At 38.4% G+C, this 144,179-nt stretch overlaps 11 protein-coding genes, 1 long non-coding RNA gene and 2 pseudogenes across 12 annotated transcripts; 5 read left to right on the forward strand and 9 right to left on the reverse strand.

The window, feature by feature from the left end:
* Positions 1-16,475: 16,475 nt before the first annotated feature.
* Positions 16,476-18,812, reverse strand: LOC126800039 (uncharacterized). The gene is made up of 3 exons (XR_007672676.1): positions 18,516-18,812; positions 17,968-18,031; positions 16,476-16,711 (listed from the first exon to the last, which is right to left on the reverse strand). It is a non-coding gene; the product is annotated as an uncharacterized LOC126800039 (long non-coding RNA).
* A 1,173-nt stretch (positions 18,813-19,985) lies between these two features.
* On the forward strand, positions 19,986-27,457 carry LOC126796934 (bZIP transcription factor TGA10). Its single transcript, XM_050523649.1, has 12 exons — positions 19,986-19,989; positions 20,565-20,841; positions 20,935-21,059; positions 21,713-21,795; positions 21,944-22,084; positions 22,220-22,291; positions 22,410-22,469; positions 22,563-22,640; positions 22,758-22,830; positions 22,934-23,205; positions 24,221-24,460; positions 26,952-27,457. Exons 1-12 carry the CDS (start codon positions 19,986-19,988, stop codon positions 27,108-27,110), a joined length of 1,584 nt encoding a protein of 527 aa, XP_050379606.1. The 3' UTR covers positions 27,111-27,457.
* Positions 27,458-31,095: 3,638 nt separating this feature from the next.
* LOC126797216 (60S ribosomal protein L6-1-like) lies at positions 31,096-33,004 on the forward strand. Its single transcript, XM_050523880.1, has 4 exons — positions 31,096-31,421; positions 31,520-31,626; positions 32,116-32,300; positions 32,700-33,004. The coding sequence occupies exons 1-4, from the start codon at positions 31,165-31,167 to the stop codon at positions 32,853-32,855; spliced, it is 705 nt and encodes a 234-aa protein (XP_050379837.1). The 5' UTR covers positions 31,096-31,164; the 3' UTR covers positions 32,856-33,004.
* A 133-nt stretch (positions 33,005-33,137) lies between these two features.
* On the reverse strand, positions 33,138-36,093 carry LOC126797215 (FT-interacting protein 1). Its single transcript, XM_050523879.1, has 2 exons — positions 35,921-36,093; positions 33,138-35,817 (listed from the first exon to the last, which is right to left on the reverse strand). The coding sequence occupies exon 2, from the start codon at positions 35,622-35,624 to the stop codon at positions 33,234-33,236; it is 2,391 nt and encodes a 796-aa protein (XP_050379836.1). The 5' UTR covers positions 35,625-35,817; positions 35,921-36,093; the 3' UTR covers positions 33,138-33,233.
* Positions 36,094-40,986: 4,893 nt separating this feature from the next.
* On the forward strand, positions 40,987-42,243 carry LOC126800968 (polygalacturonase inhibitor). Its single transcript, XM_050528398.1, has 2 exons — positions 40,987-41,542; positions 41,633-42,243. The coding sequence occupies exons 1-2, from the start codon at positions 40,996-40,998 to the stop codon at positions 42,082-42,084; spliced, it is 999 nt and encodes a 332-aa protein (XP_050384355.1). The 5' UTR covers positions 40,987-40,995; the 3' UTR covers positions 42,085-42,243.
* Positions 42,244-44,824: 2,581 nt separating this feature from the next.
* On the reverse strand, positions 44,825-46,225 carry LOC126800965 (pentatricopeptide repeat-containing protein At1g62930, chloroplastic-like; annotated as a pseudogene).
* A 6,310-nt stretch (positions 46,226-52,535) lies between these two features.
* On the forward strand, positions 52,536-54,124 carry LOC126800967 (polygalacturonase inhibitor-like; annotated as a pseudogene).
* Positions 54,125-54,273: 149 nt separating this feature from the next.
* Positions 54,274-58,056, reverse strand: LOC126800966 (uncharacterized). The gene is made up of 5 exons (XM_050528397.1): positions 57,334-58,056; positions 56,281-56,365; positions 55,995-56,164; positions 55,467-55,729; positions 54,274-54,732 (listed from the first exon to the last, which is right to left on the reverse strand). The coding sequence occupies exons 1-5, from the start codon at positions 57,704-57,706 to the stop codon at positions 54,556-54,558; spliced, it is 1,068 nt and encodes a 355-aa protein (XP_050384354.1). The 5' UTR covers positions 57,707-58,056; the 3' UTR covers positions 54,274-54,555.
* Positions 58,057-62,037: 3,981 nt separating this feature from the next.
* On the reverse strand, positions 62,038-63,974 carry LOC126800964 (cytochrome P450 93A3-like). The gene is made up of 2 exons (XM_050528396.1): positions 62,977-63,974; positions 62,038-62,670 (listed from the first exon to the last, which is right to left on the reverse strand). The coding sequence occupies exons 1-2, from the start codon at positions 63,922-63,924 to the stop codon at positions 62,038-62,040; spliced, it is 1,581 nt and encodes a 526-aa protein (XP_050384353.1). The 5' UTR covers positions 63,925-63,974.
* Positions 63,975-67,215: 3,241 nt separating this feature from the next.
* LOC126800962 (cytochrome P450 93A3-like) lies at positions 67,216-69,360 on the reverse strand. Its single transcript, XM_050528395.1, has 2 exons — positions 68,373-69,360; positions 67,216-67,848 (listed from the first exon to the last, which is right to left on the reverse strand). The coding sequence occupies exons 1-2, from the start codon at positions 69,318-69,320 to the stop codon at positions 67,216-67,218; spliced, it is 1,581 nt and encodes a 526-aa protein (XP_050384352.1). The 5' UTR covers positions 69,321-69,360.
* Positions 69,361-89,843: 20,483 nt separating this feature from the next.
* LOC126799342 (cytochrome P450 93A2-like) lies at positions 89,844-91,654 on the reverse strand. The gene is made up of 2 exons (XM_050526526.1): positions 90,677-91,654; positions 89,844-90,574 (listed from the first exon to the last, which is right to left on the reverse strand). Exons 1-2 carry the CDS (start codon positions 91,586-91,588, stop codon positions 89,945-89,947), a joined length of 1,542 nt encoding a protein of 513 aa, XP_050382483.1. The 5' UTR covers positions 91,589-91,654; the 3' UTR covers positions 89,844-89,944.
* Positions 91,655-104,844: 13,190 nt separating this feature from the next.
* On the reverse strand, positions 104,845-106,344 carry LOC126801279 (ras-related protein RABA4d). Its single transcript, XM_050528786.1, has 2 exons — positions 106,094-106,344; positions 104,845-105,292 (listed from the first exon to the last, which is right to left on the reverse strand). Exons 1-2 carry the CDS (start codon positions 106,318-106,320, stop codon positions 104,845-104,847), a joined length of 675 nt encoding a protein of 224 aa, XP_050384743.1. The 5' UTR covers positions 106,321-106,344.
* An 8,062-nt stretch (positions 106,345-114,406) lies between these two features.
* On the forward strand, positions 114,407-131,479 carry LOC126796935 (L-ascorbate oxidase-like). Its single transcript, XM_050523650.1, is given in 14 exon segments — positions 114,407-114,687; positions 114,761-114,968; positions 118,955-119,025; positions 119,780-119,785; positions 125,394-125,499; positions 125,665-125,945; positions 125,948-126,063; positions 126,066-126,117; positions 126,120-126,258; positions 126,964-126,985; positions 127,094-127,407; positions 129,703-129,839; positions 129,842-129,981; positions 131,387-131,479. Coding segments are annotated over 14 exon segments (1,923 nt in total). The 5' UTR covers positions 114,407-114,449.
* Positions 131,480-139,131: 7,652 nt separating this feature from the next.
* On the reverse strand, positions 139,132-142,098 carry LOC126798576 (transcription factor bHLH130). The gene is made up of 6 exons (XM_050525584.1): positions 141,139-142,098; positions 140,286-140,389; positions 140,032-140,199; positions 139,827-139,892; positions 139,682-139,750; positions 139,132-139,594 (listed from the first exon to the last, which is right to left on the reverse strand). The coding sequence occupies exons 1-6, from the start codon at positions 141,611-141,613 to the stop codon at positions 139,523-139,525; spliced, it is 954 nt and encodes a 317-aa protein (XP_050381541.1). The 5' UTR covers positions 141,614-142,098; the 3' UTR covers positions 139,132-139,522.
* Positions 142,099-144,179: the final 2,081 nt, after the last annotated feature.

Raw genomic sequence — 144,179 nt, forward strand, 5'->3', positions numbered from 1 at the left:
TCCAACAACAAAAATATAGATAACAAGGAAGAGAACATAACCATACATGTGTGAAGACTCAGATCGCCAGGAAGTGGTTGAAATGTCACCGGAAAGTTCCGGCAGATCCAAGCTTCATTCTTCATAGCTTAAACATTCGATTTGGGTTCTAAATAGTGATAAACAATCCTAGAAGGTCGAAATTAAGAGACTAAGATCTTAGAACTCACCGACGACGGAGCTCGAAACGCGACGAAATTTGCAGAAACTTCAGATCGTCGATATGGCTTCTAGGCGACGATAGGTGGCGTGCCACCTCTATAGGCTGGAGCAGCCGACTGTGCGGTTCCCACGAGACCGGCGGTGAAGGCCACGGTGGCCGAAAGTGAGACGCTACCAGAAAATAGCACTTAGACGACAACAGCAAATTTCGTTCGTCACCTAAGAAATTATAAGACGACGAAAATAAAATCGTTAGTTTAGTGAATAAATTCGTCATCTAGGTGAAACTTAGATGACAAAATCCAGTTTTGTCGTCTTAGCTGTATATTTTAAATGACGAAATATGATCTCGTCATCTAAGATGGTGAACTAGTCCGCAAACAACTATATTGTCGTCTTAGCACAGAACTTAGATGATGTAATTTGATTTTATCGTTTAAGAAATTGTAAGGTGACGAACACATCGATTTAGATGACGAAATTGTTCGTCGTCTAAGTAAAAGTTTGACTTTATAATCTGGATCTATTTCCAGATCGATGGAAATAGAGAAAAACATAAAAAACTGCTGCTATGAACAATTGTTGCCCGGAAGGATTGATAGCAGAGTCATACAATATTTTTCCACCTTTGTACAAACTCAAGGCTCTCATTCTATGCTGGTAAGCTTCTCTAGAATCAATAGTTTCGAATTTGGTTTATTTTGGGTTCTGAGATTCAAGATCTGGGGCATTTGAGATTCGCGATTTAGATTGGAATGTTCATCTTTGTAGACCGATGCTAGCTGCTAATATTTCGACTAGGGTTTACCATTTGGGGCTTTTGGGTTAGGGATTCGGGATTTTTCTAACTCGATATTGTGGTTTACGATTTGGGGGTTCTTCTTATTGGGTTATAGACTTGTTATGTAAAATTTAGCCGGAATGTTATGCTTATTGATTTTTCTAGCACTCTTATGTTTTGCTAAATGATTTATTTTCCTTCTTTTGTTTTGATTTCTCTTGGAATTGTTTTTTTGCGGTGACTTGGGTTTTGAGTATGTATTGGCAGAAGCCGAGGAGATTAAGATGACGGCTGATTAGGAAGTTGAGGTGGACTAGTTTGTTGCAAAAACTAGAGCAAATCAAATGAAGAGTGGAAGGGGAAGACAGTTGTGTATTCGGATTTGAATCACATTGTTGTGAGAATCTCGCCCAAGTATGTAGCTGATTCCATTCTCACATTGACAGTGTCTTCTCAACGTAAATTTTATTTTGTTTTGTTTTGTCCAGTCTCCAAGTATGTATCTTTTTTTCGGTGTTGTTGTTGAAGTGATGATCTTTGTTTCAAGCATAAGTACCTGTATTGGGAAATTGAAGTTTAGTGAAGTACAATTAAGTATATGTGTAAGGTTTTGGCTTAGTCTATCATTAGCTGAATATGATGGGGTGATCTTTAGTTAACATGTTTCAGAGGAGGTGCTGGAGATTGCAGTTCGTGTGTAGCTTGATTTTGGAACTTACTCCTAGCTTTATAAATTAGGTTAATTTCGACTCTCTTTGTTTTTACTACGTAGTAACTGATGAGGCTTATAGCTTTATGCTCATATCTTCACCATACTGTGTTTAATATGTAAACCAAATATTTAAATGATAAGGCCATTTTTTCTCTTTGTTCATTTTGTAGAAGATTTAACTGTTAAGATGATGATGTCAAAATTTTGAGATTGTAGAGATAATGTGATGTAGCTTTTATCTGTGAGAAAAAGTTATTTTTAACTTGTGTTCTTAGAAACACAAAAAATATGGTGAAGATGTCTAAGTCATGCATCAATAACCATCATCCTAAGCATTTTTCTGTATTTTATGAACTCATTGTTACATGGCTGATATATATATATATATATATATATATATATATATTTCTCGTTATAAAGTGGACCTTGATATTATTAGGACACAGAGAAGATTACCAAGTTCAGCTTGCAGTTGATCAGTGTCCCAGATATGTTTGGGGACGTCTGTTCCTAACTCATGCAAACTCTCCACTTGTAGTTATCTAGAAATGATTGGGTAATCAGGACTTGCAATGCATGATGGTTAGCTTAAAAACTTCTTCTGAGAATCCTCTTTTTAATTGAATTTTATGGCTAGTGTACTGATGTTGAATTGAGTGTTCATATTAGTATGTCAAAATTCGCCAATATGGACTCAAACTTTTCTAGGAGAGTTTAGCTTGTATACTATGTTTCACTGTAATTATAATAACAATGATGAACTTCCTCTTGTAGTTCTATGCAGTATTTATTCTGAAAGTGTTGGAACAATATTTGAATTATCAAATACTTTGTTTGCTTATAGATTTATTCAAATTTGTCTAAATACAATCAAATAGAGTAGTTTGTGAATTAGAAAAGACATGTCGGCAATGATTATTATCTCATTGAGGGTTAATGGAATCTTGATAAGCTTAGAGAGGTTGAAAGTATTAATGTGCCGTCAGTGAAATCTTAAGGCTTATTATCTTTTCTATAATAGATGTTGTGTATTCTCAGTACTTAATCTTGACATCAGTTATATCCTTTAGTTTAACTAAGTCAAATTCTTCTAAGCCTAGCGATCTGAAACTTTATTGTTCTTAGGTTTACTAGTTATCTGACTTGCTTATGTTTTATCATGAACTTCATCTTTTAAGCATAATTATACACTTACTTTATGAATATATATTCGTGCTCTTATATAATCACATCTAGCATTGCATTTTGTACCAATCTCATTTGTAGAAAGTAAGGAAGTAGCCTTATGCAAACAAACGATTTTTCTTTCCTTTTAATTTAAGCATTTCATAGACATTATACAAGATTTTTGTATTCTAATTCCATACTAGGTATCCATTGTCTCAAGGATGTGACTAAACCATCACATTTTTCTGCCTCACGTCGCCAATCAGCTATCATGGTTGATGAGGAGCTCGAACAAGCTAAGCAAGAAACCCAAGAAGCGAAGGAGGAATCCTGGAAGGCAAGAGAGGAATTTGTACAAGCCAATGAGAAGCTCAAGTGTGTGATGAACTTCATGTTGGAGACATTTGGATGTGAGCCACCATCGTTCCCACCCCAGCCTCCCCCAAATGAGTATGAAGATGGTGAGAATGGTTCCCTTAGCCTTGGTAGTAGAATTTCTTAATTGCATGAGCTGTGTATATGATTATCTTGAGAATGACCATCTAAACTCAATGATCTACACACACTTGCTTGTTAGATAGCTAATTGTACTCAAGGGACCATTTATATATATATGATTATCTTTCTTGAAATTGATCTTTCACATCAATATTTTATTGATCAGATTCAAATTATAATCCATTTAATACAAAATTTGTATAATTATTAAATAAATAAATAACAACAGTAAGTAGGGGTGGCAAAAATGAGCCAAACAAAACCGAACCAAGCCTTACCAACCAAACCAAGTAAGTTGGTTACCAAGTATTTCGAAAACCCAAACTTCGGTACGGTAGTACCGAACCGACTTCTCTAAGTTGGGACGGTAATGGTAATGGTTTTGGCGAAAGTTGGTATTACCGTACCAACCGAGTTTTTATTTTTAATTATTTTTTTTTAATTTATTATTGCATATATTGATCTTAACCAATGATATATCTCAAATTAGGGCTCGTCAACGGGCCGGGCTTGCGGGCTTGTATTAAAAAAAACATAATACTCTTATTTAAGGGTTTGAAAAAATAAAATAATTATTAAAAAATATTCTTAAATAAAAGTCACAAATAAATTCTAGTTTCGAAATATTGTCGATCAACACCGATAGTCTTAAAAAAAAGTCACAAATAAATTCTATTTTCGAATATTGTCGATCAACACCGATAGATGTGATTTTGTCCGTAAAAATTATGTTTGTTTTGAACATGGTTTGACCGTCTGTACCTACGGTTAACCAAAAAAGAGGCATTTTGACATAATAAAACATCATTGACCGGGGCTTTGCCAAATGGGTTTTCTTGTTGCGACCAGACACGATTAGTGACAAAAATTAGAAATTAAGTGATTTCAAATATGTAAACAGCTTTCGACATTCGTATCTTGGTAATGGGTCCTCTCTTAGGGCATATTAGTGGTGTTTTTGGTTTACCGAAATTCCGACGATCAAACGAGGTCTGAATCATATGAAATTTTAAAATGGTCATTAAATATATATACCGATCACATATAGTATGACCGTCATTTAAGTATTAAAATTTTGTCAACTTAGTAATAAAGTGACGGTCGTACTTTTGTCGTCTTACCAACGCGCTTAGATGACGAATGACTTAATTTCGTCATCTAAGTACTTGGATGACAGCGTCTACTTGACGGAACTTAGATGACGAAAATTTCGTCACCTAGTGACTTAAGACGACGAAAATAGGATCTTAGGTGACGAAATGTCGTTGTCGTCTAAGTCATTAATTCTTGTAGTGAGAGATCAGCAAAGGAGAAGTCGACGCAGAAAAGGATCGGGGTCGGGGTCTTGGTCGCGTGATTCTGCCTCTTTTTCAACTTTCTGATTTTCTAAATTAGGTTTTCCAAAAATGCCCTTTTATACCATTTCAGAATCGAAAACCAAACTTTCGTTGCTAACAACTTCCACATACGACATCTGATTAAGGCATGCCGTATGTCTACGGACTCGTATCGACGAGCTCTACGACTTTCGTGAAGGACGTTTTCAGAGATGAGCGACGGATTACAAGTCAATTCTTAATCCTCTGGAAATATAACGTTTTTCAACCTTTAATTTCTGAAATCATTTTCATTTCGTAATTACAACAACGAGAATGTGTAGAATGTGAATTTACTTGAATTACCAAACATAATAATTTATGAGACATTACAAGAGATTAAACTTGAAAAATTCGGTATATTACATAAACCATTTACAGCCAATTTCGGTCAAAAACCATAAATTCGTACAATATTATAGATATCGTGCCTAATAATTAGGGTATCCGATCCCTCCAGGCAAGTGTTTTGAAGGATCTGATCTCTTATTTTCCCTGTGCTTCGATGCATGACTGAATTTACATTTTAAAGTGAGATATATTTAAACACTCTAGGTAACAGTGTAGCACCACTTCGCATTATTCTCAAAACATCACTTTGCATCAGAGTAAGCTGAACCCCGGAAAGCAGAGGAATAACCTAAGGATAAACTAAGCGTAAAATCGTAAACAACCATTATATCTTCACTCAAGGACTTGTGAGAATGGGCACAGACTAATATACGTATGGAGAGTGCGTTAACGGGATGCCCAAGTGATCGAGCTTAGGTCTGGTATAGGGTCACCAACAAACCCTCTTAACTAAATACGAGAGCAGAAAAAGACCTAAGGTAGCGAACTAGACGAATATTAGAAACAGGGTAGAAGGCTCCTACTTAAGATCAACAACTTTACAATCTGCGCGCTCAAGAGAAAGACTACCCTTCGATTGGTTAGTATTAATTATCACAACTGTTCACTGTGCTGGTTGAAACATAGGACAATTTTAAGTTAAACGACTGACATACTTAATGTTCAGTAAATTGAGAATCATATATCTAGTATACATATGAGAAATTATTACATATACCCGCCACATATCATACATGGTGTACCCTCTTAATGTTATTGATTCATCTCTTATAGTATTTATTTCTGATTAGTTACTTATATGTAAATAAACTTTTGTCATTTTCACTGCGTGCATGTTATACCATGACGTAATATAATTAGCTGGGTACACCACATAGAAGTGTCACGTGGTGTGGTGGGTACATAGAATAATTACTCGTATACATATATAATCATATATATAAACTGCAACTTGAATATGCAAATCAAGATGCACTTAATTTGCTACTTGATTTTTCTTATATATAGCTAGTAAGGTGGTTAATATGACTTGCGTATGCGATATCAGTTACGTTGTCCCGTTTCCATTTTTGAGGGGTTGCAAGATTCGACTACCATACCTCTCTTTGATTATATAATATATAAAGTCTAAAACAACTACATTTGCAGAGTGTTACAAAATAAATATACAAAGTCACATTTAAATATCTCCAAATTGTGTGGCAGAAATTTATAATAGAAAATATACAATGATGATTTGATGGGGTTAGGGTGCTTCTATACTCTTGGAACGAGAACACGTACCAATCGTCTCGAGTGATCGTAATCAGTTTTATAATCAATCAACGTTGTTTTTGTATTGTACGGTTAATTGTGTATCCTACAAACCCAACTAACAAGATGTGGTGCGTAGTTGACCTACAGTACGTTTCTAATGAAAGTCAAAGAATAATGTATTACGTACCATGCTCTCCTGGGTTTGCATACATAAAATAGGTTTGTTCACAATAAAATATTTAATTAAAGTAAATATATAGGAAGCTTGCTTGGTTCATTGAATTTAATCATACATGTCGTTGTTACCTAATCACAATCATACAAAATGAATATGTGATCAAGCATATGAGAATTTAAACATTATTATAATTGCAGGTTAAATATTATTTCAAAAGTTTAATAAACTTATATATATATATATAAGAATTCCAAGATTCTACATGATGCATGAAGTATTGGTAGTATTAGTACCATGGCCTCATCTGTACTAGCTCAGTAGCTCGATCGATCGTACCTTTATGGTCAACCGAAAGATAACCGTAGCCCTTTACCATGCAACAGTGACAAATTAGTTGAAGAAAACTCTTCAAGTTCCCTACAAATGGAAATTCTAGCTAGCTACTTTCCCAGTAACTAAACAAGTATGATTGTTCGATCATATATAATCATACTGATGCATCATGCATGTACGTCAGCTGCTAGCAGTTTACTAGCAATTTTCTGTAAATATTTTGTTTTAGGGTTTAGGGTTTAGTCTTTGTTAATTAAACTTTTGAGAAAATACTCTTGCGCCATATATCATTAAGCAGATCGAAGTGCAGAACTAGACTTTATATATAGATTGACCGACCGCCGACGAGTGTTTGATCATACTACCTCAATTTCTAGATGATAAAAGATCCCAAGAAGATACTGAAGCCTTATTGTTCAGTATCGCATGCAACAGATTTTACAGCGCAATTTTGTTTCAGTTTTAAAGGAGACTAATTACTTTTCAGATATAAGAAATTATGCATCACCCGACGAGTATATAGATTTATATAGCCATATATCTTTCTACGTACTTTTATATCATAATGTGAAGAGTCACGTATTTAGATCTTATAATCATCAGATAAAAGCATGCAGTTTCTGGATTATTATCTGATATATATGATTGTATAACTTGTGTTTATGCTTTACTTTCTAGTCCATATCATTTGTCCTTGGATAAAAATAAAATAAAAAATAAAAAGTTTCGAAGGGCCATTTTCTTTTCAACGTTTAAAGGTCAGAACAACATTTTTTCAGGGTATTGAGAAAAATAAGACTCGGGCATAATATCTAGCAACCCCAATTTGGCATCGTTCAAAAACAAAAAAGCAACCCCAATTTGGCAACATCAAGGACGAAAAAGAAAAACTTCAACAGACACGTATAGTTACAGATTGAAACTGTGCTCCGCAGCTCGGTGCTCACTAACAGATAGTGAAATGGAGCTAAATTAATCAAAATTAACCTAGGTCCAATCTATTAATTTATAAATAATATATAAAGTTTTTAAAATTTAATATAACGTTGAGAAAATTATTAGTAGAGACGTGGAGTAAATGGTAGGTTAAACAAAAGGTGGTAAAATTAACTATAAATAGATTGACAATTCAAAATGCATATTACATTGTTCCAATTATATATGTGCTTTCTGTACCCAAAAAATATTATATATGTGCTTAAACAATTCCACTATGATTATCCACCTCGTAAAAATTAGCTAGTAGTAAGGAAAATATTTCACGCGTCAAAGAAATCTGTATAAACTACAGAAACTAGGGTTAGATTTCTTGGTAGATAGGTAACCATATTGATTAATCAGTTTGATTAAGTAGTTTTATTAGAATTCCACAGCAATAAAACTCTACAGGCACACGTACTTGTCACATTGTCAACTCCAGTATTTTTTGTGAGAATTTCATAATTATTAAATCATAAATTGCTAAACAATGATAGTCAACAACATATATGTCATGTCAAAATTTGGATCATCAATGTTTCTAAATGTTGGCATATATACAAGGTTACAGTGAAATAAGGGTTCATAAAAGAATTGGAGGTTTTCATGTCATTTTCAGGTTGGAAATGCCGACCCATGCCAAATGAAGGGATTTGGTGGAAACCCTAGCTACTTGAATTAATGGTCTTAAATTAATAACAATCACACAGTACAAATGGTTTACTCTACGATTCTTGGATTGCTATAATGCACCTAATCCCCAACTTTCGTTTTTTATATAACTCGTCTTTCATATATTAAATGTCTATTTCAAGATCAAGGGTACGTTGAACAACGACCGAAAACAAAATTAGAAAGATGAGAAAAGGGTAGAGTGGGGTTTCAGAAAGAAAAAAACATATAAATGTATAATTTATCAAATGTGGAGGACTAAAACCATATATATTAAACCCCAAACCTCTGTCCTGATACATATTCAAAATGTCATAGCTTGTATTTACAAGAGTGTCTTTTTTCTTAAAAGATAAAAATAAAACAGAAACGCCAACATATTGATCGAAGCAATATTACACATCAAAATTCACTTATATCAAACTATTAATGACTTTTCTTTATGTTGAATCGAGAAGTCAATTATATATAATATTTAGCAAATTGTACAAGGAGGAAAAGGCCCATAAATACCAAACACTTGTTAGCCTGTACAACAAGTGTGATTTATACCACCTTTAATTATGTCGTCCATAACAATTAAAAGTACATTCTCAATCTTAGAGTAACTTATACCACCTTTATTTTAGTAAAAATGGGATACTCATCAGCCTGTACAACAAATGTGGTTTATAGAAAAAAGTTTAATAATTGAGTATTTCAACAACCGTCATTGACTAAACATTATTCAAATATAAACAACATGGTAGGAACTACAATCCACAAAATCTAACATATTCTAGTTTTTATTTGTTAGTATTCAACAAATAGACGGTACGAGACTCTAGAACCAGTCAAAAGATGTGTTAACTGATTACTTTGATTCTACTGTTAAATTTATACAATAAAAAATAAAATGCTCTGATCTAAAGTTCAAAAAAAAAAACTGCAATATACTTCTAAGATAATGTATGGTTTATATGTATGTATACAATAGTACACAATGGGCAAGTCAATGTCTAAACTACTAAGAAAAAGGGAAGATTCATGCATTTGGTATTTGAGAACATTTTACAAGCTGCATTTGCATGCATTAATCATGGATGTTAATTACGTGATTTATGTCGATGGGCACAATCGCAATTCCGGACACATTATATGTCAGATCATCTTAACTATATTTTCCTGTATGTTATATGATCTCATTCATGAAATGATTGGACTTGTTAGATCATTGTCTTGACCACCGATATGACATTAAATTAAGTCACATAGTCATGCCTTGTTTCAGTTGTTTGTACATACAAAAATGCAATTTTATCAATGGAAGCAAGTAGATTGTAAAATGAAGCCAAACATCAACCTTGGTAGTCGTTATATATATAGCTAGTCTCATTGTCAACAAGGTTCAAATCTAGTGGATTTGTCCTTGCTCTTGTTGATGCTATCCCAAACTCATTGTATTTCATCTTTATTATCCTTAGGTTTATCTTGGAACCTTTAGGCTGTGTTTGTTTCAGGGATTTTGGAACTCTGGAGAAGAAAATCATTACTTTCCTCTGTTTGGTGTGCACATGTTTGGAAAGAACTTTCCTGACAAGAGGGAAAATGTGGAGGAAACTCGTTCCATTGAAAATCTCATGAGATTCATCTTTCTTCCGAGCAGTGATAAGTCCACACTATCCCTGTCGAAATATCATATTACCAATTTTGCCCTTGATTCTGCTCAAAAATTTAGTAACTGTGAAACTAATACTTTCGCGCCTCTATTATATTTCCAAAAACCCAGTAATCGATCAAAGGTCAGACCCGAGGCTCCAGCTCTCTAATATTGGTCATCATATGATTAGGCTCTTGTAAATATCATAATGAAGTTGCCTATCAGTTTCAAATTTCAACCCTAAGATATCAAGATTTTCATTTGCAAATTCACAAACAATTAATACATAAGATGAATTATAGGCATATCATAGAGTAATAATTTTGCCTTAGACAACTTATGTCCTTCTAATTGGGTGATTAATCCCCAGTTCCCTGTTTGATGTTTAAGTTTTTGTAGTCCAATTGTTTAATTTTTTTTTCTGTTTCTGGGTTTTGCATTGTTGCAGTCACAGTCACTGTTTGTTTTCTTGGTTCTTCTATCTCATCGCCATAAGTCATATGATATACAGTAATAGCATATGTATAATTTTCCCACATTTTTTCCCTTTGTTTCAATATATATCAAAGAGTTGGATATTTCAAAATTTTATATCAAGTGTAGAAGGAACAGCAATAATGCAATCAAGACTACTATTTGCAAAGATTGTCTAGGGGTATTATTGGAACACTAAAAGTTTTTTGCTACACTAAACAAAACCTGGGAGGTAAATAAGTGGGACATTCATGAACTTACCAAACACAAGAAAAGAAACTTGATAGGAACTTCACTTTCCCATTCCCATGGGAATACCAGGGAATTGATTTCTCTTTTGGTAACCAAACAAGGTCTTAGAACGACCAGCCAACCGGTGTGCTTTTTCTTCTTAGTGGAAGGACACTTTCAAACTACCATTCTCAATAGGCATTGATAGAAGCAAATGTTAGATTAAATGAAATACGCTGCCATCATAAAGCTGCAATGGTGTACTAGATTCTCACTTTTGCCCGAGCCCCTTGCACAACATAAATGTAGTCCAAACTCTTAAAGAACCCGAGAGTAGAGCTCACCCAAGGCCAGCCTGACCAATTTTATGCCCAGTGCGGGATAAAAACTTGTGGCCCTTGCATAAAAAATATTCTAAAAAAAATTAGCCAAAGAATTTATAATAATTCCTCCAGCAGACTTACAGAATTAAGTTTTAATGTTCCTATTGTTCAAGAATCCAATTATCCAATTTTTTTTATTCTTCAACATGATTATGATATAGTAGAAAACCCAAATTAGATTAATTGTATCATTAGTTCATCATATGCAATTAGAAATTAAACTTGTATTCATATTAAAATTTTAAAAATAACTCAATTGAAACGATATGGGGGAAACCTTATAACCCATACACTAAAATTTAATCTGTAAATTGAAAATGAGTAGAAAGAACCAAATTTGTAGATGCCAAACTTCCAAATTTACCAAGTCAGACTATAGAAAGACAAAGACAGTCAAATTCGCCGATTCGAAAAGCCTAAATTCATAAATGCTAAATTCGGATAGGGCTGAATTGAAAGAGAAAGTGAAATCGACGAGAGAGGAAGTTTGAAATTGGAAGAGGATGAAAAGATATTAGGGGATTGTGAGCAATTTATGTAGAGAAATTCAGCATGTTCTTTGATTATGAAGAAGATCAATTGGCTCTAATTCTTCTCCAAAATTAATGGCCAGCGGATATATGATTTGGGAAATTGGGAGAAGATTATGGAAGAATGAGTAAGAGGAGCTAAAGAGGTAAATTGAACAAGAATTTTTATTTCAGCTTTGTGTTTAGGGAAGAGAATGGCAGAGTGCGTATTAATTGAATTATTTCCTAAAATCAATCTTTTTTTAAAGATACTAGCAACAAAGAACACATACCGTGTGTGCAAAAATATTTACAGGAGAAAAACATGGGTCAGTGGGTGGAGTAAAAAGTGGGGAGTTGAGGAAGTTACAAGGAGAAAAACCCACGTTTGTGTGGAGGAGAAAGTGGGATGTGGGGAAGTTGTAGAGAGATTTAAGAAAAAAATAATTGAATTTATATTCATATTATTTTGTTTATTACTAATTTTTAATTTATTTATTTAAATCTATTTCAATATAATCTATAGTGTAACACATAAGTTAACACATATTTTCACATGTCTTTTGGTTGAAAAAGTGGGTTTTAGTTATAAAAATATATAGATAATCAAATATATAATTATTACATATTAAATATTTAATACCAAAATTTATGCTCTTTGGTCTTGGGCCTAGTGCGATCACACTGTTAGCATTGGGTCAGGGCCGGGCCTGAGCCCACCAGAGAAGAATTTCAGAGAATCATCTTTAAGTAGCCGATCTTATCTTATGATTATTGTAACCTCATCCATTAAGATCGCTAACAACCCCCGTTTAGAGGCGGTTATGGAGATTCCGAACCAATTTAAGGGTTATGTATCATGACTGTTTTTTTTCTCAGGTTGTAATATCCCACATCGGCCAACGGAGATGGGGTGATGCGCCTTATATGTACATGCCCACCTCTATCTAACGCGAGACCTTTTGGGGTCTCAACGGCTTCGGAGGAGAGGAGAACTCCGAAGTTAAGCATACTTGGCCCAGGATAATCCTAGGATGAGTGACCCACTGGGAACGTGCTTCTGAGTTCCCAAAAACAAAACTGTGAGGGCTATGCCCAAAGCGGACAATATCGTGTTACGGCGAAGCGGTCCGGGTCGTGACAATTGGTATCAGAGCCACTCTGCCGTGTGGTGCAAGTGTGCCGACGAGGGCGTCGGACCCCAAGGGGGGTGGATTGTAATATCCCACATCGGCCAACGGAGATGGGGTGATGCGCCTTATATGTACATGTCCACCTCTATCTAACGCGAGGCCTTTTGGGGGCTCAACGACTTCGGAAGAGAGGAGAACTCCGAAGTTAAGCATACTTGGCTCAGGATAATCCTAGGATGAGTGACCCACTGGGAAGGTGCTTCTGAGCTCCCAAAAACAAAACCGTGAGGGCTATGCCCAAAGCGGACAATATCGTGTTACGGCGGAGCGGTCCGGGTCGTGACATTAATGTAATACCCCAAAAATTCATATCAAATTTCCAATGAGTTCCCTTATATTATTAAGTTGGTCATTGTCTAATTTTATTAGACGAGTATGAAAACGAAAGGGTTCGAAATATTAATTGTTCGGAAACGTTCAATTTGACGAGTCTAAGAGTTGACTTTTGACTCATTGGGTTTCTTAGAAAACTTCTTACAAGAAAGTCATAGAGCTCGTCGATACGAATTCGTGAACACTTGACACGTCTAAATCGGAGTTCGTATGAAGAAGTTACGAATCAAAAGTTATTTGGACATTTTTGGAAAATAGTATAAATAGGGGAATTAAAGAGAAAAAGGGAGAAAAATCAGAAATTTCGGATCGGGTACTGTTTATGGGTACTGTTCATATCCGGAAACCCCAGATTTTTCTCTCTTCGAGTGGCTGACTTTGGGCCGCCGGATCTCTGTTGTCCGGCCACCATAGAGCGGCGCACCGGTCATGTTTGAAGGGTTGCTGCATCCCCTGTCGATTGGTGGTAGCGCCACCCGCCATCTCGCCGCCGTTTAGGAGCGATGAAGCCCAGAAGATCTCCCGAAAAAGCATATTTCGCCGAACTTCAACTCGTCGGATCTCCCTCCTCCGGCAACCAATCGGTACGATTCTTGTCCCATTTTGAAGGTCTCCTTCCATACTACAAATCCTCCAAAATATTTAATCCCAATCGTTGTGTACTAGGAGAATCGAAGAAAAGAAATCCTAGGTTTTTAAATTGGGGCTTTTCGGTTCTTGTTAAATTGAAGTGTTTAAGCTCAGAATTAGATTTTGTGGTGAACTAGGAAGTTGTTAGGAATGTCATTTAGATTGTGGTGGTGAAATTTGGTGGTCATTGATGGTGGCCGGTGAACAGTGGCACACATGAATAGTACTATGAACATTGTTTTATTAATAGTAAATGTGAACAGTATTTTAGTAAAACAGTAAAACATGAACAGTGTTCTGTGAACAATGTTTTATGAACAACATTTACCTGTACTGAAATCGTCACCTGATATTTTACGTATCATTTTCTAATCATTTTATCATGCTATTAGGTGACTGACGAAACGAGTGAGGCAATTACTTTCAGTGTCGTGGAAGTTGTACGCAAGAAAGAAGGTTAGTAGAATCTCACAGTGACGAATCCACCCTTGCGGAGATTCATGATTGCGCTAAATTTAAAAGAATGAACTATGATATGTATATGATATAGTGGATTGTGTATGTGTATAATTGGTAAAATAGGTACATATATATGGTTTTCTATATTATATACTGTCGTAATTTCCATTTGCGAACGAGTTCATTATAGCATTGATATTTATTTATTTGAGCATGTCAATTTGATTTGTAAAATATCATTTGATGATTGATTGTTTGTAAATGGTTTTAACTTGAGTTATGTTAAAACGTTTTTTGTTTTTTGTTTTTTGTTTTTTTGTAGTCTGTGGACCTGTCTTCGGACGTGTTGGCATGTCGGAACCTAGCCTTGGCCGGGCGAAAGTTACGATACAGTTAGAGCTCTAGTATGTCTGTCGGGGTACTAACATAAGGGGTAACAGATGTGTACCAGCGCTTATGAGTACCCATATTTTGGACATTGGGTAGCGAGAGGTTGCCCAATGTCGGGCGGCGTACTAACATGAGGGGTAACAGAGGTGTACCAGCGCTCATGAGTACCCGTATTATAAATGTATTTGGGTAAACAGAGGGGTTGCCTGATTTCTCATGAGCACTTATATTTTCAGATATTATTGGACAACCATGGGCCGTCTAATGACTCATGAGTACATTTATAATTAAATGTTTTCAGTATTTTTCTTTTGGATATTGGGTAGCGAGTGGTTGCCTAATGTCGGGCGGCGTACTAACATGAGGGGTAACAGAGGTGTACCAGCGCTCATGAGTACCCGTATTATAAATGTATTTGGGTAAACAGAGGGGTTGCTCAATTTCTCATGAGCACGCATATTTTCAAATATTATTTGACAACCAGATGGGCCGTCCAATGACTCATGAGTATTTTCAGTATTTTCCGTATTATAAATAAATGTTTTCAGTATTTTCTTCAGTGTTTATATACGAGTTGTATTATTGATTTACTCATACGACCTGAAAAGCTGACCGGGTTTGTGTTTACAATCCCAGTGCACCTATTCGATGGTGTAGGGGATAGTTCTGCAGGTGTGGATTAGCAGAATTAGAGGACTTCCACTGAAGATTGTCGAAGATTTCTTTCTGCTGTTTGTGGTGAGGATTGAGTGAATTTTACATTTTCATTGGTTGTATATTATTCGAGTTGACTGAGTCATGATGTGGACTCAGTTTCGATACACTGTTATGATAAGATAATTTCAGTATATTTGAGATTGTTTTTGAGTTTTCATGACTTCGAATTCAAATTTTTATCATTCGAAATTCGGGATTGTGACACAGGTTGACAGCGGGGAGTGTTTAGCAGCCTTGAACCTCCCCATCGCGAAGACATTTGGCGAGACCGCTATCGCACCAGTAACGAATTGAAAATTAGTGGTACAAGAATTGCAAGGATGGCAACAAAATGAGACGGACTGAGATCCTCTCCTAATGAAAATTCTCCTAATATTGCCTAATAGGTGAATCTCGACTGTTCATTGTAAAACAACGATCATATTACTTCTTCCTCTCTCCTCTCTCGGCTCCGCCACCCTATAAACCATCGTCTCTGCCTTCCTCTACAGTGACCCAACACCTTCTTGGTTTTTTTTCTCTATTTCAGTTCATTCATGAGATTTCCATTTGTTGTTCAAGATCCTGGTAGTATTCGTTAATTCTTTAAGATTCGAAACACAACTCTAAGTTAAAATTTATGCTTCAAATGAATGCTCTCCAAGAAATAAGAAACACCAAAGTCATTTGAATTTGAAAACATATGACAATGGCAAAGTGAGATCGATTTCATATCATCTTTAATTTCGTCATATTTGGATTCCACGCAAGTGACAATTAACTTGATCGTCTTCGTACAAATCCCATACTTCTTTCTTGTTCCGAGTTGAACAATAAGAGTACAAATACATAGAGGAGAGTTCGGGGTCGAAAGGTAGAGAATTTGGGATATGAAAGGAGGGATACCGAGTTTGAATGGAGAAAAAATTAGGAATGAATTGGGTCACCAGAAAGGACGCTGGTGACGGGTGTAACGACCCTAAAATTTCAAGCCTAAAAACTCAAAATTTCAAAGTCGTTAGAACACCAAAACAATCTCAATGAAATCGAAATCATTTAACGTGCACAGCGGATCATCACTGAGTTCTCAATACAACTCAGAAAACCAATTATTACAAACCAAACATATAATTCAACATTATATCAATTGGAAATGTATAATCCTCACAAGATAGTCACACCAAATCCTCACGCAAGCTGGAGATAAATAACTTCAAGTCCTCTGAGCGGTCCGTCAATTCCCGCTAATCCACACCTGCGGAGTTATCCACTACACCATCGAATTGGTGCACCGGGATTGTAAACACAAACCCGGTAAGCTTTACAGCTCGTATGAGTAAAATGAAAATATATAACTCGCATATCAATATATAAGAAAATCCACAAATCAAACAAATATAAATGCACTCATGAGTCAGTGGACGGCCCATCTGGTTGTCCCAAAGAAAAAGAAGCGCTCATGAGAAATTAAGTAACCCTTCTGGTTACCCAAATGCATTTATAATACGGGTACCAAGAACGCTGGTACACATCGGTTACCCCTCTCGTAATACACCGCCGATATTGGATAGCCACCCGCTACCCAACATCCAAAACAATCTGAGTACCCATGAGCAGATAACCACCCGTTACCTCACATGCAGTACTAAGGCAGACAGACTAGAGCTCTAACTGTATCGTAACTTTCCCCCGGCCAAAGGCTAGGTTCCGACTTGCCACACACGTACAATAATCTCACATCATATTGTACCAATCACGTCCGAAGACAAATCAACATTTTAACAATCTCAATGTTAAAAATCACGTACAATAATCTCACATCATATTGTACCAAAAATCATGTCCGAAGACAAATCAACATTTTAACAATCTCAATGTTAAAATCACGTACAATAATCTCACATCATATTGTACCAAAAATCATGTCCGAAGACAAATCAACATTTTAACAAACTAAATGTTAAAATCACGTACAATAATCTCACATCATATTGTACAAATCAAAATCACATGCTCGATATTTAAATCTCGTCATCGAAATGACATAAATCACGATAAAATCATAACAGTATATTATATAGCAAACTATATATATATGTACATATTTACCATTTATACAATATATATATATATATATATATAATCCATTATATCGTATACATGTCATATTTCATAAACACGTCCGAAGACAAAAACTCGTCCGAAGACAAAACTCGTCCGAAGACAAAACATTTTAACAAACTCATGTTAAAACCACGTACAATAATCACACCTCATATTGTACAAAAATCACATCACATGCTCAACATTTAATTCTCGTCATTCGAAATGATCAATTCTAATGAATTCATAACAGTATATAATATAGCAAACTATATATATATATATATGTACTTATTACCATTTATACGATATATACGTAATCCACTATATTGTATACGTGTCGTAATTCAATATTAAAAACTCTTGCAAAAATCTTGGAATCACCGCAAGGGTAGATTCGTAAATAAGTGAGATTTTACTCACATTCTTTCCTGCGTGCAACTTCCACGACCCTGAAAGTAATTTCCTCACTCGTTTCGTCAGTCACCTAATAGCACGATAAATGCTTAGAAAATGATACTTAAAATATCAGGTGACGAGTTCAGCACAGCTAAATGTTGTTCATAAAACATTGTTCACAGAACACTGTTCATGTTTACTAATCACTGTTCACAGTTACTGTTTTACCAAAACACTGTTCACAATTACTGTTTTACCAAAACACTGTTCACAGTTACTGTTTACCATGACACTGTTCACAGTACTGTTACAGATCACTATTCACAGTTACTGTTACATATCACTATTCATGCGGAGTTACTATTCACAGCCACTATTCATTCGGCGTTACTGTTCACCAACCGCCACCAATCATCGCCAAATTTCACCACCACAACCTAAACAACATTTCCAACAACTTCCTAGTTGACACCAAGGTCTAAATCCGAGTCTAAACAGTCCAAACAACGAAGAACACAAAATCGGCACTATTCACAAACCCTAAAAATTGAAATTTTGATTCGGGTACTTACACTTCGATTTGGCTCGATTCCTTTTGTGGGAATGTTGCTGGGACTGAGACAAGCAAAACCCCCCAAGAATCTTGAGCCATGGTGGCCGGAGGAGGCGGCGCCGCCACAGCAGTATCTTCCGGCGGTTGCTACACCGTGTGTGGTTGTCGCCGGAGTGCAAGGCATAGCCCAAAAGATGGAGCTCGTCGAGCCCGTCAGTTTGATAGGTGGCACGACACGAGGCGACGTCGGATGGTGGAGAAATCGGCCGGAGAAGGTTTTTGGGTCGGGTGAACAGTACCCGAGCTCGGGTGAACAGTACCCCCGAGCTGATTTTTGGAAAAAAAATCTGATTTTTAATCTCATTTCCTTCCTTTTATACTATTTCCAGAATCGGAAACGAACTTCCATCGTCAATAACTTTCGCGTCCGACGTCCGATTCGAACGCATGACGTGTCCACGAACGCGTATCGATGAGCTCTACGACTTTCGTGAAGGAAGTTTTCGCAACCGAGCGACGGAATAAAAGTCGATCTATACGTTGCGGTAACGTTACGTTTTCTAATTAAACGATCCGAGAACGTTTCCGTTTTCGTTTCGAAATGTCGCAAACCTCCAATTGTCGTCTTGAATTAATTTCACAAGTTGAACACTTTGAAAATACTCGACATTTAGTTTCTAAAAATTCGGGTTATTACAACGGGGGCTTCTAAGCTGCGGCATAGATTCGGGGATGGAAGTGAGAGAGGAGAGACCGGCATCCCCTAGTTTTTTTCCTTTCAATAGAGGAGAGTTTGGGTTCGAAGAGTTGGAAATGTGAGAGGGAGAGAGCATTGCTGAGAAAAGGGTAGGAGAAATTATTAACAATGGAGATCATCTTAACCATTGATTGGTAATGAAGGGTTGGTATTCACTTATTAGGCAATATTAGAAACTCTCTCATTAGGAGAGGATCCGAGTCCATGAGAGACTACTCTGTCCGACAATTGACATGGTTGATTGGATAAGGAAGGAGGAAGGGGTAGTACTTGTCGATCTTTGGTTGAAGAGAGCAACTTTTTTTTTTCTTCGTGAGAGATTATGATAAATAAGAGACTTATTGTCACTCTTAAAAAAATAAAAAAATAGTAACATACATACTGATTACAGAATCAGTATACATACTAAGATTTGTTTTTACTACATACATACTGTAAAATGTTTTATTGTTACCCTTGGCTCAATATGTAGAATGTTTTAATTTATTTTATCAAATTATATAGAATTAGTTGGCATATCAATTATGGAGTAATTATTAAATATATACCCGTCATACCACGTGGCACTACCATGTGGTGTACCCAGCCAATTATATTACGCCATGATATAATTAACATGCATGCACGCAATGAAAATGATAAAAGTTTATTTACATATAAGAACCAAATAAGAAATAATCACAGTAAAAATGTACTAATTACATTAAAAGAGTACGCATTTTGGGATATGTGATGGGTATATATAATAATTTTTCATCAGTTGATATATATGGAGCAAGTTTCGATTTTTTTATTAATGATATACGAGCCTCCTAATCCATAATCTATCTACGTCAAGTACGTATGAATGTGAACAGTAAAACTTGAAACCCAGTCAAGGCAGCTTTGTCATTTCCAGCCTAGACTGAGAGAAGAGGCTTGGTCAGCCCTCATAAGGAAGCCCAGAAGCAGTTTTTAAATTTTTTTTTTTTTAAATCGGAATCTCTCTGCAGGTCTTCTGTGGTTTTTCTGAAGAGAGAGAAATGGATATTTTCAAGAACCGCTTTAGCTGAATATTTGGTTTACAGCAGGAAACAAAGTCGTCTACTCCATAGAGAGAGAGAGAGAGAGAGAGAGAGAGAGAGAGAAAACCAAAGCTTTGTCTCTTTTTGTTTATATTGAATTCCTCTCATTTGGTCTCACTCTCCCCCCTCTTTAATTCTCAACTCAACAGCTAGCAAAGCTTCTCCTCTCCTGAGCTACACATCACCGACCCTTCTCGCTCTCTCTGTGGATTTATATGAAGGTGTGATCGAGAGCTATGGTGAACAGAAAGCGGTTTCACCACTGAAGGGGGTTTTGAAGAGGCAGAAGAAAGAGCAGGAGAGCAACACAGGTTGGAAACAAAGCTTGCTAGTTTCATGGCTTCCAGAAATCAACTCGACCCGCAACAACAGCAACCACAACAACAAGAACATCATCATCATAATCATCATCAAATACCAAACCACCACCATCAGCAGCAGCAGCAACAACAACAGCATCATCATGAAATTCAATATGGAATGATGCAGTCATCATCCTCCAACATCCCATCTGCGAATTTCATGTAATTTCATCATCATTACCTTAGCGTCTTAATTGTTTTCTTATTTGTTTATTCTATATACTAAATGATATAAGATTTTTGTGTATATATTAGAGGAAGCAACAAAGATACTGGAGCATATGATCTGGGCGAGTTAGATCAAGCTCTTTTCCTCTACCTCGATGGCCAACAAGATCATCATCATCATCACGCTTCCCATCACATTCAAGACCAACGACGTAAGCGGCTTTGTCCTTTCAGTTTTTCACAGAGAATCACAAGGCTGGCTAGGGGAATATAATTTTACCCTTTCGCTTGATCAGATCAAATCACAAGAGATTTGGTTTTGGCCGGAGGTCACAGGAAAAGCCTGTTCAACAGGACTAGTTTTTCCCATCTGCTTCCTTCTGTCGACAGTACTTTTTCTTTGACCGGATCCTATAGGATAAAATAAGTACAATCACAAGGGAGTCCTCAATTTTTCAATGAAATGGATTCCGTCTTCACTCTCTTTCAGATTTAACTATTTTCTTCTCCTACTTCTTTTTCCTTCTCAATTTCTTGTTGTTTGGAGCTTGGACTGTGACATATATTTCATGTAACAAATCAAAACCCATTATGAATTTCTTACGAATCCTACATGTACTGAATAAAGCTAGTACAATGATTCTGTATTTTTTTGGGGGGTATGGGTGTTTTGTTTTTCTCATTTTGATTCTCATACTTCTCTAGCTTGCCTTCTTCTCTCTTTTCTTTCAATGATTTGGGTCTTTCTCTCTCTCTCTCTCTCTCTCTCTCTCTCTCTCTCTCTCTCACAGTACATACAAATGCTTAAATTGAGTCTGGAATCATAGGAGTAATGCTTAACTTGTAGGAAAATTGTGTACTGCAGATCAAACTAGCTCAGGAATGAGGCCTCCAACTTTGAACATTTTCCCATCTCAGCCTATGCACGTAGAGCCATCATCAACCAAAGTATGCATAAAATTTTTACTCTAACCGTTAAATGTCATAATTTTTTTAGTACTTTTCTAATTTCTTGCTTGGTCCGTTGACATTATTATTTTAATTTTAGTTCTCCCGTAAACTAATGGGTTTGTTCTGTGGTTGGTATACACAATAGGGTGTTAGTAATGCTGGAATAGTTTCTTCTGCAACTAGTGATTCAAAGAGACCATCAGAGCCGTCCATGGAGTTGGCCAACCCACGCAAAATTGATGCTGCTGCTCCATCTGGACCTCCTGAACCTGCCAAGACTATCAAGGTAAACATCCATACTAGTGCTAGTATTTATTAATTAGTTAATTGAAATTGAGATTCTCCCTTATTCAGAACATCTTAGTGATAAATTAGCTTAATAATGTTTACGATTTTTGTGTTTACTTGAATGTTTTGGCAGCGTGAGGGTAACCGCAAGGGACCAACTACATCAAGTTCAGAGCAAGAAGGACCAAAAACACCAGACCCTAAGGTGACTAGCTAATTAATTCAAGCTCTTCACTTTTCGTTGAAACCATTTCTTCACTTCTATTTTCTTCTTTACCTATAACGATGTTATTTATACTTGTGCTGTGCTTATTATTGGGAAGACACTGAGAAGGCTTGCTCAGAATAGAGAGGCAGCCAGGAAAAGCAGGCTCAGAAAAAAGGTAAGGTCCTCCCTTAATATCGATCTTAATTATCATTTATCTTCTATTCTCCACGTACGTTAATGTCTAACTTTCTTTTGTTTTCGGTTCCAGGCATATGTTCAGCAGTTGGAGTCGAGTAGGATTAAGCTCACACAGCTGGAACAAGAGCTGCAAAGAGCTAGAACCCAGGTGATATCTATATCCATCAGTTAATCTTATAACTGGAAGGACATGTTGATCGATTTAAATTAGTTTCAGTTTCCCAAATATGTTTCTAAAACTTGGTTTTATTCTTTCTCTTTTTAGGGCATGTTCTTTGGAGGTGGTCTTGTAGGAGCAGAACAGGGAGTTCCGGTTGGTATAAACAACACTAGCTCAGGTAATAACTTTTGTTTATTTTCTGAATAGCTCTAATTTAGCTTTCTTTTCGCCATCTCTGTAAGCTTGAATCCAGACCTGATACTCATTTTTCATCTATCAAGATGCTGCTATTTTTGACATGGAGTATACTCGCTGGCTCGAGGAGCACCACCGCCTAATGTGTGAGCTCCGAGCAGCTGTGCAAGAGCATTTGCCCGAGAATGAGCTAAGGCTGTTTGTGGACAACTGTTTGGCACACTATGATGAGGTGATGAACCTCAAGAGCATGGTGGCCAAAACCGATGTGTTTCACATTGTTTCAGGCATGTGGAAGACTCCAGCTGAGAGATGCTTCATGTGGATGGGTGGATTCCGGCCCTCTGAGGTCATTAAGGTAATTCCATATATGCTTATGCTTGATTAGTTGATTAACCCTAGTTTAGCAAGCTCATCTGAGTCATCTCTCACCCAAGTCATTAATTTTTATGCAAGTCATGCAACAACAAAGTATGTGGAAATGAAATTGAGAAAAGGACATTACTAGAATTTATCGGACTCAAACAATTAGGTCACATTTACGACCTTGAGAGGATAAGGAAAATTTATTGTATTTGTCGGTTATATATAACCGTCTTCGTTTCATTAACCTGTATTGTGGGCTTCATTATATTGCTATGAGGAAATCGTTCTGCATAGCGACGACTTCTATGTTTCAAATTAATTTCAACTTTTAACGCTTTATTCTTTGAGCGTAGAAAAAAAAATATAAATAATTTTCAGTCTATTCATGGGAAAAACAAGGTTGTATGTTGATCATTTATCTAGTAACTATAGCTTGTGGTTAATGGTGTCGATCAATGCAAGTTATTATATGAACCTAATTACCGTAATATGTTTTATGTCTGGAAATGTAAAATGAAATTATATGATTCATGGCGGGTACTATAAGTACTTGTCGGTTGAAGTGGGAAAGAATATTGATCAGTTTCTGTCTCATGAATAACATAAATGACGAAAGGTATCGGGAGGGGTTTCTAGTATAAGGCCGAGTTAGGTCTCCATTTCCCCTAAAGTGCGTATGTCTCTTACTCCAAATAATTGTCTATCAATCTCTAAAGAGACTGAGAACTATAGCCAAAGAAAGAGAGTTGTTGCGGGGTGTCTAGCTTCCTCTGTTTAATTAATATCTCCTTCAATTTCTTTCTTTCTATGTTTTCTAAATTCATACAGAAAATGTCTCGTTCTATCTTCATATGTATGTTTGGTTTCTAGCAAGTGAATACGAAACACAAAATTATAGCCAACTAAGTCGGGTAATCGTTTCATCATCATAATATTTACATGCACTAATAGATCATTAACTAACAGCGCGCTATTTGTAACTAAGAGTGTCGAGCTTTTCCTAATAGATTATTGTGACCCAAATCGAGCCACTGACGGAGCAGCAACTGATGGCTATTTGTTCGTTACAACAATCCACAAGTGAAGCTGAGGACGCTCTCACACACGGGCTTGAAGCTCTGAACCAGTCACTGTCGGACACCATAGCCTCCGACTCGCTGAGCATGCCTCCTAACATGGCTAACTACATGGGTCAGATGGCTTTAGCCATGAACAAGCTCTCTACCCTCGAAGGGTTCGTCAGACAGGTACATATTCTATCGCTCGCTCGCTGTATGCAGTTGCTATCTGCACTTTCAGATCATCATTTTAGATTATGCGTAAGAGGAGTTGAGAATGATAAATAATAACATTACTACGTATTATATAATTGCATGGTGGTCCATTGTGGTATGTAATATCCTGTGGGGTGGGGGCCGATTAGGAGAGGAATAATATCTGGTCGAGTTTGGGTTGGGAAATACCTACTCCAAAACCACGAACTACTCCATGTCTCACTTTCTGACTCTCTTGATCATGAACATGAGGTTGATGGTAGGTACATGGGAATCTATTTTTTATCTGCATGACTTGGTCTCCCTCTCACGAAAGAGAGAAAGGTTGTCCCTGTGTGCACTATTTCCATGAAAGCGACTCAGCGCATTCAGTTAAGTCCCTTCCTTCTACGCTTCCTTAGGTTTCCCAATCAAACACAGCCTATGCCCATTAAGTTCAAAAGTTAGAAACAGATTTAATGCGCAGGAATTGAACATCGTATTAGATCCTTTTGTTTTACCTATTTCTAAAGTAAAAGAAAAAAAACCACCATTTATTAATTTAGTTGACAACTTATCAAGCTAGCTAATTAACAATCTATCTATGTTCAAATTAAAACTCTTGAGCATTGGTATATACCAATTCATATTGTACCTTAATAACATCCATCTATATATAATAGTATTCTGATTAATTAGAAGTTTATATAATCACCTTGTAAAAGATAATTATGAATATATCCGGCGTAAAACGAAACATTTTCATCTTCGTGATTACCGATCCATGCTTAGATAAAACATTGCAAGTAATTATGTTAATAACAGTTAATATTTTCAGGATGAATCGTCGGCTAGCTAGTTTGATACAGCTAAATGACTGAATAATCTCCCATGCATGCAATTCATTGTTGTGAATGTATATTAAAATATTTTCTATATCGTGGCTTGCATGCACTCCACTCTTTAGTACTAGGGTTCGCGCTCTATAGTGTTTTTCATTTTGCAAGCTCTATGAAGATCACAAAACAAGTTCTGAAGAGGAGGCGAGGAGCAATGGCACAGGCCCCCAATTGTTTGGGGCTTTATATATACATCTAATATATTTATTAATCTTACAAAAAGGCCTCCTTGGATAAAACATCGAGTTGTTTAGTTGGCATTTGATGGTCACTAACTTGCAACCTTCCACCACCGGTTTAAGGGTTCAATTCACATCACTGCATTTTTACTTCATTTTTTTCTTTCATTCTTTTAGGCCATATTTCATTCCTGATCTTTTTCTTTAATTTGTAGATAGTAGATACATTTATCCAACTACCCCTCATATTTTTTTTTGTATTTCCTTCATTCTTTTTTCTTGATTCATTGGATAGATACACTACTTATCCTTGATTTTTTTCATATTTTTTTCACCTATTTGTGTGAGTTTATAAAATATTTTGTTATTCTCAAAATTATCATAGTTTGTTGTTAAAGAAATGAGAAAATGATATATGATTAGACTCAAATTAATTAACAATAACAAATAAATTGTAGGTTGTAAATTTGCATTAATATTTTACAACTAATATCTATTTATGTAAGACTTTGCCAAATACTAGGGACGTGATTTCAATCTCGCACATGGCCTCCAAATATCTTGACGGCTACGAAATTCTCTGGCCAAGTGTGGAAAGATCGACCGAGCTGGGTATCCGGGGAAAACAGAAAAATCAGTAGCCCTAGTTTCCTCTCCGGCCGCCTGTGGTAGAGCAAAATCCTCTGACCTAGACACGTAGCAGATACCCATCTTGCTGGTTTCCACTGATTTACAACAATCTATATCGTAGAGAACCTAGACCCATACCTGGATATGAGGTCACGGTCGTAACAGTTTGACTCAAACGCCCCACGTAGCCCCTTGACCCATAACTCTCTTTTGACCCTCACTCTTCCAAGATAACCGTTTCCAGCCAAACCCTAGCCTCTTCGTCTGTCTTCGTGTAAACCCAAAATCCTCCGGATCTTCCTCACTGCATGCATGTCATTACTCATTACTGATAAATATTTGAATATTTTAGAAAATTAAGATTGGTAGATGGGTAATCGTGGTCTGCATATTGAAATGGCGAAGAAGTCCAAGTCATTGACAGATTATCCTAGAATTACTTGATGATAATGGCTTCATAGTGTCTGTATTTATTTTTCTTTTCCTCACCTAATATCTAGTCAATTCTTTGCATAAGGGTCAGTAACTCTACCCCACGACTCAGAATAATTACCAAGAAAATCCGATCCACATGCATTTCATTTTCCACTAGTAGATTATGATTTGGTTAACCAATTTCATTATCAGTCTCTTAGTCTATACAACAAAGTCAAACGTCTGCCTGTTGTATAAATCAGTGAAAATCTAGCTAGGGTTAGTGTCATTCTGTTTTATAAGTAACTACGATGTAAATGTAAATACTTAAACTAACGAAAACTTCTGTAATCTGTGCTGCAGGCTGATAATCTAAGGCTGCAGACGATTCACCGGCTGCAGACACTGCTGACTACCCGCCAATCGGCACGGTGTTTGCTGGCAATAGCTGAGTACTTCCATCGTCTCCGAGCTCTCAGCTCTCTCTGGATGAGCCGTCCTAGACAAGATCACCAAGGCTAAGCATCCAACGTATGCAGCTAGAGCTGAGCTAAGCAATATTCGTGATCGACATCGCAAACTAGCTGCCGTTAATTAATGTAATATTAGCGAGCTAGTAATTTAGAACCAAGAAATATGCCATCGTAATTTTATACATGTACTTGTCTTTGTCTTAATGTTTCTAGAGATCAGATGTATAGCTAGCTAGCTAGACAATTAAACTGTATATTTAAATTTCAATATCACACCTTTAGAATAAATTTGCCCTGTGTCGGTTCTCAATCTCGTTGGGTAGAGCTAGAGATCGATACGATCAACATCGCCGACTATTCTGACAAAGAAAAGACCAAGCTGATGATGAAGAAGAAAACTAGTTTAGTTTGTACCAATATTAACGACTACTGATTACTGAACATAAGAAAAACGGAAGGTCTTAAATTACTTCCTTGGTGTTGATGATCGCGTTCACTTAGAGACAATTTGACCGTTGAAAGTTGGAAGTGAAATATGCAGGCAGGTCGAATCGATGTTGGGGCATATATGAATTCACAGTGAAACTGTTTCTTTTTTCTTGCTGTTGTAGAGTTAAACCTAAGCTTTATTTTCAAGGAGTAGAAAATTCGTATTACACCCATAGCTTCACCAAGTTACCGTTAGAAAAATGCATACTCGCTAGCTTGATTCTCACGTACGCGTACATTAATACGTTTATTTGGGTTATTTAAGAACAAGGAATTGCATTTAATATAAACAATTGAAATTGTTACAACAACTGTAGGACAAAATCGAAAAACATATGCACAAATTGATAGAATTGATGCATGTCAAATATCAACATAATCGACCGCCTAACATTGAAAGGTATTCAGTTAGGGGCAGAACTAGAGAATGGGTGGAGCTGGTTTTAAGTACTGATTTTTTTTTTTGTAAACAAGAATATGAAATAACTAGAGAACATATAAAATGTTGAAACTAAAGAAAAAGATTGAGGGGAAAAAACGTGAAGAAAGAGTAAAAATAGTAGAATTATGTAGAGTAATAATAGCAAATATTAGACAATTGTGTAAGAGACAGAAGAAAAAATATAAAGAAAACATGACGGAAATGAGGGAAAGATGAAGAATGAAAGGGGGGTTAAGGGCACTGCTGGCCCTGGGGCAAGACAAAGTAGGCACCAGTTTAGGGCCTCAATTTTTGGGGTCCTCAACAAAAAATTTTGTATGCATGCATTTTTTTAAACAATTAAGAAGAAATTTCTTTTTAATTATGCAGGAGTTATACAATAGTCACTGATTATATCTCTCTTTCTTATTAAAATGTATGAGTTCTGCAATAGACACTGTATATAACTCTCTCTTTCTTAATACAATTTTTTCCTTCAATCATTTTGAGGCATAAAAACCTTCTCAATTCATGGTTGTTCTTTCTCAATCCAAGAAATAAGATGTAAGATTTTTGAAGCTCTTTATTTTGTGTTTTCTAGATTTTTTGGTTTTTTTTCTTCTCTATTTTAGTTGAGATAAGATTTTATCATCGTAATTAGTTGAAAACGTAGGACTTTTGAGTCATTTATATGCTTAGAATAAGAAATTTATTTTGTCGTTGTTTGTACGAATTTTACAATTGTCCATGTTTCAACTTTCAACAATGAAACTATGAACAATTAAGATTTTTTTTTTCGAGCATTTATTTTAGGGCATCAAATTTTTTTCGCCTTAAGACTCTATGCCCAGAGGGCCGACCCCTGCTTATGGGGGGAATTGGTTTCATACCACGAATTGCGCACTCCTCCAATCTAAATCTAGACCTGGCTCTAAGGCAACTGAACCAGCTGAACTTTGAGCCATGTAGCGCACCTGTAAATTTACAAAACATAGACTTTTGTCGTATAGGCTATAGCGCGCCCTGCCATAAATGGAAAAGGGGAAAAGCTTTCTCCCCAACATATGTAATAATTGAGTTTGACACCCATAGGGTGTGTATACTCAATGTTTTAAAACTCAGTGCCGCATAGGCGCTAGGCAGTGAGAGACCTTAGCAAATAGCGAGTAATGCTAATCGGCGCTTTCTAGGCGGATCTCGGCAGTCTCTATGCGGCCTCTTGGTGAGTTTAAGCAAACATAAGCAGGCCAACTAGGGTTTTGATTTTTTTTTCATTTATAAAGATGATAAAAGAGTCATTGAGGGATACGAAGAAGAACAATTCTTGAAAAATATATGCTTACATTCTTTGTTTGGTATTATAGTTATAATTTTATTACTCTTTTAAACTCTTCATATATTTTTAAATATATAAATACAACTATACAAGTATAAAAATAAAAAAATATAAAAAAATATAAATTCACATATAAGGCCGCCTAGCTGCTCTAAGGCAGCTCTTTGCCAAATGATCGCCTAGCGATTTTTAAGGTATCCATCCGTTGTTAAATCGTGTATGAAGGTATGTGCTTAGACCATTAAAAGCTTCTTCTTCTTCTTTTTAGAATAATATTATATATTCCAAAGGCCAAGTTACCATACTGGCCGAAGCCTACACGACCAATTATTGTTAGATCAAGCAGAAGTAAACTCCAATACAATGGATACGAACACTCTTTATTCTTACAACTACGAAATAAAACTGAAAGTTCAAAACAAAACCAATAACCAGATCGATGAAACTGAAAAAAAAACTAAAGAAAGCAATAACCTACATACAAGAGGTAGGACTCGAAACTTGATCATCAGGTCTACGACCCAAAGTATATATTTCGAACCAAGAAAACGAGTGAGACCCGACCTCATACATATAGGGATCCTCCCTTGTGTCCAAGGGATTACTCCATCACAAGTACTTGGCAGACCCGTCCTATAAAAAGGAAAAGAAAGAAGAGGCCCAAAGCCCACCTTAGAAGAGGACGGCCCATAGACCCAATTTCCTTCTCATCCCCCACAAGTACCCAATTCGCAGTTGCTTGTCAAGGAGGCTGGTGTCACCCTTTCAATCTAGTAGCCAGCTAGAATGAAGGGCCATGGCTGCCACCCCGACCTCAAAGCTCTAGCGCCGCCGCTTGACTATGCACTCCTCCTTCTGGTTCACCCTAAACAAGGTCTCAGCTAATCGTCGTGACCCGATCTGCACTGATCACCACTGCCACTCCACAAACTTTGGTCGCTTAACAAGCTAGGTCCCCCGCTACGCAACGCCTCTCGGCCGACATGGAAAGAATCCCCACCGCCACCTGCACACGAGACCCAAGCTTTGTTGACGCTGGTTTAAGGCCCTTGTCAGCCACAAACTCTCCGCATCCCCTCACCTCCTCCTTTGCTTGAACACCACGACAAGCGCTGTTGCTAGGAATCCACAAATGTCGCTCCACCAACCAGGAAGCGGCGTTGCCTACACGAAACCCTAGGTTTTCGAATAGATACTCCGAAAGGGACGGAGTGCTCCTTCCTTTCCTTTTGGTCTTGTTTTTTGTTTTGTTTTTTTACTTCATGCTCGGACCATTAAAATTTAAAACAAAGAAGGCAAGTTTAAGTCGTCATCAAATAATGGTTAACGATGTAACTTTAAACAAAGGTAAACCAAACTGATCTTAATTATATATATTTCTTTATAACGATAATAGTGGGTGACTGCGCTAGCTACTAGTCCGAGTATGGAGCAATTTAGGCAAACCTTTCCCTAATGGATTATTTTCACAAATTGGAATTTGTACGTGAGACCTCATACTATCAAGAAAACCCCTGGGACTTCTGTCTCACATACGGTCTAGTTACTCTAGTATACTTAAGCAAAGCCAACCCCTTAATACCGGAAAAAAAAAAACAGCGCCAACCAGGAATACGGTTTTCCTTTGTTTATGGGGATGAAATATGAAATAGGCCGGAGAAGAATTAAGACCCAAAAAATGTGTCTCGTGAGAGAAAAACGGGCCGCAGCCCAAACCCAATCCATCTAAACATGACCCGGACCACGTACGAAACAATATAATAAAACCCTCTCTCTAGGGTTTAAACCTCATCCCTACCCACTCTCCCTTTCTCTCTTCCTCGCCGTTTCAGAGTCTTCTCTCGCAGCCGCGCAGCAATGGCACCAAAAGCGAGGGTTCCCCAGAAGACCCGAAACCCAGATCTGATCCGCGGCTTGGGTAAGTACTCAAGGTCCAAGATGTACCACAAGCGCGGCCTTTGGGCCATCAAGGCCAAAAATGGCGGTGTCTTCCCCCGTCACGACGCCAAGCCGGCCGCCGAGGCTCCGTCGGTGAAGGCCCCTAAGTTTTATCCTGCTGAGGATGTCAAGAAGCCTCTGGTCAACAAGCATAAGCCCAAGCCGACCAAGCTCAGGTTTGCTTACTTTCTACCCTGTTTTTTTAAAGGTTAGGTGGAAAATGTGTTTTGTCTCTGTGTTTGATGTTTGTGTTTGGTTTGATGTTTGGATGTAGGGCGAGTATTACACCTGGGACTGTGTTGATTGTTCTGGCTGGAAGGTTTAAGGGGAAGAGAGTTGTTTTCCTTAAGCAGCTTCCATCTGGGCTGCTTCTTGTCACTGGTGAGCTTCCATTTTTTATTTATTTTTATAGAGGAGTGTTAGTCGAATGTTGAAACTGTTTTGTTGATCAATTTCTGTGTGTTGAGTTGTGCAATTGTTTGCAGGGTGTTGGTTGAGTAATGAGTAGTAGTTGTTTATTGGGGTAGTAGGTTGCTGTTTAGTTGAGAAAGATTGAATCGTAATATTGTATAGATAGGGTTTTTTGGGTGCGCTGTTAATCACCTCCGGTGTAGTAGTGTTATAGAACTTGAATGCATCAATCTGCAAATTTATTGCTTTCTGTTGCAGATATTTTTTACTTAAAAAAATTATGCTTCAGCATTGGGTTTTTATGGTACATATATACATTGGTGGTAGGTTGTACATTTCTTAGGTTGTCATTATAGACAGATGTTTGGAACTGGTGTAGCCTGTGATTTTCTGATTGTGAGATGTCTCCCTTTTGCTTTTTGAAATGAGTGAGTGTATTTCTAATGACTGTGACTGCAGGGCCATTCAAGATTAATGGTGTTCCATTGAGACGTGTGAATCAGTCCTATGTGATTGGCACTTCCACCAAGGTTGATATATCTGGGGTTAATGTGGAAAAGTTTGATGACAAGTACTTTGGAAAGGCCGTGGAAAAGAAGAAGAAGAAGAAAGGAGAGGGAGAGTTCTTTGAGGCAGATAAGGAGGTTAGTCTTCTCAACTCATCATAACTTCGTGATAAAGTTGATTATCTTCTTGTATTTGCATGGAAGTAAAATGTAGGTGTCATCATTTTAGTATTTTAAATTGTCTGTTTTGAGACTTTAATAGTAAAAATCTGCCCGCACAGATGTTGTGTAATTGTTAGATGTCCTTGTGCTTATTACACTTCCATTCTTGTAGTTGGTTTTTTTTATGCCAGTTTTTCGGTTTTTGATATAAGAAAGACATAATACTCACCAGATTAGAAAAATAGACGATACTCCAATCTGTTTTGCAACATCCATTTTTTGTGGAAGTTTGCTGTTGGAAACTGGGAAGTCTTAAAACAGTCTACCAAGTGTTTTTTTTTTCATTATTAATATTTCCCAAACAACTAATTGCAGGACAAGAAAGAATTCCCACAAGAAAAGAAAGATGATCAGAAGACTGTGGATGTTCCTTTGATAAAGTCCATTGAGGCTGTCCCAGACTTGAAGACATACTTATCTGCAAGATTCTCCCTTAGATCTGGCATGAAGCCTCATGAGCTTGTATTTTAGACAGTCGTCACTTTCTTACTTAGGACACTTGCTCCCGTACCCGTACTCGTTTGTTTTTTTACTATGATTGTATGCTCTGCTCACATTCAGATCTGATTTTTTGTACTGATCGGCATTGCCTTGCAAGGGATGTTATAATTTTGATTTTCTGGTCATCGCGTTGCATTGTTTGGTTGTTTTCCTTTCGTTTAATATTTTTTTTACTGCGTTATACCATTAAGCTTGTTGAGAACTATTAAATCAGACCAGGAGAATTTCAACATAATACATCTGAATACAGCTGATTATTTTTGTTCGAAATCTAATTTTTAACCGAATGCAAATCAGAAGGTAAACAATACATGAAATCCTTGGTGCTTGAACGGACAACCATGATCCTCAGAGCATGCTATCAGCTCGAGATGGCAGTCTTCTGAAGAAATTGCTGGGCGCTGAAGGTAGCTTGCTTCGGAATCTTGGGTGGCGTAGCCAGACTATGCCTGAAATCAGTGCAAGCATCTTGAAGGGTGTCACATAGAGCACCACAGCAATAATAAGGCACAGAAATACGAACAGGCTGCTTGCTCTTGGGTCTCTCCAACTGAGCACTGCCTGGAATCTCTCCCCCTGAGTTGCTATGTCTCCAACCACCGTTTGAATTCTTCCCGCTACACTTCGTAGTCTATCATATCTCATTCGCACCACGTCTTGGGCCTTCGATGTGGGGAAGGTGTCGAACTCTTCATCCATTTCATCCGGGTGAACAGCTTCTGCCCATGAAAGCTTAGTATCCATACTGGGTGGAACTCGTGGCCGGAAACGGAAATTCCATATTCCGATGAGAAACATGTACAGGAAGATCGTAGGGAGGATCAGTTCTGGGTAGCAGATCAGTAGGAAAAACAGAACATGAACTAGAACTGTAGTGATTGGATTTTTCCAGTGACGTACTTCGCCAAGCCACCTGCTCATGGAGATTAGGCCAGAGAAGAGTGAAACAATTCTGAAGAAGTTGGCTTTGCTTCTTCTCATGCTCCACATGTGGGAATCTACATCAAGCATGTACTCCACCACCTCTTTTCTTAGTGGTGGCTCAGCTCTGCCAAGTCTTACAGCTACAATGTTCATTGCCTGATACCTCAGACTATCTAACTGGTTTACAGTGAATGGATGCAGGTAATGCATTTTGGGAAGCAAGGGATGACCATAGAGGTAGATTATATTTGCTAATGAGAGACAGGTAAACCTCACTGCTAGTTGCAGCTCCCCCATCTTCTTCAATCCAGATGGGTGAAGAACAAGAAGTGGATAAGAGTTGGTGTAAATCCTATCCATTTCAAGAGTTGATAGCCTGATTCTTACCTTGCCAATTCTCGAGTCATTTTTTGCTCCGCTGCCGGAAGTTGGTTTCTCATTTCCACCCAGATGACAGTTGTCGAAAACTCCTAGTGTGATCACAGTGCAAGGGTCATAGACCTCCCATGTGTATTGCTCATTCCATTTCGGACTGGAGCTTTCGATGATTGTTCTGGTCCTCACCCATTTCTGCCCATACTTAGCTACACAGTAAGCATCAGTTGTTGATTTACCATCCTTGGTCTTCATCGGAAGAATCCCTTGAGCACTTAAGATCCCCACTTCAAGAATCCCAATTGGTTGTTTCCATAGCTGCCTAGCAGTAGGCCTCACATCACTTATGTATAAGGTCGATTCATCCAGAACATGGTAAGCACCCTCAAGACAGACTCTTAGATGGACTCTGGTTGAAAATTTGAGCTCATGCCTTTTGTCTCCCTCCAATGCACCGAAACCAAATTTTTCGAGGGTGAACCAGCGAGAATGTACTGGCCTGTGATCCAAGCGCCTTTCGAACATGGTCAGTGGCAAGCTTATTTTCCCCACTTGTTCTTCTTTTGAGCTGACTTTGTTTTCAATTGTAAGCACAAGCAGTTCTTCAAAAGGCTCTGCTGCTACGAAGAGCAAGTCTTCATTCCACATTGGATTAGGAGTTTTGGTCGGACATACCTTTGTCTTGAGTGTCTGGTTCCCAACATGAGCCTTCACAAAAGCTTGTGGTGGTTGGCTTTTGTCATGTGGTTCCACATCTTGAGCTTCAATTACATTGACTCTGAGATACCAGAGTTTTGGTGAAACGTAAACTTTGGAACGAATGCTAAAAACTCCTTCTCCATGAACTGAAGCAGCATCCGAGTGCCAAGCTTCTGGGAAAGCTTCATCAGCCTGTGTGCCCATCCAAACTGCAAGCATAACCTCTCCTCTGACCTTATAGGTATCGCTTCTGCGGTGTTCTAATCTATACCACTGAGGCGCCAAAGGACTATCCGGCGGAACTCTAGTTGGCACTTCATTCATGTCAAACACCACTTTTCCTACATAGTCATCTCTTGCTACCATGTCTTTCTCTCTGACATAAACTTCAAGTATGGAAGACTGAATCTTGTCTTTTGAGAATGCAAACACCTGCTTCCATTCGGGGTTTGTTTTTTTCTCAAAGTGCTGTGTTTTGCCCTTGTAATTTCCAAGCTTCACTTCTATGTAAGGGTCACAACTTCCTGTTACAGGGTTTGTTGGCAGATCTTTTGCTTTAACAACTCTAACATAGAGATAGAACATCTGCTCAACAAGGTCATAAGTGCTTGTAGCTCTTTCACTGCTAATCCACCCTCCTCCACCGCGCACTCCTCCATGTGGCCATCGTTCCCCAAGCTGGGGTTTCGTGTCCTTCAATTTGTAGTCCTCTTGGGGATTACTACCAGCCTGTGATTTCATTTCTGCAAGTGTGGATGGCTCTCTTGTGGAAGTAAAACTTTATATCAAGTCTTCTGTAACCTCTTTTGTTCGCTTTGCGGGAATGACACCAATTCAGTTCGAAACTTTTGAACAATGGGAAGTTGCAGCTTCAAAATCACTGCGTATTGATGCTCAAAGTATCTTTCACTGCATACTGCAGCAGCTCTTGTACCTGAAAAACAAATTTTGTATTATCACTCTATCAATAACGATTACCAACAATATGCCACAGAAGGTGGACTCTATAGCAAATATAGATCTTTTGATTCTTTCACCTTTTAACTCACAAGAGCAGCTTCAGTACTTGTAGGAGTTTTCAATAATCCTTGCTTCCTCTAATATATATGTTCCAAACTTGAGGATTCTTGTTTGGCAAGTAATTCGCAACCGTGTACAAACCTTTCTGGCTTCATGATATATAGTTATATTTTGAATATAAGGCACTTGGGGGCTTTGGGTTGAAAGAGGTTCTGGTTTCTATAGGTTCATGCACAGAGAGCTCGAGTATATATGAGTTCTGCTATTCTGTTTCCAAAAAAATCCCCAGAAGTCTAAAGCTAGATACGTTTTCGTTCTTCTTTTTAAGCCTTAACATTTTGGGAATCTATACCACCACTACCAGCTTGACGTTGTCTTTTTGGTTAGTGATATGTATTTAAAAAGGAGTTTCTTATACTTGATGGCATAAAGAATGAACAAGGTTTTGAAAGGAAGAGTGATAGTGAAGATATATTTTCTATGTGAAAGAAATGTCACTAAAGAAACAGCATAGAAAAGAAGGGGTTGAATTAGTTGTCAAAATTCAATATATTTCTAGAAAAAGAGATATATTCTCCACTTAAGAGGACAAAGATAGTCTTTTAGACTTGAAAATCATAGTGATTGAGTTGGTGCAAGTTCACTTTCCCAGATTATTTCCCAGCCTTTATTTGTCACTGTACACATATAATGAGCAGCCCAAAATTGCCCTTTAGTTCACTTTCTTTTCATTCTAGTAATTTTCTGTGAAATGCACACAGCACAGTTCTCCTCCTTCTGCAGCAGAGTTAATAGAAACCAAAGCAAAGCAAACCATATAAAGATGATTAAAGTGCTAAAGCAGCTCGGTGGTGATTTTAAGAGACGTGCAAAAGCATTACAGAAAGAAACCTCAAGGGGAGATGACCTTGCACACAAAGATGCCTTTGCCCCTTATTCTCTTCCTTTATTCCCCTTTGATAAATACAAATCCACACTTAGAATATTGCTGTTCTTCCCCTAATCAGAAATTTCAGGGATACTTCTTCATATATAGAGGCAACCCTCCAAGGAGTCACAATTGTATTTTTATTTATCAACATAAACTTCATAAAAAAACAAAGTTAAAACGAGTTCGGATCCCAGAGTAACGAATTCCTGTGGAACACGGGGTTACTTGGTGCTTAATTGTACGCAGTCATTTATGTAATTTTGATGCTTAAGTTTTATCCTCTGACTTTTGCAATATTTCAGCTTAGTTTTTTTTCTAAATAACATAATTATCATAACCAAGACCCAGAATGCTACATACATCATAAACCGTATTGCCTTACGACTTCAAGCAGTGATCTAAGATCACCAAATACAATATAATCAACGATAAGTAAGTCTCATTAAAAATGAGCACGTAATTACCCTAGCCTATTCTTTGGTGGCAGAGGGTTCAAGGACAGTGGAGGCAGCGGTGGCATTGGTACATTTGGTGTTCAAAGCTTTGGCTTAGTTCTAGATTCGGGGTGGTTCTGGCCACCTATTGTGATTTATAGAGGTACTTACCTCCTAGGGTTCTTGGGTGGTGGCTTGGAAAATTCACTCCTATGCAGAGGCATTTTGACTACGCCAGAGGTCAATTAAGGTTTGGGTGCTGGGATTCTCATCGCTACAATGGTGATCTGGCTATCTCTTCATTCAATCTCCAATCCTCACGTTTCAGATCTCTTCTCAGATCGCCGAGTGAGGTGGGTAGTGCCGACGTCGGTGGGTCTTGGCTGCCTGAGTTTGGGTCGTTTTTGGGCCTTGTGATCAGAGAGATGACGATGTCGATGATGGTGCGCACGATGCCTAGGTATGGTGGATCTGCGATATGGGTGCCCATTTCTCTAGGTGTCCTTATCATGTGGGTCTGGGCTTGGGCTTGATGTCGAGTTCTCACTTGGGCTTTGCTAGTTGTTGCGCTAGAGGGTAAGAAGGTGGCTCCTTTGCCTTTAGTGGAACTAGTCAATTTGATGGAGCGTGAGCGTGACCCCGATGATGATGAGCTAGGCGGTCTCTTTAGATCTTGTTAGGTTATCTCCTCTGAGTAGGACGCCACTAGTGGGATGATAAATAGTAGACTCATATTTGGTTATGGATTTGAATTCTTGGTTACTTTATGTATTCTCATTGATGGTTTGGTAGCACAGAGTTATATATGTTTTACTTATTTGGCTCGCATGGTTCCATTGTTTCGAAGTCTTAAAGAGTGTTTCATATTCATGTTATGTTCCTACATTAATATATGACTATCGTCGATTCTAAAAAAAAAAATGAGCACAAAAAAACCTAAAACTATCAGAGGATAAAACAAGCATTCCAAAAAACATCTGTAGCAGATATTACGCATCACCTAGAAACCTCAATTGGTGTACGACACACAATATCCATTGTAAGATGGAAGAATTAATCAGTCAGAATAGTTTAGATGAGACGCAAGAGTCTACGCGATCTCCTTGTCTTAACCGGTAGGGTCACCCTTCATTCATGCATATCCAAAAGGGTCAAGACCAGCTGTAATGGGCAAAAAAACTCCATGCCCAAACACAGACCCGAAGGCCCAGACCCAGTCCCAGACCTGACCTTGGGGATTCTTCCAGATCTGCTTCAGCCAAGCCCGACGGCCTCCTCCGACCGGCACGGTTGCCACTCTCGATCAAGGTCGAACCAACACAAAAAAAGATCATGATTCCTTAGAGAGTTTTGTCGGCACATCTAACGCCGACCCGCACCTAAGAGGAAACCTCACCTCTCCATGCCAATCAAGGTCGGATTCAAAAAATCTAGGAAGAGATTCCACAGATCGGTCGATCCACAGCCTGTAAAACGCCCTCAGCCAAGAAACAACCCGACCGGGGCCTTGGAAAAACACGATCAGAAGTCTGACGCCGTTGGCTAAGAGACCGTAGCCATCCTCCTGCCGCTGCTTGGTCTGAAAAGCATAAAGCTCTCCGCCACCAGTTGGTTTGGTCGCACCATGTCGATCCGCAAAACGTGGAGCCGCTCTCATACTTACCTCCTGTTATATATATTTCAACTTAGTTAGAAAAAAGATTTTTTCATAAACATACCCACCATCGTTTTATTGTAGAAGAGTTTATGCAGCTAAAGCGGTACTTGATGCAGTAACTGTAAAAATTTCAGTTCGTTGGTGTAACAGGAATATCGTTTCCGGGCAGGAATTCGGAGCTATCGAGAACTTTTAAATCGGTTATTCCATGTATGTTCATTGGGAAGGAAATTTTCTGGCGGATAAATTAGCTCATGCTTCTTATGCCAATCATTCTCACTCTGAATGGTTTAATTGCCTTCATCTTGTATTGTCCCCAGCATGCCATTTCGATCAGCTGGGAAGAGGAGTAGATCTAGGTTTTGTTGCTTTATTTTAGTTAAAAAAGAAGAAGAGAGAAATAACTAACAAATCAAGCCGCGACTAGGATCAAAAACACGTTTAATCTTCCATTTCCAAATGAACCAATAAATGCAAAAGAAAGGACATGGCCACTTGATATCAATTATCATCCCTCAGAGCAGTATGGCGCAATGGAGCCGAGCATTGGCCACTCTTTACATTGTTGGGCTTTGTTGGAACTAGCTAGGGTCGTTTAGGTTGCTCTAAATCTAATCAAGAGACTTGTTTTCTTGCTTCCAGTGTAGTGTATGATACGCGATTGATGCCTTAGGCCCTGATTTAATTTTGAGATAGAAAATTCTTATGCTTTATTTTTTTTTTGTTTTAGTTTTTTTTTTCATTATGTACTTTGGTTTTGAATAAGTGCGTATGTGTGCCGTTATTATCTTAGGTATGCATTTGGAGTGTTTTTGTCCCTCCATCTATTTAGTCTTTTGGCCGTGCATGACAATTGTCAATTGAAGTCATTCATTCCCCAAAAAAAAACGACATGAATCATCAGTAGCAAATTGTCTAGTTTTTCTTTGAATATTAGTCAACGGAGTTTTTTTGTGAAGCTTGGTCCAAAGAAAAGTTCTCAATTTAGGGGTTTAGGGGCGAAGTCTGGCTTCCAACACAATCACTTTCTCTTCGGGACGTCCAGAAACGGGAATGAAAACTTAACCTAACAAGAAGCCGACACCTCTGACTTTCCCAAATCTTGGGTTTAAATAAGTCACCCATCAATGAAGCATTTTCCTACGGATAAATCAACACGAATAATAAGAATTTATTCATACTCGTTTGTTAACTAAAACAAGGACTTGGGGAAGGTCCCATGCGGTGTGAGATTTAGGACCACGAGCAAGCTGGATTAAGCACATATGTGTTCCAATGCTGGTCTTGAATTGCTTTGCGCTTTGCTTTCCGAAGTCATCTTCATCAATTTGCCTGCAGGATCCAGCACATAGATAAGCCATGTAGCCCTCACCTTTGACCTATCAATAATTGTGTTATGCGGCAAACCTTGACCACCTTTCGTGATTCGTTACAGTTTTGTCACATACACAATCTACATTCCAAAGCTAACCGAATCTGATGAGTGGTAGCAATATGACAAAACATGCAAGTAATTGTTATAGTGAGAGGTCAATAATTAACCAACGTCCCTGAAGCTCGATCATCTAATATTATTGTAGTGCTTCGTATAGTTGCAACACTATCACATGATTCACATCTTGCAACTATATAACATATGACCATGGGAAAATGAATATGTATTGATAAGCGTCGTAGCCCTCACCATGCGTTATAATACATATTCACTTCCCCATGTAACACCAGAAGTTAAAAAGATGCATGGAGTGATGGAGGTCAAACAATTTCAGAACTTGAGATTTTTCGACGACTTTCAGAACTATAGTTAATCTCGAATCAATGAGAATAGATTTTGCCATTCTGCCTAGCTAGCTACTTGGCTAATAATTCTGTATTGCATGTTTGAATTGACTACCGACTTATATATGCGGCAAACCAACCAAAGCTTTCGTGAGTTTGTCACTACATACATGATACATCACCCCAAATCGCAAATTATCTTTGACTTATCGGAAACATGCCAAACCTATAAATCCAGAACTTCTTCAAATCCAATTTCACAATCCTAGCTCTCACGAGAAACCCAAAATCATGGACCTCAAGCTCTCCACTCTCCTCTGCTTTTCTGTGTTCATCTCCACCATTCTAACCCCAACCCTCTCCGAGCTCTGCAACCCTAAAGACAAAAACGTTCTCTTCGAAATCAAGACAGCCTTCAACAATCCCTACATCTTGTCCTCATGGAAATCCGACGCCGACTGCTGTACCGACTGGTACAACGTTGAGTGTGATCCCAACACCAACCGCATCAACTCCCTCACCATCTTCACCGACGACCGTCTCACCGGCCAAATCCCCGCCCAAGTCGGAGATTTGCCCTACCTTGAAACACTCGTGCTCCGCAAGCTCCCCAATCTCACCGGTCCCATTCAGCCCTCCATCGCAAAGCTCAAGCACCTCAAGATGCTCAGGCTCAGCTGGAACGGCCTCTCAGGCTCAGTCCCTGACTTCCTCAGTGAGCTCAAGAACCTCACCTTCCTCGAGCTCAACTTTAACAACTTCACAGGCTCCATCCCCAGCTCGCTTTCAAAGCTACCCAACTTGCTAGCTCTTCGTCTTGACCGCAACCAGCTCACAGGTACGGATACAATGAAAACTTCCCCATTAAAACTCCATACAGTTCCTCATTTAGTTACGTAGTAATGACATTGTTTTGTAACTTATACAGGTCCTATTCCTAGCTCATTCGGGCAATTTGTTGGAACGGTTCCAGATCTCTTCCTCTCCCACAACAAGCTCACAGGCAAAATTCCAACCTCATTTGCTAACATGAACTTTGATCAAATAGACTTGTCACGCAACATGCTCGAAGGCGACGCGTCAATGATATTCGGGTCGAACAAGACGACCCAGATCGTGGATTTGTCAAGGAACATGCTGGAATTCGATCTGTCCAAGGTGGTGTTTTCGACAAGCTTGAGCTCGGTGGACTTGAACCATAACAGGATCACAGGGAGTATCCCAGGGCAGTTGACTCAATTGGATAATTTGCAGTTGTTCAATGTGAGCTACAACAGGTTGTGTGATCGGATTCCGGTAGGCGGGAAGTTACAGAGCTTCGACACGACTTCGTATTTCCATAACCGGTGTCTGTGCGGTGCTCCACTCCCAAGTTGCTAGTAATGAACACCGGAATGGAAGATCTAAGTAGGCTGGCAATTTGAATATAGTTGGTTTTATGTGTAAAGGTGTTTGCATAAATAAATGGCTTCATTGCTTAAAGCAAATAAGCACCCGGATTAACCAACAAAACTAAATAAATGTGGATGAATCTTTTAGCCTCAACCTTCGTTAAGAAAATGACAAGATAACGTTGGTGATTCTGGACTCTACAGAGCAAACTGTTCTAATATAAATAAGACTTAAGAGCATCATTTTCTGTGTAATCATGAAATGATGAAAATGACATCCAAAGTTATTAACGCGAACTTTAACACAATTGCATGTAAGGATGACTAATAGCAGTGTCCCTAGAGCCCAAAACCATCTATGCACAATCAAATTATTAGCAGTCCAAACTTTAAAACAACATAGAAGAGAGAGTAAGGAGGAATATAGTCGCAAACTCGCAATCTGAGTATAAACATCATTTCGTACGCTACTACTGAAGCAATTTTGGAGTATCTACAATAGAAAATCTGGAAGATAAAATGAAAATTTACTGCCTGCCAGCCGGGCCATAAGAAAATCTAGCCTTACTGCAGAGGAAAGCTGGTGCAACTTACTGAGCGATATTATGGGCAACGACAGCACGGCTAAATGCCCATGCCAAAAGAAGAAGAAAAAAATATAGGATCCAAAAGAATGTTTACTGCATTTGCCTAGCTACTGCAATTAAAGAAGAAAACATGTATAATGGGTTCATCTAACCTAGTAATGACGCAATCAACAGGAGTTTCTATATCTCCAGAACTAATTAAAATAGGAAAAGTCAAAACAAAACATGGAAAATGTCAAGGTAAAGAATTACATCAAATGACCAACAGATGCTTCTATTGTGGGCCACAATGTCCGCAATAGAAGCGCTTCCCACTAGACATTGTCCTGTGAGCACAGATGCTTTATTAACTTACCCCGGAAGAGGAGTAGTCCAATGGCTAAAAGGCCTGTGGGGAAACCTCTATTGCCAATCCGAAGGTCCCAAAAACTGGCTTCGGAGGGTGTCAAAAAAAAAAAAAGCACAGATGCTTTATTAACTTACCCTTTGAGCAACCAATGCTCTATTTTCTTATCCATTAAGCACCAAGCCTGGTACTCTAGTTTCTCTTTAGTTAAGAATTACCCCTGCAATATTTAAAAATAGGAAAAACGAATGAATCTAAAAGTTCATGTATGAAACTGATAGCAATGCTGTCATCCTATGATGATTGAGAGATATTGAAAACTTACATCAGACTTCAGACTTTACTTAAAGGGGGAAAGTAGAGACAAGACAACATCGAGAATATATAGGGTAAATTTTCATGCATCAAAATCACTGAAGATCCCTTGCATGGCCCATGAGAGAAACACTGCAGGAGCACCAAATGACCTTTGTGCCATGTATTGTCTCGCTGGTCTTAGCATAGGAGACTCATCAATAGAATATGAATAAAAAATTCTCAGTATTTATTACACATGACATCCTATACTAGCAATTTTGAAGATAAGAAGTAGAACATCCCAATATAAAACACATTCATATGAATTTCAATGAGAAAAGCAATTTGAGGTGAAAAATATTCCTGTAAATTATATAACTACAGCAAAAAAAATCATGCTAGTTTTAAGGATTGGTTGAAATTTGAAATTTCCATTAAACATGACTGAGTACTAAGTACTGATTAATCATTACACTCCTAGAAAGTGCAAAACTTAGCAAGAAATGCTGACAAATATTATTGAAAGAAAGCATGAGAAACTCTGCAAATGAACAGATCAGAATTGAGAATGCGGTCATCTTTAGCTATACATATGCCTGAAACACTGCAGGAGCACCAAATGACCTTTAGTGCCACGTATTGCCTCGCTGGTCTTAGCATAGGAGACTCATCAATAGAATATGAAAAGAGATTCTCAGTGTGACATCCTAGACTAGCAATTTTGAATATCAGAAGTAGAACATCCCAATATAAAACACATTCATATGAATTTCAATGAGAAAAGCAATGTATGCAAGCAATTTAAGGTGAAAAATATTCCTGTAAAATCGTCATTTGCAGAGAAAGATTAGAAATGCATTTGTGATGTACTTTTTTTTGTGGAATTACGTCTAATCATCCCCATCGTATACCTATATGCACAACGAAAGCTATGTCGATTAGCAGGGTCTGCTACAAACATTAGTTGCATAGGAAGTGCACTGTGTATTATTTCCAGGCCAAGCTCATCAGCTCCAGAAACATTCCTGCAAATAATATTGAGAAATTGCCTCAAGAAACTATATATAATGGTTTTCCATTGAAATTCTAACACTGGGAACCAACAAAAGAGAAAACAATAGTACATTCATCTGGGTTCAAACCCAAAAGAGAAGTTACCTTGTGTATTCTGAAGAGGGGAATCTTGCTCATTTTCTTGCAACAATGTTGGAGGGAATACATGGCCATGAGTGGAGAAGGGTCTTCTTCCTGATGAAGCTTTAAGCAATTGAAATGCCACAGAGTCCTTAATTCTGATCATCTTCAATTCAAATAGAGCAGGACATAAAGCAATATCAAGGAATCCCAATGATATTAAAAGTTCAAACAGTTTCAGATGAAAATTAAAGGAACAAATCATGCATAGTGTTGCAACACAGAATCTAACTTGCGATCTATAATTCTGAATCTAAACAAGGAAAAAAAAAAAGGCAACTGAGATTAAAACATTAGAGTGGTGAAGAAATTGGCATACTTCAAAGCAAATTTATGGTGAATTTAACAGCAGCAACAAATCCAGATCTACTAAATTCTTGAACAATAAATAAACTCTTAATTCACTATTTGTTTTTTACATTATTGGCTTCAATCTCTTTAAGCAATTCTCTTGCCGTCGAAAGTTGCGGGTTGAATATCTGGAAACTGGCCGCAAGCTTGCACCTCGTAGATCAACTTTTCTGCTTCTTGGAATCTGCCAGCTTTGAAAAAGCCATCAATAAGAGTGTTATAAGTAATGGTATCTGGAATGAGTTCCATACCATCCATTTCCTTATAAAACTCATATGCCTTATCAACCTTTTTGGTCTTGCAATATCCCTTAATTGATATGTTACAATACCACACATGAACTATAGAGCCCTTGCTAACCATGAGATCAAAAATGCATCTTGCCTCGTCCATCTCCCCCCCCAAACAATAACCGGCCATAAGTGAGTTATATCTAATAGTGTTAGGCTCGACATGTCTTTGAATCATGATTTCAACCACTCTTTCCGCTTCCACAACCATCCCTTCCTTGCAGGAGGCATCAACTATGACACTGAAGGTACGACATCTGGAAAGATATTTTTACTGGGCATTTCATCAAGCAGCCGTGTAGCTTGTTTTTTATCACCTACATTGCAAAGTCCTTGAATTAAGGAGGTGTATGTGACAACATTTGGAGCAATACCCCTGCCGATCATTTCCAAAAAGAAGTTGAGTGCTTCTTCAATGAGTCTGTCCTTGCAGAGGCTGTCAATGATGGTGCTGTAGGAAAATGTGTCAGGCTGGCATCCAATATCTTCCATCTTCCGGAGTAACTGAATGGCAGCAGTGTTGTTTCCAGTCATGCAGATGCCCTTTATAAGGGTGGTGAAAGTACATTGGGCTTACAGTGACCTTCCTCCAGCATTTTTGTGAAAATTCGTGTAGCCTCAGAAAGTTGATTCTGGGACAAAGCCGTGGATGAGAGTGGAGTAGGTAATTACGTTTGGTTGAAGTGGCAATACGAGTTGATGACAATAGAAAGAGTAACGTGATTCGGAGCAATTCTATGGAGGAGCAGTTGTCTAAAGAGAGGGATGACTGTAGCATAGTGCTTCCATTTGACAAGTTGAGTCAAGACTTGATTGAAAGGGATAACGGAAGGCAGAGGACGCGGGTGAGGCATTTGATCGAACACCTTCAGGGCATCCTCGACATTATTCACATTGGGTGGATGGGTTCCTCCCGAATGAAACAGAGCCCTGGAATTGCTGAGGGGAAAACAAGAAGAAAGCATACCTCTCCCACTGCGGCTGAGCATCATCATCATCATGAAAGTTGAGATTTGTTGTGAACTTTTGTGATTTCGTACCACAGCTCTCAAGGTCTTATTTTGGCTTCTCTCCTGTTGTCTTTGTTGTTCACATGAATTGACTACAGTATGTGTGCACTCTTCTTGTGCCAACGTGGTAAACGCTGGAATATATATTTAAATTTTGGCTAAGGAGAGTGAGTAATAGGCCAAGTGCTTCTCTTTAAGATAACTAGCCGTGCATTTTTGTTAGTTTAAGTGAGATTGTGTTAAAAATAAATCGTAATAATACATATTTTTATTTTAAACAATGTTAAATTGCATAAATTGCCGTTAAAGTCATGGTACATTTTTCACAATCATAATACATTTTAGTTGTATGTAAGAGCTCATTATTCTCCAAATTAGCTAGTAATTGTAACAGCATATTCTTGTCCAAATTTGCAAAAGAAAAGGCAGCAAATACATATGTCATAAATTTATTTTATTATAATCTTCTTCTATACCTTTGTTGTCTTCCAGATATTCTTTCTTGGATTTTTTAAATCAAATGTAGCATAATTATACCACCATAAAACTGTATCAAATCTTTTTCAAGCAAATATGCCGAAACTATGTTTAAATATATATATATATATAAGGCTACATGTGAGGAACTCTGCCATCGAGAGTTGATTGGCAGGTGGCAGCTCAAGTCTAACTGAGGAAATCAAGGACTAAAATATCGAGTATCAAGGAGATATCGAAGACCCAAAAAAAAGAAATTTTCGACATAATATCGAGAAATATCAGATATTGAATAAAAAAATTCCGCACGTGTAGAAATGTTAGTTATAATAAATGGATCCTCAAAATTTTTAGGGTTGAACAATAAATTAGATTGATTGATCGAATTCTTTGACATTTAACCTATCCTATTTTGTCGAATGTCACATTGTTTACTTCAATTACCACATCATAGGTAATGTTGTTTTACTATTTTTTTTTTATCATTCCTCAAAGAATTTTCTCATGTATTTCCAACGGGACCACATGAGAATTGGAGAAACTTTCGACATTGCTTTCTAGGGAGGAAAGGGCATATGTGTAATTGTCAAACTCAAGAGTGAGAGCAAAACTGTCCCAACACTGTAGCATTATTAATAGAGATGGACAACGCTCTTATTGTTGGTAAGTTATTCTAACTACGAAATATATGTACGGTGTGCATGATGGAACATCAAAATTGCGGTACTCAATTCAACAATATACTAAAAAGTATGTGCCTAGCGTCCTAAGACTTAGTTATTAATAGATGTGTTGTTGTCTTCTAGCATTATGTAATTGCTCCAATGTATGATATATTGATTTGATGTCACCATATCGATATGAGTCAAATCTCTATATATGTTCCCCCTTATTGTTAACATTACTGGTTATGAGGTTATGTGAGTGATTTGACATAACCTTAGTTTCTTAACCGCATTCGTGGTAGTTCAATTTATGTAGCAAGAATGTCCCTGAAGGCTTTAGGGTTCAGCGTGTAGGGTCACTGAAGGCAATCCGATTCCGATCACTACAAAATTCAGGACATCAAGTAGAGTTGTTCTCCTACACCTTCCACATCCCCAAAATAGGGTTTTGGGAGTCACCAAAATAATATAAAAGCAGCAAAATTTTGGATAGCTAAATCTCCCTCGATGCCAGTATTACATGATGTATATGGACGATAGATTGAAATTCGAGTTTCTGTACTTCAGTAGGACACTTACTATAACCAAAGATTAGATTGACAACTTTCCATAAGCATAACTTGTTTTCATTAGAAACTTTCAACATATGGATAATAATCAGATTGAGTTGGACTCTTACTCAGTAGCGGAGCCACATTGGTCCTAATGGTGCGAGTGCACCAATAAGGTTTATATGGTTTTATAGCTCTCATGTAAACATTTCAGTTGGTCCGCTCTGTTTGTTCAATCCTTCAGGTCCTTATTTCGATTCTTCCAAGCTTCAAATGTGTTTTTTTTTCTTCTAATTATTTACTAGTTTTTAATATAGGGATTAGATCCTCACAGTGAATTAGTAGTTAAGAAAGTATTTTAGTTTTTGCATGTTCAAATTACAAATAATCGATCACATTGGTATATATATGTAAATGTATTATATATTTTTTTTTCGGTGCACCACTGAAATTTCTATTTATGTCACTACTCTTACTGATGTATCGATATGATACACATGCATCACTATTGGTGGAAACCCAATGATGAAGAAACATAAGTCCAACTTACTACTTTGTGCTTGCCAGGGTGGATCCAACCTAGGCTTGATTGGGCTAGAGCTTAGGTGAAATTGAAGCCCTAAAATCCCAGCTTCTATTTTAAAAAATAAAGTAAAATAGAAAGCACATAAATGCATTTCTCAATTTCTCACTTTTTTGTCCGTAATATCCCGAATTTTCGGGTTTAAGTCGTATGATTCTTATAATTATTGAACTTGGTAAATTGAGTAAAAATAGCATTTTTTACGCCTACTCGTCGATGTCAGACGACATGAAACCAATATCGGAAATTTAAATTGAAAAACGTTCGTTTTCTATGACTTGAGAGTTGACTTTTATTTTCGTCGCTCGTCTATGAAAACTTTATTCACGGAAGTCGTATAGCTTGTCGATACGAGTTCGTGACTTCTTGGGCACGCGGCGCACATTAATTAGACGTCGTATGTGAATGTTATTATCGACGAAAGTTGGTTTCCGAATTCGGAAATGTATAAAAGGAAAAAGTTGGGGAAAACCTAATTTCCCAAAATGGAAATCTTTCCCCCGCAGCCCTCTCTCCCTCCCCCGACCCTCCTTCACCAAATTCACCACCGCCGATATCCCCTCTCCGGCCACCGTGGCCTTCACTGCCGGTCCCAAGACCACCGCACGGCCGACTGCTCCAACCCCTGGATGAGACGCACCCTCCATCGTCGCCGAGAAGTCACGCCGACGATCGACGATCGACGATCGACGATTTCTGCATATCCATCGCCGATCCAAGCTTCGTCGCCGGTGAGTTTCGAGCCATAGAATCTCGATTCGATCTCTTAGCTGGGTTTAGCACGAATTTGGAGCTCAAAATCAGAGGTTTTAACGACGAAGATAAGGTTGGAGCTACCGAAGCTTTCTGGAGACTTTCTGGCCATTTTCCGACGATCTGGGTTGCAACGCAGGTATGGTTGTAATCTCCTCCTCATGCTCTTCATCCTTGATGTTGGATGTTTGTTGTTTTGGTAAATTTTGGGCGGAGATGGTGGTGATGTGCGTGCCGCCCTCTGTGGCGGCGTGTGGGAGGAGGTGAGGGCGGTAGGGGCTAGGCTTTCAACCTATAATGGTGTAAGAGGAGGAATTACAGGTTTTTAGGGGTTGCGTGAGGTCACGTGCGCCGGTTTGGGTGGTGCGTGAGCCCCATGCGCCATGAACAGTAAATCATGAACAATAATTTTTTGAACAGTAAATCATGAACAGTGACCAGTTGTACAGAATCGGCACTTGAGATTTTACGTATCGTTTTCTAAGCACCTTATCATGCTATTAGGTGACCGACGAAACGAGTGAGGGAATTGCTGTCGGTGTCGTGGAAATTTCATGCAAGAAATAAGGTGAGTAAATCTCACTATGACGAGTCTACCCTTGGCGGTGACTCATATTTATGATTTCTTAAAATATTGAACTATGACATGTATATAATATAGTGGGTTGTGTATGTATACAAAAATGGTAAATATGATACATATATATGAGTTGCTATATTATATAATGTTACGGTTTTTATTTCAAATGAGATTATACTGTGGTAACTATATTTATATCATTGTGCAAGAGTCGCTTGGTTGTAGTACAATAAACATGTGTTGATTGTTATATTGTACGTAGTTTAACATTGAGTCTTGTTAAAACGTTTTCTAGTCTTCAGACGTTGTTGGCAGTAATCGGAACCAAGCCTTAACCCGGTGTTAGTTACGATCAGTTAGAGCTCTAGTCTGTCTGCCAGTGTACTGCATGAGGGGTAACAAATGATTACTTGGGTCTCATGAGTACCCGTGTTTTTGTATGATATTTGGTAAACAGATGGGTTGCCCAATGACTCATGAGTACACATATTTTCAAATATTATTAGACAACCAGATGTGCCATTCAGTGTCTCATGAGTATACTTATCTTTAAATGTTTTCAGTTATTTTCTTTTGTATGCGGTGTATGTTATACTATTAGTTTACTCATACAAGCTGCAAAGCTTACCGGATTTGTGTTTACAATTCCGGTGCACCTATTCGATGGTGTAGGGGATAGTTCTGGAGGTGTGGATTAGGAGGTTTGGAAGGCTTACTCAGAAGATTTCCGGAGTTTATTTCTTCTACTTGTGATGAGGATTGAGAGAATTTTACATTTCCATTTGTTATAATACTTGAGTTATAAACTGGTTATGTATTAATCAAGTCGACTGAGTCGTACTATGAACTCAATTTCGATACACTGTTACTATAAAATGATTTCAATATATTTGAGATTGTTTTGGAGTTTTCATGGCTCCGATTTCGAGTTTTATCATTCGAAATTTCGGGGTTGTGACATTGTCTTTCTTCTCGTCTTCTTCTAATCTTTCTGGTATTTTTCAGTTCAAGCCCTTGGCTGTCACCACTAGCCGTCACCATTTCCCCGCACCGCCGAAACTCTCATCTACAAACTACAAGTTTAGCTCTATTGCTCTAAGCTGTTTTCAAAATTAAATTAAGTTTTCGATTATGGAATGATTCGAATATGAAATTTGATGGGTATGTTAGAGAATTGGAGGTCATAAAAACTGGGTATATGGGTTCGTTTGTTAAACTATTGATTTAGAATGGTTGGAAATTTAGAATATGAAATTTGGTGTTAGTGATGGCCGATGAGACTATGAGAGATTGAGTATTTGCCTATTTGGGTTTGTAGTTAAGATTGTAGGAAATTAGGGATGAATATTTAGGTTTAATTAATTGATAAGAATGGTTTGTTTGTTTGGGAAGTAAATCGATCAAAGTATGACTTACTAGAATTTACCACTGAAGTAGTAAAGTTTATTATCGTATGATTGCTTCTAGCTAATGTAGAAGAAAAATTATGGTTTTTTTTTTCTATAAGAGAACTCAATTCCAACTTGCATTTGTGTTTCTGCAACATATTAGATTATATATAATTACTTCAAATATTGCATACGAACACTTGTTTAGTGACTGAAATTTATGATGTATTTTTCAGAATGTCTAATGATGATCACATTAATCATGTCAAAATGCCCAAATCTAAAGAAATGGATACATGGTTTAGTAGAAAGAGTGATCCACCATCAGCATGTTCACATTCACAAGTTTCTGTAACCACTCCAATTGCTATTGAAGTAATTGAATAACCATCTTTTAAGTCTACTTTACCTAGTTCTGTGAGAGATGAGTTTGATCCACTTGGTAATGATAATGTCATTGAATGTGATCCGGCAAGCAATTGACAATGATTATGTGATTAAGGAGTTTAAAACTTTGGTTACTCTTAGAGTTAAGTTTGGTTAGTTTTTATTGATGGGTTTAAGAGTAAGGCTTGCATGTCCCAGTTGAGTTAGTTTAAGGGATGTATGTTTTTAATAAATAAAAACATTTAATACCGTAAGATGATGAAGTTAAATTAAAACATTTAATACCATAAGATGATGGAGTCAAGGAGGAGGTTAAATATATGGGGAAAAGGCGAAGGCCATTAAGCTGGAAGGACAGTGGAATAAGCACCCAGAAGTGCGTAGAAAGAATGATCTTGAGATGTTGGCTGCTTACAGAAAGTGGCGAAGAGAGAAAGAGAAAGAGAAAGAAAAAGAGGAGGAACAGGAAGTGGAGCAGAAGTAGAACGAGTTGTTGAGAAAGAAGATAGAGATAGAGCTAGGAACATGAATAGAAAGAGGACTATAATTTGCTGAGCAGAGAAACTTGCTGCTGAGAGTTTCTTACATACAGTAGTTTCTTCTCTTAAGCAGCAAGGGCAGGACCAAACCATGAGGGAAGCCGGCAGCAACCGATGAAATAATTAATAATATGAGTGAATTAGTGTCACAGATGATAAGCAGTAGAAATACAGAAAATTAAGACGACACTACTATAGGGAATTTATGGTAGAGCGTAAGCAATTTAATTGTAACCAAATGTTTTTGTCGGGTACGAGTGTTAACTTGTTTCACTCCCCTATCATAATGATTGTCTAGCTGTTAGGTAGTAAATACTTTGGATGATTCATATTATTCTTTGATGTGAATTTAAAGGCGTATACCACGATCAAGCTTATTAATAATGTTTTGTTTTAAACGGTATATTATCCAACATTTAAATTTTATTTACATAAGAAAAATTTGACAATTGTGAATAAAATGTCCCACGATACAAATTACATTTTAAATGTTTTGCTACTCTTACCTAGTTAAATTTAAATCTGTAACTAATGCTGAATAATAAAGCATACCAGAAGTCGGAGGATTAATCCTCACCAACATTACCATCTTGTTCTGCAGCACCATCTTTCAGTTCACATTCTGATATATTAGGTGTTTGAAAGGCCGCCTACCACTACACTATGTTTCGCCGCCGTGAGCTGTCAGATGCCGCCGTCAGATTTGCAACCCAAATATCATAATCTTTGACTTATCTACATGCATAATGCATTACTTTAAATATACAAACTGAATCTCACTTCTCACCCAAAACCCACAATCATGGACCTCAAGCTCTCCACCCTCTTCTGCTTCACTATATTATTCTGCACCATTCTTATCCCAACTCTCTCCGAACTCTGCCACCACCAGGACAAGAAATCCTCTTAAAAATCTAGGCAGCCTTCAACAACCCATACTAATCTCATGGAAATCCGACGTCGACTGTTGTACTACATGGAACAACGTCGAATGTGATCCCACCACCAACCGCATCATCTCCCTCACTGTCGTACCCTACAATCAGATTTCCGGCCGGATTCCTCCCCAAGTTGGCGACTTGCCGTATCTCGAAACTCTCGTGATTCGCAAGCAACCTAATGTGACCGTTATCCAACCCGCCATGCCAAGCTCAAACATCTCACGACGCTTAGACTCGGGTGGAACAACCTCACAGGCTCAGTCCCTGACTTCTTACTTCTTAGGCCAACTGAAGAACCTGACTTTGATTGAACTCAACTACAACCTCACCGGCTCCATCCCCAGCTCACTTTCTCAGCTGCCAAATTTGGCTTCTCTACATCTAGACCCTAACAAGCTCACAGGTACAACGAGGAACTCCACTACTCTCAAAACAACATTTCTTAATTCTTATGTTAGTATCTATGATTAATGCCTGGCTCGATCGCAGGTAAAATTCCGAGCTCGTTGGGACGATTCACTGGTGTTATTCCGGATATCGACCTCTCCCACAACCAGCTCACAGGCAAGATACCGACCTCTTTGGGGAACATGGACTTCAGATCCATAGACCTGTCGCGTAACATGCTCGAAGGTGATGCATCGTTCTTTTTCGGGTTGAACAAGACAACACAGAGCATAGATTTGTCCAGGAACATGTTTGAATTTAATCTGTCGAAGGCGGAGTTTTCCCAGAGTCTGATTTCACAAGACTTGAATCATAACAGGCTCACAGGGAGTATTCCGGAGGAGTTAACTGTAGTTAAGTTGCAGTTCTTCAATGTGAGCTATAACAGGTTGTGTGGTCAGATTCCGGTGGGTGGGAACTTGCAGAATTTCGACAACACCACATTTTTCATAACCAGTGCCTTTGCGGTACTCCGCTCCCAAGCTGCAAATAATGCACCCCTGCATAATCTGGCAGCTTAACGTTCAACAATAAATGTGCTTCTGGCAAATAAGCAGCCTTGGTCTTTGGCTGATAATTTTGAAATACTCATTTCTTCAAAATGCTCGAAATTGACCAAAATCATGTAGAAGTTAAGTCAATGATAACCTTCAGAAGTGTGTTGAATTTTATACAAAAGGCTGACGCTTCACACATGAATTAGAACTAAGATTCAAAGAACGTACTTCTTGCATGTATTCACTCTAATCTTCTAGTCAATCGAGACAAAAAAGTTGACATAAAAAAGGCCAGTTTGAATACTCAGATGAATGTTATACTTTAAAATATACATTATTAATTTACGAAGAACCCAGTATCTCTACCAGCAGAATTGGACACTTACAGATTAGAGTGCAAAATGAGATACACAAGTCATGAGAGAACATGGGGAAACAGATTCTGCATAAAATACCCCATTTGGGGTGTTCCAGACATCAACTATATCCACTTTATACAACAGCAGTCAGAATTAGTAGTGAAGATTTACCATTTCAGACCAAGTACAAGGTGTCTTCTTCTCATGTAATGCCAATGTCACAATGGAGACTCCTTCCATTGTAATCTGTCAAGTCCATCTTTAATGGCCTTGCGAAACTCGTCATTGTGGAGAAGAAAAGAGGAGACATGTCCACCAGTGACCCATCTTACTTCTGAACCAGGCCAAGCTTTCTTAAGCTCTAACACTGAGTGTTTTGGGATGTACCCATCATCCTGAAAAACATATTCATTTAAAGTAAACAAGCTTGTAAACATATGTGAAAGAACATCAACTAATGTAGTGGTGATATGCATTTATCCAGAAAGGATGGCTTCCAGAGAGTATAGACGAGGAATCCAATTTAGGCACCCAAAAAATCATCTCTCAATAGAATGGTAGTTCAATCATCATCGGTCAAAAATAGAAAACAAAAGCACATGCACACAAACAGATATTTAAGATCAAGCCACTGTTATCACAAAGGACAGCTATGACTGAGCAACAGTCAAATTTTACAAACTACACAAACAGCTTGTTTATCATGTCAATCTGTATTCAATATTACAACGTATGTACAAGTTTTGGAAAAACATGAACTCGAAGCCTCTTAGGTGAGCAATGCAGAGCCTTAACATTTTCCAATGATACATTTTTCCACAGGAACTAGGAACCTGGAAGGTGCATACTCATTTTTCCCTTACATCAAGATAATTTCTTTTCATTTACTACTGATAGCAATATAATTTCAAATGCTTTTATTTAAATCTATTCAAAATGAAAGCTCTTGCTAGAAGCAGCATGTATAATCTACTTATCACCCAAATGAAAGAAATATCTCAACCAAGAAATGCTAAATTTTACCTAACCATCAGCATGGGTTAACAGGAAAAGGAAGAAACTGCTCTTTGCATGATGTCTGTACCCTATAATAATCATAAGTTGATATTGAATCCCAAAAGATACTTACTGTAGCAGAGACAAATATCACAGCATTGGGGTTTTTTGGAATCGGAAAGCGTGTCACATCTGTGAGAGATAAAACATTGCGCATTCGCTCTCTGACTTCCTCAAGAGTCATTACTGCAAGATCCTTTCTCAGTGCTTCCCATGCAGTAGCGTGCTGTAATATTCCCTCACAGAATGCCACAGTAGCGGAGTGTGGAGATAGAAAAGGAAGAGTTGCAACAGGTGTAGGGTGCAGTGATCCAACCATTGCAGCATGTACCCCTCCTAGATTTCATAAACGTACCATATGGGATCAAAATAACATTTGACCAAATTTAAGGTGAAGAATTCCAATTTCAGGGTAAATCCATAAAGTCATTTGAATTCTTTTACAACTCTGAACATAAATGTCAATCTATACAGCAGAAAAAAAAATCTGTTCAAATTTTGTAAGAAAATAAAAAGAATATTATAGTAGGAACTCCAAAGTTAAAAGGAGCAGGTTGGTCTAATACTTGAAGCTAGTGTGGATGATTTAGTTGAGTCTTACCCATACTAAGTCCACAAACACCCATTTTCCCAAAGCCTTCCTCAGAGTCTAACCAATGCAAGAGACTGCGAGCTTCTTCAATGGTTGCCTTTCCTAATAAAAGCAAGTCACTAACACACAACAGCTTTGCACCACGCTGCAGCATAGGACGTCTTTTTCCATAGAAAGGGCTGCAATGACATATCTACTTCAATCAAAGGCTGTAATGACATATCTTTTTCCATAGTAACCACCAAAACCCTGATTTTAGTTAAAAGGGTTCTGAGAATGCTGAATCGAGTCATACCTCTCAAGCACCATAGTTGCAATGTTTTCCTTCAGTAATGGTCCCCCAAGTCGTAACCTTCGTTCAAATGAATGGTCCCCAGTCCCTGAAATAAAAAGTCCAATGTTCACACAAAAAGGCAAAGTAATTAATTCAGCTAAATGCTACAATCCAATATTTCTTTGTTATTAGAAAATCTCTAGTAAGTTAATTACAAAGTGACTACTTCAACAAAAAAACAGTTAATTAAAAAAGAAATGAAACACACTACAATGTCCATAGACAGTACTGTAGGAATCATCAAGAATAATAAAGTGGGTTAAGTTTTTTTTTAAAACTGGTATACTACAAATCTGCAAATAAATGTGTTTCACCAACAGGTTGATATCATGTTCCAAAATAAGAACCTAATTCAATCCCAACAGACGAAAGAAGATATTAACAATGTAAAGAGTAAAGTCCATAGCTGGTGCATGAATCATCAATCCAATATAAAAGTCAGCACAAATGTTAAACACAATTTGTATACTTCAACAAAGTGTTTCACCAAGAAGTTTATACCTTGTTCCTAAACAAGAATGAAATTCAATCCCAACAGATGAAGATAAAAATTAACACTGTCAGAAAACCAGGCCGAGCCACAGCATAAAAGGCAAATCTACCCATGTAGAATCAACCATAGGAATTCTTCTTTGGCCTGTATATTTGCTTCGGGCTTAGCCCCCACTAGTAAGAAGGTATCCCAGGTGCAGCTTAGTAGCATTCAAAGTGACCAATCTTTCAAGTACACTATACATTGAATCTTCTCTTCAAAACAAATACACATGTAGGCAGCAAAGTGCCATCTCAAATTTCTAGCAAATCATATCTAATAGTAAAATTTAAGCCTCAATCGATTTCATATTCCCTATAGACAAGAAGACGAATCAATCAATCTAAATTCCATCTCTCTTTAGTCTTAAGTTAAACATCATGATTAGCTATACTACATTGCACAATCAGCAAAAAGCTGATCCAAAATCCCAATCACAATCAAATCAAAAGGCCGAAAACCATATGAATTTCAGAATATACCTGCAAGATGAACCACACAGGCCATTTTCTGAGGGGGGACCGATTTGGGAACGAGAAAAGCAACTCTTGCACTGTGACTCTCAGGAGGCAAAGCACTCAGAAGCTGCTCATCACAAGGAGTCCTGAACACACCTTCTCGAAGACAAGCACCCTTGCTCTCCCAAACTGTCTTCCAAGTGGGCCTCACCAAAATGGGAGGCCAATTCTGTCCCGCAGCCTCTGGAAATAGCTGGTCAAACATCCTCTCCAGCATTTCAAGCTGTTTACCGCCCCACCCTCTTGAGAAGAATTGAGGAGTCATCTTGGTTCTGTGCATGAACGCACCGTAAATATGGTCCAATACATAATGGAGCGATCCCAGCTTGGCTGCCATGTGTTGAATTCAAGAACAAAGATTTGCAACAATATGAATCGAAAGAAACAAAACCCAGATGGGATTCAATATGTTAGGAAGAGAAAAGGAGGACTGTTGCAAATAATTCAATAAAAATCGAAATTTGGTGAATGTTTTGAAATAGGTGAATGTAATTGGCGAGAGAAGAATCTGAATCTTTTGAAAAGGAGAATATGAAAATAGGGTATCTTAAGGATATGGGGGCATGGTGGAGACGGGGGTCGTGAGAAAGTCGAGGGGAGAGATCCAGAATTTGATGAAACCGAAAGAAAAGGAGAGCCGACTGATAGCAGCAAAGCCTCAAAAAACCCAGACAACAAAACTGCGGGCTTGAAAAATATACCAGCTCTACAGGGACACGCTGGATTGGTCTACGTGCCACATCAGCCTTTATCCACTTTTATTATTTATTGTCTTATTATTCATATTGTTTTAGTCATAAAATGAAGTTATAATTCGTGTTGCTGAGCACTAAGGAAAATAACATAGAATCATGGTCCTGGTCGCTTGTGATAACAACCACGAAACAACTAAAGGGAAACAGAGAACATAGAAGGTCACAAGTCACAACTGAAAGCTACCCTACATGATTTTGATGGACTCCAACGGAGTACTGCTGATTTCAGTCATCTTTGAGAATTTCTTAGTGTAACTGAATGTTCACCAGCATCGAAGAACCCAGTTAAATTTGTGGGAGACGATCCAGGTAACTAGTCATGATCTTGTATTAGGTTTTCTTTGAACTGATTCAGCATTTGTGGCGATTTCTAATTGCCATTTTGTGTGGTTTGACATATCATCTATGTTGCACGGACACGCTCAAGAGGTCGCGTGTCGCGTGTCCGACACGGACACGGACACGGACACGCTTGGACACGCTCCGATACGTTAAGACACGCGAACTGCTTTTCGGACACGCTTCAGACACTCTCGGACACTCCCCGGACACGTGCATATCCTCTATGGACACGCTCCGACACCTGACCCATGAAACTATTGGCTGAATTTTCAGTTGAGTTGAAATTCAAGGTCGGATCGGATCGGTTTTGAGCCAATCCGAAACTAATGTGAACATGGAATCAGAAACCAAAATCTTTGAGAACTATGTCTAATCCAAGGAATTGGAAAGAGAATCGAATTAAAACTAAAGGAAGAGAACTGTGCTCACCAATTTGGAGTGGGAAGTTTGCCGAAGCGTCGGTGTGAACCCAAAAAAAGGAGAAGAAAGAATAAGTATATTAATTCCATAAAATTGAAATTGAAATTGAATGGGTATGAAGATAGGGAGTCGGTCTTACCAAATTGGGGTCTAAGAAGCTCGACATCGGCGGTGTAGCTCCAACCGCTCTCCACTGCTTCAAATCCGGTTTGAGGCAAAGCATGGTTGCTTGCTCAATCTAAGGTTATGGTATTGTAGAAGAGGAAGAGAGGAAGAATAAGGTGGGATTGCATGTGGTCGGGTCGCAGTGATGGTGACGATGTGACCTTGGCGGTGGAGCTCGGCGGTTCGATGAAGATGAAAGAGAGAGAGTTTTCTCTCCCTCTGTGTTGAAGTGTCGAAGAAAATGGGGAGAGGAAAGAAGAAAGTTAAAAGAATGAGAATTGGGTCTAACTATGGGCTCGGGTTTTGGGCAATTAGAGGAAGTTAGGTTTTTCCATGGTTTTAGGCTAACTCCTTTGAAGTTAGTATAAATCAATTTTCTAGAAAATATTTTTAAAAGGGAAAACATTTTGTAAACATAAGAAATAAGTGTGAAGTTAGAAAAATACATTTTAAGCGTCGAACAAGGCCTTTAAATCAAAACCCAAACTAAAAATTAATTTTTAGAAAATAATATTTAATTATATATATATTTAAAATAATATTTAATTAACGTGTCCAAAACGTGTCCGTGTCCAACAAAAATTTCATTAGGCGTGTCCGCGTATCGTATTGTGTCCAATATGGACACTCGTGTCCGTGTCCGTGCTTCATAGCATATCATACATATATCACTAGGGACGGATGAGCCCGGATTTTAAAATAGATTGGGCTAAATTTTCATTAAAAACATTTCAATGAGATTCTTTTTGTATCATTTATGGGATCACATACTAAAAAGTATATAATTGGCTTAATTCAGGTTTTGATAGTTTAGGATTGGGGTAAGCACCATGAATTGAGTTAAAATGGCTTGATTAAAGGAACTTTCCAAAATTGTTTTGCTAGAATTAAGGTACTCAAGATACAGTAAAATTTCTATAAATTAATAGCGTCGGGACTAACAAATTTTATTAATTTAGCGAGATAATAATACATTTATAAATTAATAATATATTAATTAATTAATAACTTATTAATTTATCAAGGTATAATAAATAGTTTGTTTCACTTTTTCGAACAAAAAAAAGTTTTTATGTTGTTTATACACTACATTATTTAATTTATCATGTACAATCTTATTAAATATATTATTTTTTCTGATGTATAACATTATTAAAAATATTTTATTGTCTGGTGATGATTATATTAATAAATTTTTTAAATAAAATCTTCATAAATTTAAAATTTATTATATAAATTATGAAATTATTAATTTATATATTCGACAAAGTGTATATGAATTCTCAAATTTCTATTATCTTATAAATTTAATGAATTATTAATTTAGCACGTTAGTCCCGAGAGACCGATACAAATTATTATTTTAGTAAATTTATTAATTAATCAAGTATTAATTTAACTAGATTTTACGGTATATATGATTAATTATGTATCATTGACTATGCAAATTTGATTCGGTTTAATCCTCTTGGCTTGTGAATATGTGAGGTTTTTAAGATAATTAAGCCTATTTAATGAAGGGCATGTAACAAACTCAAAAAATTTACTGGGCTGTGATTACAAGATTTAGGATAATTAAGTGGTTTAATTAGACAAAACTGAAAAAGTCATATGGGCTACAGCCCAGGGAGTGTTCAACGAAGATCCATCATCTGTGCACATCATGTTGCTTTTTGATACTGGAGTCTCGTGGTTGGTAATGTTAGGGAATGCGGAAGAATGAACTGAATAATGGAAATCGAAATAACTCACAACCACAAGCGAAAATAAAATGAAAGAGAACACCGAGATTTAACGTGGTTCGGTAAAATGCCTACGTCCACGGGTATGAACAATAAAGAACCTCAATTATACGAAGAAATGTTACACCGAGAGAAACACTACTACAAGACTCACACTTGAAGGGATACACTCTCACACACTTTATTTTGCTACACACACAAAACTTTCTACTTGGAGTTTTCTCCCTATCTCTCACTCTTGATCACACACAAGATGATCTCTCCCTTATTGTTCTTCTATGTTTATTGCACCACTTCTCATGTCTTTATATAGGCAAACATCTTTGTGCAATTCATGCATTTACATGTAACATGCATGGAAGCAAAGTCAATCTTCTTCCTTGATTCATGCTCAATGTTGACATGCTCAATGCTCAATTTTGTCAAACAAATCAACCACCTACCACCATAAGGTTGTAGATTTGTTTCTTAACTTCAACAAAAGTTGCTCTAAGTTTCAACAAAATAAACTCAATTAATTAATGGGTCACCAAAACAATAGGTGCGCTTGATTTACTCATGTAAACATCACATAGTTTTCACACCTCCATTAGAGAGGGATTGACCCTATCAGGTAAATGAAACAAACACTCTCACACTACTGGGTATGTATGTGGTTCTCGGTATATGGACCAAGGGCATTCTCACACTGCATATGAGGTATGATCACACTCTGCTTAGTCTGCTAGAATATCTGCACATATCATGTGGAATTTCTTCATAGTTTGATCATTATAACTACTTTTGTCTATGCATACACAATTGGAAGGTAGAACTTTCTTGCTTAAATAGAAGGGTATGGCTGAGAATGATATTGGTTCATTTAACTCAAGGGATTTAACCCAATTTCTCTGGCGACTCGTGCAGTTTTGGTTGTATTTTGGATTAAAGATCACATACACATCTTTAATGTCACATAAACATCTTAATGTCCTCACTGAAGATCACTTAAAGATCCTCAGGTATAAATATACATTGGTCTATGTCACATGAAAGTCGCTCTATATTTAAGAGAGAAAAAAGTTATTTGCGAAACACACTGATGAAAGTGATGATGGAGAAAGACATAGCAACTATTCCTCTCTACGTTAAGCATGTAAATCATTGTACCTCTTCCTCCCACTAAGATTTATCACTGTCCTTACCAGACTTCCCATCATACACCTTAATAATATAGCATAAATCAGTTAGATGATTCTTTACGTTTAATCAAAAGATGGAAAGGGATTGAGCCTAGCAACTGGAACACAAACCAAAGGATGAGCCCTAGGAAGTGATAATCCAAGGCCCTCTTCCATGTCAACAGTACCATTAGGTACCTTCCATTCAAAGCACTGAATCATAGCTGCAAGTGTTGTCTGCACAACCTGCAGGGCTAGTGAGGTTCCAGGACACCCTCTTCTTCCACTACCAAATGGCAACAAATGAAAATGCTGTCCTCTCACATCTAGTTGGCTTTTCCCATTACCTTCGTTGCGAGTAAACCTCTCTGGCTCAAATTCCAGAGGCTTCTCCCAGTGACTGGGGTCTCTGTTGATAGCCCACACATTAACAAACAATCTGGTTTTCGCTGGTATCTCATAGCCGCCAATAGAACAGGGTTCAGTCGACTCTCTCAAAATTAATGGACCTGTAGGATGAAGCCTTAGTGTCTCTTTCACTATGGCTTGCAGGTATGGAAGTTTTGCAATGTCGGATTCTTTTACAAGCCTGTTGTTCCCAATTATGGAGCCGATTTCTTGTCTTGCTTTGTACATGATATCTGGGTGGTTGATTAGCTCTGCTAGTGCCCATTCTGTTGTGATTGCAGATGTGTTGGTGCCAGCAGCAAATATGTCCTGTGGCATGGGAAATTTCATAAACATCACTTGCATTATTTGGGACCATAAATTTCATGATTGCAGATGTGTTGGTGCCAGCAGAAAATATGTCTTGTAAAGATACATTTCTGCGGTACCCTCAAAGTTTTAGTTTATAGCTGTCATTCGACAAATGCTAGATCATGGATGCGTTGAAAGCTTTACTAGAAATCTGCAGAGGTGTTGGTTATCAACTCATCATGTAAGTGAATTAGCAACAAACATATTTTACAGTAAGTAGAATTTTTTTTTTTGGTTAGATTATTAGTAAGAAGAATATGGTACCAGGATGAAGGCCTTTATGTTTTCGCTAGTCAGTCTAATCTCTGAGGTCTCATCTTCAGATATATCGAGTAAAATGTCGAGCAGATCTTTAACATCGTCATCCCTTTTACCCAGTTCCTTCTTCTTCTTTCGAGCCTCTTGGTGCTCCTTGATGATCCTCTGCATCATCGTGTCGAACTGATCACGCACTTCTTCAAGTCTTTTTCCAAATCCCTGCAAATCCAAATTCTTACAAAACCAAATGAAGTCCGATAAATTGAACTTCCCTGTAAGCTCAGCAATAGCTCTGACCAACTTTCTGACCTTGTTAGCTTCCTTTTCGCTTGCAGAACAACTCTGCCCCATAAGCATTCTTGATATGATATTGTTGGTTACACTTACAAGGTCAGCACCAACATCAACTGCCTCATTTTTCTTGGCCTTATTTAGAATCATGACTATGAAGCTAGTCATCTCCTCACGTCTCACTGGATGGAGCTGATCGAGTGTTCTTCCACCGAGAAGTTCAGACATGCAGAGTTTCTTCATGAATTTCCAGTAGGGTCCATAAGGCGCAAATGCAAAATCAGCTGAGCCATATGTGAGATAATCAACAGCTGCTATATATGGTCTGTTGGAGAAGGAAGCTTCATGAGTCTTAAGGAACTCTTTTGCCATTTCCGGGGAGGAAACAACTACACAAGGGACAGAACCAAGAAAGATATGAAATAATGGTCCGATGCGGTTTGATAGCTTGTGAAGCGCTTGGTGAGGTATTGGGGCAAGGAGGTGAAGGTGTCCAATGATTGGTAAGGCCATTGGACTAGGTGGAAGGCGGGAACTGGTCCGAAATTTGGCCAATATGGTTCGGAAAAGAATTGTAGAGACTAGCAAAACAAACAAAAGTATGACGTACCCATGGAAATCTGTCTCCATGGTTGAATGTTTGTATTGATCCTCGAAAAGCATGCAATTTTGGAGTGCTGTATAAAAATGTCAGACAACTTGTTTTTACAGAAGTTAAATTCCTCTGGTATCAAACTCTCAAAGTTTTAGTGTTTGCTTATCATATGAAAGGAATCACTTAAATAACTGAATTAGAAAGATTAACGTACTGTTTGGAGGCTGAAGAGCAGACTACGTCAGGAGCCGTCTGTCATTCCTTCTAAATAACATTGTAAATTTGCAACTAGCTATGTGTTCAACGTTGTTCCTTGTCCTAACTACATTGCTTCAATGGTTAAAAGACATAATGTTGGCTTTGAAAATTGAAGTTTCTGTTTCATGTTCCTTGTTCTACCTTCCTTGCATCATCCGTCAGATTTAGAAGCAAGCTGTCATCTTTGCTATTGTTGCTGATCAGGTCATCAAATAGACCTATACCATTTTTTGTTGGTTCATTTGAAGCTGCCAGCATTTATAAGCTAGATAATCTTCCGACATTTCTCACGATCACCAAATAGTACTGTAAATTTTCCTGGAAACCAACTTTTTTTACCATACAGTTTGCAATTCTCTGTAAAGTCATTAGTTGACGATAGTTATTTTTTCTCTGTCCAGAGTCACATTACATCTTTAGTTGTTATTTTGGAATAACATTGTGTTGACTACAAGGCCGGGCTGACCAATTTTATGCCTGGTGCGGGATAAAAACTTGTGCCCCCTACATAAAAAATATTCTAAAAAATTTAGCCAAAGAATTTATAATAATTCCTCAAGGAGACTCACAAAATTAAGTTTCAATGTTCCTATTGTTCCAGAATCCAATTATCCAAATTTGTTTGTTCTTCAACATGATTATGATATAGTAGAAAACCCTGATCAGATAACTTGTATGATCAGTTCATGCAATTAGAAATTAAACTTGTTTTCATATTAAAATTTTAAAAATAACTCAATTGAAGACGATATAGGGAAAACCTAATGACCCATACACTAAAATTTAATCTGTAAATTGAAAATGTGTAGAAAGAACCAAATTTGTAGATGCCAAATTTCCAAATTCGCCAATTCAGACTATTGAAAGACAAAGACAGTCAAATTTGCCGATTTAGAAAGCTTAAATACGGAGATACTAAATTCAGACTATACTGAATTGAAAGAGGAAGTGAAATCGACGAGAGAGGAAATTTGAAATTGGAAGAGGATGAAAAAGATATTAGGGGATTGTGAGCAATTTTATGTAGAGAAATTCAACATGTTCTTTGATTATGACGAAGATCAATTGGCCAAAATTAATGGCCAACGGATATATGATTTGGGAAATTGGGAGAAGATTATGGAAGAATGAGTAAGAAGAGCTGAGGAGGTAGATTGAACAAGAATTTTTATTTCAGCGTTGGGTTGGGTTTAGGGAAGAGAATGGCAGAATGCATATTAATTGAAGTTATTTCATAAAATCAGTCTTTTTTAAAGATACTAGCAATAAAGCACACACACCGTGTGTGCAGAAATATTTACTGGAGAAAAACGTGGGTGGGTGGAGTAAAAAGTGGGGAGTTGAGAAAGTTACAGGAAGAAAAACCCACATTTGTGTGGAGGAGAAAGTGAGATATGGGGAAATAGAGATTTAAGAAAAAACTAATTGAATTTATATTTATATTATTTTATTTATTATTAATTTATCATTTATTTATTTTAAATCTATTTCAATATAGTCTATAGTGTAAAAGTTAACTTGTATTTTCATAAGTTTTTTAGTTGACAAAGTGTGTTTTTGTTATAAGAATATTTAGATAATTAAATATATAATTATTACATAATAAATACTTAATACCAAAATTTATGCCCCTTGATCTTGGGCCTAGTGTGATCTCACTGTTAACACTGGGCCAAGGCCAGGCCTGGTTGATTAGAACACCAGATGACAAAAGACGAGTGATTGTATGAGAGTGAAACATAAGCAAATTTGCTCCCCACCCATAAAGAGTTTTTTTCACCAACAGTCTCTCAATTCTGGTGTACCTACCAATGTGATACCTCAACTCTTAATCGTACCAATGTGATACCCAGACTCTAGTATTGCTATCATTGAAGTACTTCCGTCAGTTTTTTTAAACTTTTCCGTTATCTTGGTGACGTGGCAGGTACGTGAGGCCCACAAAAGAGGGTTAAAAGACAAAATTAACCTCATCTGAGAGGAGCAATGTTTTTCCCGCCCTTTACCTTGAGAAAGACACCCAACAATTCCAATTTTGGCGCCAATTTTCACTCCATACTCCTTAATTTGTGTCTAATATCTAAACTAAAGAACTACCGCCAACCAGTCGACCACAATCTGATAAAACCTAGATCAATCTCATTTTCTATTTTTACCCTAGCACTTGTTAAACTAACAGAATAAATATATAAATTTATATGGAACATCTCATTTCCACAATCTCATAAGAATATAGAAACACATAACTTAACGAAATTCAACTACATGTACCATTAGTTCTTACAAGCAAAAATCATGGCAGATCAACATAAAAGGTGGCAACTAATGGTACTTAAACATGTATTTGAATTTCGTTAAGTTATGTGTTTTTATATTCTTATGAGATTGTGGAAATGAGATGTTCCATATAAATTTATATATTTATTCTGTTAGTTTAACAAGTGCTAGGGTAAAAATAGAAAATGAGATTGATCTAGGTTTTATCAGATTGTAGTCGACTGGTTGGCGGTAGTTCTTTAGTTTAGATAAGAGACACAAATTAAGGAGTAGAGAGGGAAAATTGGCGCCAAAATTGGAATTGTTGGGTGTCTTTCTCAAGGTAAAGGGCGGGAAAAACATTGCTCCTCTCAGATGAGGTTAATTTTGTCTTTTAACCCTTTTTGTGGGCCTCACGTACCTGCCACGTCACCAAGATAACGGAAAAGTTTAAAAAAACTAACGGAAGTACTTCAATGATAGCAATACTAGAGTCTGGGTATCACATTGGTACGATTAAGAGTTGAGGTATCACATTGGTAGGTACACCAGAGTTGAGGGACTGTTGGTGAAAAAAACTCACCCATAAAAGATCCACAAGTATGAATATGGTCTGTGTCACATGAAAGACTTCTATATATTTAAGAGAGAAAAATCATTTTGTGAAACACACTGATGAAATGAAACTGATGATGGAGAAAGATGTAGCAACATATTCCTCTCTAAATTAAGCATGTAAATCACTGTAGCTCTTCCTCCCATTAGGATGTATCATGTCCATACCAGACTTCCGATCATACAACTTACTGATCGGTATAGTATACTCAGTTGCTGATTCTTTACGTTTAATCAAAAGATGGAAAGGGATTGAGTCTAGCAACTGGAACACAAACCAAGGGATGAGCCCTAGGAAGTGTTATACCAAGGCCCTCTTCCATGTCAACAGTACCATTAGGTACCTTCCATTCAAAGCACTGAATCATAGCTGCAAGTGTTGTCTGCACAACCTGCAGGGCTAGTGAGGTTCCAGGACACCCTCTTCTTCCACTACCAAATGGCAGCAAATGAAAATTCTGTCCTCTCACATCTAGTTGGCTTTTCCCATTACCTTCTTTGCGAGTAAACCTCTCTGGCTCAAATTCCAGAGGCTTCTCCCAGTGACCGGGGTCTCTGTTGACAGCCCACACATTAACAAACAATCTGGTTTTCGCTGGTATCTCATAGCCGCCAATAGCACAGGGTTCAGTTGACTCTCTCACAATTAATGGACCTGTAGGATGAAGCCTTAGTGTCTCTTTCACTATGGCTTGCAGGTATGGAAGGTTTGCAATGTCTGATTCTTTTACAAGCCTGTTGTTCCCAATTATGGAGTCGATTTCTTGTCTTGCTTTGCTCATGATATCTGGGTGGTTGATTAGCTCTGCTAGTGCCCATTCTGTTGTGATTGCAGATGTGTCGGTACCAGCAGCAAATATGTCCTGTGATGAACATGCATGGAAAATTCAAAAAACATCAGTTGCATTATTTGTGATCATAACATCTAGTAATCATTTCCATGTAGTAAACAAATCATTTATGCTATGGTGTACTTATAAAGTGCTTGTAATCTTCTTTTTACAATAAGCATAAAATCTGCTATATACAACAGAGAAATACCATATGCATGCATATTATGAGAGGTGCCTTGTATATAACTGGATTAACTGGCACATTTAGCTAGCAAAACATTCGGTTCTCTTACCATATACATGCATATTATCAGTAAATATGTCATCTAGATATTATTAGTGTTTGCAGACCAAAAATGGTTACTGTTTCATCTTGTAAAGATACATTTCTGCGATACCCTAGCTCAAAGTTGTAGTTTATAGCTGTCATTGGACAAATGCTAGATCATGGATGAGTTGAAAGCTTTACTAGAAATCTGCAGAGGTGTTAGTTATCAACTCATCATGTAAGTGAATTAGCAACAAACATGTTTATAGTAAGAAAAATACTGTACCAGGATGAAGGCTTTTATGTTTTCGCTAGTCAGTCTAATCTCTGAGGTCTCATCTTCAGATATATCGAGTAAAATGTCGAGCAGATCCTTAACATCATCGTCCGTTTCTCCCAGTTCCTTCTTCTTCTTTCGAGCCTCATGGTGTTCCTTTATGATCCTCTCCATCATCGTGTCGAAGTGATCACGCACTTCCTTGAGTCTTTTTCCAAAGCCCTGCAAATCCAAATTCTTACAAAACCAAATGAAGTCCGATAAATTGAACTTCCCTGTAAGCTCAGCAACAGCTTTGACCAACTTCCTGACCTCGTCAGCCTCCTTTTCGCTCGCGGAACAACTCTGCCCCATAAGCATTCTTGATATGATATTGTTGGTTACACTCATAAGCTCAGCACCAATATCAACTGCCTCATTTTTCTTGGCCTTGTTTAGCATCAAAACTATGAAGCTAGTCATCTCCTCACGTCTCACTGGATGGAGCTGATCAAGTGTTCTTCCACCAAGAAGTTCAGACATGCAGAGTTTCTTCATGAATTTCCAGTAGGGTCCATAAGGCGCAAACGAAAAATCAGCTGAGCCATATGTGAGATAATCAACAGCTGCTATATATGGTCTGTTGGAGAAGGAAGCTTCATGAGTCTTAAGGAACTCTTTTGCCATTTCCGGGGAGGAAACAACTACACAAGGGACAGAACCAAGAAAGATGTGAACTAATGGTCCAAGGCGGATTGATAGCTTGTAAAGAGCTTGGTGTGGTATTGGGGCAAGGAGGTGAAGGTGTCCAATGATTGGTAAGGCCATTGGACTAGGTGGAAGGCGGGAGCTGGTCCGAAATTTGGCCAATATGGTTCGGACAAGGATTGTAGAGACTAGCCAAACAAGGAAAAGTATGATGTAGCCTTGGAAATCTGTCTCCATGGTTGAATGTTTGTATTGATCCCCAAAAAGCATGCAATTTTGTGTTGCTGTATAAAAATGTCAAACACCTTGTTTTTGCAGAAGTTCAATTCCTCAGGTATCAAACTCTACATAATCTGCAGAGGTCTTTCATTCTGTTGAGACATTTTATAAAAGGCCAGCAGCATGAAAGAGTCTCCTTTGATTAAGACAGGCTATTTGTTTGCTTTTGATATTATTGGTTTCCTGGTATCACTTAATCAACTGAATTGATGTACTGTTTGGAGGGTGAAGAGCAGACTAGGTCAGCAGCCGTCTGTCACTCCTAAATAACATTGCAAGTTTGCAACTATCTGTTATAGTATAATTTTTTTTTGTTCAACGTTATTCCTTGTCCTAACTACATTGCTTCAATGGTTAAAAGACATAATGCCGGCTTTTAAAATTTAAGTTTCTGTTTCATGTTCCTTGGACTAGCTTCCTTGCATCATCCCTCAGATTTAGAAACAAGCAATTTGTCATCTTTGCCATGGTTGCTGATCAGGTCATCAAAGAGATCTATACCATTTGTTGTTGGTTCATCTGAAGCAACCACCATTTAAAAGCTAGAGAATCTTCTGACATTGCTAACGATCACTGAATAGTACCGTAAGTCATTAATAATTCATTTTTTACTAGTTTGTTATTATTCTTTGTACCAAGACTGTACAGAAAATTATTCCGGTGGCCAACACTTAACAGGAAAGCCAACAAAGATTGCTTAGTACCACATAAACGCTCGCCATAAAAGCTAAAGAAAACATACATGGCTAGTGCAATTCCTAAAATTGACATTACCAATGAGATCTGTGAATACCACATATTTGAAGATCACTGCAACAAAGACCGAGCTATACATAGCTATGGTGGTGGAATTCCTCAAAGACTTGGAACGTAGATTTCGTCAGCGAAGTTGCTTGATCTGCCTGCATGAGGGACGTCGGAACTGTTAGAAATCCTGGCATTGTGAAACTAGCAGCAAATGTTACTGTAACAACAAGTGTGGTCATGACTCATGACCAGTAGAGTTTTGATGTTAAAGTAAATATTCAAAAGGTACCAAATACCAAATTTGGCATCAAGCTGTAAAGTTTGAGGCAATCCACTTGAGATATATAAGTCTAATTATTCTTTTTAAGTAAAATGATCCATCTACAGGTATAGGTTGTAGATCAAGTTGCTGACATAAATGAAATATTGTGAGTAAAATGGCATATTAGACGCTTTATGATTATTTATGTATTGATTTTACACGAAAATCTTGTTGACTGTGTAATCTCAGGTTCTGAACAAGATGAGCGTCAGTTACATGGAAACTATTAACCTTGGAATTTGAATATAAATTTTATTTTTCATTTTCTCGTCGATGTCAGACAAAACGGAACCGATCTCGGAAATTTAAATTGAAAAATATTACGTTTTCTTTGACTCGAGAGTCGACTTTTATTCCGTCTCTCGTCTTTGAAAACTTCCTTCACGGAAGTTGTAGAGCTCGTTGATATGAGTTCGTGGACACTCGGCGCACCTTAATCGGACGTCATATGTGAAAGTTATTATCGACGAAAGTTTGTTTCCGATTTTGGAAGGCTATAAAAAGACTTTTTTGGAAACTTTCCAAAAAAAAAAATCAGATTTTTCTCCCGAGCTCTCTCTGTCCTCTCCCTCGAGCTTCACTCTGTCGCTGATCTTCCTCACTGGCGATCTCCCTCCACCGGCCACCGTGTACGACACCGCCGGTGTCGATGGGACTGCACGGCCGAGCTGCATCGATCTGTGGTGACAGCGACCCACCCCGTGCGGAGTTTCAACCGCGCCCGACGAACCACAGCATTGCCTCCGTCGAACTCGACGTCGTCGGTGACGTTGGGGTTCAAGCTTGTGACGTCGAGTCCTCTCTCCTCCTCCTCGACAGGATTCCACCGGTGGTGAGGCTCAAATCGAGCTACAACTACTCCGATCTCCAAATCCCAATCCGGAATCTTGCGGCGGCGATTCCAGCGGTTTCCGGCCGGCGTGAGGCGAATTGAAGGTATGGTTGTGATCTCCTCCTCATGCTCTTCATCTTTGATGTTGGATGTTTGTTGTTTTGGTGAGTTTTGGGCGGAGGTGGTGAAGTGGTGCGTGCTGTCGTCTGTGGCGGCGCGTGGGAGGAGGTGAAGGTGGTATGGTCTAAGTTATCAAGCTAGGACGGCGTAGGAAGTGGAATTACGGGTTTTGGGGGCTGCGTGTGAGGTCACCCGCGCCAGTTTGGGCGGCGCATGAGCAGTAAATCTACAAACAATGATTTTGTGAACAGTGTTTCATGAACAATAAATTGTGAACAGGTTTTAACGATAATGAGTCGTCATCGGTGAATTTTACGTATCATTTTTCTAAGTAGTTATCATGTTATTAGGTGACCAACGAAATGAGTGAGGGAATTACTTTCAGTGTCGTGGAAGTTGCATGTATAAAAATAAAGTGAGTAAATTTCACTATGACGAGTCTACCCCTGACGGTGACTCATTTTTATGTTTTCTTAAAGTGATTGCACTATGACATGTATATAATATAGTGGGTTGTGTATGTGTATAAATGGTAAATACAATACATATATATGGGTTGCTATATTATATACTGTTACGTTTTTATTTCCAAATGAGTTTGTACTGTGACAACTATATTTATATTATTGAGTAAGATTCGCTTGGTTGTAGTACAATAAACATGTGTTAATTGTTATATTGTACGCGGTTTTAACATTGAGTCTTGTTAAAACGTTTTCTGGTCTTCGGACGTTGTTGGCAGTAATCGGAACCGAGCCTTGGCCGGGTGTCGTTTACGATTCAGTTAGAGCTCTAGTCTGTCTGTCGGTGTACTGCAGAGGGGTATCAGATGGGTTGCCTGGGTCTCATGAGTACCCATATTTTTGTGTGATATTGGGTAACATATGGGTTGCTCATTATCTGTCGGTGTACTACACGAGGAGTAACAGATGGGTACCTGACTCTCATGAGTACCTGTATTTTAAATGTAATTGGATAAACAGATGGGTTGCCCAATGTGTCATGAGTACCTATATTTTCAGATGTTATTGGACAACTAGATGGGTCGTCCAATGTTTTACAAGTGCATTTATTTTTAAATTTCGTTAGTATTTTCTTTTGTATGCGATGTGTGTTATACTATTGGTTTACTCATACGAGATGCAAAGCTTACCGGGTTTGTGTTTACAATCCCGGTGCACCTATTCGATGGTGTATCAGATAGTTCTGCAGGTGCGGATTAGCAGAATTGGAGGGCTTTCTCTTAAGATTGTCAAAGTTTATTTATTCTATTTGTGGTGAGGATTGAGAGGATTTTACATTTCCATTTATTATAATACTTGAATTATAAACTGGTTTTGTAATAATCAAAGTAATTGAGTTGTACTTTGAACTCAGTTTCGATACATTGACTATAAGATGATTTCAATATATTTGAGATTGTTTTAGAGTTTTTCATGGCTTCGATTTCAAGTTTTATCACTCGGAATTTCGGGGTTGTGACACATAAAGCGTAAAAGGCAAACCTTGGTGCCCAGACCGAAAAACAGAGGCGTTATATAAGTAGCTTTAAGCTTTTTAAGCCTCAAGCGAGTCTTGAGGTAAGTTTTTTAAAACATGGATTAGCAACACATCAATTTCATGAGAATAACAAAACTAAAATTCGTCCACTTTTTGCTTACAAATTCCATGTACAAAATTTTTCATTTTTAGCTGATGCCTCGAACGTATTTGTTCATCATTCTTCCTTCTTTATCATCAAATATGTGACAAGGTACGACCCGACTACTTATTCTTGTACAGATAATGCTAGTGCATTTACTAAAACAGTGACATTTTCCTCTAATCCAATCAATTAGGTTCTCGCAGCTTGGGTCTTGGGCCGGTCGGTGAGTGACCTAGGAGCTCGGTGCTAGTCTCGTGGGTTAACTAGCGGCCGAAGCACCAATGGATCTAGAGAGTGACCTAGGATCTCGGTGCTAGTCTCATGGGTTAACTAGCGGTTGGAGCACCCATGCATCTAGAGAGTGACATAGGAACTCGGTGCTAGGAATATCTATGTGAAAACAACCGAGGCGGTGTAGGGAAATTGGCTAGCTTGCGTGGGGCCCAACATTTAATGTAATGGAAAAGAGTGCGTTCCTTGAGGAAGCGAGATGTCGGCAGTTATAATGACGCCTAGGGAAGTGGGTAGAGTTATGGGTTTTACGCGCGCGTGGGGCACATTGTTTGTGTAATCGAGGGGTTTGTAGGTTAGTGGGGCACGTGGCAATGATCCAACAGTCGAGGACTGTTGGATTCCACGACCCGGATTTAACTTGGTGCCTATATATAGAAGGAGATAAATTTGGGTCTAATTTTCGCATTTGTCTAGGATAAGAGAAGAGGAGAAAGGAGAAAGAAAGAGAGGAGAAAAGAGAGAAACTTCCAACGTTGTTTAGTCGCACATGAAGAAGATTCTAGTGTTAGCAACCACCAATATCGACTTCTAGTCCGACTACAATCACCCCAGGTATGTGTCTCTTAGCTTTTCTGGGTTTTGAATTTGGGCCGAGAGATTTTTCTGGGTTGGGCTAAGGTTTGTGGCACATGGACAAGTCTACCGGAGTGTCCTGGTTCGGAGAAGGTGGGGTCTCGTCCTTACCCGTCTATGGGTCGAACACCCTAGAGCGGACTGTCAGTTTGGGGGAGAGTAGAGCGGGCGGTTTATCCCTTATGAGCAATGTGGGGTCCATAAATAACCTGCTCGATCTTTTGTTGTAAGTAATAAAAAAAGAACGGTGGAAAGGTCCATAAATGATGAGGCGGGTTCCAACGGGGCGCAAGATGAGGGTTTTTGGTTGGGGGACCAACTCATAGACCCACCTGGGCTGAGTGCCACTGAGGAGGCGGGTTCCAACGGCCATGCAGATGCTGTTTAAAATTCCGGAGGAAATTATATTGAGGCCCTTGGAAGACGGGGAGTTGGCGCACGATCCCCCCAGGGACATGCTGCGTGTCGAAACATGCGCTGGTGTGCGGGTTGTCATTTTCACTGGTTGGTGTGTCAATATACGTTGTCGTGCCTCAACATCGCCCCGAGACAAGCAACCCCAAGCATGTGGAAACAGTTGGTTGGGACCATGGTGATATTTTGGGCTCTAAGGCAGTAGAAGCCATGCTGGCGGGAGTTCCTGACGAATTGGGTGTCCAAGTATTCCGACAAGGCGGGGAGCATGGGTTGCGTGAGGTTGGCGACTCATGGCTGGAAGTACACCCTCTGGTGAATGACGAGTGCGAGTGTTCATTGTGGACGGGCCGCGGCAGAATTTGGACATGCACTTTATCGTGTCAGAGTCCTTTATGCGAATAAGTAAGTACATCTCCATGTCAACGTTGTTACTGCATCTATGCGTTGTAATGTTTTAACACTTGTTTGATCTAACAGTTTCCATTAAGACAAGTCTTACACCGCGGATGGAGAAGCGGTTGACGAGGTGTATGCTGTCATTTTCCCCGGCGGACCGGTTGACATTCTGGTTGTGCCGTCTTGGGGGTTTTTCATTCTACTACCTCAGGAGAATGTCTGGTAAGCCACCTTATGCATGGTGTTGAGTTATATTTTTATTTGTTTGAAGTTAGGTGTTAATCCTTTTGATTGCATAGGTGCCGGTGTAGGCCGCGATGCCCCAGAAGAAAAACCCTGATCCTTACGATCTTTTGAGGAGCACTACAAGGAACAGTGCAAATTCGATGTGGACCCAAAGACCCAGAAGATGTTCCCAGCTGTGCCGCAATTGGTGGATGACAATGGTTTCTACCGGATGTTGCTGCTCGTGGAGGAGTATTTGGAGCTCATGGAAGAAGTTGCCACATTATGGGGGGTGACGATGGCTAGAGAACCCCTGGAGAGTCTGGACGGTGGGGATGAGCTACTTAAAGGCCCAGAGAACATGGAGGGGCCGATTGTTGGGTCGCCGGGCGAGAGGGAAGAGGTGAGAAGGGGGGTGGGGGAGCTAGAGTCCGGGTTGGAGGAGGAAATGGAGGCGATGGAGGAGAGTCTGGTGGATCATCCGGAGGAGGAGAGTCAGGAGGAAGAGAACTGTGGGTTATCGAGGCCTGATGAAGTGGTCCAAGCAGCGACCGTGTCTGAGGTGCAGGGGCATATTATCGTGGTCCCACAATAGTTGGTGGTCCACACCCCTATCTTGGAACAGATCGGGGGTGATGGGGTCTAGCCAGTTGTGTCGACCGTGGTCCCATCCATTGCGGCCGTTATCCCAACAGAACCAAGTCGGAAGAGAAGCTGGGGCGAGGCTTTCGAGCAAGGATCTAAGAGGGCCAAAAATTCGAAGTCCTCCAGAGGGGAGATCCAGTCCAATGTCATGGCGGGACTGACCTTGGCCGTGGAGTTGGCACCCCACATACACCGAATAGTGGAGTATATGGGTCATAGATGCCAAGGGCCCACTCTTCAATACAATGAGGACCCGGCGTAGAATTTTCGAGAGGCGGAGAAGAATTTGGTTCAGGTATATGTCCTTCTCCCATTGTTTTCCTTCATTTTTGTAACATCCGCTGATTCTTGATTAACTAGTTTTATCCTCAGGCGGCGGCTTGGGTCTTTATGGAGTGGTATGTCTGGGGTGAAGGGGCGGAAAATGATAGGACCATCGAGTTGTATGTGGCGGCAAACCAACAGCTCCTTACAAAGGTGAAAGAGATGGAAAACAGCAGGCGGCTGACTCAATCTAGTTGGCTGAGGTGAATGGGGTGGTCGTGGAGCTAAGGGCTGAGCTCTAGAACAGTAAGGAATCAGTCACCACCAGCGATACAGGGGTGGCGGAGTTGGTTGGGGAGTTGTCAAAGATGGAGGAAGAGATGGCGACTATGAATGCCGATAATGGTAATTAATGGAAGTCAGTCGCCACGATGGAGCCCCGGATGAAGGCGTGGGAGGACAAGAAGAAGGCGGAGTGGAAAGAGGAGCGAGAGTGGGCGGGGATGATGTGGGAGGCCCGGGAGGATGAGTTCTTGAAGAGGGTCGAGGAGAAAACTGTTGTCATGGGGCGGGCAAGGGAGGCTTATGAGGAGGGGGTCATTGATGGGCGGAAGGAATTTTTTGACATTTGGCTAAAGCTTGGTTTCATAGATTTCAACAAGGCTCACATCTATGTAGAGGAGATCAATGTCTGAGTGGCTAAGATGGAGGAGCAACAGAAGAAGGGCCCTGAAGGAGAGAGTGTGGAGAGTAGCAATCCCTTGGCGCCAAGTCCCCGTGCCGTAGAGGTGGAGAAGGATAAGGGGTAAGGGAAGGTTGGGGAGAAGGCTTCTGACTCTAGGCATAAGTCTGGGGACAATGTGAATACCCCAGTACCAAATCTTTGGGCCATCGTTATGGGCTCTGTTCCCGTCACTGGGATGGGATATGGCCAAGAACAAAGGGTAGCACCTTCCCCACCACCACCGGGCCGGACGAGTTCTCAAGCTCTCTGGGTTACATGGCGAGCTAGTCCCTAAGGGAAACCCACCTAATCGAGAGACCGGGGTATGAGGCGAGGATGTGGTAGAGGTTGAGAGTTTGAATGGCGATACCGGGGCCATAACATGTGTTGTTTTTTTCTTTTACTTCTACTGGTCTTGTAAATTTTGTTCAACTCCGGTGTGACCAGGCAGATTTAATGAACTCTTTGCCCCTGGTGTTTGTATTGATCCGAGGCAAAATATTATTGGAAACCAAAACTTCATTTTACTAAGTCCGTAAGATAAATAGTAAAATGACAAACATGGGAGAAAAAAACTGACAACTTGCTAACAACTGATTGTGTAGCCGAGTGGTCCATTACTTAGAGAAATAATGGAGATGTTGGGAATTCTAAGGGTGTGTGAGCTCACGACCATTTGTGTCCCGGATGTAAAATGTCGTTGGTCCGGCACCACAAACGATCTCCAAGAGACCCTCCCATTTAGGTGTTAGACCAAGTGGCTAGGGAATGACTTCCTTCATTACCTAGTCACTGACGGTGAAGGGTCGGAGTCAGTCCTTCTGATTGTACTGGCGGGCAATCTGCTACTTGCTATTGACATTCCGGAGGTGGGTCTTCTTCTAGTGCTCCTCTAGTAAAGCCATGTTGAGCCGAAGGCCGGCCGTGTTTGTTTATGGGTCATAGGTTTCAACCCGCTCTGTGGGGACTTTAATTTCAACTGGGATGACCGCTTCTAGCCCGAAGGCCATGAGAAAGGGAGCTTGGTCGGTGGCTTTGATGGGTGTGGTCCGGAGCACTCATAGGACCTCATGAAGCTTTTGGGCCCATAAACCCATGTCATCATTTAGTCGCTTCTTTATATTTCGCTTGATGAACTTGTTAATGGCCTCAACCTAACCGTTGGTCTAGGAATGAGCCCGAGAAACATACAAAACTGTGGTGCCATTGTAGAGGGCAACTCTCTGAATTTGTCATTGTCAAACTATGTGCCGTTATCCGTCACAAACGCCTCGAGGATCCCAAAATGACAATAGTTGGAGTGTCACAAGAAACTTATGACTCGGTCCGTTGTGATCTTGGCCAAAGGCTCGGCCTCAATCCACTTGGTGTGGTAATCAACTGCCACTATGGCATACTTGAATTGTCCCGTAGCGGTTGACAATTCTCCAATCAAGTCTAGTCCCCACTGTGCAAAGGGGACCGGGGAGACAATGACAGAAAATGGTACCAGAGGGTTGTTGGTGTAGTTGGCATATTGATGACACTGCATGCATGTGCTGACTATGGCCTTTGAATCAGCTTCCATGGTGGGACAATAATATCTGGTCCTGAGGGCCTTAAATGCCAGGTTCCTTGCCCCGGTGTGGTTACCGCACATCCTGCTGTACAAGGAAGTCAATACTTAGCACCCCTGCTCTGGAGCTAAACACTTCAACTGGGGAAACAATTGGCCCCTCCGATATAATTGTCCATCTCAGACCATATAAAAGGCGGCCTTGTGGCGTAGGAACTTGGCCTCTGACATGTCCTCAGGAAGTTCTCCCATTCTAAGATACTTGACAAATGGATCCATCCATTATGGTGGCGGGAGTTGGTTGATGCCGAATATCTCATAATAAGGTTTGGAGATGCTAGGTTGGTCCAAGGTTTCCACATGGACACCTTGTGGAATTGTGCGTGACTCAGCGGTGGCTAGCCGGGCCAACGCATTTGCCCTTGTATTCTTAGCCCGGGTATCTGCTTGATTACAAATCAGTCAAATTTACTGAGAAGTGACCCAGCCAAATTCTGATACGAGACTAGGCGGGGGTGGTTGGACTGATAGTTCAAACCAACTTGATTGACTACCAACTGGGAATCACTGAATATCTAGACATTTGTCGCTTCCAACTTACGACACAACTGTATTATGGCGATGAGGGCCTCGTACACGGCCATATTGTTAGACAATTGGAAATTGAACCGCAGGGCATAAGGTTTACCCTTAATCCATAATGCCGGCACCACTGGATGTCTTGTTGGCTGATCCATCAATATATAGATCCCAAGTTCGTGCCGGTTCGGCAGTCTCGGGGTCGGCCCCAACCAGGGCTCCATCTGGTGGAATGAACTCTACTATAAAGTCAATGGCGGCTTAACCTTTCAGGGTTTTTCGGGACTTGAAATGAATGTCAAACTCTCCAAGTTCTATGGCAAACTTTTCCAGTCGCCCAGAGGTGTCTGGTTTCTAAAAAACTTGGCGAAGTGGATGATTAGTCAAAACATAAACAATGTGAGCCTGAAAATATTGGCGGATGCGCCAGGCCATGGTGATCAGTGTCAGGACGAGTTTATCAATTTTCGAGTATTGGGTCTTAGGGTCATTGAGATCTTTTTCACTGTATCACACTGGAAGCACACCGTTATCCTCTCGCCGGACCAAAGCGGAACTGACCACTGTTTGGGAGACCGACAAGTAAAGGTACAGAACCTCGCCAGGCACTGGAGTAAAATAAGCCGGGACCGAGGTGAGGTAAGGCTTAAGTTAGAGAAAAGCAGCATCATGCTCTGGCGCCAAGCTATGTACTATTTATGCTAGGTCCGGAGTATCTTGAAGAACGGGGCACACTTGTCCTTCAGGCGAGAGATGGACCGAGCCAAGCCCACCCTCCGGCCAATGAGGCACTGAACCTCGTTCCTGGTCTTTGGGGGCGCCATGTCTATTATCGCTTGGACCTTCTCTGGGTTGGCCTTAATGCTTCGCACATTGACCATGTAGCCCAAGAACTTACCCCCAGCCACAATCAGAACACACTTAGCGAGGTTAAGTTGCATCTCGTGGTGGAGAAGTATGGAGAAAATCTTATCCAAATTGGCGATATGCCCCAAGGCGGTTTTACTCTTGATCACCATGTTGTCCACGTAGACCTCCACGTTCTTCCCAATCTCCCGCTCAAACATTAGGGTGACGGCCCTCTGATAGGTCGCTCTGACGTTCTTCAGCCCGAAGGGCATCACCTGATAACAATATAAGCCTCTATCAGTCACAAAAGCAGTATTTTCTTGGTGATCTTGGTGCATCTTGATTTGATTGTATCCAGAATACACATCCAGGAAACTCAGCAATCCAAACTCGGTTGTCCTGGAGGCGTTAAACTTCTACCTAAATAGGTTGATACTTCTTTTGATCATAGATCTGGCGCTTTTGGCCTATTGGCCGGGAGCCCTCAATGATATTAAGCTTGTGAGAAATGAAATAAGTGGAAATACCTAGCATGTCCACATACGACCAGACAAAAATATGTTAGTGTTCCCGGAGGTATGTCACAAGCTGGTCCAGAAGATCTGGCTCCAAACCCATTTCGTTCCGGATCTTTCGATCTGAGAGTGTCTTAGAGAGGCTCACCCATTACGTGTCCTCTATCAATGCTAGCCTAGACTTCAGTGGGTGCTTATTGAGTTTCTTCTTGCCTGTCTTTGATGGTTCCCCCACCGAAAGTCCTCTCGAGGATCATCGATAGGTTCCATCGGGGCCAGGGGCATCATCTCAAGGCGGTTATACATGGCAGTAATGAGATCGAAGTGGTTTTGTAGTGTGTCCCCCTTTTCCCCGGTGACTGTCAAGATACCACACGGGGTTGGCACTTTCAAGATAAGCATAAGTCCAGTGATTACACACTGGAGTCCCCACAATACATCCTGGCTTAGGATGATGTTATAGGAGGAAGGACAATCAACAACAAGAAACCAGGTGGTGATCCTTGCCTGCTTGGACCCTGACCCGAGGGTTAATGTGAGGCGATTTGACCCGAGGGGCTGGACAATCTCCTCGAAGAAAATGACAAGCGGCTCATGGTTACTGTAAAGCTTTGCCTGGTCCCTATGGAGCTTACGATAGCAATCGATGAACATGACACTAACTGTTGTCCCGGTGTCGACCAATGCCCGGTGGCACGAATAATGGTCCACATGTATAATGATTAGTAGTGGATCGTTCTGGGAAGCCCGGGCTTCTGTCTCCCGGCTAGAGCATAGCAAACATCCGTGATGTGGCAACTGTCTACATGGTAGTCACAATATTTCCCAGTGTTTCGGATCGGCCTCTTGTCTTATTTCCTCCTCTGAGGTTGTGGCAGAAGGTCCTTGTGGCGTTCATATATCTCAACATAAAACATTGTGAGATTCGTGAAAACATTGGCGGTCCCTGTCTTGGCGCCTGCCTCCCCCCTGACTGCCCAGTATGCCCGCATCCCGAGAGTCACTCCTGTCCTTGGCGGACTACTACCCACGGTCTGGCTCCACACGTGTCGAGTTTTCTTGGGAAGAAATACCCGTGGCATTGGGGTTTCCATAGGTGCGGTACTCAGCCTGAGCCCACCGAGTTGTTGCTTCCATTAGCCATTCATAGGAAGACGGGGGGTTCTCGTTGATCTTCAAAAGGAAAGCCCCTGGGTAGATTGTTTTTCCAAAGGCTTCCTCGGCGATTCAATAATCCAAGTCATGTTACTACGCCGTGGCGGTCTGTCATCTGGATACAAAGTCTTGGAAGCTTTCATCATTCCGCTGCTGAATCTTGAACAGAGAATTGGTGGTATGATACATACTGGTTCGGACGATAAACCGGTTATAGAATTTATCGGTGAGCTGCCCAAGACAGTCCACTGAGTCCTGTGGGAGGTTCAAGAACCAACTCAAGACTTCATCTGTGAGGGTTTTCTGGAAAAGCTGACATGTTATGGCGTCCGTGTACATGGTACGGTTTAAAGCAGACTGGAAATTCTCCAGATGAGTCTACGGGTTGGAGCAACCATTGTACTTGGTGACTTTAAAGGGCTTATCCCCAATTGGTCACCGCTCTGCTTGTACTTGCTGGGTGAATGGCCCGGCGCGGCCACCATATCCCCTATGGAAGAGGTGTGGTACACTCCGGGTCTCAATCCCTTCTACCCTGGCAGTCAAGCCCTTTAAAGTGCCGCTCATTTGTAGGAGGACCTGTTTTGGAGATCTTACTCGGGTGGTGGCCCGGTCGAGGTCTCTTGATTGGAGTTCTGGGCTGTCTCGTGATTCCCTGGTTCCAACCATTCTATATATCGTGGCGGCGGCGGTCCATCCAGTCTTAGAGAGATTAAGAGTTGGGAGATATGCACCGTTGGGCGTGGCAGCCCCAGGCGTAGCGGCTCTCCGGGTATTATTGTTGTGGCCGGCATCGTGTGCTCGAGTGTGTGTACAGGTGACTCTCGAGAGTATTTCGGAAGAGCAATTGCTCCTTTCAAACTCTTCCATCTATGCCAAGATAGCATGGGTGACTCGCCGCTCCTCCCCTCTCTTTCAGCCTAGAGCTTCGCAAGATCCAGGAGTGTTATTTCCAAAGTCATCACGGGATCCAGGTGGGCTCTCCTGTTGTGGTTTCTGAATCGGAGTACAGCCGTAGCAAAACTATTTCATTCTCAGGAGGGAGAGATGGAGGATTCACATTATCATTTAGGGTGACCATTGTAAAACTGGAAGAGACGTGCTGACGAGAATCCTCGTTCTAGTACCAAATGTTATGGGTGCTGAATCCAGGGGACCCTGCCCCTCATAGCTTGTATTCTGATGTGTCAGCTCAGTCAGATCTGCACACAATAAATGTCAAGTCAAAGGGTTTGTGATACGCCGGTCTTTGACCTTCCGAAGCTTAAGTTAGTATCCGGGGCATAACTCAAGTTTAGAAGTTAAGGACTTAAGAATACGTTACTTTTTTTTGAAAGTTTTTGGCGGGTCCTTGTAAGCGCATTGAGAAAAGTGCAATTTCCTATTCCCGATATGGAAGAATGTGCCTGAACACTATGCATTTATTGTTCTGACGAGGTGCTTCAAGTGGCGTCTGTGGTGACACCTGAGCTGGAGATGGGGTGATCGAATTCGCCCACCCGGAATCTGGCCTTGCTGGGTCATTCCCCGTCGGTCCGGCGACCAGATTGAGAGGAGTTTTCACCGGAAAATGCCTCGTCAGGGAGAGTGTTAACAGTTCCTATATAAGTACTGGTCCAAGGGTTGAAGCTTCATCATTCTGTGTGCAATTCAGAAAGACAGACATACGTCAGACATATTAGATATTTACAGTTTTACGTACACTAATGGAGGTTCAGACTGCTACAGGGGGAAATTGTGAAAAGAAAAGAAACAAGAAGGCAGGAGGATGCGGAGCTAACTTGCTGATGGCATTGAAGGAGAAACTGAGAGGCTCGAAGACCGGCACCACCACTACTGTTGGGCAGAAAGGGAAGAAAGAGAAGATGTGCAATGGCTTGGGAACATCCCAAACAACAGGCATAGGGGGTACGTCAACGCCGTCAGGTAATAAGCTCTTGCGGTCCAGGTCAGGCATTGAATACGGTGTTGATCCAAGCAAAGAGGGGATGAGAAATAATATGGAAGAATTGCCTCGGACAAACTGGATTAATGGACAGACCTCAAAAAAATTTACTCAGTAGCTAAATGTCCCCCATAAGGGGGCTTACCTTAATTCTCAATGTAGTGTAGTTATTTATTTATTTTTTGTTTCAAATGGTATGCCTTTCGTTTGATGTTCTTATTATGGATTTATAAAGTTATGCTCAGAGTTTTTTAGTTAAAATAAATCTTAAGGGATGAATGTAATAACAATATATTGCAATATGTTCATCTTACACAACTAATTTGCAAAACAAGAATTAAGGGTATGTTTCCTTCAAAAAGTTGTGCGTAGCAGCTTGATATAAAAAATGGAAGTGCCTTCTGCCTTCGCTTTGTAAACTCAGCCAATTGTTTTTGGTTCCTGATTACTACTAGTAGACTAATAGTTTACTTCATATAAAAACATATGTGTATGTTCGTCGAGTAGTCAGATAATTAATTAAGGACATCAAGCATATCTAGTACTCTAAACTCTAAATCCAGGGGTGTTCAAGGTCTGTTGAGATCTAGAAATAATCGCCAGACATTCTTATGTTTACAGTACCGGGTGATGAACTACACAAAGAAAAGGTTGCTGATTGTTGTGTGACTTCTGCACAAAATGTTAGTTATTTATGTACAAGTAATTATGCCCCTTGTGTATTTTACAGTTACATGATTTGAATATGATTGAGAAGTGATAAAAATCATTCCACTCGCATTGTTAACATTCTATGAATATTGATGAAATTAATGTTTTATCTTCGGTTACAAAGGAGTCAGGAATTTAGCTTAATTGGGAGACCCATCTCCATGTTCGGTTTTATTTATTATATTAATAGTAAAAAATTTGCATCTTGAATAATAGCTAGCATGAGTCACCTAAACAAAATTCGTCGATTTTTTACATCGCTTGCTTCACCGTAGACATGCATTATTCTAACTAATTGAATATCAGAGGAAATAACTTAATTAAGCAATCATTTACACCAATTATTTGCCCCAGTACGTACGTACTAGGAATGATTAAATGTTTAATTTTCTCACAATTTACTATATACTATTTTTGAGTTGGTCGGTGCACTGTATCTAAGCATTGTTCCCAGCTCGCGCGGAAATTACGTTGCTGCCCTCGGTTTAGTGCTGATTGCGGTCTTGCCATTCCTTTCGATATAACCGCGTCTTATTCTCCGAAAGCTTTTATAGCGATCTCAGTTGCTATAGAATTCATCGGCCATCGAATTCATCGGAAACCTTTCTCAGCATCTGGTTTTTCGTCGACGATCTAGAGAGAGACGTCGAGGTCTTCTCTTTCTCAGGTATGTTCACCTCATTCTTCCCTCTCGGTTCGTTCAATTTTCGGGTTGCTCTCTCCTCTCCCCTTAACCCGGTTTTTAAAACCCCAATTTACTCCAATCGTGCCCTAAAATCAAATTCCTCTCCATATTCATCTTCTCTTTGGTTTACATATGGTTCTCTGATTTTGGGTTTCATTTGTTCAGGTGCTTTGGGTTAGTTGTTTAGATTGGTGCTCAGAAATAAGGTACAGTCTTTCATAATTTCATTTCCTCTCTTAATCAGTATTTTTTTTATTGATTGTCAAGAGTTTGTAACTACTCACTTTGATTAGGGTCCATCTGAAACCAAACAAGCAATGAAGCTTCTATCTGGTCGGAATAAAGGTAAGAATGGAGAAACAACCTTCCTCAACCCACTTTGGTTTCTTCCAGGATTTAATTTTGTCTCCATTTTGTTGGGTGGTCATAATGTTTAAAGTTTTATTCTTCATTTGTTGGTTTTGTTTGAGCTTTTGTGGGTTTGTAGCTAATCTTATGAGTAACCCCCAATAATCTTATAGCACTTTCTTAATTGAGATCTTATCTCTGAAACTCCACCATTGCCAAAGCTCGATTCTTTATCTTCATTTTGTGATTATTCTGAGGCTTTAGATTAATTGGGGTTGGGGGTTCAATACGAAGGGCATTTGGGGGTTGCTCAGATGAGTGGTTAGTGGTTTTACTTGCTCTCACTTAATTGGATAGAGGGTAAAAGATTTGAATTTTACTTTGCTTTCGATAATGTGTCAATTGGGTGATTCATAGTTTTGTTAAAACTGGATTGTTTTTGCCCCTTTCTTATAATGTTCAAGGGGAATTGGAATCAAGTGTTTTTTTTTACACTTTACTAAAATAAAAGTTGTATCTACTTTAATTTATTTTTGTAGATGATTATTGCTTCTGTTGTAAATGGATTATTCTGCTGAAAGAAGAGAGAGGGGTTTTGAAATGCTATGCGTAATGTTTGTCGGTCACTTATTCACCTATTCTCTCTTAGGAAATCTGATGGATACTAATTCTTGACATTAGCTTTTCTCAGCTATTAGAGTTTCAAGTTTACACACTTTCACTTTGGATTTTTTTTTATTCGAGGAAGTTTAAAGCAATAATTGTTTTCAGCTTTAGTTGTTTCCTTTATTTGGACTGTTGAGTTTACATGTTTTTGTTGTCCGAGATCTCTTGAATGCCTTTGAGAAGTTTTATGGTGATATATTTTCTGAACATGACATAGTGTGCTGCCATATCTTCTATCTGGAGTGTTAGCTTTACACGTTGTTGCTGTCTGGGTTCATTGAATGTCTATGGAAAGTTCTTTCGTGATAATTTATGAAGTTTAGTTAGTTTCCAGCTATTTATTCTTTTCAAGTGATGTGTTTAATGTTTGCATTTTGAATAATTTGGGTGCAAATGAGAGTGTTTCAGCCTCAAATGTTAAATTCTGTAGCTTAGTGTTTTTTTCTTCAATTTGTCATTTCGTGTGAGGGATAACCCATCTCCTATAAATTTGAGTTTAACTATAATTGGTCTCTGATAGCGGGTCCTCAATCCAGTTTCATTTTAAGAGTTATGTCTGTCGTTTATGAGTTGTATATTATGAATTGATGCCCTTCGAACTGGAAATGGGAATAATTAGATTATTTTTGTCTCACAGTTGGAGCTGTGATTGCTTATACAAATCTAATCGCACATAATCGTTTTTGTAGGATTTAGTAGTATATGAATTTCATTGTGTTAATGAGGTTGGTCTTATCTACCCTTATAGAATTTTACATAAGTGCTATCAATTTTAATGAAGTTTTTGGATTTGGTATTTTTGCATTTTCATTTTTATTTTGGGCAGTTACACAAGAGTGAAGATTTGGACCTTGGAGCAACAAGTTAATATTGGTAGGTGTCTTTGCAATGCCTTTATGTGTCTCACAAGTTTTTTTAATTAGATCTTTCATGTATTCATATGCAATTTGTTTTACTGTGAGCTCTTTAAACATATATGCATAATGGCAAAGCTTGGACTATGGACTATGTAATTGTTTGTTGTGGCATGTTTGTTCCTTGCAGCTTAAATGCGCATTTCAGCTTTAGACCTCTGTGTTAATATCTATCAAGAAAATACTTTGATTGCTTCCATTTGGCTTCTAAAATATCTATAAGTGGGAATAAGAAAACTGACTTGATAGTTGATGCATTATCTGTTTTATTGCATCAAAGTTCATTTCCGCTCTTCGGTACAAATATTACGTACATGTCGGCTTGGGTTATTCTGGGTAATTAGGTCTTATTCTTTTTTATATAAATATCTTCAAGGCCAAATACTTATCAAAATAAAAAAGATGCTATTGACTTATCAGTGCAAGTCCATTTACTTTTTTTTAGATAAACTTTTTTCTGTCTTCTGGAGAGTTTAGTCTAATAGATGATTATAGGACTATTCTGAATGCCCAAAAGAGGTGTGATAGCTTTATTAATTACTCATTGGCTCTGCTCAAGAGTGTGTCATTATCTTATTGTGACGGCCTTCAAGTTCAGGAATATATCTCTACATCAATTTGTTTCCGTTGTATTAGCTCATTTTAGTTGTCAACTTTTGTAAGATAACCAGATACAAATACAGACACAGACACATTTCAGCTTAATATATATGTTGGGCTTTTATCTACTATTTATCAATATTGTTGCAAATTATAAGTTCATTAGATAGTTAGCAAAAGCAATAAATCACGAACCCATCCCACTTTTGTGCTCACTATCCTTCAGTAAAGCGTCTGCATTATTCTCCATCAACACAATTTAACCGATAGATGTGAGGGGTTAGTCTTCAACAAAGTGGATGAGTGCGTCTATACTGCATGTTAAAGTGTCTATATTGCATGTTAATGATCTTATGGAATCCTGCCTGAAATATCATTACACACTTTTCAAAGATTGAGTGAGTTTCCATAAGGGAGCTTCTATTCATACCTCCAAAAATGGTATTTGGACCTCCTTATTTAATAAACCTCCATTTCACCTTTACAAATGCTCAAAATGCTATTTAGACCTCATTAATTTTCCAAAAATGTCCATAATTCAATTAAATTACTATCCATTAATTTCTTTCCAATTCTAATATTCAATTATTATAGACAACTCGAAAAATTCTTAATAATTACACAATCTATCTCAAATTTGTTTTCACTTTCACTCATAAATTTATAATTAATAATGTTGTTGTTTTTTCATTCATTGATTTGGAACTCACCAAATATTAAAATCAACATGAAAAATTCAAACATCAATTCAAACATCAATTGAACAATTGTGTCTCTCATATCCTAAACAAAGTTTATCAAAACTCATATAGCTTTTTAATTGATATATGAATATTGATAATATTATTTATTGTAATTTTTTAACAATAAAAAAGTAATTAAATAAGTCATCTTATTTCAATTTCCAAATGGAAGTTTTCTTGTAATAAATAAAGAATTGACGAAAAAAGAAAATTCATTTATATTTGCTACTGCAAAATAGGTTGTTTAGAATTCTTTTTTTTCCTTTTTGTTCACTCTTATATATCCTTTTGGTAATTTCATATATGTTGACAAAGTCAATACTAACTTGAGAAAAGAGGGAGGTCTAAATGCTGTTTTAGGAGGTATGAATAGAAGCTCCCTTTCCATAATCTACAAGCTATTCTTAGATAAAATTATACTTTTGATATGCTTCCACATGTCTGCTTCATAGAATAGTTCCATTAGCCACTTAATTACCAGTATTGACTTCATTATATGCATTAAATGTCATAATCAAATTTGTTCTATTTGTTTAAATGGTGAGCATTGAGAATGCTAACTCTATATCATTTAGTTTTGATGTTCCCAAACTATAAAAAGAGCTCGCAATTTTGCATGTGTTCAGGGCATACATCCAAGGAAGAAGTTACGGTGATGCAACTTATTTGATCATGACATGAAAGATAAATCTCTCCAAGAATAAAGGCTTGAGGAAGCTATTTTCAATTAATTAAAACTGCTAAACAACAACTTTGAGGTATGTGTTTAAGTGATAGAACTATACAAGAAGGCAATACAGCTAAGTCTTTGGCTGAAGATTCTGTTTCACTAGGCAATCTTTATTGTTTCTGTGTCATTGGGTTTTACCTCTTCACCTTGATTTTGTCGATGGTGACATAGAATAAAGAACAAAGTTTATTGTAATTAGTTTTCTCAGCTAATCAAAGCAAGTTTTTTTTAATCAAAAGCAAAGCAAGTTGTATATTGAGATTAGAGGAGCCATTGTTCATCTGTATGTCGACTAATTCTGAATCCTGCATATAATATTTTTTTAGTCTTTAGAAGGCATGTTGCATACAATATTGGATTAGACTTCTCTATGATAACTAATTGAGGACAAACATGAGATGAGTTAATATTAATGCATTGTATATGAGTATCGCTTATGTTATACAATATTGGTTCTTACCTTAATAATAACAAATTTATAAAGATAGTTTCAGCGTCCGTATTTTGTATTCGATTCTTTCACATCTTCTCTATCTCTTAATAGTATTGGATCATAGACATTTATATTTACCTTAATATCTAAATTATCAAAAAGTAAATTCTTCATCTCTGTAAAAGTTCCAAGGCTTCGAGTGATATGACTGTATGAGACACTAGATGGAATAAGTCCGAGTTATGAGTGGCATTATATATACTGTTGGAGAGGAAATATCCCACATCTAAGAAGTGACAAAGAAAATAAAGCTTATAAGTGGGTGGATAATAACCAATTGTACTGAGGCCTTTTGTGATTAAAACCCAACACCTGTGAGGTGGCTAAGTTGGGACAATATCGGTACAGTTGGTCTACAGGCCACGCTTGTCGCTGTTTAACATGGTATTAGAGCGGGTCCCTCTTTAGTCGCGCTTCCAATCTTTCGTGGGCCCGAATTGGGTGCCACTTTGTCATGTCATCGGAGGATTTCCGATTGCATCGCCACTAAGTGTCGTTAGTTACTGGACCTTAGTTTCTTTCATCCCAGTATGTGGGATGTTAATCTATCATGTGCAGACCTAAAAATTAGGCTGCAGGTGAGGGGGCGTGTTGGAGAGGAAAGATCCCACATCTAAGAAGTGACAAAGAAAATAAAGCTTATAAGTGTATGGATAATAACCAATTGTACCGAGTCATTTTGTGATTAAAACCCAACACCTGTGAGATGGCTAAGTTGGGACAATATCAGTACAGTTGGTCCACGTGCCACGCTTGTCGCTGTTTAACATATATCGCAGCAAAGCGCGGGTCCTCAATCTAGTTATTTACATTGTTAATTCGACAATGAAACAGTACGCGTTTAATGAAGACAAAGAACAAATTAAAATAGGCATTAGCACGTACACTTGGACGTACAGAGCAACACATCGATCATCACAAATTCAGACCGATGAAAATAGGCGAAGCCTGACCGATGGAACACAAACCAGAGGTTTAGCCCTAGGAAGTGAAATCCCAGGTCCTTCTTCCATCTCGACCCTAACATCATTCCCAGAAGCTCCATCCCCAACCTTCCAATCAAAGCACTGAATTACAGCTGCAAGTGTTACATGAACAACCTGAAGAGCTAAACTAGTTCCAGGACAGCTTCTTCTTCCACTCCCAAACGGAAGAAACTGGAAGTTCTGCCCTCTCATATCCAGTGTGCTCTTCCAAAACCTCTCTGGCATGAACTCGAGCGGCTCCTCCCAGTGCTTTGGATCCCTATTGATGGCCCAGACGTTGACAAACAGTCTGGTATTTGCCGGAATATCGTAGCCATTGACAGTGCAATGTTCAGTGCTCTCTCTCGCGATCATTGGGCCTGTCGGGTGAAGCCTCAGTGTTTCTTTTACTATGGCTTGGAGATAGGGAAGGTTAGCGATATCAGATTCTGTTACTAATCTGTTGGTTCCAACTATAGAATCAATTTCCTCCCTTGCTCTGGCCATCACGTTTGGGCGATTGATCAGCTCCGAAAGAGCCCATTCTATTGTTACTGATGATGTATCAGTCCCAGCACCAAACATATTCTGTAAGATTAGATTTCACATATTAGCTAGGTTTCTTAAATAAATTAAGCTTATAAGAAAAAGATATGATACTGTTTAAGGTGCATGCAAAAGACAACTTACCATGATGAAACCCTTTATGTTCTCCCTGGTGAATTGGATCTCTGAGCTTTGGTCTTCATATATATCAAGCAAAATATCAAGCAAATTCACTGCGTTACCACCTTTCGATGAATTATTCTTCTTCCTCCTTCTTGCTTCCTCATGCTCCTCTATAATCCTTCCCATAATCTTGTCATATCTGTCACGCACATTTTTAAGCCTTTTTGCATATCCTTGCAAGTCCAAGTTCTTGCAGAACCAAAACATATCCGAGAAATTAAACCTCCCGGCAAGTTCACACATCTCTTCCAGAACTTCCCTCACCTCGTGCGCTTCTTCATCATCGACCGAACACCTTCGATTAAAAGCCATCCGCGAGATAATGTTATTTGTTAACCGTACAAGCTCTCCGCCAACATCGACTTGTTCACCCTTATAGGCTTTTTTAAGCATGACATGTAAGAATCGCTCTATCTCTTCCTGCCTAATAGGTAGGTTTTGGTCTAGTATTCGGCCTCCAAGAAGCTCAGACATGCAAAGCTTTTTCATAAACTTCCAGTAAGGTCCATAAGGTGCCATGACAAAGTCGGCTGAGCCATACGTAAGGTAGTCTACGTTAGTCATTTTGGGCCGGTTCAAGAAGGACATTTCATGGGTTTTTAGGCACTCCCTGGCCATTTCGGGTGAAGAAACGACGACACAAGGTTTGGAACCAAAGTAGAGGTGAATTAGGGGTCCGTGTCGGATTGAGAGCTTGTGAAGAGCTTGGTGAGGGATTCGGCCAAGGAGGTGAAGATGTCCGATGATGGGAAGGGCCCGTGGACTGGGAGGCAAATGGCGGTGAGTTCGAGTTTTGCTGAAGATGGTTCGGAAAAGGATGAAAGAGACCAACCATATGAGGAGAAGAACAAGGTATTCATGGAAAATCCGCATAATGGTTAAATAGCAATGAGTGCTTACCAGAGAAGATTGAATACAATGTGTATAAGATTAATAAGAACTCGCGAAGTATACCGCAATATATGGCTATTTAGATTGTGACGATCGGATTTATATATAGACAGGTGGGGCTGAAGATCGATGTATGGCATGCATGATCTATATCTTTAAGCAAGATTTTCAAACTTACGAAGTAAGCAAATATGGGATCTTCTGTGGTAAACAATTGGGAGATTTGTGATCTCCCGACATATTTAATTATTAGAAGAAAAGTATATGAGTTTCGCAACAAACATCGTCCTCCCTCGATCATTCTTAATGAGAATCAAATTATGCATGCGTAAGCTTAGTGGTTGGAAACTTATTGTATGCTGGCGAATGTCCTGGCTTGCAAATTATACATATAATGCAATATAAAATAAAAGGTTTTATTTTGTGGTCCTTTTGGTTGATACTGATCAGTTTGAGTCCTTTTGATTAAGAATCCCTATAAGTAGAATATCAATTTCAAAATCACAATCCATCCTCTTCGTCATCCAGTCCTTCTTCAATTATTTCTTGTATGAATTCGAAACAAATAATGCCCAAGCAATATTGTATTTCGGGCTTTGGAATCAGATATATCTTTTGAGAAAATGACTTCAAATGTTATTGATAATGACTAAAAGAACAGAATTGAAATATTAAGAGAGGAGAAAGCTTTACCCTATATCATTTGGTATTGTGGCATAGTCTTCCGTTTGTATGTGTTAGTTTGTTTTTTCGACTCACAAGATACTACTTATAACGTTGATTAGAGAGAGAATTGAATAGTAGTTGATTAGCGATTGAGTACATAAGAATTTTAGTTTTTTTACCGCCATCACCTATGAGTTCCAATGCTAAGGAAAATACATGGTTAGAAATAAACACACTTTCAATCGAATTGTCAAGCAATCACACAAATACAGTAGATTACAATATTTGTTAACTACAGTATAAACATTCCTCAAGGTAAAAACCATTACGAGACTTTTCACGTAGTCTACACGATATCAAATCTACTATGATAGTAAATAAGGTTACAAATTCTACAAGTAGTTATATTCAACAAAATCACGTTACTAGCATTACAAGCCAACTTGTATCAAATATGACTAAGTTATACTACACACTTGAACTCAATCTTCTCACTAGAATGAATGATCTGAACACGCCTTCTTGCTTAAAAAAGTCTCACTGATCTCAACACTTAAGCAAATGTAAGATGCAATAAACAATCAATCAATGAATAGAGTTTTGTTAAAACAATTATGCAGACTATGACTATACAGCACTTAACAAATTCTCATGCAAAAACCCTATTAAAAATTTTTGGTTTTTCATAAAAACATCATAAAGAGATAAACATAAATATCTTTTTCTATCGTCCAAAAACCTAACTGAAAGTCTTTTGTTATCAAACATATATAGGAGTGAAGACTCCTCTTTGATTTGAGAATCCAAACCTTAATTGACATCCAATAAAGAAATATCTTTAATAAAAAGATTATCAATAAGGAAAAGATAATTCATAACACAATACCATTGAAAGCATAACCAAATGAGATAAAATTCCCTTTTCAAATCAATCAAGATAAAGTTGTATTAATCAAGATCCATCATGATTAATACAAATATTTCCTAAACAGATGACTCTCCTATTTTAACTCAATTACAATAAAAGAAAATCAATCACCATCAATAATATAAATCGCTTTGTAAAATGTGAGTTCATTTAATCTGATATTGGCAATTCATTTAAATCAATCATTATAAAAACAAATCTTTTTCAAAAGAATGAGTTTCAAAATCAGATGAGTTATGGCTGCAAAGTGATATGCAATTACTTGATATCTCTAAGATCACGTAGAAGAAACTTGCATTCCAAACTCATCGCTAGCACCCAAGAACAATGTTAACGTGGTGAATTATACTGATGTAATACGCTACACTCTTTGCCGATGCAGTACGCCGTGCTCCTTGTCCCTTTCATGTCACAAGTAGCACGAGTCGTCAAACTAGAGACCACGGTGACGTGGTCTTCAACTCTCCGATGCTGAAGTTAGGTTGATGGTAATTTATGCAGAGTAACAGTGGATGGTTTAGTGTACTTACCTTATGAGGTCAAGGGTTTGACTTTTTATTGTTGCGTTGAGGTAGATCATTTACTCATCTTCCGGTGTGGGATAAGGTCCGATTAAGGTGTTCTCTGGAGTCTTCTTTAGGATGCTCGTGAGGGCGCGTCCGTAGTTGGTTTGGGCCGCGGGGTGGCCCATCGCATAACTGGTGCGGTTGTCTCACTGCTGGTTTTGTGAGGCTGGGCTATTTATTAGTCTTAGTGTGCTGATAGTTGTGCTGATTATGGCGGGCATCAACCTATGCCAACAAGTCCCCCCAAGTTCCCAGTCTAGGGAGGCAATTTCTTGACTGGGGAGTTAATAATTAAGCATTTCGCCATAATCAATGGTGGGTCCCACGGACCCCCTTGGAGTGCGTCCGTCATGGCATAGTAAATCTTTACGCGTGGTTAAGGACCCCCACTCCCTGGTTAAGGAATGCCGAGTTGCTGATAGTGTAATGAACTGTGTTGAGTCTCTTTGGGTGTTGGTTGGTCTCAATGTCCATCGTGGCATAGTAAATCTTTGCGCGTAGGAGGTCTTTGAACGCTATATTTGAGCGTAGTGCGTCCGTCATGGCGTAGGAAATCTTTACGCGTAGGACGTCTTTGAGCGATATCTTTGAGCGTAGTACGTCCGTCATGGCGTAGTAAATCTTTACGCGTAGGACGTCTTTGAGCGATATCTTTGAGAGTAGTGCGTCTGTCATAGCGTAGTAAATCTTTACGCGTAGGACGTCTTTGAGCGCTATCTTGGAGCGTTGTGCGTCCGTCATGGCGTAGTAAATCTTTACGCGTAGGACGTCTTTGAGCGCTATCTTTGAGCGTAGTGCGTCTGTCATGGCGTAGTAAATCTTTACGTGTAGGACGTTTTTGAGCGTTATCTTTGAGCGTAGTGCGTCCGTCATGGCGTAGTAAATCTTTACGAGTAGGACGTCTTTGAGCGCTATCTTTGAGAGTAGTGCATCCGTCATGGCGTAGTAAATCTTTACGCGTAGGACTCTTTGAGCACTATCTTTAAGCGTAGTGCGTCTGTCATGGCGTAGTAAATCTTTACACATAGGATGTCTTTGAATGCTATCGTTCAGCGTAGTGCGTCCGTCATGGCGTAGTAAATCTTTACGCGTATGACTTCTTTGAGCACTATCTTTGAGCGTTGTGATGTGGGCCGAGAGAAGCGTTATTCGCACTGTGGGCAACACGTGTCGTGCATGCATTGGGTGAACCTGTTATGGACGGTTCAATTTCGAGAGATGGTGACGTTAGTGACTGAAGCAGTTATTGCGTACATTACCGAAGCGTCATCTCGGTAACTCATGCCACATGGTGAGATCTGGGATGACGCCTTTTGGGTCAACGGTTGAGATGCAACTAACTTATTTCTGTATCGACGGATGGGAGGTGTCTTTGATAGATCAACGGGTGCGGTGAAGTGTGGGGTTAATACAAGAGGGTGAAAGGAGAGAGGAACTGTCATTATCGACTGTTCCAAGCTTTTTGAATTTCGAAAGCTCTATCGATCCCTCCTTTGCTCTCTACCCTATTCTTCAAGCTTGGACGAAAGCTTACCGGGATTATTTGTGCAAATCAGTCTTTAAGGTATGTTTTGATCGGAATCTCCTATATGCGTTTTGTATTTTTGGTTGTTTGTTGGTGATTTTGTGGTTATAGGGTAAGGCAATGGTTTTGGGTTTGGGTTTTTCCGTCTAAGTTGGTAGGTTTTGGGTCTGTTTGATCTTTAGATAAGTGTTTTCCGGCTAGGTGGGGTGTTTGTGCGGGCGGTTGTTGATGAGTTTGACCGGTAACTGGGGTTGGTGTTCTTCGTGTTCTTCATGTTCTTCATGGTCTTTCTTGTGAGGTTCTTAGGCTATATCTAATTAACTCTCTAACTTATAGGTTTAGGTTGTTCGTCTTTGACTGCGGTGTTGCTTGCTGCGGCGTAATGCCTAGGATAAATATACTAACTGACAGCGATTCTGCGCCTGCAGAGGGAAGTTGATTTGTGTCATCATCCTCTGAGTCATGGACGAGTGAATTGGAGGCCAACTACTTGAACTTGGTGGGGCAAAGCAGTGGTAATGACTGGCGTTGTGAAAATCACGTCTCTGTCTTTGCGAGAGTGCTAGCGAATTGGGAGAGTAGCGAATCGTCAAGCACCATGGAGTCAAGACACGAGGAGGTTGGAGAAAGTGAGATGGGTCATGCTCCGAGCCAAGACCAAGGTGTGCGCCAGCATATTGCGAGCACTTCGGGAACTAGCACCTCGAACCCGACACTGAGTCCAGCGCATGTGAGGCGCTGGTTAGATGGCGGAGTACAAAGGTCGGAGGTGGAGGAACCGCAGGGAGCGGACGCCGCCGCAGTGCTTGGTTACGTGGAGGAGTTCAAGCTGCCCGCTACGATCGTGGCCCGGGCCATTGAGCTGGATGAGTACGGTTCAATATTACCCGAGGGATATGCATTGGTCAGTCCCTCTATATTACGGCTTGGGGTGGAATTGCCATTGAATCCGCTTCTGCAGTGCTTGGTGGCGGAGTTCGGCTTGGCCTTTGGTTAAGTCAGCTACAACATGTGGCGAGTTATTCTCGGCCTCTGCTCGCTCTTCCACCTGTTGGGATGTTGGTTACCCACTGCGACTAAGGTACTCCATTTCTTCAAGATAGACTATAACCAATGCAATGTCAACGGAGGGACTGTGCGGTTCGTAAGGTGGGACGAACGCAGTGAGTTCTAAGTCTTAGAGAATTGGCCCTCCTCGGAAGCTAACTGGTGGAAAAATAGCTTCACTGTAGAGAGCGGGTGGGAATATGGGCGTATTAGCGGGGAAGAGTATCTCCCACAGAAGCGTATCCCCTCGCGGTTTCAAGCCATTAACTATAGGTGTTAATTTCTTACCAAATATTTGCTGAGGAATAAATGTTTGCTGACTTCGCTGTTCTTTCGTTGCGCAGCGGGAAGGAGGTTGGTGTTGTTGGAGCGGGAAGTTGATCGCGTCAATCGTGTGACGTACCTTTAGAGGTGTCAAGGTGAAGATTTGGTCCACGATTTGAAGGTGTTGACAAACCCGTATCTGCTATTCGAGCAAGGACTACTCCGCAGTCATCGTGAGTGACAACGCTACGCTCTCATTTTCCGTCTATTTATTCTCTTTTATAGCGTACTGATCTGTTATTGCATATGCAGCTACGACACTCTCGGTGAACATAAACTTTGAGAAATTGGAGCGTGTCTACTATGCGAGGTTTTTGCCGCAAGAAGACCCCAACGTAACTCTGGACACCGAAGGTCTAGCTGTAACCATGCTGTAGCGTGTGATGGAAAAGAAGGTGGCGGCGTCCACTAAGACGGTGAATGCGACCGAGAGGCGGGTTGAGGATTCGGCGTAGGTCGTGGATCTGCCCGTATCATCTCGCACAAGCTTGCCAAATGAGCAGGGTTTTCCTCGTCGGAGTGATACAGAAGGTGTAGGTCGCATCGACGCCGATCCGCGGTTGGCTACTCCGGCGGAGTCCCTAGAGGCCAGGAAGCGAAAGAAGGTGCAGAAAACGGGCGCCTCGCAGCGAAAATCGAAATCCTCAACCGTGCCTGAGCACGGGGAAGACATGACGGTCAAAGAACCGCCGCCTAAAAGGCAGAAGTCTACACAGAAGGGGCCCATCACGTCCAGATGCCACGATAAGCGCAAGGGCTAACTGTTCCAATGTTGGGTATCTTATCTCCGGACCGTTCATGGCTCTGCCCGCGTAGAAGACTGGCAATTCCTTAGTTCCATCTCGGCGAACTAAGGCACTGCTAACCGCAGTTGTAGATAATGCGAGGTAATGGACATGGGTTCTCCTAGCTGCGGGGTTGACAATAATGACACCGCGGCTAGGTAGTCTTTTAACCCCTGAAAGGATTCTTGGCAGTCGGGTGTCCATTCGATGAGATTGCTCTTGGAGCGTCTTAACGGTTTGAAGAATGGTTCACATTTGTTGGTCAGCCTCGAGATGAATCAGGATAGCGCCACGAGTCTGCCTTGAAGGGCTTCCACATCCTTCTTAAGTACCGGCTGTGCCATGTCCAGAATGACTTGTACCTTTTCCGAGTTTGCCTCTATGCCACGTTGACTGACGATGTAGCCCAAGAACTTACTTGTTGTCACGCCGAAAAAACATTTTTCCGGGTTCAATCACATCTTGTATTTTTTAACCACGTTGAAGATGGTTCGGAGGTTGGCTACGTGGTCTTCGGCCTTGACACTCTTGCCCAACATGTCATCCACATATACTTCAATCTCCCAACCGATGTGTTTATCAAACATTTGTGTGACACAACGCACATACGTAGCCCCTGCGTTCTTTAACCCGAAGGGCATGACATTATAACAGTAAAGGCCTTTGTCAGTAACGAAGGTTGTAGCTTCTTGATCCGCGGGGTTCATGCGTATCTGATTGTACCCAGAGTAGGCATCCATCATGCTTAGTAACTCATGGCCTGCTGTTGCGTCGATTAATTGGTCGATTCTGGGTCGAGGGAAACTATCTTTAGGGCATGCCTTCTTTACGTTCTTGTAGTCCACACACATCTGCCATTTGCCATTGGCTTTACGGACCATGACGCAGTTTGAAATCCACTCAGGGTACTGGACTTCCCTAATGAACTTCATGCCTTTAAATTTGTCGACTTTCTGACGTATTGACATGCTTTTTTGTCGTCGAAGCTACGGCGCTTTTGTTTAACTGGGTATGTGGAAGGTTTGATGTGCAGCTCGTGCATGACGATGTCAGGCGAAATGTCGGGCATATCCTCGTATGACCATGCAAAGACTTCCATGTTGTCTCCTAAGAAGCTTGTTAAGTCCCTCTCAACTGTGGAACTAAGAGTTGTGCCGACCTTGATCTTTCGCTTCGGGTGGTGCGGGAACGGTGTGATGCTTTTCAAGGAAGATTCGGGATTTGCCGGAGTTTTGGCTTTGTAAGGCGTAGCCTTTTGTTTGTTCTTACATTTTAGTACTTCGTCGTCACGCGCGTCGACGACCTTGTCGGTCAAGTTTGTTGTAGCATGTACCGCCAAGATTTAATGTCGGTTGAGTGTGCACCTAATTACGCGTGTTTGGCAAACTTTTCGCAACAGACTATGATCCCCGGACCTGTCCTGTTCCATTTGTAGTTGGGAATTTGATGAGCATCATGTACCCAGCAATGAAGGTTCGCATTCGGTTGAGAGTAAGCCGACCGATGATCCCGTTGTAAGAACTGTAGGCGTTAACTACGATGAACTCAGCTTCGATGCAAACTGTGCATGGTGCAGTCCCAATGCATACCGTCATGTAGTCTGAGCCTAGAGGTTTGGGTTACGTCCCAAGAGAAGCTGATCAACGGTTCGTGGTCCTACACGAACTTCTTGCTACTACGCTCCATCTTCTCATAGCATCCCTTGAATAGGACGTTAAATGCGGATCTTGTATCGATCATCATCTTCTCTACGTCCCACTGTCCACCCAAGACCGCGTCGATGAGGAAGGCGTCGTCATTGGGTAAGGAAATGCTGATTTCCTCCTCTTTAGTGAAGGTGATCTGCTTCCATCCTTCCTTCTGTCTTTTGGCTTTTCCCCATGTGATAGCGTACACTTGCCTTGCGTGGTTCATGCGACTGAAGCGCTTTTTTTCACGGTTAGACATGTTTGTCATTGCGGCTCCGCCCTCAATTACGTTGATGCAGCGTAGGTTTTCTACTACGGCAATCACATTCTGATGCGCCCTTAGCTGCACTACTCGGACTCCTGTGTCGTCGTTAGCTCTTAGTGTGCGGAGATTTCTGTAATCATTAGTGTTGTGGCTTCCATTTTCATGAAACCTGCACCACTTACCTGTCACGACCCTGAAATTTCGAGTATGAAACTCGAATTCGAAGCCATGAAAACTCTAAAACAATCTCAATAAATCGAAATCATTTAAACGTCACAGTGGATCATTACTGAGTTCATGGTACACTCAGTCAAATTGATTATTACAAACCAAATTTATAATTCAAACATTATATCAAATGGAAATGTAAAAATCCTCTCAAATCCTCACCACAAGATAGAAATAAAGAACTTCAAGTCTTCAAAGTTGTCCGTCGACTCCGCTAATCCACACCTGCGGAACTATCCCATACACCATCGAATAGGTGCACTGGGATTGCAAACACAAACACGGTAAGCTTTGCAGCTCGTATGAGTAAAACAACAATATAACTTGCATATAAATGCATAAGAAAATACGTAAAGCATCAATCATAAATACACTCATGAGTCATTGGACGACCCATCTGGTTGTCCAATAATATATGAAAATATATGTGCTCATGAGAAATCGGGCAACCCCTCTATTTACCCAAATACATTTATAATACGGGTACTCATGAGCGCTGGTACACCTCCGTTAACCCCCATGTTAGTACACCGCTCGACACTGGGAAACCACTTGCTACCCAATATCCAAAATATGGGTACTCATAAGCGCTGGTACACCTCTGTTACCCCTCATGTTAGTACCCGACAGACAGACTAGAGCTCTAACTGTATCGTAACTGTCGCCCGGCTAAAGGTAGGTTCCGACATGCCAACACGTCCGAAGACAGGTCCAAAGACCACAAAAACGTTTTAACATAACTCAAGTTAAAACCACATGCAAACAATCATCGCATGATATTGTACAAATCAATCGACATGCTCAAATAAATAGATATCAACACTATAATGAACTTATCCGCAAACGGAAATTACGACAGTATATAATATAGCAAACCATATATATGTACATATTTTACTTTTACCAATTATACACATACACAATCCACTATATCATATACATATCATAGTTCATTCTTTTAAATTTAGTGTAATCATGAATCTCCGCAAGGGTAGATTCGTCACTGTGAGACTTTACTCACCTTATATTCCTGAGCGTAATTTATGTATGTGTACATACTATTTACGTATTCCTATACATCCATGTACTATTCAATCGTAAATACTGTCTCAGTAAATAATAATTATCGATTTACCCTTCCGAAATTACTTTTACAATTACTGTACGTAAATTACATTTACATTTACTGTACGTAATTTAGTTTTTTACATTTACTGTATGTAAAATAATTTTACATTTACCGTACGTAAAATAATTTTACAAAATTTACTGTTTTAAAATCACTGTTCACGCGCCGCCGCACGTGGCGGTGCGTGGGGTACACACGCCACTTCTAAAACCGGCGCGTAGTTCACCACCGCCGCCCAAAACTCCTCCATTTTCTTCCCCTCCACGGCCCAAGGCCACCTCCTGCCTCCTTCACGCTCTCTCATGCGCCGCCTAAGGCGGCGGTTCTCCTTAAACCTCCTCCTCCTCCGATTGTCCCCTAAATCGATCCAAAACATTCACAAACAACCACAATAATCACATTAAACTAATCTCACCTCGATTGAACCTTGAAACGGTCGGATTATCGTCGGAGAATCTCAAGATCCCGGCCGTGTTGACTTTTCAGAGGGAATTTGCTACAGCTCGGATTAGGTTCCAATTCTATTGTAGAAGGCGCCGGAGGATGAGGTGCAGTGGAGTGGAGCGATCGCCAGGTGCTTGCGTCGCCGGAGGAGCAGCTCGGACGGCGAAGCAATCGCAGGCCTCGGGTTGTCGTGCGAGAGCTCACGGTGGCGAGGGGAGGCATGTCGACTTCGGGGTTTGATGCGGAGGGTCGTGCGATGCTCTAGAGGCCGGCGGTGAGAGCGACGGTGGCTTGGATCGGTAGATCGCCGAAGGCGATGTTGAGAGAGAGATAGAGGGTCGGGGAGGGCTGCGGGGAGAGGAGAGAGAGATAGAGAAATGAGGGTTTCTGAAATTGGAAACCCTAATGCCAAATTTTTCATGTTTTCACCCTTTTCCAAAATCGGAAGCTAACTTTCGTCGTTAATAACATTCATGTACGAAGTCCGATCAAAACGTGTCACATGTCCACAAACTCATATCGACGAGCTCTACAACTTCCGTGAATGAAGTTTTTCAAAACGAGCGATGGAGTAAAAGTTGACTCCCACGTCACGGAAATGTAACGTTTTTCCGATTAGATTTCTGAAGACAGTTTCGTTTTCGATTTTGACGACGTAGCGAAGTGAAACAACAGCGATTTAATAAAATTACACACTTATTAAAGTATAAGAATTCAAACAATTGATTCCGAAAAATTGGGTCATTACATTACCAGTTTCCTCTTCGGTTTGAGGGCGTAGTGGCCTTGCAGGATTCTACAACGTCCCCTGATGTTTGTGAAAGAATTCTTCTAGGGTTTCTTCCCTTGGTGGTGTCTGGTCACTGCGGCGACCCATCGCGTTAACTTCTCGAGGATCTCTGTTGTCGCGACACTCGCCGCCGAGTCTCCTGTTCTTATCTCGGCCTCTGTGTCGATCGTGGTTGCGCTCGTCATGGTGGTTTGACTGATGCCACTCTCTTTTCCTTCCTTTGTTGCGGTCTTCTGTGTCAAGGAAGAGCTCGCGTTGTAAGGGGATTGTGTTTGTGTGTACGGATGACTGCGGTGCAGTACTTTTGTTTGATGGTACCAGAGTTCGCTTTTCCCCGTATGTGACATATTCTGCTTGAGCGTACCACACTGCCTCAGTCATGATGTTATCGTAGGTGGCGTCGCGCATTCCAGGGTCCACATTACTATGGCAGAGGAAGTTTTCCGACCGCAGTCCTTTCTTGAATGCGGTCAAGGCGAGTGTTTTGTTCAGGTTCCGACATTTGGATGCAGCTGTCTGCCATCGCATGACAAAGGCGCCTAACATTTCCCTACTTTCTTGCTTTACTTGAAATAGACCATCAGTTGTGTGTGCGGCTCCGGCCATAAGGATGAACCGATTGAGAAACGTCGTTGTCAACTGTGCGAAAGAATCCATGGCCGCGAACACTAGGTGGCACTGCGGATTGGCGTCCCACTGCTCTTGAGCGGGAGGTTACGCTCGTGCTTCCTTCTTCACGGTTGCGAATACGCCATGGTGATGGTGGCCTCTTCCTGGCGAGTACGGAAAGAGTCAAGCTGATGCTCAGGTTAACTTGTTCCCGTCCTTTCGTTTGTACGCTACCTTCGCGTTGCGATTCACCGTGTTAATGACAACGTTCGGTCCGCTCAAGCTGCGCTCGCATCCTTTCGAGCTCGGCTTGCAAAGCCGCAGGCTTCTCATGTTCAAGGGCTTCGCGCTACTGGCACTCGGCTAGGTCTTTGGTCATGTTTGTCATTCTTGCGGCGATCGCCAGATCAGGAGTCGTGCTAGTGTTGGCGACCGTTCCGGGTGTAGGGGTGAGGATGATAGGGTCATTGGCGGAGGGTAGGGGGTTGTTGAGGCGGGGGTCTGTTACGTCTTCTACATGACCGTCTGCCGGAATGGGGGTAGGATCGAGAGTGCTCATGTTGAAGTGCAGTTGCTTCGCTAAATGCTACATGTATTTGACGGGAACTTTTCGTCGCGTTTCCCACAGACAGCGCCAATGTTAACGTGGTGAATTATACTGATGTAATACGCTACACCCTTTGCCAATGCAGTACATCGTGCTTCTTGTCCCTTTCCTGTCGCAAGTAGCACGAGTCGTCAAAGTGGAGACCACGGTGGCGTTGTCTTCAACTCTTCGATGCTCAAGTTAGGTTGATGGTAATTTATGCAGAGTAACAGTTGATGATTTAGTGTACTTACCTTATGAGGTCAAGGGTTTGACCTTTTATTGTTACGTTGAGGTAGATCATTTACTCATCTTCCGGTATGGGACAATGTCCGATTAAGGTGTTCTCTGTAGTCTTCTTTGGGATGCGCGTGAGGGCACGTGAGTAGTTGGTTTGGGGCGCGGGGCGGCCCATCGCACAGCTGTTGCGGTTGTCTCACTGCTAGTTTTGCGAGGCTGGGCTATTAATTAGCCTTAGTGCGCTGATAGTTGTGGTGTTTATAGCGGGCATAAGCCTATGCCAACAAACAACTACCATTGTATATGAATGACAAAAAAATACGTACAAGAAACTTGTGCTTACGGTTTCTCTATTACATATCAATTCATTGATGGTATGTAGGTGTGCATATATGGAATGAGAATAAACGAACGGATAGTGTCCAAACTTTTTTTTTTGCATCACACGAACAAATGGTGTCCAAACTCCCTTGTTCATCCCCATCGAGATTTTGAGCAAAAAATGATCCCAGTTTTGTTTGCTGGCTTTTACCGATACACTCTTTATACGACGCAGCAGCTAGAGCGCACCTCTGCTTCATTTCTCGCTCCTCCCTAGTTGTTCGATCCCTGTTTGTTTAATTGCACCCAAGAATTTTCCTCAAACAGAGGAAGATGATTGCTTGGTCATACAAACATTACAAGCCATTCATTCATTCAGAATAAGGGATATACATACCAGCTTCAACTTTCTCGTTGGAGATTTTAAATAAATAAAAAATAAAATAAATATATAAAAAAAAACATGCAGACACTCAACAATTTGAAGTGCACTTTTTTTTCCTTAATTTAACTCGAGCAGACATAAATGATTTATTCTTGAGATATAATGAGACCCTTTATCGAGAATGAGCTCCTACAAACATGCAATCAAGCATCGTCGATCTCGTACTTCGTCGACAGTTTCACTCTCAAGCAACACCCAATCATTTTAGGAGTCAAGCTTAGAGCTGTGTTTCTTTAAGCATACATGATTGTAATGATGACGAATTAACATGATATCAGAATAAACGAGATTACTTGAATCCTCTGCTTAAAGTTACCAAATCCAATATGAATCCTGAGAAACTCTGTACACAGAAACCCTATTTTCTAAATAAATGACATATATTCTAGCTAAAGAACAACTTCCTATGCCATACATTATTGAAGGCTGCTTTCCAGATTATAGGCTCTTCTAAGTCAATAGTATGTTTTCATTTGCAACTATCAACCTCTTCCATAACATTATATTCAAGCTTGTATATTGATGCATTTTCCCATCTTCTTCCATTATCTTTTCTCTAGCTACGAGACAATTGTGCATTCTTCAAATCAACCGAGCCAAAATCGTTGCCCCAAAGATATGCATGAAAACAAAAGGTTAGAGTTCAATACAATTAGGAAGAGGAGAAGCAGCAGCCACCCTTTTGAACGACAGGCGGTTCTGGAGTAGGAACGATAATTGCAGTCCCTTTTAGGAACGCAGAATCCCCTCCATCTGCCTCATTCGAAACGAGGGTCTTCTTCTTCTTCATTATTCGATAAATATCCATTAAAATCATCAAAAATGCTGTTTCGACGTTGGTGGACTCAAGAGCAGAAGTCTCCATGAAGAATAGGTTCTCTCTTTGAGCAAACTCCTGAGCATCTTCAGTTGGCACTGCTCGAAGACTTCCCAAGTCACATTTGTTGCCGATGAGCATTATAACAATGTTCTTATCAGCATGCCCCCTTAATTCCTCCAACCACCTCGCCATATGATCAAATGATTGACGTTTGCTCATATCATAAACCAGCATTGCTCCAACTGCACCTCGGTAGTATGCACTTGTGACTGCTCTGTATCTGAAAAATAAGTTCAATACATCATGTTAAACGAAGAAATGGGCCCTAGAAATCAATGATATACAAGTTTTTGATCAAGTGGGATCCTCATTCCATTTGTTCCAGTTGAAATTTTCCAAGTAACCACTGATTAGCTAGCATTCTATCACCTTCAAATCAACTAATTAAAAGATCTATTTTCGCTGGCAAATTTTGAATATGGGTGATCATTGATCAGGTGAAGGAAATGTGATGAAAAATGATGCGACTGCCGACTGGCAAAGATAACAACAAGACCAGAGGTTGAAGTTGGGAATGCATATAGAGGGAACCTTTATATGCATAATACATGTATCTGAAGTCTGAACCGGGATAATATCCGTCATTCCGTCAACAATATATATACTGTAATGTGTATCATCCTTCCACTCTGAATTTTATTGAGTCGAGGTTCTCAGATCACTTTGGTAGGTTTAGCACATTCAAGCCTTATTTAATTAATTTGCAGCTATGCATTATTATTCCTAAGAAACAAATCATCTTAACTCGATCATTTGGCCAATCATATATACACACTTAAGATTCTGTATTTGAAACTCAAATTGCAGCATCACTTGTATGCTTTCAACCAATTCAAGTTGAAACACATTAGATGATTAGGTCAATTGTATCTGCTCTCTGACTCTGGTTCTATTTGAAAACACCAAATATACAACCAATTCAAACACCATCTAATGGACATACATTATGTATGCAGCAAGACAAACATATCCATCAAAGTTAGACAATTAGGTCGATCATCATCATAAAATAAAGACGCACCTTTCTTGGCCAGCAGTATCCCAAATCTGCGCCTTAACAGTCTTTTGATCAAGAATAAGCGTCTTCGTCTGAAATTCAACTCCAATTGTGGCTTTGGATTCTAAACTAAACTCATTTCTAGCAAATCGCGCGAGAAGTTGTGTTTTACCAACGGCCGAGTCCCCGATCAACACCACTTTGAACACATAATCAATCTTTTGATTATAATCACCACCATGATTTGTCATTCTCGCCGCAATCAAATCCCGTCCAATTGCTTCTCACATCCAAAATTGGAACATGAAAGACCAAATTCATATGCAACCAACATCAAAATTGTTCGGACCAATCATGCATGTAAGCATCAAAGATTGTGTCGGATCGGAGGTAGCAGCAGGGGCATGTGGTACACAGAGGGACAAAATTGTAATTGTCGTGAGATTAGGGTTTGAGAGGAGGATGAGAGATTTGTGGAGGTAGACAGCGTTGGTTTTATCATTTTGTGGAGAAGAGAGGGAGAGAAGTGTTAGAGGCATGAAAACCATCGGCTAGTGCGGACGCGCCATAACGGTTTTCCAAGTTCACTATAAGAATTTTTTCTGTTCTCAAAGAAAATATTTCGCAATAAGAATAATATACCAAGTATACTGTACTTTCGTGGTACATAGAGGGTTCAGTATAAAACTATGAAAGGACCGAGGTGCCTCTCATATGAAGGATTCTGGTTTATTCATTTTTAGGAATTTTGTGATACTATCAATATGTCCAAGGCGGGGCCAATGGAATCATATTGCTTTATTCATAATTGAATATTCATGTAGAACTTAATTTTGGTTTAGTTTTGGTGAATTGAATGTGAATATCAAATATATGCTTTATTCATGATTTTTTATTTCAATTTATTTACTAAGTATGTGTTTATTATCCGGTTGAATGTGTGTAAGAGTGAACTCTTGCAATAATTCACCGGTTGCTTTTAACTTAGAATTCCCGTTCGAGAATCACTTGTACGGCATTTTGTTGAGTGACCTTGCACTCATGTGGTTTTGTTTTCGGTTTTGGGTAGTGATTTCATCAGGATCTCCCTATACTGTTCCTCAAGTGCAGACTAGGTTTAGATATTTGTGCACTTGGAGAATTGTAGGGAGATACTACCGAAATGTTTCCAAAACTGATAGCGAAACCCATGAAGACAAGATGCTTAACAAAAGAAGTATTCTCCTGAATGGGATATGACCCTAACCGGAGGCATAAGGTGAAGAAGAACAATAAGAAGAAGTTTATATTATGTGCATCCATTGTATTGTTTGCTAGCTTAATGCAATTTGACTATTTCAGCTATGACAGATATTCCAGACAAGAGTTAGATGCAATACCATAAAAGTGATAACAGATACCTTGAGGGGATACATCTCTTTGTGAATTGGGCCCATGATAAAAATAATGGGAATTTCTATTACTGTTGCCCATGCGTGGATTGTTGTAACCAGAAAATGGTGACATAACACTTCTTGTACACACACTTGTCTTGTAGAGGTATGATGAGTACTTATATTGTATGGGACAAACACGGTGAACTTTCAAATGTTGCCCATGAGTGAGCTCCGAAGACTATACACTCAGTTGAGGGCATCTTCTAGTGGTGGTGGTGGTGGTCCTTCTATCAACCCAACTATGGACATTCTACATGATACTTTCCGTATTACCCCGGTTATGAGGCTGATTAGTAGATGTTCCGAATACTGATACTGACCCTACATTCAATGATATTGTAGATGATTATTATGAAAAGTATGACAATTAAAAGTGGAAAGTAAAAATGTCCCCCAAATTTTGCAAATCAGAGTTGAGCGATGAACAATAATTTATCCGTCGCTTTAACCTCTTGAAGTGACGGCTATAAGGAATTTCCATCGGTTTAGGCCAATAATTGGCGCGCTATAATCACCACCAAAATTTCGCCGAAACTTTGAATGAATTACCAACTTAACCTAAACGACAACCTTTCTTTATGTTTGTCGCTTAGGTGGGGGATTTATAAGCTTAACAGAGACCCATTTTCGACTCAAGTCCTTCTCTCTCACTTTCTCTCGACGCCGAAACCCTAAGCAACATCGATCTCTCTCCACCACTACCCAAAGTACCTCAGCTCCTGAGTTTCACCACCGAACCCAAACCCTATACTCTGCTGCCTCCGCAGCCCCAACTCGATCCCCAAATCCCTTAGATGAAATCAGTGAATCCAAATTCTCATAAACCCTAATCCAATCCCCAATCTCTCTTTCAATGGCTCCGGGAGGTAAACCCAGATCAAAAAGGCTTCAAATTGCCGCCGCTCGTCGAGAAGCTATCGCCACTACACCAATAGCCGAAAGAGCTACCGCCCCGACGACTACCACTCCGGCCTCCTCAGCCGGCTCGACCTCCTCCCAGCCAATCTTGAGCCTTAGGTGCAGCAAGAAGTTACAGCCACCAGGTAAATCCTCTGTTTCACCAGCAAGAAGTTCTTTTTCTGTCTTTTGTCACTGTGTTCTAAGTGTTATATGCTTTCTGTCACTATGTTCATTAACTTGATGTCTGTGGATTTGTTGTTTGACGCAGACCAGCAACAACGTAGGTGGGGTATTATAGTCGGTCACAAGACTGACTACATAGTCAAGGCTAACGGAGACAGGATCACTCTGCATTTTTCTGATTTCCACAACGCCTTCAATAGTAAAGAGAACTGCAGCATGGTGTCGAGGGACATCGGCGCTTGTGTCAAGTCCTCTGTACCGATGATAAAGCATTCATATTTCGAACTTCAACCTCACGACCGGGCTATAATGACTAATCACCTGAGTGTAAGTGATTATTGCTCCTTTTTGTTCTATGTGTTTCTATTGTTTACTTATATCGAGTAATTAATGTTTATAAATTTATTTTGTAGACCAACTATACCATACTGGAATGTGATTTTGACATGTTGGATTAGATAGGATAGACAAGAAGACCGCACTTCGATTTAAAGATTGGAAGCACACCTGCCGGAAACACTTCTTGAAGCACGGACCTGCTGTTCCACTTGAGTTCTTGCATCGGCCGGAGAAGTGGGAGTGGTTTCTCAAACAGTGGGCAGACCCTGATTATACGGTAAGCGATTTTATTCTCTATACATTGCTCTTAAAAAGTTCAATCATTTTCAACCGTTTACTAACTATCTCTTTGTCATGTTTTGAGACTGTATGTGAGCGCAACAAGGCCAATCGCAACATTAATCCCAAACCAATCAACCACCATTCGGGGTCGTTGGGGATGAGCTTCAGGGCTGAGGAGCACTTGAAAAAGGGGCATTTGGCGACCTATGTTCAAGCTGTATTGGACGTGTACAAGAAGGAACATAATGCAAAGGGTAAACTGGTGAGCTTCTAAATATTAATTTATCCTACTTATTGTTGCTGGTTATGTTGTTGACTTGTTGGAGAATAATTTTCATCGCTTAATTATTAATCACTTCATGTTTATGGCAGGAAAAAGTGAAACAAAAGCTTGAGGAGAAAAAGAGGCAGCGAGAGGAGGCAGACCTGGGAGGTTTGGAAGTGGAAAATGTGTTCTCAATCCCAGACCAGATTGAATGCATTGAGGAGGGTTTTGGACAGAGGAAAGGCACAAAAGTAAAAGGTAATTTCCTATCTTCTATGGATTTTTGGGTTGTGTAAATGTGTGATTGGTCTGCTACTTGTTCTTGTTCTTGTTATATTGATTTATGTGATATTTAGTAAAAAAGAAAGTTAGAGGCATAGAGTAGACTAGCATTTGGTTGTCTGGAATACTAGTTTGTGTTCTTGTTTTATATTGATTTGCTACTTGCTCTTAGTTGCTCTTGTTCAAATGATTTTGTGTTTTCTGAAGGTCTGCATCTTATTTGCTTGTTTTTGTTGTTATTCTATTGTTAGGATATAAGTTATGCTTGGAAACATAAAGTTGTGTTAGGATAATGTCTAGTTGTGTAAAGTGTGTGTGCGCTTTCTGTGGCTCAAATCTTAGATCACTTAATCTTTTACAAAGCAATGTAGACCACTTTTAGGCACTAATATTTGGTTGGTGAGTCATGCAAGTATAGTAGCATTTTGGTCCCTACTTATTTTCTAATTGTTCAAACAGTTTATATATTTTTTGTAGAGATTCTAGGACTTTAAAATGTTTACGGATGTGTTCAATTTACCACTAAAGATATCTTTTTGCAATTCAACCAATTGTTATGACATAATTTAGTCTTAAATGCTTCCATCATGTGCACATGAAGTAGTGTTATAATCTTAGGCTTTTTTGTTTATGTTGGCTGGTTGAATTATGGATTGCATGCTGCAATTGTCTTTTTGTTTTGTTTATGTTTGCAGGTGCCCTAAGAAGGCCAGAGAAAAAGAGAGGTGGACCACGCCGGTCCGGAGGCAATAGTGCAGCAGCACAGGAGGAATTGGGGGCTTTAAAGGAAGAGGCGCAACATGCCAGAGAAAAAGCCGATCATGTAGTTGCAGAACTGGAGGTCTACAAGGCAGCTCACGAAGAGCGTATGACATTATTGGAGACAGCTTTGAGGGGTTCACAGGAGGGTCTGGGAGGTACTAGGTCTTATGTTCTAGGTTATTGTTTTTAAGGTGTTAAGGCATTTTTGTGTCGTTTTTGAAGCTAATGTGGGTAGAAAGGACCAAAACACTTTAGGCTATGATAATTTATGCATGTACATTTTGAACGGATTCTAGTTCTATATTCAAGCTTCACAAGCTTTGGTTTGTGTTTAAATTTTATGCTAGTTCTATATTCAAGCTTCAGAATGTGCATATGCATGTGAATTGGCTATTTGGTTTGGTTGTGTGAAATAGGCAAGTTTAAGTGAAATTTCTACTGGGTACAACTACTGATCACGTCGGAGATTGTATTTTCTCCCGTCAAAATATGATAAGCGAAGTAGGAGCATCGGTGTAGGTGAAGGTTGGTTGTTGTGGTGAATAGGTGAGAGAAATTAACGAGAAGGTTTATTAGATTTGGCGAATTGGTTTACAATTGGAGGTACTGATTCGAATCCAAATTCAAGTTAAAGAAGATGCATGTGGCTCCATGCCTCCATATCTAGGTTCACGGAATCGGGTACGGGAATGTGGAATTGAAACATTTGGAAACGCGGAAGAGTGTTTTTCAAAATTTTTAGGAAGCGGCTACATTTTGGAAACGTCGAAATAATAAAATATATATATATATATATATATATATTATATATAAAATAAATATAATAACAAATTTTTAGTTTAAGTAACTCAAAATCTGAAATAACTTAAATAACTTGGTGTTCAAAATTCGAAATAATACAAATATAATGAGAGATCTAGGTATTAACAAGAGAGAATGAGGGTCGGTGACTCGGCGGGAGGTCAAAAATATGTCGAAATAATTCATTTGACTCGACGAATGTAGGTATAGCCCTTCATTTAAAAAATAAAAAAATATTTAAAAAACTTTTTTTTTTTTGGAAACTCGCGTTTCCAAAACACATTTTTCTGGAAACACATTTCCGGGTGAAATGTGTTTCCAGCACGTTTCCGGGCGTTTACGGCGCGTTTCCGAGGGTTTCCGGACTTTTCCGTCGCGTTTCTGGAGTGGTTCCGCTTCAGAAGCGAGAAACGTGGGTAAAGGCACGTTTCCGTGCTTCCTTACTCCATATACGTTTGTTTCATGAACCCTTGTTTCATAAAGAACTCTTTCATAAATTAGTCGGCGTGTTATATATATATATAGTATTTTTCCTTTTGCAATATATCTTTCAAAAGTTATTGTTAGCACGAAAAAAAAAAAAGGTATTTTACACTAATAAACATTTGGAAATGTAGACAATTAACTCATCTATCTTCTATTCTTAAGAAATAAGGAACATATCTATTAGTAAAGGTTAGTAACGTAATTACTGGAGATCAGTAACGTAATTATTGAGGGTCAGTAATATACTTACTACGGGTCTGTAATATGTTTATACAGAGGTTTGTAACATGTTGAATGAGTTTCAGTAATGGTCGTAGATTTATTGGCCTAGCAACATGTTTACTTGGGTCAGGTAACATGTTTATTAAGTGTCAGTAATTTATTATTAAACATTACTGAGAATCAGTAATTTATTCTAACGACCAGTGCTCTGTGGACAAATTCCAGCGACCAAAGTCCGGCGATGGTGACCACAGTCCAGCAAATGTGACTGGAGTCCGGTGACGTTCCGATAAAGTGTTCTCTCATCAACTTTCTCTCTCTATAAGTGTTTAGAATGATGGGGTAAAATAGTCTTAAAATATCTAAAATCTTAGTTTTTATACTATTTAATTAGTGTGAGATACTCTTAGAGTGAAATTCTTCCCTTCAAATGGGCAATAAGGGAGTTCAATCCTTTCTATTATTAACGCGCAATATTTGTTTGTATTATCTCATTGATCTATTTTGTTTAATCTAAAAGGAAATATATATGCTAGCAAATCTAAATGTCGAGATGGGAACATGGAAAACCCTAGGAGCCATCATCAGTGGTGTTGAAGAGCACCTTTGTGGTTGCCTACATCATAGCACTTTGCTACCAAAGAATATCACCCACCTCCATTTGGTGACCTCTCAATCTTGTCATTCTCCTTGGTGTTTCAGATCATTCAATTATGGTCTCCATCGATCACCAAAATCTGATTCCTCAAACAAAGCCAGGCTTCCAATGTTTGCTAAGTCAAGTATTTGAGCGACTGCTCGTTGGGATGAACATCTCCGGCAGGGCTCGACCATGACGAGTGCAACTAAAAGATTTTTGACATGTCGATTATAGAAACAGGCGAATGGTGACTATTAGATTCAACCAACCGAGTCCAATGGTGCCAGGATAGATTGGGCGCGAAGAACAGTGAAAGATTTTGACTATGGGGAGGCTTTCGGGGATCAACCATATCGGATTTGTGAGGAGGTGGCAGAGATGCGACTTGGTTAGAACCTTTGGTGGCCTCTGCTTTCCATGGATCGACATCGTAGTGATCTTGTTCAAGATCAATCGGCGAGACTCCTCTATAAGGTTGGGGATCATGCACTGGCGGCGGCCTTGTCGTCGGTAGACGAGATACGGATGACAAGTCGGTGCTGGCTTGGATACCCTTTTTTGTTGTATGGACTTGGACCACGATATGGACCATGTCATTATTTAGGTCTTTACCAGGTTCAAAATTTGGGATGCAAGAGGTGTCTCAAGTTGTTTATCATGTTCTCAGTTTTTATTTTAGTTGGCTTTGTTGCCTTTAAGAGGGGTTGTGGTGGTCTTTTATTTGTTCAAACTCTAGGTTGTTTTATTTTGGTTGTTGCTGAATCCATGTTTGTTATGGTACATGTTTTTTTTCTTTACATGGTGTAGAAGTAGATTTAATTGTAGGTCTATCCTATGTATCACTATGGTACGTGTATCATGAAACCTTATCTACCATTCGTAATGGTAGCGGGTAGATATGTAATGGTCTCCTAACTTGAGTTTACTCTCTATAAATGAATTCTATCTTCAAAAAGAAAATATAAAATGATTAATTTAGTATTACAAAATTATTATTTGACAACATATTGTAGATTAATATTATCTAGAATCTGAATTAAAAATTTGTTTAATTCTGGTTCCATTTATGACATACTTTCATGATATATCATAGCATATAGAAATTTAAGACCCCATATCGTTGTTCTTTATAATTTAACGACATTAGTCACGTACATCACCGGACACAACATTATGAATTTGAGTTCACACATTGGCATCAACCCGATAAAACTATGTTAATTCAACCCGATTGAAGTATGTTAAATCAAATTTTCAATACGGCCGGACCAATATCGATTGTAAAATAAAAGTGATTTTTATTTGTTTAAAATATATAAAAATTATAATATTCAGTTGCGGGAGTGTGCAACTCCTACGATATTTGTGTGTGTGTGTGTGGACATAAATTATTAATATGCAGATCTTAGGGCAACATAACTGATGAGCCACACGTTAATTTACATATATCCTAATTCTATAACGCACATGCAGAAAAGGAAAACAAAATCAGGATTAAGGACCATATTTTTTGTTTTGTTCATGTCATATGAGGATCGTTATGTTAACCAAGGGTTGCTCTATATATATATTATATAGTATTGTATAGCTGACAGCATTCTATCACATGTACACTATCACTAGAGAACTCTGATAGTAGGTCGGCCGTAACAGTATTATGATGTTTGTGCTGTTCAGCATACTGTTTGATCCTGGGCCTCGGGCATGCAGTGTAAGAAGAGAGATACTTCAAATGGGACGTGGAGCACATAATCTGGAAACCAGATTGAGGAGAACGTGGTGATGGGAATAAACGGGAAATTTCCGGGGCCGACGATCAGTGGAACAGTCGGAGAGACAGTTGTGATTGAACTAACGAACAAATTGAAAACGGAGGGAGTTATGATTCACTGGCACGGAATCAGACAGTTCGGAACACCATGGGCTAACGACACTGCCTCAATTTCTCAGTGCGCAATCGACCCTGGAGAGACCTTCAATTACACGTTCAAACTGGACAAGGTAAAAACCACGCACTCTAGTACGTTAAGGTAAAAGTTAAACTACGTTTATTTCCTTTATTCATGGTTACTTTCGGCCGGTGGTGCATGCAGGTGGAACATACTTTTACCACGGGCACTATGGAATGCAAGGAAGTGCAGGATTGTACGGATCTCTGATAGTGGACGTCGCAAAGGGGGAGAAAGAGCTGTTTGAATACCTCGGCGAGTTGAACTTGCTGCTGAGCGACTGGTGGCACAAAAGCGTCCAGCAACAAGAAGCTGGCCTCTCTTCCAATCCAAGTACTTGGATCGGTGAACCAAACGTACCCTATTTGTCAGGTCACTTTTTTTTTTTTGGGTCAAGTTGTACGTGTCACTCTTATTTTGACATGTTGCTAGTTCCTAGTTGCTACCTCCATGCTTTCATTCTTTTCTCATAAACTCATTGTATTCACCACGGTATAGAAAGGTTATTTCACTACTGATGGGTCAACTTCAATTCCTGAATCAATTGTTGATTGCAGATTGCGCGTTGCATCAGTCAAGTAATCATGCATATAAAGTCGGCATTTGAAAAAAAAATCTATATTTTGTATAGTCGTTATTATCATTAATTATGAATTTATGATTAAATAAGCCATTTATATATGATATATTTATGTGTATATGGTTGAGAATAACATTATTAGCAAAATGAGTTCTCACACTGATTTTACTCAAACGAACTATAATAAATTTATGGGATATACCAAGTCACACAGTAAAATGTGTGAGATAAGTATATATGAGCTCATTAGAAATTGTATAACTAACTAAGTAGCACGGACACGGACACGATTCGATACGTAGACATGCACGGCATATAGAAATTTTTTTAGACACGGACACGTGGTGGACACGTTAATTAAATATTATTTTAATATATATATTTATTTATTAACAAAATTATTTTATAAATTTGAAAATATTTAGAATTTTAGATGTATATATATATGTCAAAGTGTGCATTAAAATGATGAAAACATAACTTGTTAGAATGGCTAAGGACTTGATAAGTACATTGGATAACCAAGGTTCGAATCTCACCACAAACATTCTTATTTTTATCACGAGTTTCTCTCCTTATACATATTAAAGTGTGCATAAATATAACAAAAACTGAATCTGTTGGAATGGTTGAGGAGTTGTTGAGTGCCTTGGATGGCCAATGTTCGATTCTCACCATAAGCACTTTCACTTTTATTATGAGTTGGTGCGTGTCCGCGTGTCCGGACCATGCGGACACGCGTGTCCGGCGCGTATTGGGCCGTGTCCGGCGTATCCGTGTGCGTGTCCGTGTCGGACACGCAATACGCCACTATAATGGCGTGTCCGTGCAACCTAGATAACTAACAATAACCACAAAAATAAGTGTGTAATAAGAATACACACAAAGTTCAGTGTGTTATAGGAATACACACAGATGTTCATGTATAGAAATTATATTATTTAATTATATTCTCACATTATTATTTGTGCGAAAATTAATTCACACAGTAATAAGTGAGTATGAATTAATATAACGGTGACTAATATTATTTGATACATATATCAGTGTGGAGGTGTACGTTTACACATATATCCGTGTTACATGAACATACAGATATCAGTACAAGAAGATAATTCTCAATTTTCAAATTCATACAGGATTACAGCCCCAGGCCCCCAGCAGAGTGCATATGATAATATCAGTACGTAATTAAAAATTGTAAATGTAGTCCACACGGATTTATGTATGAACTTAACTAATTTAAAAGGGTAATTGAGAACTAACCCTAAGCTTCATTCTCTCCCTCATGGCCCTCACTCATCTAATTTGCTTCTTCATCTAGATTCAAACTCACATAGCCTCCCCCAACTTCATATCTCCATTCTGGATCCATAGACTAGATACATACATATTTGTTCACTTTCGTTATCTTTGTTTTATAATTAAAACTCCCATTAATTTCTTTACTTTATCTGATTTCCAGATCTGGGCAAGTGATCAAGAACACCAAAATTGTTCTCGGGCAATTAAGTGCAGCAAGGAAGTTGAGTAATTGAAAGATGATAAAGCGAAGCAAACACTGGTGTCTATTGGGTAAGCGCTATCTCAGGGCATCTCTAACAAGATGACCCAAAACTCATTTTGACAAACCCTCTAAAAACAATTGACTCTCCAACCATTAAACTCATTTTAGGTTTTGGATTTCAACCCATTTGACCGCACATTTTAGGTCGGCTTCTAAGAAGGAAAATCAGTAACTATTCATAATGGAGCTCCCAATTTTGCCACTATCCAATTAACGCGCTTTTTCCCCTTTCTTCTATTTTAATCGCGCAAAAGACAATATATCGGCTTTAATTACTCTTCACGCGATGGTTAAGCCATTGAAGGTAAATTAACAGCTGGGCCCTATGTATTTGTTGTCATGGTTTATTACCGTTTGTAACCAACTGATCAATTGATCCCCAATCTTTAATTGCCTAAAATCAAAACTAAATTAATTGAAAATAATAATAATAATAATTCAGAAAAAAATTTGAAAATAAAATCATCTCGTTGATTATAAAAATAAATTGATTAAAATATAAAATGGATATGAGGTTTTGGTCACACTTGGAGATATTTTGATGGTTTAACTAAAATGAGTTTGATTATCCCAAAATTGGGGTTTGAGTATGAGTTTTGGGTCATCTTGTTGGAGATGCCCTTAGAAATTAGCTTGCTGACTTATTTCTATGTTGATCGATTTAAAGCTAGTTAAGTAGTTAGTGACATTCAAAGATCTTATTTCTCTATACATGGCTTTGCGGTTTTGAATACGTATGATATTATTGTCTAAAGAAATTCGTCAATGCTTTTTCATATCACTGAATTTGTGAAACGTGATGCGGGCGTATTTATGGAATAAAAAATTTGGATCTATCATGCAACCATTGAAGCAAGCAGAATGTATAAATCTGGAAAGATTTAGACATATTTTTGTTGAACTGTTATAGACAAAAAATTCTTGGATATAATAACTAATAACAAATAATTTTTTAATAAAAAAATAGTACTAATTTTCCGCAACGAAATATGTGTGAATTAGAAAACTCATTCACACCGAACTTATTGCATAGCTTTAATTATATATATTAAAATATTATGGCCACGTGTCAAAAACTTACACAAACTTTTAAATCCGTGTGTTATGAGTATTAGCCACACTGACATCTGTGTGAAATACCTTCAATTCTCACTGATTAAAATCAGTGTGAGAACCATTTCTGCTAGTAGTGTAATTACTTATGAGTTACAAGTACTGTATATGTCTAGCTTTTCAATACATCAATCTCTTTCACAAAACTATTTGATATTAATTGAATTATGCATCTTGTCATGTTAAACGAGTATTACCACCTATGTTGCACGGAAACGGACACTGACACGGTGACACGGAAAATCTCAAAAATTCATCATCCGATACGGCTCCGACACGACAAATAAATAATTTATTATGTATATTTTTAATACATAAAATATTTAATAAATACTACTATAGAGTTGTAAATCCATCCAAACCAAGGTCAGACTCTATATATACATACTCTTCATATATAAACCAGAGTGCACTATTCATTCATACCATTTCACAACAACTAGGATTCTTCCAACCACTCAATCCAGATTCATAATACCCCAACAACCCCATACATGCATAATTCTCTTCACCAACCCATACATACATAATCATCTTCACTAATTTCAAATAGAGGTACACTGACCCCCAATAAAAGATTCAATATCATAACCCAATTTATTTAAAATCTTACAGTAGTACCTAATAGCATGAATTAGGGAAGAGCATGAGATTAGGATAGATGGTGTGCATGGGCAGAGAGAGAGGCAGAGGCAGAGGCATGCGAGCAGAGAAAGAATAGGAGAGAAGCGGGGGAGAGAAAAAAGACGCATATCTATTTAGGTTTCAGGTTTATATATATATATATATATATATAAACCTAAATAGATATGCGTCTTTTTCAAATATATATATATAAAAATGTGACGTGGTGTGTCTAAGGATGATGTGGCGTGTCGGTAAAAGTGTCTGAAAAGTCAACAATTTGCGATACGCGATGTGGCGTGTCAGATACGCAATTTTGGCGTGTCGTGTCGTGTCGTATCACCGTATTTGCCGTGTCCGTGCAACATAGATTACCACGTACTATCACTTTCTAACTTTCATAATCGCTGGACCTGCATGTTTAATTTGTTTGTTTCGACTTTGGATCCATCGATCAAAGTTTGTTAATCAACGGGAGAGGCCAATACAATTATTCTATACCGGGAGAGCACTATAGCAATTCATGTTGACGTGATACAATATGTATATCTTGTGTGTTATGAAGAATGTTATAATTAGTTTTCTAGTTAGATACGATGTATTGTGTATATATACTCTCTCTCTCTTTTTGAGAAGTGGAATACAATTGATAAAATTGCCAATTCTCTTGGTTCTGTTTAACTTGGTACTAGAGCCGACCTCTTCATGGACTCAGTTGTGCTATTAGGTTTCCGCTGCAAGAATAATTCAATTCTTTTTTATCTTTGGTTCCTTGGCGTTATTATTGGTTTTCTGGTGCGTTGGTTCTTTTGGAGGAAGATTTGAATTACTGATCTGCTGTTGAGTTGTGGCTCCTTGGTTCAACAACTTTTGCTGGTTTCCTTGATCGAAGGTGTTAATTGTTGGTTCTTCTGAGTCAACAGACGTGGTGGTCCTTTTGCAATTGGTTTTTGATTTGTTTGTTTGTTGCTTCTTTGTAAAACAAGCAACTGCTCTCTTGTGCTAGTGCAACATACGACTTGTGACGTTGGTCCTTTGTTTGGTGGTTCCTGTGTGTCTATGGCTCCTTGGCGTGTTAATCCAAGAATTTGAAGATTAAAAAAAAAAAAAAAAGGAAAAATGGTGGACGAGACTATTACCGAAGGGAAGAAATTTCTTGGTGGAAACCCTAGCATTGGCCCCTACCAAAAACAATATCAATCATGCAGCCAAGGTTATTGGCAGAGTGGTAAGGCTAATGTTTCTTTGCCTAAACAAATTTGAGGTAAAATTGGTGTAGCTTTACATATTTCTGACTTTATTGAAAGTAGTGTTCTAAAAAACGGCCTACGCGGCCGCTAGGCGCTAGGAGGTCAGTTGCCGCCACAATTTTTGCCTCGGCGGCCATTCTTAGCGTTTTGCGAATTAAGCGGCCGCAAGGCGGTTCTAGGCGGTGCTAAGCGGTCAATAATAAAATTGACTAAAAAAACTAAAAGAGAAATATACTAGATGCTTCAAGATTGAACAAATTTAGTCTATGTTCAATTTAATGCTAAGATAATTAAGAAAAATAGAAGAATACAAGAGTTAGGAGTAGATGTATTACTTGGTGAGGAAGCTAGTAAGGCTCAAGGGTGGATTGTTGATGGTGGTGATGATGAAGAAGAAGATGAGTCGGATATTACTAGTGTGGAGGGAGAGACTTTGGGAGTGGATAATGCGCCTGCCCGGCCTAGGACTAGGAGTGTAGAAATAAGAGAACTTCATGATGAAGATTTTATTTCGGATGAGGACACAGAAGATGCGGAAGGAGATATGAACATTGAGTTTGAGTCTGATACCGAAGAAGTTATGGAAGGATTTGGAGAGGAAGAACTTGAGATTTATGTATGCGTCTGTTTTTATAATTTGTATTTTGTTCTAATATTTTTGTATAGACTTTCTATTTAAGTTATTGTGAATTTAGACTATTTTCAAAATTAATATTGAGAATCATTATATATTTTTAATCATTAAAATAATTTAAATACATGTATAAAAATATAAAAATATTTAATAATTTGAAACCGCCTATGCACCGCCTAGGAGGCAGCCTAGCCATCTAGACGCTAGGAGGTGGTTGTCCGTCTACATACTGCCTAGTGCTATTTCGAACCTTGATTGGAAGCAACACTTAGATAATTGATTCTGGAGCATCTGATCATATGACATATGATGAGTCTTTCTTTGTGTCTATGTCTTCGTCTACTATATCTTATGTTTCAAATGCAAACAATGCTTCTTTTCCAGTCTTAGGTGTTCAGTCTATTTAAGTTACATCATCTATTATATTGCATAATGTGTTTTATGTACCCTCATTGTCCCATCATCTTTTGTCTGTCTCCCAATTGAATTCAAAAAATAAGTACTCAGTGACCTTTTACCCAATGGTCATGCTTCAAAACATGTGCACCGGGATGACCAATGCAAGGGAGACCTAAGGGGGAGACTATTTCACTTGGATTGCATGTAGGTAGTACCAACACAAGCACCGAGACAACATTTAGCCTTGATAGTGAAATTTGACAGATTGAGTGAGAGTTATGAAGAAGTCCATGCCTTCACTATTTCTTAGAATCAGTGAGTCACATCTGCATTGTGAAACTTGTGCTTTGGCTAAGAGTCATATGTCTAGTTATTATCTAAGTTCTCATTCCACTACTATGCATTTTGAGTTAATTCATTCAGACTTATGGAGTCCCTCAAAAAAATCTACTCTTTCTTAAATGCGATATTTTGTATACTCGATTATCTTCGGTAGTGTCGCTTAAGTCCAAAGATGTTGTTTTTTATGCGTTTACATCATTCCACAATCTTCTTCGTAATCAATCTGATGCCCATGTTAAAATATTTCGTTCTGATGGGGGAGAGTTTGTCAATCATTCTTTTTATGAGTATTTTCAACAACATGAAATCATACACCAAACTTTGTGTCAACAAACACCTGAGCAAAATGGGGTGTTTGAACGAAAAAATCGTCATCTCTTAGAGGCTTTCTGATGATTTTAGGTAATGCTTCTGATTCGAATTTGGATAGGTACCCTGGAGGAGAAATTCAAACGACTGGATGAGGAGATTTTTTGGGAAAATCACTGACGTCGACTGTTGAAGAAGTTTTGGGCAACACTAGTTTTTGAAAGAGAAATCAGTTGGCTTAGAAGTGAGAGTTTCTCATGAAAATCCAAATGTGAACATTACTCATGGTTCTCCCTCTCTTTCACAGGTCTCACCGACTCATGCATCACTTGAGGTACATTCTAGTTCTTCTTTTGTGTCTATTAATGTGTCTTCTAAATAAAACAGTTACCTAATTGTGTAACTCGTGGTCAACCTCCAAACACTATGAACCTACATTAAGTGCTAAAGCTAGGTATCATGTTGCAAATTATGTGTCAACCGATAGGCTGTCTAAACCATACGTTGCATTTGTGAATCAATTATCTAATGTGTTTGTTCCTAGTAAAGTACATGATACAATGTGGGATGAGAAGTGGATGCAGGCAATGAAACTCGAAATGGATGCTCTTGAGAAAAAATGTATATGGGAGTTAGTACCGTGACCACAGGGAAAAAGAACAGTTGGTTGTAGATGAGTATATACCATAAAGCACAACTCAGATGGGTCGGTGGATAGGTATAAGGCAAGGCTAGTGACTAGACTTTTACACAAGTGGCCAAGATAAACACAATTCGGATACTACTTTCATTTGCTGCTAATCTTGATAGACCTTTGCAGGAGTTTAATGTTAAAAATGTGTTCTTACATGGTGATCTACATGAAAAAAATTATATGGATTTACCTCCTAGATATGGTGTCACGCTCCCAAATTCGAGACCACTATTATATGAAAATATGGATCCCAAATTAGAGGTATGACCTTAAAAACAATGAAATTTCCTCACTAAAACTGATAGAGATATATACATGCATGAATAATACTTTTATTATGAAAAAAAATCAAAGTTATTTTACAATACAGCGGATTTAGAAATACTGAAATATAGCGAAGATACATGAGTCTCGCATTTATTGTCTTGAAATAATAATTAAAGAAAAACCATCATTTTATTTAGTAGATTTATCACATTTCCCAAACATCTACTCATTACCTGAAAATAAGATTGTGTAGCATCATGAGTAACACAGACCCAGTGAGTATATAATACATTACTATGATAATTTGACTAATGAGAAATTCAAATATGAACAACCAAGTAAAATGTACTAAGAACCAGGTGTATTTGGTCAAATGAATTCTTACTTATGCATATAGATATACATATCAGCATCAATATATTCAATCAATTGTGTTAATTTTCAAGAAAACTGGTAATTAATCACAAAGTCACATGTTAGGGTTCACGTTTACCCAAAACACGGATAAGCCTCAGCATACCGAGGCCAACACCAAAGTATGTATACTCAAGGTCAATTCTCCTATGAGTATAATAGTGCACTATCTATAGGGACTAGGGCCCAAGGCTAACTTACAAAGCATAAAAAAATTTTATCAGCAATTCACTTAAGCACGGGGTAGTACTATCACTCGGCTTCACACCTCCAACTCAATAACGTCAATAGAATATCACAAAGTTTAGTAATTAAGACAATATTTAAACACTAAAAATATAATCTTACACTAAGATATAAATACTTATCAATAACTCAATGTATGCATGAAATAAACAAGTTAATAAACTTGAAAGTAAATGTGCAAATAAAGTAAATGTACTTTAGATAATATTAGTTAGTAGTCAAATGATTAGTAGTCATTTCTCCCATAATAAGGAAAGTTGTTGTCCAAAGCAGCAATTGTCGTTCAAAGAATAGTATCAAAGTCCGTCAACTTTTCATATCGATAACTAATCAATAAACGTCCAAAGTAGGCAAGTGATGAGTCTAAATTCAAGGATTTTTCGTACGAAATCCAATAGGATAAGTCTTACAGTCCAGTTCAAAGTCATTGAGTCTAAAAAGTTCAAACACAGTAGCAGTGTAGAAACCAATTATCAATGTATCATCTTAGATGTCTACATATTCTACTTGTAACAAACTTTTATCATTTTATTTGACACATTCCAGATTAAAAGTAGATGTCTTATACTTTAATTTGATATAAAGTTTGTGGAAAATAATTAAGAAATGAGTGAGATATGAGTTTTTAAAGTCGTGAGTGTTACAAGAGATTTTCAGTGAGTTTATTAACTCTTAACTTTGATTAGTCATAACTTCTCTGTTTCTAAACATTTTTGAGTGATTCAAAAGCCTAAATTGAAGAATTTTTCATGAGAAATTTAATGCTATTGTTATCTTGGACAAACTCAGATGGTATAAAATACAAAAATATAGCTCTTACCAAAACATGGTCTTTTCTATTTTATCCTTAACTATGTACTTTGATAAATCTAAAGAGGCAAAAGATTATAAGAATGTAAGATGTACTTACCTTGAAGTTTCAAGAGTGAAATGAAGGTTTTGATGTGGATCCAAAGTTGGATTATTTTAGTAAAGAATAAACTTTTTTAAGAGAGAAAGAGTGAATGCTAGAATTTTAGCTTGAGAAACATTTGATGGTTGAGTTTTCTATCAACTAATGAAACTCTAGACTTATATGATATCTGATTTTGAAGTGTGAAGAAAACTTGAGGTAGCTCACAACTATAAATATGCCAAGAAGGAACACAAAAGTTCAATTCTCACTTACCATTTTCAATAATTAATATTGAGTAATGGTCTAGCTAGTTAGTGTGGTTGTTGGCCAAGAAAACAAATAGTGTGATGGGGTAAAACATAAAAATAAATCAGCTAGGTTCAAAACATATTGGCATAAGGAATATATATATATATATATATATATGTGTGTGTGTGTGTGTGTGTGTGTGTTGATATAACAAACATATTTATATGTGTTATTCTAAAAAGTAAAGGAATTTAGTATATTCTTTACATAGGGTTTTCAATATATTTCAACTATCTAACACTAATATTATGCATAAAAGATAATACTATTAGTATTAGACTTAAACTCGATTACAAAGTATCGAGTATACGCAAGAATATAAGCTAATGTATTCAAATCGTGGTTTAATACTTACAAAAAGAAATTTTCTATCTTTGAAAGTATGTACCTTAGCATTATTGGTTCTAAAGAGAAATATTAAAAGAAAAATTGAATTAATTCTAAGTTAATATAACCTTAGAGTACTAAATAGTAAATACTAAATTTCGGGGTATTACATATGGTACTTCCATTGGAGAGCAAGTGGTGTGCAAGTTGAAAAAATCCCTCTATGGTTTAAAGCAATCTCCCAGAGCTTGGTCTGGCCGATTCACTAAGTTCATGAAGAAGATAGGGTATCAATAGAGCCATTTAGATCACACCATGTTTCTCAAACATCGGTGTGGTAAAGTGACAGCTTTGATTATTTATGTTGATGGTATGGTTGTGACAGGTAATGACCTTGAGGAGATTCAATGATTACAAGGACACGTATCTTTAGAAATTGAGATGAAAGATTTGGCTAGTTTGAAAAATTTCTTGGGAATTGAAGTTGCTCGTTGGAAGGATTGTCTTGTGCTGAGCCAAAGAAAATATGTTTTAGACTTATTGGCAGAAACATGTCGTGATTGTAAACCTGTTGATACTCCTATTAAGCAGAATCATCGGTTATCAAAGTATTTGGATCAAGTACCCACAAACAAATCAGGATATCAGAAGTTAGTTCCGATTGATTTACTTATCTCATACTAGACCTGAATTAGCCTATGCAATTAGTGTGATGATACAGTTCATGCATAATCCTAATGAGGCTCATATGGATGCAGTATTTCGTATCTTGAAGTATTTAAAGTATACTCCAGGGAAGGAATTGACCGGAGTGCAATTTTACAGCAAGGTAACAGTGCGCCCCCTATATCTTACAAGTTCATCCCAATATGACCTACAGGCTCAGAATCGCCAGCACTACTGCATGTTCCATATAATTTCACACTCTGTTTTTTGTTTTTACATTAATCTGCATTTAAATGATAGCCACCATCTTGGAGTAAATTCGACATACCCTGATAGTCTGTACCCTGAACTGATACATGCATGAAATACATACATAGCAAACATAATTTATCAATCTGTCTAAACTCTTAACAATAACAATTTCCTTGCAGAATCACAATATGACGGTAGTGGAAGCGGATGGAAATTACGTGCAACCATTTGTAATTGATGACCTCGACATCTACTCCGGCGAAAGCTACTCAGTGCTGATAACCACAAATCAAGATCCATCCAATAACTACTGGGTTTCAGTTGGAGTAAGAGGAAGAGAACCCGATACTCCTCAAGGCCTCACCCTCCTCAATTACCACCGTAATCCTCCCTCCAACCTCCCCATTTCTCCTCCTCCGGTCACTCCTCTCTGGAACAACTACACCACAACAAGTCTTTCACCAACAATATTCTTGCCATTAAAGGATCTCCTAATCCCCCAAACAGTACCGCCCACCGTCGGATCACCCTCCTCAACACCCAAAACAACATAACCGGTAGATACACGCCAAGTGGGCAATCAACAATGTCTCCCTAACCCTACCACTTACTCCTTGGGCTCCATCAAGTACGACTTGAAGAACGCTTTCAGACTCGGGGACCCACTGAAGAACTTGAACGACACCGGCTATGACATCATAAAGCCGCTGGTCGATCTGCACACGATCACCGGTTACAGGGTTTATACTCGGAGGTTCTTCAGTTCACTTAGTGGACCTTCACCCACTATTAATATAACACAGCATGAGAGCGTGCAATGAACTCTTATTACCATTTCAATAATATGTAATTTTTATAAAACTCTTTCACCAATGAACTCTTATTATTCACTCAAGTATTATTATGAGATACTAGGGGTGGGCGCGAGTCGAAAATTGATCACTACTAGAATTAATGACTTAGACGACAACGACATTTCGTCACCTAAGATCATATTTTCGTCGTTTAAAGCCATTAGACGACGAAATTTTCGTCATCTAAGTTCCGTCAACTAACGGTTGTGACCCAAGTACTTAAACGACGAAATTTAATCTTTCGTCACCTAAGTATAGTGTAAGACGATGAAATGACTCTTGTCGCCTGATAAATAAGGTGACAAATGTTGATACTTAAGTGACAAATCATATTCGTCACCTTTTTCGTTAGTTGACAAAACTCTTATAATATTTTTCGGAATATAATTCTTATAATGACAAATTTTATATTATTATTTGGATTTATGCTGCATTTTCGATTTTTATTTAATAAATTTAATTATGATGGATAATTAGATTATTCAGTACATTAATAATTCTATATATATATATTAAATTCCTCAATTAATTTTTTTTTCTAGGATTGACCTCTCTTTTTCTCCCTGTTCTCTCCCTCATATCCATGTGCAACCATTGGGATCTAGCTGGAATCTTGCTGACATCTGGGTATGTATGGTGGTGACAGAGGGATTTCAGGGATTTGAAGGGATTTCAGAAATATTGCTACTATTTATGGTTGTTGGATCCAATGCAGGTGGAATTGCTATATATTAGGGCCAGAATGGGAATGAAGGCACATTGGCGGAAACATGTGCTTCTGGAAACTACAAATTCGTGAACATAGCTTTCCTCTCATCATTCGGTAATGGCCAAACCCCTACCATAAACCTTGTTGGTCACTGTGACCCCTCAACTGACGAATGCACCAAGTTGAGCCCCGACATCAAGTCTTGCCAGGCCAAAGGCATTAAGGTCATACTCTCCATAGGAGGAGCTGCAGGGAGCTACTCTTTGGCTTCATCTGACGATGCGCACCAAGTTGGGAGGATAGTCCTCTTCAAGGCCTTTGGGAGATGCAGTTTTGGATGGTATTGACTTTGACATTGAAGGAGGGGATGAGACCAAGGCTTTCATGGTGGTGATAGATGTTGGGGCTTTAGGGATCTAAAAGATAAGAGTGAAAAAGAAGGAAAGCCGAGGAAGAGATTTATGAGTAAGAGATTAAGATATTTGATTTTCAGGAAGCAAGAAGAAGGGAAAGGAGAAGAGATGATGGATATAATCTTCATCGACATATATAAAGGAAAGAGGAAAGTGATGTGTGATCAATTTGGACCGTTGGATCCAGAAGAATCTGATGGTATACATGTTGATCCACACCATGTCTTCTAATTGGAATATGTGCTGCAATTTTAAATTGGATCCCCACGGCACTATGAGTTTAATTTCTTTCCATTTATTTTTTAGATTTCCATTTATTAATCACTTGCCTTTTATGTATATATTTTTGTAATTACCTTAATTACTTTTAACATCTCATAAGGCTATATATTTCTTAATGGAATTAACGTACATATAATTCTTTTAGAAAAATCATAATTCTTTGTAATGGAAAGAAATAATTGGGCATACTATATTAGTAAATATACTATACATATACAGTATAATTACTACAATATTTTCAAACTTTCTTACCTTACGAAAATATACTCTAAATTGAAACTTAATAGAATAAAACAAATTTTACCTTATATATCAATATGATTAGTATTAAATTGTTTACTATAAATGATCTCAAGTGTCTTTCAACATCTATAAATTTAAAGAATACGTACTCAATTACTACCCTAATTATATTGCAACAAATATACATGGCACTTTTCAACATATATTTCCATACTAATTGATGTGTAATTAAGGTTTTCTGCTAACACGTGCTAACTCGAAGCAACATCTAATTTATTTCTAAATACGTCTATAGTAATTCAATGAATCTACGAACCATCTTATTTTAATGACATAAAACTAAACTTCTCAATTTAAAATAGTGTTAGTATTAATTATTATTATTATGCTAAATTGAATTTTGTCATAATTCCTTACAATATTGACAAATATATGTATGTGCATGCATATTTTTTATGATGTTGTTAATATGCTAAATTGGTCTTTAATTTAATGAAATGAAACCGAACTGACTTTTTTTTTTCAAAATTAATATGGGTTTTATTAGACTTTAATTGTTTTTGAACTTCAATGAAATGTAATAATAAGTTCGTCATCTAAGAAATCCAAGTCGTCACCTAACTAGCACTAAGACGACGAAGTATAAGTTTGTCATCTAAGTGTAGTGTTTAGATGACAACAAATTAATTCGTCGACTTAGTTACCAGATTAGATGATGATACCAGTTTTCGTCGTCTAACTTCTACTAAGGTGACAATTTGTTATACTTAAGTGGCGAAACTAATTTCGTCGGCTTACCTTTTCTTAAGTGACGAAGATTTTTTACCGTTGTCACCTAAGTCACTTTTTCTGGTAGTGGATGAATTTTCTATCGTAGCCATATCTCAATGTAGTGATCATATCCTAGTTTATTCAAATTTCATATTTGCGATATAGTTGGTTTACAAATATGTACACTTAAAAATAACATATTAAACCATTTAAACAAGTCATACCACATTAGTAGGCATGTTGTTATTCAAATGACTAAAATTCATAATTGGTGACTTTGATCATTGGGTGTGAATCACGATGGTGAAATATGACTAGGGTAACAAATTAATATAAAAAATTATCATTGTTGAGTCTCAATCAATACATTTTACCATAAACACAATTGATCTATATAGGAGATCCACACCACATATACAATCAAGTTTATAATCCCAGGGTATTAAATAGATTACGCTACCAGTGAGTATGCTAGTATTTTTTGGGTTTTTTCGGAGATTCAAACAACGTAGTAAGATTTTTATCCACTCGTGTAAAAGTTATAGTCACACAAAATAATTTATATGACATTGTTCTTAATGAGTATTATCCAAAGAAGTAGTTTAAAAGTAAATTTACATATGGACCGTTGATTAAATTCATCACAAGATCTCAACCGTCATTTGGGTGACATCAGGTTGAGAAGGAGGATTAACCACCATCGGATGTAGTTTTGTTTTGATAGAATGATAAAGGAAGAAGAGATAGGTGGGGACCATGTGCAGATTTTTGAAACAAGAATACCATAGTTGCATAGGGAGCGCGTGGTGGTTACTTTAGTTCAATAACACGCGAACAAAACTCAGTTGGTCAGTTGACCTAAATTTGTGGTTGTGGTGCTATCACGTTAGTAAAATTTATTGACTGTGAACCTTCACCCATTGAAGGGAAGAATTTTCTGTTTACACTCTGAAATTCAACTCCATGGTGGACGTGATTCTTTAGAATGCGAATACAATGACCACGAATGTGAGCGAGATACACCCGTGGCATCTTCACGGCCATGACTTTTGGGTGTTGGGTTATGAGATGGCAAGTCTGATCCTCAAAGAGACGTAAGCAAGTTCAACATGGTGAACCCTCCGCTGCGCAACCCGGTGGCGATATTTCCATACGGGTGGATAACTCTTTAGTTTGTGGCGGACAACCCAACAGTGTGGCTACCAGTACCACATACCCACTACTCTTTATTATTATTATTTTATATAACCACCTGAAGAACTAGTCATCAGGTTATTATCTTGACATGTGACCTTTTTTCTTATATTTTTTAATAAATTTTACAACACATTTGTCTTCAAATTAATAAAAAGAGTCACAAACATGTAAATATAGTAGTGGCCTTATAATTACAACTTATATAACATTTTATTACAATTGTTTTTTTTATCAATTGTCCTCTTTCCGTAATAACGTTGTAAAAAATGTAATAATTTAGAACACCACCCAATTACAAGCTGAGCACTTTATTACTTGAATGGTGACACATGAACCCTTTTTTTGTAAATATAAAACTTTTACCGTCTTTAGAACACATTTGTCTTCAAATTTGGAAAAGGAGTCACAACCATGTAACATGGTCATAACCTTGTAATTATAAGCTATACAACATTTATTACACAAATTTTATCAATTGTCCTCGTATTCATAACGACGTTGTGAAAAATGTAATAATTTAGAATACCACCTAATTACACAACTGAGTACACTATTACATGCATGAGAACACATGAACTCTTTTGTGTCAATATGACATTTTATTACATTCACAACACATTCGTCTTCAAATTTATAAAATGAGTCATAAACATGTAAATATGGTTGTGGCCTTATAATTACAATTTGTATGACATTTATAACAAAACAAAAAATCTATCAATTGTCTTCGTATTCATAATAACGTTGTGAAAATATAATAATTTAGAATATTACCCAATTACACAACCGAGAGCTTAATTTATTACGTGAATGAAGACACGTGCATATAGAGCACAAAATAATGAAAATTCACACACTACAACAACGTATTCATTGTAACATATAAATTGGTTCAGAAACATGTAAATATGATTTTATGTGGTAAGTACCCGAATACAATTAAATTTTCACATCTACAAGGTAAGATAATTTCTTTATATAAGTTATTATTTTATTTAATTAAAATATTACCTAAATAGACATAAGTTTTAATTAGTTTAGAAAAGTATTAATAATTAGTTAATTATTAATAAAGTCTTTTATGTTTCTTTTCATTTTTAGGATAAAATCTCATAATTAATTGATGTGTTCGTATTATCCTATATTTATATGCATCATATCCTTAGTTTATTTGTTTAGTTCTCTAATTTATGATTGATATATGTTATTTTAGTGTGTTTGTAGATTTGTGTAAAAGAGAGAATAAAAAAAGCTAAAATGAGCAAACAAATATTAAATGGTGCTTATAAACTTCATTGTCAGAATCTTCTTGTGCAGAACGTCCAACTTTGCCGAGGTACTGTGAGATTTTCAGATCGAATCAGACCATGAGTCTTATACCATTGGAAAGATACGGATGTCTATTTTCTGTAGGATTTTACAGATCTTGATTTCGATAATATGAGAGGAAGTTATGATAGTTTGAGTAACGAGAGGTCAGAGCTGAAATCTGCTCGGGTTCACTAGTATTCATGGAGAACTCAAGTTTCATGGCACAAATGCATCAATTTTAATACATCACAGTCAATGATTCAGATGACGATGCAAAGAGTACATGGATTCCTACTATTGCAAAAGATATTTCAATGTTTTCTCATTCTATATCAAGTTAGGAGTCTTGAAATCAAGTCTTACAAGGAAACTGAAGTAAAAGATGAGCAATAATCTTCCCTATATAAAGGAGCACGAATTTCATATGAGAGGATGTCTCCGGAGTACAATATAAACGCCTAAGGAGCAGAGATCATCCATTCATCTTCCTCATTCCATTTTTTTATGTTTTTGTTATGTTTTCTTTAGTTGTAGTTTGTTAAACTTTTTTCTAGGATTAGGATGATGTCATATCATGATTGTTTAAGTAGTTTGATATTTTATTGATGGATTTGTAGTTTTTTTATGATGAATGCTTAGTCACTATTTGAATTGATACTTTATGTTTAAGTTCTTTGATTGATAACCTTAGGGCTATGCATATAGTAATTCGAAGATAAATTTGAAGTAAAAATTCAATATAATTTATGAAGCTTCTTGTGATTAAGTGTGGTGAATTACATTGCTACTCGAGAGAGAATGATGGTTTGCTTGATTTCCTTGTTTTCTAGAACGAAATGAGTCATGCATGTTAAATTTATACCTGAGAATGATAGATTGCATAGCTAAGATATATGACATTTACCCAAGAGAGAAAGCATCATACACTTAAGGAAAACTATAGTCTAGAGTACCTGAGAATGACATAGATACGAGAATTTTCATCTAAAGAGTCAAAAGAATTCATTAGTTACATTGACACATAAATATGATTGTTAGTGGTTGATTTTGATACCCTAAGTTCTATTTTGTTTGTTTCTTTTATAATTTGTTATTTAAAAACCTAAAATCTATGTTCTTAGATTAGATTAATTAAGTTAAGATTAAATCGATTCTCAATCCCTAATTTGGACGAACTCATACTTGCACATTATACTAACGACGATTTGTGCACTTGCGAATTTTAATTAAACTTTCACAACATTAATCACTTTTTGTTACATTGTGACTGAGTAAACAAGTCATGAGATTTTCTTGAATATTTATAACCATTAAATTTATTACCGATCTAATGGCTATAAAAATTATAAAACCCACAATATAAGATACCCACCGGTACCCTAGAATTTTCCATTTCACTGTCACAATGAGTCGCATTTACTTATGGGAATGGAAACATTGACATTCCTCATCAAGCTCTAGCTTGTGGTCTCATAAAAGATGAGTTTGTGGCCACCACTACCAAACAGATTAATTAAGGGGTTTCGATAATTAACAGCATTTTTTTAAGGATAATTAAGGACATTTAAGGATTTAAAATGATTTAAAAAAATTCCCTAGTAGTTATGTAACGTTACTTAAGTAGTGACGTGGTAGTTATATTAATAACTGCCTTTATAACTATATTGATATTGAGTAACTGTCTCAGTAATTATATTGGTAACTGTGTTCTTATTTATTTAACCAGCTAGATGGCCAGTTACATGGTTGGAGTGCGCTATTGTTGCGGTGCAACAAGATGTTGTAGATAGTTACTTAATTAGTTACTTGGTAGTTATTGAAGTAGTTATGTAATTAGTTATTTGAGTATTGACTCGTCAGTTTAGTTATTTGAGTAGTTACTAAAGTAGTTACATGATTAGTTATTTGAGTATTGACATAACCAGTTTGAGTAGTTACATAGTATTTATGTGAGTGGTTACATATCCAGTTACATAGAAAGTAGTGTAACCATTACGTAACTGTTTTATAACTGTGTGGATATTGGTTTTTTGTAGGTGCAATGTTGGGAGATACAACATAGTAGCGGAAACATCAACATCATTTTCAAGGAAACCATTTTTCAGTGATTTTCATGGAGCAAACTGCACTTGAAAAACTTAGATTTTAACAATTAACCAACATTTACATGTATATTTTGTATATTTTTTAGGTTTTGCACCGCTTCATTTTGCTACACTTTATGTACAATTGAAGAACTCACAATTTACTACATTTCATTCAACATACCAAAAAATGTGATAGGTAGTGTTTGGTCAAAATGACTCTTAAGGTGTTAGGTTCTGACGCAGATGGTGGAGGAATCATGATTCTTAAAGGGTATCTTAGAGCTAGGCAGGTGAATGAGGCGTGGAATTTTTTTTCTTTTTCAAATGAAGAAGAGGAAGTGTGAAATTGACTCTTAAGGTGTTAGGTTCCGACGCAGATGGTGGAGGAATCGTGATTCTTAAAGGGTATCTTAGAGCTAGGCAGGTGAATGAGGCGTGTAATTTTTTTTTGGAAGTGTGAAATTGATGTTAGAGAGAGAGAGAGAGAGAGAGAGAGAGAGAGAGAGAGAGAGAGAGAGAGAGAGAGAGAGAGAGAGAGAGAGAGAGAGAGAGAGAGAGAGAGAGAGAGAGAGAGAGAGAGAGATGGGTCTAAAACAAAGTTTAGCGAGAGAGGGTATAATGGTAATGAAAAAAAACTCATTTCTTAAAAAAGAAAGAACAATTTTATCATGAATATTTTCTAATATGACATTTTTTATCAAGTGATAAACAATGGTCTTTTTTTAACATTTTGATACTGAAATAACCATTTTCAATAATTTCTTCACTAATTAATTAGTTAGCACTTAATTAGTGTGTGTATATATATATATAAATGCAATTGATGAGGATAGTCATGATTCATCCAATAGCTACTCAGTGCATGCATAATTACAGCTAATTAGTTTCGTTTACATTTCTTGAATTAATTTGCAATATGCAATTGAATAGTTTGGAGGTTGGACACCCTTCGTGTAAAGGTCTTATATTTGAATGAGAAAAGTTTAAGCTACGGAAATTATTATTAAAGTTTCAATTTGAAAACTGTTCACATAGCTTTACGAAGTGTATTATGTGTTTCAGCGGTGTGCAGACACCAGCAACACGTGACTTTTAAGAAAATCATCGTTTAGTCTCTGTCTGCTCCATGCATTATGTCCAAAAACGAGGAGGTAAAAAAAAAAAACTTACCACCACCATTCAATGGACAAGTGGGATCCCCAATTCCCTCAGATTTGTGATAAGAGCGTTGTTATATGCCTGCATTTTAATCGTCGGCAATTGTTTGTTTAAAGTTTGCTTTAGAATGGGATCCTAATCTCGGAAACAAATTGGAAGTCATTGAAATCTTCAAGTTTGATTTTATTAGGCGATTAAGCAAGTCGATGAGGATTTCAATAGCACCGTTTCATTGCACCTGTTTGAAGGTAACGATTACGAAACCACAATCATGGGTTGTGTTTTAACAACTCAACACAACACCCCAACCCATCAAAATTGGACGCACTTGTTACCTCGTGGTTTAATAGAAGAAGAATCATAAGAAGCCATGAGGACACTTGAGAGATCAAGTTTTAAAACAAACCCAATCAACCTAAAATCCCAATTCTCCCTACCACAACCCCAATCAACCTAAACACAATTCCAATTCACCGATTCACATAGCACCCAATTCCCCTGGCCACAGTGAATAATGACCTCAACTTGTCTCCTCACAAACCTTATCTCTCACATGTTCGTGACATCTCCCTCTCCCTCATTAAAACCTAATCAGACCCAGTCTTTTTCCCTTTTCCGATTTCTACCAATGTCTAGAACCCTAATTTTTTTAGGTTTGTCGAACAACCAAGAGAGAGAGCGCACTCAAGTTCAAATTAAAAAAGTATCTCATTTGAGGGTGAAAACGTAGAGATTTTGATTCTTTTTAACTTATAGGTTTTTTTTTTGTCAAGAAACGTTGATTGTTAAAAACAACTACTAATGAAATTATTTTTTTAATGACGGGTGATTCAAAATATTTATTTATATAAATGAAAAGCTAAAATTGTATCAGGAAAATATTGACTGCACTCCGTGGGGCATATCAGTTGGTACTTTATCACTGTTTAACTCGTGTTCTTCGGTGAGAAGTGAGAACCAATGAAATTGTTCACATTCTCTACAGTGTGTTTGCTGATAAAGTAGGAAGATATACAGATCATAATCATCATATATATGCTATCTTCGACACGTGTGATGCTTCACAATCACCAGCTTCAGTCAATCCTATGATAACAATTTCTTCTTGCGCGCAAAATTTGGTCTTGAGGGCTTGAGGCTATGGGGCTTGAGGCTATGTGCCATCATGAGCATTTACAAGATGTCATCGGTTTTCCTTGTCGTTGTATGTTTGAACTGGTAAAAATTTAGAGTACTGGATTTGGTAGTAAGTCATATAATGAGTAACTCATATTAGTTACTCGATCGGTCTCTTCGGTCTAATGATAAAAATGATCCTAGCTGGTAGATTTGGTATTTTAGGAAGGCGGTGAATGTAAATGACTAAATGCTGTGAATTACTTGGAATTTCAAGGCCCTCAAAGTATAGGACCAATAACACAGAGAAGGAAAGATAACACAGCTGGTATGCTTTTGTCATCATTTCGATGACAGTATAATAGATCAGGACATATTTTCAAGAAATGCTGCTAGTACAATCATAGAAATAACTACGGACGTGAAATAGTTAAGGCTCCAATAGGAGGCAATGGTCTCCTCATGTACTCAATGGTCTAAATAGCGATTATCGGCATCGTATCGGTTTTGTAAAATAAAGATATAACGGGATATATCGGATTTATCGTTTTTACTAATTTTTAATTAAATTTAATATATTTATAAACATATACATCAAAATATACCAAATAAACTTGAGAAATTAAAATTTATAGAAGTAAATGTACTAAATAAACTTCATCAAAATGTTTTTGATTGTTTTGACAATTAAAATACATAAATAGTATTAATTAATAAAAATAGAGGTGATCATTCATCATAAACTCTCTCGTCATTGAATGTTATCGACGAAACTTTCATTTTCTTTAAAAAAAATTCAAAATGACGTGGTTTTAAAAAAAATTAAAAAAAAGCACCGATATATCGGGTCAAACTCGGTTTGACCCGATATATCGCCATTTGACTTGATTTTTCGAGTTAACCGATATAATAGACCGATAAGTAACTTATCGTATCGTTTTCTTAATATCAGGGATATATCGGGGATATATAGAGGATATATCGGGGATATATAGAGGATATATCAAGATATTTAGAACATTGCATGTACTTCATTCTTCTGTCAAGAATTTCTGGGCCTATTGATATACCGCTTCTCTTAATTCAACATTGTATCGTATATTGCTTAATACGATCATTAAACCTCTCTCATTACGTAGTTGATAATGATTTGATGAGAGTTAATCATGTGATATTGTCTTTTAAAATCTGTCGTTTGTTTGTAGAACCTACAAATAATGTATAAATTTTAAGACTTTGCAATACTCCAACAAAAATCACCGATTTCTCGCAAGAATTTGCCACATCATAAAGAGTTGAGTTTTGACGTACAGTGCCAATCACACGGGATATCTAATGCTTTAGAATTGACATATAGCAATTTCTTTTCTGTACCCCTCGTTGTTTCGCCTTGATCACTATTATAGTGGCAAAGATCGTACAGAAGAGACTTAATCCTAATTCTACTCCTAAACAGTCCTAATCATAGGCCCAATTTGAGTTATTTCACAAGACTCACGAGTCACAACCCCATCCAGTAACCATGAATGGTCCAATATAATCTAGCCAGGGCCATTGTTCATAAAGAACCCTAGCTTTTTCTCGGTGAGGATAAACAAAGAACCTTACATGCAAAGAAAAAGAAGGAAAGAGCCATACTTTTCTCTACAAAAAAAAAAGACAAACAAGCTAAGTCACAATCACACATACAAATATTTATGTATTACTAACTAGGGGAAGACATGCAGACTCGAAAACTGGAAAAAGAAAACACATCTAAATTCAAATTGGATCTGAAAAAAAAAAATAGAAAAAAAAAACCGAACTGATTATATTTGGGTTGGATTTTGGGTTCAGTCCATTATAAATCGAACGAAACCGAAACAACCCAAATAATCCGAAGACAATAGTCAATGTCATTGTTTTGGTATATTTTTACTTTTGGAGAAATTTTAATTGCACTCCACTAAATACTTAATACACACCCACTACTCAATACACCACTTATTTTAAATCTCATTCTAATTTTGTACTAAATACACAACCCAAAGTGCCTAACATATCCTTAACTCAAGGTATCTTATAATTTTATATGATTTTAAAAAAAATCATATAATTAGTATGTACTAAGATCCACTTAATTTATAGCGGTCCATAAATATTGATTATTAAGAATTTCTTACATATACTTGTTCTTCGAATTCTCGAACATAAAAAACGGTAAATGCATTATTCTTCTTGTTTGATAAACTTTTACATATTCTTCATTTTCATTGTCGATTTTATTTTTTAAAGAAGAGAAATTGCATTGAAATGAGAAAGATCCTAATGTCTTAACATATATTACCTTGGTTTGACATTCTAACTTGGAAATTCTGATTTTTTTTAAGAAATAAATAAATGAATGAATTGATAATCAAAATTTTCCATTTAATTTTCTATCAGATAAATATAATTTATTTCCTTACAAAAACTTACTTAATTCCTCATATTATTAGTTTCTGGAATTTTTTAAGATTGTAATATATATTCTTAGTTAGGGGTATATTTTGGTGATTTCTCATACCTATGAAATTTGATTTGAAACCTGAAAAAATACAGATGTGTATTAAGTAATTAGGGGTGTATATTTAAAACTTCTCATGTTTATTAATACAAAAAAAAACAGAAGAAAACTAAATCCAGCGTAAACCTAATTAACCTAATCAATCTTGCGACGTCTCTTAGAAAAGAAAAAAACTTACGACCTTCTCTCACTTTCTAAACTCTCACTCCTTAGTTTAGCGCTCTACTACAAATTCACTTCAATCTGCAATACCAGTCCACATAGCTCCTCCCTCACTCCTCGCTTCTCTCTTCTCCCTTCTCCCTCGACCTCTATCTCATGTCGCCTCTCTTTGTATCCTGACTCTAGAATTGAATTCTTTGATCAATGATTTTGATAATGTTTCATATCCTATAAGTTCCTCTTTGATTTTAACGCAGTAGTGTTTTTTGTACTTGAGGTAAATATGGATTATGGAGATGTTACAATCAATTAGGCTTTGGACTTTTTATGTTTGATATTGATGTTAAATTTTGTACTTTGAAATTAATGTCTAATATTACGCATTTTACATATAGATAAAACTGGAAAAAAAATTAACTGAACTGAACTGTACAAGTTTGGTTGTAGGTCATAGTCTCTAAAATGAGAAAACTGAACTGAACCGAATTTAAAAATTGGGTTGAGTTACGGGTTTTGCTCAAAATCGAACCGCATTGACCCGTGTCCACTAATGTTACTAACTACTTATTATTGAACACTCTTCTGAAATGAAGATAATGCTCGAATGTAAAGAAAGTGTGAAGTCACATAAGTAGTTCAAACTATAAATGAGGTAGGCATCCTTCAATAATTTAAACATAGTCAACTTCATCAGTTTGTTACCAAAAGTACACGCCCTTCCTTCAACACAATCATTTCATACCCAACTCTTTTCCTTTTTCTTGATAAGCTAGAGAGATTTTGGCAGAGAACCAAATATGCAGCAGAACACTGCAACAAATTTTGTAAAATCTTAATAGGATTAATATTAGAGAACATATCCTGTACATTCTGTCTTTTATTTCATATTCTGTGTAATAGGAAACCTAGCTTGTTAACTTACACTCAAGACCTGGTCCCCTGAAAAGTTGTGGTGCAAACTTTACCAGCCTTCAACATCACATTCCACCAAAAAGTACGGCAATTTTAGAGCCATTACTAGATCACTGCTTGGACTTGCTTTTGATTTAGCTCCTTAACTAGTTTCTACTTACTAATCATGGTGTAACCAAAACATATGGTTTCCATCCACTGCTCCATCAATTTCCTGGTCTCCTGTACTTTTCCTCAGCTCCTGTACAGAGAAGCAAGTCAAACTATCTGATTTTGAACCGCCTTCTGCATACTCAAACACTTGCACTTGGCTCGAACATCGCTCAGACTCTGCAAAAGAATACACATTTTAGGCGGAAAATCATGATTGCCCTAAATGTAATTTTTATTGATTCAACTAGCTTGTTTAATTAATACCTTGAACTGTTTCTGAAGTTCTTTAATATAATCAACAGCCAAGTCTAACATGTCTGCCGTATTTGTTTGCTGAAATGAACCAAAACGAGAATGTTAGGGTCCAAATAGTATAAATTGGATGACAAATGGTTCTGTATAATTCTACCTTGTCCATGTTTGGTACAAGCTCTTGTAATTTCCTCATCCGTTCACTAATCCGTGTTCGTCTCACCTGTAATTAAATATCTCCTCATGGTCATTTTTCCATAAATATCAAAGTACGAATACCATGTTAAGTAAATGGTTAATAAATTCTTCAAGGATGATATGTACTTCAAACTAAATATAGCTGGCTATAAAAAAATATTTACTCTTTCAGCAATGCTTCGAGGATGAGTGGCACAACCTCGCTTTGCTCTAACTTTGCAAGGTACAGAATCTTGGAGTTGGAGGAATTTTTCCATGGCAACTTCTGCTGAATTTTTTGGTAAACTCAAGTGGTGGGATAACATATGAATCCGGTTGCCAAGATCACCGTTCTGATAATGAAAAGAAAATGAATCGAATAAGAGAAAATGAAACAGAAAACTCAGGAAAGTCGACAAGATAGAATGCAAATTAGTACCTGAGAAGCAGAGAATAACTTCTGGTCATTATCTTGGTCTCTACTCATGCCACCCAAGTTCTCGGAAAAATTCGATGGATCGTTCCAAGCTCCGAATGAGAATCCTATACATTAAAATAAAAGTATCAGCATTTCCATATCCTACCATTTGCACGATAATGAAGGGCGTCTTGATGAGAAGTTAATTTGATGGATTTGGTTATTGAATCTAAAAACGTACTCCACAATAGTACCACTCATTTCCCCACTTTAACAGTAATGAAGCTTCCTAATATTAAGCTATAAGCTAGTTTATGACTTCTATACTTAACATGAACACTTGAGTAATCGCTTCACGAAATCGTAATATTATTGCAATCCTGTCCTCGACTCTTTTACCAAAGATTACCCAAAATTTGTACAAGAAAAGATCAACTTGCCATCGCAATCAAATATTTCAACGTACATATAAACAAATTGAAACACGCATACTAACAAAAATCATACACATAATTTTACAAAAGCTGAGCCAGATGAAACCAATTACACCTATTAGAGGCTTGATATTACACTCTTGAATTTTCATTTATTTAGTCTTTTTCAATTCCATCATTGTCCAGGAACACACGGAATTGAAAACCATAACATCCCATCAACTCCCCTTTTAAACTTTTGGATCAAATCTTTACACAAGGCGGCCGCAGAAACTAATGTTCAGAAACATCCTCATTTGATTGCACACAACTCAAACAAATGTTACTGATCAAATACTTGTACAATCGAATCTACCTCGTAAACAATCCAGGAACACAATGACATGTACGAGAATATATAAAAGTTGTATAGTCTTACGAAAGAAGAGAAGATTTAGTACCATTTTGAACAAAGTGGTTGGAGAAAAGCCCAGCAGGAGAACTACTCTGCCGAACAAGACTAGAAGTAACACTCTTGACTTGCGGGTTATGATCCACTGCGGCCGAACCCACCAACCCATAAGACCCATTACCACTCCCAAACGAGTTCTGTCTCGGATAATGCGGCGGAAGACCAGCATACCCCTGCTGCTGTGATCTCATACGACTCGCCGTGGCAGCCACCTCCGTGACCGTAGATTTGTCCTCGAACTCCTGGAAACTCGACGGCCACGATTCCGAGTCGTTGCCATGACTGTAACTTACGAATCTTGAGAACAATCTCTCCGAGTCTGAAGTACCCTCAGTTGAACTCCCCTTATTGACCCCCAAATCCGCTGCGTGGTTCTCGGCGAAGACTGAGCTGGGAGCAGAGCGGAATCGGAGCAACCCGGAGTTGGGTTGGTGCTCCAGATTGAGATGGGTGTTTGGATCCATTAACAGCCAACTCTGTTTGCCACGATTTGAGAAACAGGGGCACTATTATAGATACATAAACAAGTAAACAACCCCTGATGAGCTCACACGTAGCGCTTATTATTCTGGGAATTTCGGACGCACTTTTTCTTCTTTCACTTTCCCACCAGCTTTGTTTTCAAGCAGAGAAGTTGGATAAGATCTTGTACGAGAAGCAACCTTAGTTACCTGAGCTTGACCTAAGCATGAGCTTACTGAGAGGGGAAACAAACCTTGGCAGGAAGATAATGTCAGGGGAGTAAATATGGAGAACCTTGAGGTCTGTGAAGTGAGGAAATGAGGATACAGAGGGTGATTGGGAAGCAGAGAGGGGGAAGAAGAGAAAGGGAGAGGTCGACTGGAGGGAGCAGAAGAAGATTTGGCTTTTGAGAAGCACCGAAAGCAAGGAAGATCTTGAGAGCTGAACAGGAAGAGAAAGAGGGAAGCAATATTTATCTTGTTCCTGTTGTTCGTCTTTGCTTTGGTGAATTTGTAAATAAAGAGCCAATGAGGAAAAAAGTACACTAGATATCAAATCTGGTCTCAGTCGCCGCACCTAACGTTGCCCCATTTCCTTCTTTTGCTAAGTTCCCCTTTTAGTCCTTTTTCACGACAAGATTTATAGAGAAAACTCGGAAAAAAAGAAGAGAGAAATGTCATCTTCATTTTTTTTTGTTATAAAAATAGTGGCCAGAGACCAGCGGCTGCATAGTTCAGAGCAATTTTGGTTAGAATTGCATTGTTGTAAAAAATGATTTTCACAAGCTGTTTGTGAGGATTCAAACAAAAAATCTCATTTTACTACGAGCTATGCATTTTTCGTAAATGTTTTTATTTATTATGTTATTTTTATTTTTATTCAGCAATCATTTTTTCTTCTTCTCTTTGTATTTACTTTATTACTCGTATTTGATGTTCACAACTTCTACCAAGATTAAGATTAAAATTTATTTAAAAAAATAAAATTACAAGTGAAAATAAAATCGAATTCTACAACCGACTCTAAAGTAGAAATATACTCATCAATCACAAGATGCATCACTTAGTTGTTAATGACAAATCGGATTTGGTATGCTCAAGGCCGATTTCGGCCAACTACTTTGTTGATTAGCACAATTGTCAAGTGTTACAATACATAACCCATTTAAATATCAAAACTAGAAATTTGAATATCGCCTACAAACACAAACCTAAACGAGTTGAGAGATGGGAAGGACCAAGAATTTTGGTCATGAAAAGATTTTTCATGATTTTTTGTATAATAAAAACAGTTCGGCTAATGACTTGAATAAGGCATTATTATTCTACAAGTGTAAATTAATTTCGTCCGCAAAAAACTGAGAAAAGTGTACATAGTAGTTTAAATTTTTTAGGGTAGTGAGGGGAGTGGATAAGGCATTATCCTAAAACGACAGTGAATGGGAATGACAACGTCATGTTGTCAGCAGCCCCGAGAGCACCAGATTCACAAATACACGCATATAAAAACGGCATCCGATTCGATCCTCTTCTCTCCGTCGTTTGCAGTCTCCGCTTTTGCCTCAAATCGCAGGCGCCGTCTTTCACAAAAACCTCTGTTTTGGTTTGTTATATGCATCTCCTTCCTTCACTTGTTTTCTAGTCACATACATGAACAAACTACGTACATAACTACTCATATTGTCATATCTCTTCATGAATATCTCTCACATTTTTATGTCGACCAAGAACGTAAACCATTACAACTTACAAGATATCATACAATGGGCGAAGTTCTCTTAAGAGCACTTATAGAATACGACAAAATCAGAACATGCATAAGTTCTAACGCAAGTTCGTTTCGTTCCTATATTATTGTTTTGGTGATGACGCAAGTCGATCTTCGGACGTGTAGTGTTCGGACCAACATAAATGCAAGCAAGAATATTATGTCATTATATTCGGGTTACGATTGATTTTGCTAAGACTGTCATTGTACATAGAGATATGATAAGATACTCTGTGGAATCGATGGAATCCAATACGTTAGAAAACTGACAACCTAGAATCATCTACACGCCACATAATTAAGTTTATTCTCCCCAATGCATGGAATCAAAATATAATATGCCCATAACTTGTTAAATCATGTTTTCAATATTTGTACGTTGTCTAACTATTGAATTGTTTGTTTGCCAAAAAAAAAACTAATTGAATTGGTCCACAAGACTCAGATTCAATTAACATATATATATTTCATGAGAGTGTATTCGGTGCTTCAGCGGTGTGTAGATACTAACAACACGTGCCTCACGTGGTGAGGCTCTCTGTTAGACTTCGTTGGTTTCCGTCTAAAAAATAAGGAAAAAACAACCATCAAATTTAGATCGAGCTTGAATAATTTTGATTTCAGATCTAGTCTTTGGTCGCCACTGCAAACCACCGGCTCCAATTTTTAACAAGTCACTGCTCGACCCGCCATGCCACCGGAAAGCCATCACGTACAAAAATCCTTGAACATATCTAAATTTGGAATAGCTCGTCACAATCATCTCTGTTAAATAGCGACAATCATGACCCATGAACCAAC

The sequence above is a fragment of the Argentina anserina genome, chromosome 6, assembly GCF_933775445.1.
Source record: "Argentina anserina chromosome 6, drPotAnse1.1, whole genome shotgun sequence".
Lineage (NCBI taxonomy): Eukaryota > Viridiplantae > Streptophyta > Magnoliopsida > Rosales > Rosaceae > Argentina > Argentina anserina.

What these genes read in the sequence shown, in the direction of transcription:
- LOC126799342 (XM_050526526.1), bottom strand. Translation starts at nt 91,588, where the DNA reads ATGCGGATTTTCCATGAATACCTTGTTCTTCTCCTCATATGGTTGGTC. An exon ending in ACATAAAGGGTTTCATCATG is followed by an intron (nt 90,575 to 90,676) that starts GTAAGTTGTCTT and finishes CTAATCTTACAG; the next exon opens with AATATGTTTGGTGCTGGGAC.
- LOC126800962 (XM_050528395.1), bottom strand. Translation starts at nt 69,320, where the DNA reads ATGCTTTTTGGGGATCAATACAAACATTCAACCATGGAGACAGATTTC. An exon ending in ACATAAAAGCCTTCATCCTG is followed by an intron (nt 67,849 to 68,372) that starts GTACAGTATTTT and finishes TGTTCATCACAG; the next exon opens with GACATATTTGCTGCTGGTAC.
- LOC126796934 (XM_050523649.1), top strand. An exon ending in AAAGCAGGCTCAGAAAAAAG is followed by an intron (nt 22,470 to 22,562) that starts GTAAGGTCCTCC and finishes TTTCGGTTCCAG; the next exon opens with GCATATGTTCAGCAGTTGGA. An exon ending in GGCCCTCTGAGGTCATTAAG is followed by an intron (nt 23,206 to 24,220) that starts GTAATTCCATAT and finishes TTTTCCTAATAG; the next exon opens with ATTATTGTGACCCAAATCGA.
- LOC126800966 (XM_050528397.1), bottom strand. Translation starts at nt 57,706, where the DNA reads ATGGCAGCCAAGCTGGGATCGCTCCATTATGTATTGGACCATATTTAC. An exon ending in TGTTTGTGGACTTAGTATGG is followed by an intron (nt 55,730 to 55,994) that starts GTAAGACTCAAC and finishes TATGAAATCTAG; the next exon opens with GAGGGGTACATGCTGCAATG. An exon ending in TGATATTTGTCTCTGCTACA is followed by an intron (nt 54,733 to 55,466) that starts GTAAGTATCTTT and finishes TATGTTTTTCAG; the next exon opens with GATGATGGGTACATCCCAAA.
- LOC126797215 (XM_050523879.1), bottom strand. Translation starts at nt 35,624, where the DNA reads ATGAAATCACAGGCTGGTAGTAATCCCCAAGAGGACTACAAATTGAAG.
- LOC126800964 (XM_050528396.1), bottom strand. Translation starts at nt 63,924, where the DNA reads ATGCTTTTCGAGGATCAATACAAACATTCAACCATGGAGACAGATTTC. An exon ending in ACATAAAGGCCTTCATCCTG is followed by an intron (nt 62,671 to 62,976) that starts GTACCATATTCT and finishes CCCATGCCACAG; the next exon opens with GACATATTTGCTGCTGGCAC.
- LOC126798576 (XM_050525584.1), bottom strand. Translation starts at nt 141,613, where the DNA reads ATGGATCCAAACACCCATCTCAATCTGGAGCACCAACCCAACTCCGGG. An exon ending in TTGTACCAAACATGGACAAG is followed by an intron (nt 139,751 to 139,826) that starts GTAGAATTATAC and finishes GGTTCATTTCAG; the next exon opens with CAAACAAATACGGCAGACAT. An exon ending in AACTTCAGAAACAGTTCAAG is followed by an intron (nt 139,595 to 139,681) that starts GTATTAATTAAA and finishes ATTCTTTTGCAG; the next exon opens with AGTCTGAGCGATGTTCGAGC.
- LOC126797216 (XM_050523880.1), top strand. Translation starts at nt 31,165, where the DNA reads ATGGCACCAAAAGCGAGGGTTCCCCAGAAGACCCGAAACCCAGATCTG. An exon ending in TGGGCTGCTTCTTGTCACTG is followed by an intron (nt 31,627 to 32,115) that starts GTGAGCTTCCAT and finishes CTGTGACTGCAG; the next exon opens with GGCCATTCAAGATTAATGGT. An exon ending in TCTTTGAGGCAGATAAGGAG is followed by an intron (nt 32,301 to 32,699) that starts GTTAGTCTTCTC and finishes AACTAATTGCAG; the next exon opens with GACAAGAAAGAATTCCCACA.
- LOC126801279 (XM_050528786.1), bottom strand. Translation starts at nt 106,320, where the DNA reads ATGACAAATCATGGTGGTGATTATAATCAAAAGATTGATTATGTGTTC. An exon ending in GATACTGCTGGCCAAGAAAG is followed by an intron (nt 105,293 to 106,093) that starts GTGCGTCTTTAT and finishes CTTATTTTTCAG; the next exon opens with ATACAGAGCAGTCACAAGTG.
- LOC126800968 (XM_050528398.1), top strand. Translation starts at nt 40,996, where the DNA reads ATGGACCTCAAGCTCTCCACTCTCCTCTGCTTTTCTGTGTTCATCTCC. An exon ending in TGACCGCAACCAGCTCACAG is followed by an intron (nt 41,543 to 41,632) that starts GTACGGATACAA and finishes TAACTTATACAG; the next exon opens with GTCCTATTCCTAGCTCATTC.